Raw genomic sequence first — 104,282 nt, 5'->3', positions numbered from 1 at the left:
TAATGCAGGCAGGTGCTAAACACATGGGTCCAGTGCAGCTGCATGGCTTTTAAATGGGGACAGAATTTCACATATGTATGCTAACAGGGAATAAGGCTGTGCTGGCAGGGAGATGGAGTTGGTGACTTTGTATTAGAGATGTGTGTGAAACAGTCACATGAAATTCCAAATCCTTGAGACTTGAACATTTTTGCAAAACATTTGTGCTAAAATAGGACCTTTATCTAGTGAAAGTTGTACCTGTGAAAGTTTTCACTGCAAAGCTGTGCAAGATGTTGTGCAGAAATCTTTCACTATCTCACCTGGCCATTTTGCAACATTTTATACAAACAGGAAATTTTGGAGCATGAAAACAAGGGGAATGTCTTTGTTCTACTCTCACATTCTCTTACAAAATAACTATTTTTATCCATGCAGTCTGCTGGCAATCTTTCCTTGTCTTGTGTTCATGGATTTTGGTAAATATAAAGCTTTCAAAGACTTACAAACACCAGAGGAAGGGAAGGTTTCAGAGTAGCAGCCGTGTTAGTCTGTATCCGCAAAAAGAAGAACAGGAGTACTTGTGGCACCTTAGAGACTAACAAATTTATTAGAGCATAAGCTTTCGTGGACTACAGCCCACTTCTTCGGAGGAAGGGAAGTTTCACTTGTTCATCAACTATAATAGAACATGGAAGTGCCAGGAAGGGAACCAAGGGCTCCATAGGGGACAGGTGCCATGTATGAATTAGTCATCCAGGGTGAAATCCTAGTCCCATTGAAGTCAATGGCAAAACTCTCATTGACTTCAGTGGGGCCAGGATTTCTCCCACAGATCACATCAGCTGTGAGAGTAGCTGACATCCATCTTTTGTTTAGTCTTACTGAGTGTAATACTCCAGTCTGCTTCCAAGCAGCTATCTCAGTTCAGGAGAGGTTTTGTACATCAGGTGGCCAGTTAAAGCATATTCTGCTGGCTAATCATTAGTGTGGTGGTTACCAGTTGTCGGACCTGCTGGAGAGAAGAACGTTTCACTGGCTTATAGAAGTGAATAATATTTTCAGTTGTTACGTTTCTCTTCCTATGAGACATTTGATATTATTCTTCTAAGGGAGCTTCTGGTTAGAGAAGAAAAATGTCAGATAGTCCAAGTGGCATTTTTTTCTTGCCTTTCTTGAGTTGTAGTGTTAGAAATCACAGGATCTCACCCTTTTTTTACCTGTGCCCTCACTACCACCCTTTTTTATTCTGAAGTTAATTATACGGCACCATACTATGGGCAGAGGAGACATTTCTCTTCAGTCCATATGCATTTGATAACGGGACATTTCAAAACCACAACAAAATGTATGATTTCTCCATTCTTATTGGAAATGCCATGGGTCAAATGTCCCCCAGTGCTATCGGCAGTTCTAGGCCATGACTGTGCTGAGCTCAGTGCTTCTTGGATTCCTGGGGGGCCAGGAACTATTCCTGATCCATGTAACTTGTGCGTTGGCTGCAGTGTGTCTAAGGGAATGTCTGGCAGCCCAGAACAGCTGGAATTTAGGGCAGTCTGGCAACACACCTTCCCTTCTTCCCTGGGGCCATTCTATGGCACCAGCAAATCCCCCTTTAAACTGAGGGACTGGTTTTCCCTAGTGGAGAGATTTGACTGGTTCTTGTTGTGTACAGGGGCTGGGGAGCAGCCCAAAGTCAGCACCTACGTACTGCAGATTTTTGCCTTCAGAACATTCTTTTCACAGACACAAGAGCCAGAAATGTAAGGCCAGATCCTTAGCTGGTATCAGTTGGTGTAGTTCTGTCAAAGTCAATTGACAGACACTTGGGAGCTCTCTGTTTTTAAAGGCGTGGGAGGTGGATCACACAGGAAATGCTAATCCGGGGGGGGGGGGGAGGTGGAAGGGGGGCATTTTTGGAAGTGGGAAGTTACCACAGACAAGAGTCCTGACCTTGCCCCGAGATCCTCTTCCCTGATCCCCAGTACTGCCCCAATCTACCTTTTTGCTACTATTTCCTGCCAGCTTTGGACAGCATTTCGGAGTCACATCATTGTCAAGTCCAAGTGTTCTAAAAATCATGAGATTGGCTTAAAAACCCACGAGCCTTCCAAAAGGGAACACATGTGGGGGTCGTCTGGTGTCTGAGCCTTTAGGATATATTTGGATCACATTTCTACACTTTGCTCTGCAAGCACAAAGGCTAGAGTCTTTCCCCCGCCCCCTGCTTTATTTTTAAACAAAAACTTAAGTTGATTCTCCCATAATCACATGCTTCCAGGAGCTGGGAGTTTATAAAAAGCACCAAGTCTCATGAGAGTTGGCAACGCTTTCGGGCTAACTGGGAAGGCATGTCCACATCACAGCACTGACTGAAGAGCCAAGCAGAGAGCAGCTGGGAGGCAAAAAGGCCCAGATCTTCAGACATATGTAGGTTCCTAACCTCCATTGAAATCAATAGAAGTTAGGAGCCTAAATACCTCTGAGGATCTGGGCCAGAGTTGTTAGTGCATGTCTATCAGGGAGGGGGATGGTAAATCATCTTTGGAGGCTTTTGTGGGATGCTGAGCTGCAGGGGAGTAATAAACTGTGGGGGAGAGGAAAGTGAGGGAGGAGACTGGATCAGCAGGTGGGAGGGGCAGGGTGTAGTGCTGGGGGGGAGGATGAACCGAGGAGGAGTCTGATCATGTGTAGTTTCTCATTGCGCTAAAGGGATTCAGTGTTGTAGTTAAGTTAAGTGACACCAAGGTTTAGGGCAGAAACACCCTCCAATGACATTTGTTTAACCCAAAGTAGTTCATACACAAGAGAAAAATGTCAATTTCCAAGCTCTCCTTATTTAAGGCTGGGTCTTAAGATGTTGTGTTTGTAGAGATGTCAGGAAAGATATAGCAAGTTTAAACCACTGCATGGGTCAATGGTTAGCTAATTTCTAGATGAATGACAAAGGAAACAGGTTGCATCAAGGCTGCTGCTCTCACTTCCTTCTGTGGGGAGATACACACATTGCCTGAAAAAGAACTAAGCCAGTGTGCACTCTGCCCAGCAACGATGGGCAACTGGGTGGTGAACGAGGGACTCTCCATCTTTGTCATTGTAAGTACAATACCTTATTGTGATTCACATTTGGCCACACGTGTGTGAGAGCTGAAATATGCTGATCACTTTGAGTCAATTTTAATGTTTCTGATACTGTGGCTATGGGCAAGCAATAGAACCTGAAGAGAATTACTACTAAGAGTTACCAGGTGAAATCCCAGAGTTCCTTAGTAGTAAAGTGCCACTGAGTTCAGTGGGGCCAGGTTTTCATTCTGTATTTTAAGTCTCATTTGATTAGTTATATGCATGTAAGTGTTTGGATAGGAGAGTGATCATGGCATGAGAGAGAGCAAATAACATTACATTTCAATGTAAACTCTGTGAGTGCAAGAAAAGAAATACCTTATCAGACTATCTAGAAATAAGTGCTAATGAAACTGAATTATATAATCTACAGTGCTCAGTGTATTATTTATGTCAGAGTGGCAGATTCTGGGATTCTGCATGTGGGGATCCTTTGTTAAGACTTGCTGTGCTTGACTCTTGCATGAATATGCAGTGAAAACAATGCTATGTCATTCTAGCCAGGGGGTTCAATTAGTTCCAGCCAGGATATAAAAGTGATTGGCATCCCTGTCATGTGTAGGGGAGCTAGGGTCTGGGACAGAGAGATCATCCTGGAAAAGCCAAACTTGGAGAGGAAAACTTAGATGGGAGTTTAATAATTGGGTGTTTTATTTGATTTATTAATAAAGCCAAATGCCCCCAAAAGACTAGGTTCAGACTAACCAGCCTGTATGATTGCATGTGTGTATATATATGCAGCAACACACATATTAGAAGCAGGATGTGAATTCAACCGAGATTCCTGTTATGTTCCTGTATTTTTCTTTTAAACAGTTGATTGCTAGCCAAAGTTATCTTAAATTCTGGCTTGATATACAGTGCAATTATGAGAAATAGTGAATTGATTCTATATCTTCAAAAGAGTTACTAGACCATCATGAAGCTGATTTTTAGATTTGCTTTCAAAATGTCTAAAATAATGTAATAATGCTGATGATGTGTAATAGGTTTATTAAATGAACAGCCATAAATTAGTCTGGAAATCATAGGTACTGATCTTGCAAATACTTTTGAATATGCTTAATTTTATAGACCTGAACAGTGCCATTGAAATCAATGCTCAGGTGCCTATAATTACGAATGTGAGCAAGTGTTTGCAGGATCGGAGCTTTAATCTTCCTCAGGCAAAAGAAATGATACTTTCATGTTTAAGAGCTCAGCTGCTCTTTTTTCACATTAAAGAGCCTGTTTTAAGAAAATATTAATGATACAAAAGATATAGATATTCAATTCTGTAATGAGTTACCTATAACTAGTCATGGAATTAATGATGGTCATCAGCTCAACCATGCACACATGGCCTCAGGGTCACATGTGTCTCACAAAACCACCTGAGCTAAAGGGGACACTTGATAAACTGCTGCAGTACGATGGATTATTTCCTCCATAGGCTACAACCTTTGAGAAGGTGGTCTAATCACACACACTTAAAAAGATCTGATGTTGCATCCAATTCAGGGCAATGGTACAAATATATGTTAGTCAGTATGTGTAGTCTTAGGGAGGATACTTGTAGCACTGTTAGCTGTAGGGTTATTCCACTAGTGTATATGCCTGGAGAGGAAAAAGGGGATTTAATGGGGATGGGAGCTGAGATGGAGTGTAGGGAAATTATAATATAGAATGAAGGGGTAGCACAAACTAATAAAATAATAATATAATAATAAAACACCTTAATCACTGCCCCTGAGGAAATGGTAGCCTTCATTATATTAAAGAGGTAAATGGGGTGAAGATTTAAGGCCAAAAAGGGTTATTAGATCATCTAGTGTGACCTCCTAAATACCATAAGCCATAGAATTTCATCCAGTAACTTCTGTATTGAGCCCAATTTGTGTCTGATTAAAACATATCTTTTGATTGCATCCAATCATGTATTTTTCTCATTCAGCTTGTGTGGCTGGGGTTAAATGCCTTCCTCTTTTGGTATTACTACAAAGCATATGATGTTCCAGTCAAATTCCACTATAGCAGAGAGCTTCTTGGGGTAAGTACAGCATGTGTGTTACCATGGCATATACTGAACAGATACAATTTTAACTACATCTTCCTATTTTGTCCTCAATTCTATTTGGTGGAGATAGTAGCAGTTCAAAACTCATACAAACAGATAATTGAAAACACATGGTGCTTTCAAACAGAAAAATGGAATGCAGAGCAGACAAATCCCATTTTGGAGATGTCTTCCAGGAAGATTCACACTCCTTTTAATTAAAAAATAGAACACAGATCGTGACTGCTTTATTAAGCAGAAGCTGTGCAAAGTATTGCCCTGGAATAAAAAAAAGTTATCTTAATCATTTTTTTCATAGAAACATTTTTCTGTTCTGAAGTGAATAGTTTACACAGCTGTTTGCCCACAAGGCTAGTTGTCATTTATGATTATATCAAAATATATCTATATATAAGACCCTGGAGTACCAAATGTAATCCAATTGACTGAGATAGGTCATGTGACCTCTTGTAAACTACAGGTCTGTCTCATCTTACGCTGGAGTTATGTTCCGCGGTCAGCGCGTAAAGCGAAAACCGCGTATAGTCAAAATTACATTGAGTTCAATGGCGGATGGAATCGCCCGCACTACAGGTACAGTATTAAAATTGTTATTTTTCTCTTTTTTTTGTTTTTGTTTTTGCCGACCACATAAAGGTGAAATTGCGCATGTTAAATGTGCATAAGATGCGACAGACCTGTAGTTTCCAAAGCTTTTAAAATAATTTTTTTTTTTTTTTTAAATTAATGGAGATATCCTATCTCCTAGAACTGGAAGGGACCTTGAAAGGTCATCAAGTCTAGCCCCCTTGCCTTCACTAGCAGGACCAAGTACTGATTTTGCCCTAGATCCCTAAGTGGCCTTCTCAAGGATTGAACTCACAACCCTACGTTTAGCACGCTAATGCTCAAACCACTGAGCTATCCCTCCTCCCCCATCATATTACCACATTAGACATGATGAAACAGACTGTTGCTAAAGCCAATTTGTGAGATGCTGCAAGAAATTCAAACCAAGCTGATTTCTATTAGTATTTTTATATACTACAGAGAAGTCAGTGATGGGGATTGCGCATATTTTTTAAAAAGTGATCACGGTAGAACCTCGTTATTGCAAAAGTTACTGTTGGCTCTGAGTCATAAAACAACATGATATTTTCCACAGAGTTACTGATTTGATTCAACAAAGCTGGGAAGCTTGCTCTTGCTTTCACAGTCAAACGTATTGGTCAAATTCTGCTCTTATTTATAAGGGTGCAACGCCCTCTGAAGTGCTGCTTCTGTAACTGAAAGCAGAATTTTTCCAAAATTGCTCAGTCTGAATGGAGATTTACAAATTGTTCCTCCATCCTTAATAAAAAAAAACAAAAGAAGCAAGCTTCTTCATCCTTTTTCTGATGCTCTTTGTTGAAGTTGTAAATCTAAAACCATGAGGAATATGATGATCAATACAAAGTTTTCTTTTAAAATGGCACCGGTCATAAAAAGAAAGAGAAACCCGTATTTACAAAAAATCATTGGACTAAATCTAGTCCTGGTTTCTTTCTTGAATATACATTTTATAAGATACAGTTTCCTAGTATGCTGTACCCCTCTTCATGTGACTCCCTACCAATCTTCAATGAGACCACATTCTAATAGTCATCAGATGGGGGACTGCTAACTGGTTACATCTGCTCTGTGTTTGGCTTCAGCTGTCAGACCTAACAGTGAGCCTTTAAAATAATGAGATAATTTAAACACTGAAAAGGGAAGCGAGGTTTTATTTGAAGGCATCTCTGTGCTGCTATGTGTGTGTTCAACTAATCTGTACAGAGCAGTACTCGGGTGAAATCTAAATGACACCCCTAATTCTCATTTGTATTCAGGCTAAGTGTAAAGAAGCTTTAGGGAGGGTGAGCATCAGGACTTATGCCTGGTCCACACTAACGCCCTACTTCGGACTAAGGTACGCAAATTCAGCTACGTTAATAACGTAGCTGAATTCGAAGTACCCTAGTTCGAACTTACCGCGGGTCCAGACGCGGCAGGCAGGCTCCCCCGTCGACTCTGCGTACTCCTCTCGCCGAGCTGGAGTACCGGCGTTGACGGCGAGCACTTCCGGGATCGATTTATCGCATCTAGACAAGACGCGATAAATCGATCCCAGAAGATCGATTGCTTACCGCCGGACCCAGAGGTAAGTGTAGACCTACCCTTAGGGTACATCTACCATGCCGCTGGGAGTTTGCCTCCCATCCTGGCTACACAGACATGTGCTAGCTCTGCTTGAACTAGCATGCTAAAAATAGCAGTGTGGATGTTGCAGCATGGGCTAGGTTGGACTTTGGGCAGGGGCGGTCTGGTGGGCTTGTACGCGGCAGCTAGACTGGGCTGCCATCGATGCCATGATGGCTGTACTGCTATTTTTAGCATGCTAGCTCAAGCAGAGCTAGCACATGTCTGTCTGCCCAGGCTGGGAGGTAACCTCCTTCCCAGTTGCTGTGTAGACATACCCTTAGTTTCTTACATGATGTGCTGTACTGATATTGCCCTATGTTACATTGCATTACAGTCTGCTTTGGCTTGGGCACGAGCACCTGCAGCCTGTTTGAATTTCAACTGCTTGCTGATTCTGTTGCCAGTCTGTCGAAACCTGCTCTCCTTCCTCAGAGGATCCAGTGCGGTAAGATGAAGAAAGACTTTCAGACTACTTGAGAGAGAGCAGCCCACATTACTGAGCTCGAGTTCCCCAAAAGTATCTTCCTTTTTACATGCCCCTTTTCAGAAGTAATGAAGTCCCGAGTTTTGCCGTGGAAAAGAAGTGAGGGTTATACACTGAGAACAACTGAACTACAAAGGCCTCGCTTACAAACTGTCATCCCTGGAGTTGCACCCATTTATGCCAGAGATGAATTTGGCCCCTGGCTTCCAACTTTGTGCCTGAAATTTTGAAAGAAAGAAAAATACTTTCAAAAGCTGTGAGAGCCGGATTTTCACACTTGATCCTTCTCTTACATTCTCCCTTCTCTGCTGTGCCTGGTTTATGCCAGACTCAGCATAAAATTGCTTAACAGGCTTCTGACCTCATGTGCAGCCCATGTAGCACAGGTACAATAGGCTGCACATGAGAAGCACTAAGTGGAGTTCCGTGCTAGCTGAAATTGTGAGTGGTCTTCCATGGTAGCCCTAACCAGTGCACACTGCAGCAACCAAGACATGGATAACTCAGCGGAAAATATTCTATCCAAGCACAAACCTATCCTTGACTACTACTGTCAGGGCTACAAAAGGAACCTCAGGTTGCAAACCTTACTAACACAAAATGTTCAAATGAGGACCCCCAGAACTCAACCCCCCCTGCTCCCTGCCTGCCCCAACCCCTCTCCACACCCCTGCCTTCTGACAGCCCCCCCCCAGAACTCCCGACTCATCCAACCCCCCCCAGCTCCTTGTCCCCTGACCACCCCCTCCAGAGACCCCCACCCTAACTGCCCCCCAAGACCCTCCTTGCTCCCTGTCCCCTGACTGCTCTGACCCCTATCCACCCCCCGCCCCCTGACAGACCCTGGGACTCCCATGCCCCATCCAACCCCCCCCTGCTCCCTGACTGCCCCCTCCAGAGACCCCACCCACCCCTAACCACCCCCCCGGATCCCACCCCCTATCCAACCCACCCTGCTCCCTGTCTCCTGACTACCCCCACCCCTTATCCAACCCCCCTGGCCCCGGACCCCTTACCATGAGGCTCGTAGCAGTATGGTTTGCTCCGCGCAGAGCCAGACATGCTGCCCCGTGGGAGCGGGCAGCCCTGCCCCTCAGAATGCTGCGCACACGGCGGCATGGCTCCGGATGAGCGGGGAGCGTGTCTGCCTCCCCGCAGAGCCAAACACTGCCCTGCATGAGTGGGCAGCCCCAGCCCCCAGAGCGCTGCATGCACGGTGGCATGGCTCCAGGAGAGGGGGGGGGAAGCGGGGGAGGGGCTGGCGGCTTGCTGCGCTTGGCCGGGTGCTCCAGCCCGGAAGCGCGGACCCCGTGGCTTGCTGCGCCGGGAGAGTGGGGCCATTTGCCCACCCCTGCATTAGGGTGTGCCTGGGCACACCCCGTGCGCACGCCTATGATCTCATCTAGTTACTTCCCCTCCCAACCCTATCCCATCACCTCAGCTTTATCTGAATTGTACTTGGTCACCTTGTTCTCATCCAAAGCTACTGGCAGGCACTGGGAAACTAAAGATGCTACTCTATCATGGTCCAATGAAAGAGAATCACAGGACAGTTCTCATGCAAAACATCTTATCATCCCTCTTCTTTCTTCCTGTATGCCTCAGCACAAACACGTACATACCCAGTGGCTCCAGTTCAAGAAGTTGATTTAGATCTGGAAAGCCTTGTAAGATTTCATACCTTAGAGATGCCTTCCCTGCTTATGCATCATCCCAAGGGTTGAGGTCAGTTGGGACTTTCTTACCAGGTTTTTCCAGGTCTCCTACAAGGATTTTCTCAGAAGGTGGCCCTCAGCCCAAGACCGTCGGCCTAAAGACTGTGTTGCAAGGTTTATCTAGGCCTTTGCATGAGGCTGGTGGGCTGAGTGGTATTTGTAGGGTAGAGGGGGTTCTTTTATAGTTGAAGGATTTGTTTGTCTTCGTGATATTTATAATAAGTGCAGCTACAACAGGTCTTGTGAATAAAATGAAAAATAATGAGAGTTTGGCCTTATCCTGCCCTGTAACATGGGACTTTTCCCCATGTCACCAAGTCACTACAAAATGTCGGACACTTCAGCGCAGTTTTTAGTTTTCATGTCCAGAGAGACCCAGGACTCAAATAGCAAAGGTGTTGCTTGCTGGTCATTCTTCAGTTGACTTGGCAGAGCTGTGTGGGAAAATACTTCCTCAGCATCCGTTACATTATGCTTGGCTCAGGCTATTGCTGTTAGTTCCATCAGTTTATGGGCAAATCTAGAAACTACAAGACTGGGTCTTCCAGGCTAAAAATCTAACTTTAATACAAAAAATTCTTTTAACTTATAGGAGTTAAAATTGGAGTAAATGTCCAGTCTCCATGTCTCTGCCATTGCTTCATAAGCAATGTGCTATGAGTTTCACTTCTCATTTTTCAGATAATTTGTTCTTTCCTAATGGCGAGTAACACTTGTTTACTGAGAAAAGGGGAAAAGAGCTCAGAGTTGAGAAAATTAAAAAGATACTACAATCTCTTTCTTATACTATTTCCCAAAACTGAACAGCACAGTTGTTATAGGTTATCAGATGAAGTATCATTTAACAGCATCTAAGGTTATCTGGTCTTGCCTCAGATACTATTTTATTCCAGCATTATATAGACTTATAGCTACATAGCCCCTGATACTGCATTATTTGCATATCCCCAAATTCCACTGATTTCATTAGGATCATATGGAAAAATTATATGCAATCATGTCAAGTATCAGGAGGTAGCCGTGTTAGTCTGTATCCACAAAAACAACAAGGAGTCTGGTGGCACCTTAAAGACTAACAGATTTATTTGGGCATAAGCTTTTGTGGGTAAAAATGCATGTGAAGAAGTGAGGTTTTTTTACCCATGAAAGCTTATGCCCAAATAAATCTGTTAGTCTTTAAAGTGCCACCAGACTCCTTGTTGTTTCTATGCAATCACGTAATTTAAAACTGTATCATAAAGCATGTGCACCAGGAGGTGACTTAAGGTTTCACAGGCAACCTTAAGGCTGCTTGACTTTGCAACCTGAATGTTCTTTTATTTTTTTATTAAATTTCCTAGATTAAAAAAAAAAAGAGAAATGAAAAAAAAAATCTACCCACAGAATCTTAGTTATATTCCATATGTTGTCAGCAGGGTATGAACCCAAGACTTTCACATCCATAGCACAGAGTTCTACCACTTATGCTCATGGAGTAACTGGTAGGAGTGGTAGCAATTATCCTTTAAGTGGAATAGTCTCTAGAGGAGGACATGATACGCACCTTGCCAGTGAATTGCTAGACAGTAGTAAACTATTACTCCTGAGGGAATTCTGCACCAAAAAATTTGTGCACAATATTTTAAAATTCTGCAAAATTCTTCATATTTTGTCAAAATAACACAGTATAATCATACCATTTCATTTTTATTTGCTGAAAAGCATTTTTAAATAAATTACCAAAAGAATTGAAAATGGTGTGATTTTATATTGTTATTGTATTACTGTGTTATTTTGACAAATAAAATATGCAGAATTTTAAAATATTTATTTTTTTTTGGTGCAGAATATTGTATTTTTGGTGCAGAATTCCCTCAAGAGTACCAGGGTTCTGTGTGGCACAATCTGGGTGTGGCAGCTCGGTGCGGGGGAGTGCAGGGGGGATCTGGATGCACAGGGGTTCATTTTGGGGTTCTGGGTGCAGGGGGGAATGGGACTCTGCAGGGGAGTCTAGGTGAAGGTGGCTAGGGCTCAGCGGGGATGGGGTTCTGGATATGAGGGGCTCAGTGGGGAGTCTGGGTGCTGGGGGAGTGGGGCGTGGTGGCATGGGGGTTAGGGTGCAGCTGGTTGGAGCTCAGTGAGGTGGGGTTCTGGGTATAGGTGACTCCCGATGCAAGGGGTGAGGCTCAGGGGGTTTGGGGGTTTGGCTGCAGGGGGCTCAGTGGGGAGGTTCTGGGTGCAGGGAGGTCTGGGTGCGAGGGTTTCCTGATGCAGGGGATGAAGCTCAGTGAGGTAGAGGTTCTCGGAGGCTTGTGGGGGGGGAATTAGGATGCAGGGGGCATATAGATCGGCAGGGGGGTTCAGATGCATAGGGTTCAGACTGACAGGGAGCAGCTCCCTGTACAGTGACCCCTCCCCCCATGGCTGAGGAGCAATGGGGCCAGGAATTGGGGGGCCGGGTCACTGTACAAGGAGCTGCTCCCCCTGTCTGCTCAATCCCTGTACATCTGGACCCCACACACACACCCAACCCCGCCCCGCGGCCGAGCCACACCCCACTGAGCCTCACCCCCTGCACCCAGACCCCCCTGCTAACAGCCTCCACACGGTGCAAAGCTTCTTGCAGCTGCAGGAGGTTTCGGGGGGGGGAGGGGTGATACGACCCAGCCCTGGCTGCTTCGTACAGGGAAGGGAGAGGGGAATGCCGTTTCCATCATATTCCTCCTCCTCTCCCCTCCAGCCCAGCCGGGACTAATGTCCCTGGGTGGCGGCCCCCCCCAATGACTTACTTCTCCCTTGGCTGCTCTGGGTGCCTGAACAGATGTGCCCATACTGCCGGGGAGGGGTGAGTGAGCACTGGTGCAGCTTCTCTCTGCTTCCCCACAGAAACCATTTTTCTGCGGGGAAGCAAGGAGAATCTGCAGGGAGCACATGTTTCTGAGTGTGCGCACTGGTGCAGAATTCCCCTAAGAGTAAAATATTGATCTTCAGGATTCCTGGGTACTGTTCCAGGCTCTCAGAGAAGAGTGTAGGCTAGTGGCTAGAAAAGTGGTTAAAGGTACCATAACCAAATATTTCTACCTAAAAGAAAGTGTGGCTAAGTGGCTGAGCCTTGGGTTTGCCATGTTAGAGCTCTAGGTTCTATTTCCAACTCTCCCAGAGGAGCCCTTCTGTTTAATAGATGTTGCAAAGCACACAGAAATATTAAAATCAGTCAGTGAAAGAGGTCGAATTTGAATTCATGGGGCCAGAGAATCTGGCCCCTTCCATCACTGGAATGGTGTAAATGGAGTGGAGACTGGTTACATCCCCACCACTTATGTAAAAACTGAACAGTAAGTATTATTGTCCTCATGTAAAATTATTTTCCTGTGGTAGTTCTTTCCCTGAACTGTGACAGATTAGCTAATACCAATCAAGATTAAAAGCCAACTCCTGGTGTTAAAGAAGTCATGAAATTAATTCCAATAAAACAAGGATTTAGATGTAAATTAGACCTTCTGCTTCTAGCACTAAACTGCTCACTTCTTGAGATGTGCCTCTCATCCTGTCTTGTGTCCCTGTAAAGCTGTCTGTCCTCTGTTGTTATTCAATGGTTGGGGCAAATCCTGCTGCTCTATGGCTGTCTGTAGCCGGGTGGTGGGAATTTCTTGCTGCTACACCCAGTTAACAAGTATTGGGACCCTGCACAGAGCTGCAAATTAATTTCTCAGTGAGGCATGTGGGACTTGTGAATTGTCCCTGTGACTGGGTTGGATTAGATGCCTTGAGGAGGGAGCTAGGGCCCTGCAGAAGGGAGATTATACAGTAGGACTCCTAGGGCAGTTGGAATTGATTTAATTTGAGATACTTTTTCATAAGAAATTTATACGTCACGGAGGAGGAGGTTTTTTTATCTTATGCAAATTTTGTGCGGTCCTGGATTGGAGCAGGCTGGGGAATCCCGCAGTTTATGTGCACTCAGCCTTTTTAAAAATTAATTGCATTCAGGAGATGTCAGCTGCATAACGACCACTGCAAAAAGTATGACTATATCCTATTGTGTGACTTAAAAATTCCTGCCTAAACAATGGGCTTCTTGCCACCCGAAGCTTCACAGGGGGTTGGGATGGAGGAGTGTAAGAAAAAAAAAAAAAGATGGTGATGGTTCAATAACACTGTGCAGGAAGCCTTCCCCTAAACGCACAAAATAAGTGTTAATGTATAATTGAAAGAAGAATCCAGTTCTCTATGTACATCCCAGGCGGCAGGAATTCTGCTTCTTTTATTGAATCAACATGTATTCCATCAAAGAGGGAAACGTGGTACAGCCATCACTGTGCTTCACAGATTGGTCTTTTAAAATAGGAAGTTAAAGAGTTCAAAGTTCCTCTTTGCACAGTCTAGAGACAGGCAGCCAGGAACAACAATTTTCTATTACCCTGAAAAATTTTTTTAACAAAGTTTCCAATTATGTGTTAAAATAAAAAAGTATTGGAAGGTCAGTCTCTGCCGTCAGTTATCGCAATGTAACTGGTGAAGTCAGCAGGGTAGCACTACTATGTGAGGAGGATCCGTCCCCTAATGTAGGTTACTGTAACTGCTAGAAATAGTCAAACAAGAGAACTGTGGTTAAAATAATTTTCCAAATGCTAGTCTGAAACTACCTTTATTAATATAGTGGATGTATAGTGAAAAATCGGGGGGGGGGGGGAAGAAAAAAACGTTCTGATTATACTGTAGCAAAATGTGTATGTTACAATTTTTGTTTTTGTTTTTATGTACAAAGGTTTATTTTGTCTCTCTCAGAGCTAGTAGTTTTTCCAGAAATTCTTGTTTGCGTATGCTCGTATAATTTTCTTCAAAGTATCCTCACTCATGTTGAGCCTCTTGCTGTCTTGGAGGCAGTCCAACTTTGAAAATAAGCTCTCTGCATCAACTGATCCAGTGGGTACACTCAAAGCTTGCCGTGCCACTTAGCTAAAGTTGGGAACTGTATCTTGATGACTGTTCCAAAAAACCAGCACATCCAGTTTCACGTTGTCAGAGTTAGGCAAGTACATGTAAGTAGTAAATTCCCCTTTCAGCTTTGAAATTTCATGTTTAGTGGCAAATGGTTGAAACAGTCTGGCAAAATGGTCATAGTCTGCTACAAAATTCACCTTGAGGAAGGGGTGCAACAACTGGATGACATTCCAAAAAGAATCTTCAGCACCAAACACTTTGGGCTTCAGATTATGGGCCACGGTCATCTCCCATTTCTGGCTGAGCATTGTGTGGAAGGTTTTGAACACTTGTTTTGGTTCTCATATTCTGGGGTGGGAAGGATTTCTAGAAACAGCTGGGTTTTTTCATTGTATGTCTCTCCTGCAGCTTTTGTGCTCAGTTCAGCTGAGATTTTGGTTGTCAGGATCCAGTAAACGTCTGTACTGGCAAACATGTTGGCAGTAGTCAGAGAAAATTCCAGTGTTTTCTGTATGTCACACAGTGATTCCAAGTTTTCAACCATGAACATTAACTTGGTGCGCAGAATCTGGTGGTCATTTCGGTTATTTGCCAGTCTCTTCAGAGTTTCTGCTTTAGAACCAACAAAACTCAAGATGCTCTAGGAGACGCATTAGCACAGTGCACATGTTATTTACATGACAGGCAGCGAAATAAAAGCTCATCCACTGATGTGGCACAACAGGCATAGTAATCAGCACCCGGCTCTGCACTCGTCTCTCACAGTGTAAAACAAAGCCTTCAGCTTGTTTGCATGCTTGAAAATGGCCCCGAATCCAATGATGCAAGATTTCACGTCTTTCATTTCTTCTGTAGCAGTAGCTACTGACAGTACAATGTTAATCAGATGAGCAGGATAGGTAATAAGTAGCATCTCCAGTTTCTGATTGAGTTTAATCTCCTGTGCAAACTTAGCCATGTAGGCAGCAGAATCTGTCAGTTGTGGCCACATTTTCCCAAATTAGTTGGTACATCTCAAATATGTCAATTATTGCTGCGTTGACAAAATGACTATCAGCAGAGGGGATGAATGTCACATCAACACAAAACAATGTGGGCTTATTTGCTTTGAAATAAAAAAATGAAAACAAAAGGCCAAGAATCGGATGGTCCAATGCATTGGGAGACTTGTCAAAAATCAGACTAGACACCACATTTCCATCAATTGTTCCATCAGTTTAGATACTAAAGCATCATCATTTTCTTTCCGATACTTACGAGCGAGGTTGTTTTCATTAGGAAGGGTTTTTGCTGCTGGACTCTATTGTTGCACAAAGTCACCAATAAGCCCCTCTGCTATTAACAGTGTTGTCCGGTGAAACAAAGAGCACGCACAAATTCATTGACACAATCGTGCTGTGTCCTCTCTTTTGTTAAAGCCCTGGTGAAAGCTCCTGACGTTGACTGTTTATCCTGAAGCTCACTTTCTTCTTTAAGCTTCTTGTGTTGCTTGCAGTCAACATGCTCCTTTATTCTGTCAGCGCGTGCACTGACCTCAATGCTGCAGTACTCGCAGCGCAATGCATCCTCTTTGCTCCCATCTTTACTTTTCTTGAAAAATTGTAAGCACTGATTTTTTTGTTGGTAATTCAGGCATAGAGTTGAGTTTTTGCCCCATGTTTTACCTTTTTATCTTATCTATCTGTACCCACCAAGGAGCTTACAGGGGTTCTGTGTGCTGGTAGTTCAGGGAGAGGCCCACTGTCCCTGGTAGGAAGGGGGAGGCAAAGGCAGACTCAAAGTCTGCTAGGCAACTAAGAGGGTGAGAGACTATTTAGAGCAGTGGTCCCCAACCTTTTTTGTCTGGCAGGTGCCAGACGACGAGCCATGGAGAACCGTGGCGGCGGACGAGTATCCGTCGAAATGCCGCCGACAAGCGGCGTTATCCAGAGGCGTTGCCGCCGAAATTCGGTGGCAATTCGGAGGATGCTCGTCCGCCTGCCAGTACGTGGGCACACTTAGACACCCCGGCGGGCGCCATGGTGCCCATGGGCACCGCGTTGAGGACCCCTGATTTAGAGCAACAGGGGGTCCTGTTGTTTTGGGGAAGGATTGCTGGCATGTCTGCTCAGAGGAAGGAGCAGGGTGAAATGACTGACAAGGGAAAGCCCAGGAAGAAGAGCCTGACCAATAAGGAGTGAGATGCCCTTCTCTGGGAGCCCTGGGGGAGTAAAAGCCATATTGGGAGTAGTCTGGAGCCAGTCACAAAAAGGACAAGACTGGCTGTGTGGGGATCCAGGCCCATGCATCCAAACCCATAAGCAGATTGGCACTGAAGGAGGTATCTGGGTGGATAGAGGGCATCACATATCTTTATTTGTGGAGGATTGATTGTTTCAATTCAGCACCACACTAAAGGGATGCAAAGAAATAGGCGGGCAGCGGCTCCTTGTAAGCCAATCATAGCACAATATTAACGTTATTTGATTTTTCAGACCTTTAAAGCTTTAGTGTTTAACAAAAATAAGTACCCCAAAAATACTGAGTGGATTGATAAACGGATGTAAATCAGTAAAAACTGAACTCCTTTAATAAAAAAACTGGTAATTTATCAGTGAAAATTGGTAAAAACTGAAAACGCAGAACACTAAAAGTACTTTACACATGAACACTCAGGACTTCTGTGCTTTCTTGCAAAAATATGCTTGTATTTTCTCCAGACATCTTAAAAATAATTTGTGTCCTGTTTCCATGTCTAAATGTTAATCTTAGACCGTTTGTATCATATTTCCTGATGATTCTTTTCATGGTTGGCAAAGAGAGGACAATGTAATGAATGTTTAAGAATACAAGGAAGAGAAGGAGAACACAGATAAGTATAGTATTGATCCAAAGACTTCCACTGATTTCAATATGCTCTGGATCAGTCCTCAAATGTGCAAACCAGTGTCACGACTGTTACCAAATCTGTCAGCTCGGTTTCTTTTAAGAATCAGGTTTTTCAGCTTTTACTTAATGATTAGTCAGGGAGATTTTTATTTCTGTTTGTTTTTGGAAGTCAGTGTAGTTCTAATGATATGTTGCAAGATGGGCAGGTTAACTTCAGGCCAGGATGGTTAACTTCAGGCCAAGTTAACTGGCAGGTCAGCAGTTCTGCTCTTTGGGGAAGGAATTGTATCTTCATATGTGTCTGTAAAGTGTCTAGCACCTTTTGGCTGGTAACTTTTTGAGACACAGACTTTCCCTCATTATATATTTGTACGACACCTAGCCCAATGGGATCCTGCTCCAACTGGAACCTTTGGGCACTACCATAGCATGAATGATAATGAATGATAATACCTCTGGTATGGCAGAGAATTGTCACAGGCTCTGTTCCTCATATTAAAGCAAGTCTTAATTTAGATATCCAGCCACTCTCTGCCATCTTGAACTCCCATCCTATCATCAAGTAACTTGATTTAATCAAGTGTCTTATAGCATTATTTGGCATCACTATATGGTAAAGTATCACACTATAGCATTTAATTCATGTCGTTTTTAATCTTTACATCAATTTCAGCAAGTCTTGTGTTCAATGAACCTGGGTTATTCCCCCAGTTAAGTATACTATATCCTTCACACCACAAATAATCTACAAAGACTTTTCATTTTTTTTAACCCAAAGTGCTGCTCAACCCGTATCCGGAGACAGTTAGACAGGAACCTCACGTTTCACAAAATGGTGGCTTGGATGATCGCCCTTCATACTGGTAGGTATTTAAGAGTTTTTCTTGATCATTGCTTTATCATTTCACTTTGCACAGAATCCAAATGGAAACCACGTCTTTGGAGTTTATGACCAGGTACCTCATTTCACTAAACTAAGAGAATGACACATGGCATAGGTTAAATCAGTTTCCAAATGCTAGTCTGAAACTAACAGAAAGTGAAGTGGCAAAAGACAACTCTCTGTAACTCTGTTATTCCAGTGCAGGCTACTCTTTAATAAAGGGTATTCAATCATGCCCTCAGAAAAATTGGTACCCAGCATTTAATGCTTTCTGAGACTTGTTTCCAAACTGGGATGTTTGTAATAAATAAGGAGAGTGAAAAAAGAGAAGCTGCATACGAAGGATTGGGTAAATGGGCTTTCTCCCCTACTTGTTATGTAGACTTGCCATAGACTTTTCTATGGTGCTGATCATCACAGTATCTGAGCATCTCACAAACGAGAATACATTGAGCTTCTCACTACTGCTGTGGTCCCTTCCTGAGGTACGGCTGTTGTATTATTATTGGCATTTTACAGAAGGGGAAATGAGGCACAAACCGATTAAGTGACTTGCTCAAGGTCAAGCAGGAAGTCTGTGCCAGAGCTGGGAACACAACTCAGACCACCTGAGTTTTGTACAAGTGCAGGATCAGACCCCTCAGCCTGATTTTTCAAATGTGACTAGTGACTTTGAGTGCCCAACTAATGACATCTCAAAGGGGCCTGAATTTCAGAAAGTGCTGAGCGTCCATCCCTAGTTGACTTTTTGTGTTGCTCAAATCACTTACTCTGTCTTGTGCCTCAGTTCCCCATCCATAAAATGGGCATAGCCCTCTCCTTCCTGAAAGGGTAGTTGTGGGGATAAAATCCACTAATGATTGACACCCAGACATATGGCGATAGAGAGCAAAGGTTCTATTCTGTAGTTTGGACAAGGCCTTAGTGTTCAAAAGCCAGAAACTTTTTCTGAGGTACCTATAGAGCAGTGGTTCCCAAACTGGGGTTCGTGAACCCTTGGGGGTTCACGAAATGTTACAGGGGGTTCTCAGGAAAAAAATTCCCTAATGGAGGACAGAACTATCCGTAGAGACCCTGGGCTGCACGGGCCAGCAGCCCGGAGCCTTGGGGACTTCCAAGAGCTAAGCAGATCAAAGCAAGCATATCTATCACACTGAGGAGATTTAAACTTCAAGACTCCTTTTACGAAATAGAAAGAGAGGTGGATATTTTTTGCTGTTTTTAAAATTAAATAGGCTGCTACTGTTGTTTTAAAATTATTATGAAGAACAATTTTAAACTTTGTTATAACGTGCATTGTTTGCCTGCACTGCTCAAGACCTGAATGCTTGTGTAGGAGGAACTCTTTCAGTTGGCTTCTTAAATACCTTCATGCTTTTTCACATCAGATACTCCTTGATGAAACATAGGAGCCAGAGGCGCCAGTATGGAGGGGGCGACGAGGGTCACGTGGTTCCCCCACGTCAGTGTGGCGCCCCGTGGATCCCTGCCCTTTTTTTCCAGTGGCCCCCGTGGGCTCCCCACTTTTCTGGCTTTGACCCCGCACCCCTTTTTTCTACTGGCACCTCTGATAGGAGCCTTGTCTTATAACAGGCTTAATCAAAAGTGATACAAGCTACAGAAGTGAGATCTTGGGAAAGTGTTGCCATTTTCATAATGTAATAAAAATACTTTAATGATAAAAAATAATTAATAAATAGTGTGTAATAAACATGTCATAAAAACAAATTTTATATGTCCAAGATCAAAGCTTTTATAATTTATGCTGAGGTAAGGGAAAAAATCCATGGAAATATTCGTTTTTAGGAGGGGGTTCACGAGACTTGACATTTTAGTGAAAGGGGTTCGTTAGTTGTTAAAGTTTGGGAACCACTGCTATAGAGGAAATGATATAACACTTACCTAACACAAGCCGTGTTGTTTTCTCTGTCACTCACAGCCATACACACCATTGCACACTTATTTAACGTAGAGAGGTGTGTTGATGCACGTGTTGAAGCAAAAGGAACTATTCAAGCTGCTCTCTCTGAACTTGGTGATAAGTCAGGAGAAACCTATCTGAATTTTGTCCGAAAAAAAATTTCGGTAAGTGACCCTGTGCTATGGGGAATGTTCACGTAGGCAACTGTGTCAAGGACATTTTGTTATTTGGTATGGTTAGTAGGCTGAATCTGTGTTTAAACCACATCACAGTAACAAACCCTGAACAATGTATTCCTCTATATTTGGCAATAATTAATAATAGTGATGCTGAACTTCAATAATAGCTCACATTTGTCCCCTAATGGTCTCAGTCCTTTAGAAACATTAATTCATTAAACTGCGCCTATGCAAAGTAGCTAGATAAGCATCATCATTACCCCCATTTTACAGATGGGCTAAGAAAGTCACAGAGATGTGAAGATTAAAATCTTCAAACTTGAGTTCCTACAATTAAGGTCTGTTTTTTGTCTTCCCCCCCCCCTCCCCAAAAACACACACACATCTGCTGAGAACCCACAATTCCTATTCACTTTATTGATAGTTGCAGATGCTCAGCTCAGCTGAAAAGCAGAACGTTCGTATCGGTACCTACATATGGATGTAGGCTCCTAACTTTAGACACACAGCTGTGAAAATGGACGTCAGTGACATTTTCCCCCACACAACTAGCCAGTGGTAGAGCTAGAAACAGAACCCAGAATTTCTGACTCCCACTTCCATGTGCCAATGAGTAGAAAATACTTTCTTTCCCTCTTCCATTTAGTTTATTCAGATTCAGTACAAGTGCAGTGTAGCATACATAGGGTATGCATAAACACCGGAGTGACTTAGGAGCACAAGTCCTTTGGAAATCAGTTGGACTTGTGCTCCTAAATCACTTAGGTGCATTTGAAAATCCCACCTGTGAGGTGAAATCCTGACTCCACTGAAGTCAATGGCAAAATTCCCATTGATTTCAGTTGGACCAGGATTTCACCCCAGGTGTGAATGAATAGTGGGTTCAGATTGAAGTTTCTGATGCTCAAAAGGCTTTTTCCAATTGTCAGTCAAAGCTACTACTTTGACTATTTTTGAATATGCTGTAACCACAATGTCCCAGAACATCATCTTGTAACCCAACAGGTGTATACTCTAGTAGCCTTCTAGACATGCCTACCGCTGTAGTGTCATGGATGGGGTTTGGACTTATCCCTAACCAAAAACTTCAAATATAGTACAAATAATTGTGATTGCATCACTTTCATCCTCAAAGATCCCAGATGGCTTCCTCTATCCCTCTCCCTTTTTCCTATCAACTTCTGATCACTGCTGACACTTTAACTATTCCCATGCTGTTTCTTACAGAATGCCATCTCCTTAAAGATTCTGAAATGAAAAAGACTGATGGTGCCCAATTCAATTTTGATAAATTGTCTTCATTTAAACCCCTGTGTGTGTTTATTTCACAGAACCCCGAAGGTGGCCTATACGTAGCTTTCACATACTTGGCAGGTCTCAGTGGTGTCATCATTACATTGGCCCTTATATTAATCATCACATCATCCACTAAAACCATTCGAAGGTCCTATTTTGAAGTATTTTGGTACACACACCATCTCTTTGTCGTCTTCTTTATTGGACTTGTCATTCATGGAGCTGGGTAAGTATTTGTAAACATTCACCGCATACACTACAAGATACATGGTAGTTCATGTACTGTAAATTGAAGCCCAACAAACAGACATGTAATGTATCTGATTAGTGATTTAGGATGCTTGATTTAGAATAATCTTGATAGTGATTATTGGCCCAATCCTACAAACACTTACGCATATCAGAGACAAGTTGTCACATGCATAAATCTTTACAAGAGCTGGTCATATTTAGACTCACAGATATTCACTTTTTGACTTTCTAATTAGAAAGTTCTTTCCTGTGTAGGGTTTCTCTTTCTATAACTTACCTCAGCCTTATTTCCTAGAAGGAATTACATAATATACCACCTGAAATTGTCCGAAGGAAATAACACAACAACAAACCCATTTTTCTTGCCTTAGTGCTAAATCTAACAAGGAATTATCTTTCCAAACATCATTAATATTAGCAGTCCCTTAATGTTTCAGAATTGGATTTCATAGAATCATAGAATATCAGGGTTGGAAGGGACCTCAGCAGGTCAACTAGTCCAACCCCCTGCTCAAAGCAGGACCAATTCCCAACTAAATCATCCCAGCCAGGGCTTTGTCAAGCCTGACCTTAAAAACCCCTGAGGAAGGAGATTCCACCACCTCCCTAGGTAACCCATTCCAGTGCTTCACCACCCTCCTAGTGAAAATAGTTTTTCCTAATATCCAGCCTAGACCTCCCCCACTGCAACTTGAGACCATTACTCCTTGTTCTGTCATCTGCCACCACTGAGAACAGTCTAGATCTATCCTCTTTGGAACCCCCTTTCAGGTAGTTGAAAGCAGCTATCAAATCCCCCCTCTTTCTTCTCTTCTGCAGACTAAACAATCCCAGTTCCCTCAGCCTCTCCTCATAATTCATGTGCTCCAGCCCCCTAATCATTTTTATTGCCCTCCGCTGGACTCTTTCCAATTTTTCCACATCCTTCTTGTAGTGTGGGGCCCAAAACTGGACACAGTACTACAGATGAGGCCTCACCAATGTCGAATAGAGGGGAATGATTACGTCCCTCAATCTGTTGGCAATGCCCCTACTTATACAGCCCAAAATGCCGTTAGCCTTCTTGGCAACAAGGGCACACTTTTGACTCATATCCAGCTTCTCGTCCACTGTGACCCCTAGGTCCTTTTCTGCAGAACTGCTTCCTAGCCATTCGGTCCCTAGTCTGTAACAGTGCATAGGATTCTTCCGTCCTAAGTGCAGGACTCTGCACTTGTCCTTGTTGAACCTCATCAGGTTTCTTTTGGCCCAATCCTCTAATTTGTCTAGGTCCCTCTGTATCCTGTCCCTACCCTCCAGCATATCTACCACTCCACCCAGTTTAGTGTCATCTGCAAACTTGCTGAGAGTGCAGTCCACACCATCCTCCAGATCATTAATGAAGATATTGAACAAAACCGGCCCCAGGACCGACCCCTGGGGCACTCCACTTGAAACCGGCTGCCAACTAGACATGGAGCCATTGATCACTACCCATTAAGCCAGACAATCTAGCCAGCTTTCTATCCACCTTATAGTCCATTCATCCAGCCCATACTTCTTTAACTTGCTGGCAAGAATACTGTGGGAGACTGTATCAAAAGCTTTGCTAAAGTCAAGGAATAACACATCCACTGCTTTCCCCCATCCACAGACCCAGTTATCTCTTCATAGAAGGCAATTAGGTTAGTCAGGCATGACTTGTCCTTGGTGAATCCATGCTGACTGTTCCTGATCACTTTCCTCTCCTCTAAGTGCTTCAGAATTGATTCCTTGAGGACCTGCTCCATGATTTTTCCAGAGACTGAGGTGAGGCTGACTGGCCTGGCCTGTAGTTCCCAGGATCATCCTTCTTCCCTTTTTTAAAGATGGGCACTACATTAGCCTTTTTCCAGTCATCCGGGACCTCCCCCGATCACTATGAGTTTTCAAAGGTAATGGCTAATGGCTCTGCAATCACATCCACCGACTCCTTTAGCACCCTCAGATGCAGCGCATCCAGTCCCATGGACTTGTGCTCATCCAGTTTTTCTAAATAGTTCCGAACCACTTCTTTCTCCACAGAGGGCTGGTCACCTTCTCCCCATACTGTGCTTCCCAGTGCAGTAGTCTGGGAGCTGACCTTGTTCGTGAAGACAGAGGCAAAAAAAGCATTGAATACATTAGCTTTTTCCACATCCTCTGTCACTAGGTTGCTTCCCTCATTCAGTAAGGGGCCCACACTTTCCTTGACTTTCTTCTTGTTGCTAACATACCTGAAGAAACCCTTCTTGTTACTCTGAACATCTCTTGCTAGGTGCAACTCCAAGTGTGATTTGCCTTCCTGATTTCACTCCTGCATGCCTGAGCAATATTTTTATACTCCTCCCTGGTCATTTGTCCAATCTTCCACTTCTTGTAAGCTTCTTTTTGCGTTTAAGGTCAGCAAGGATCTCACTGTTAAGCCAAGCTGGTTGCCTGCCATATTTACTGTTCTTTCTACATTTCAGTGGTTGCAGGTTTATTTGTAGACAAACATTAATTGTTGTGGCTTAGAGACAGCTCCTAAATTCCAAACAGGCATGTTCTTTTCCCGTGGATCATTCATTTCATTCCTCCTTTATTTCCCATTGCAAAATAGCTTAAGAAGTTAAAAAGAGCAAGTGAGACAGCTTTAGTACTAGGAAAATGAACTCAGTTACTGTTTAAAATTACAGAACAGATGTATAAAGCAGGACAGAAAGCTAAATAGCATTTAGTCACAAGCAGCATTTCTTGGCTCATGCTCATAAACTACAGTTAAGAGGAAGTTCTTGATGTGACCTTTTAAAAGAGAGATTGAGTGGTCCAGAAGATGGGAAAGAGTTCTTTAAAAATGGTCAGTAATGATGACTGTGCAAAAACACTTCCTCCATCCACTGTGAATGGCCCCAGGGAGAAGTCAGAAATGAGATCATCATGGGGGCTCTGCACATCCATCGGAGGGAGGGATGCTTCCGTTTGCCCAGTGCAGAGTTGATACACCCTGTCACACGGTCCTCACAATTCTCAACTGGGCCAGACAAAGACAGTCAGGGACTACAGCCCTTTGGGTGGGGCAGAGCAAATGAACAGACTGTAGCTTTTCAGCCTCCTAGCTGGTGTTAATAACCACAAAGAGCTTTTTGCCCCCTAGGCAGGGCAGAAGAAATGAACAGTCTGTAGCCCCTGGGCTTCCTGCTGGGGGCAAACAATCACAAACATGGCTTCAGCCCCCTGGCCAAGGCAGAACAAATGAACAGTCTATGGCTGGGATCTCCAGCAATAATGCCCACCTGCCAGCATGGGGTGGATAGCAGGGGAACCCGGGCCCACCCTATTCCACCAGGTTCTGACCCAAGGCCCTGTGAAGCTGGTAACCTCCCTGTTTAGGGTTCAAGTATTGGCTCCAATACATTCCCTGGGTCACTTCGTACCCTTAAGTTCATTGCGGGCCTGTCTTCCACGGGCCACAGTTCAGCATCCAAATTGGTCTCCACAGCCAGTGTTGTTATCTCCGTAGTGTAGTCCAGGATACCCGCCTCAGGAGTCTGGAGGGCTTACTGGCGCCAGCCGCACACGTCCGTCCTCCTCCTCACTCAGCCCTGACTGAGCTGGCCAACTTCCTTTTATCTGCTCCCTCCACCTGAGGCATGTGCAGCAGACACACAGGGGCATGGCCTCTTGGGCCCGAAGTGACTGGTTAACCTCTGGTTGCCCAGTGCGGGGTTGGTACACTCTGTCACAGTTGGTACACTCTGTTACAGCTGGAGGAGCACAAATAGCAAACAGATGAGAAGGTGACTATGAAGTTAACACAGTAGAGTGATGCAAGTCCAGGAAGTGTTTTGAAAACTAGGATGGAAATTTTTGTTTTTTAATATCTGGGATGAATAGAAAGCTAATGAAGCAAGAGAAGATAAGAATGGTTCATGTTTTCTGGAGCAAAAGTAATGCCTGTCATTAAAAAGTCAACACTTGTCACTAGTTACAACACAGTGGTATATTTTTGTCTCTATTTACAATAGGAGGTAAATGAGCGATAACTATTAGTCAAAGTTGTCTTTTTACTTACAACCTTGGTAGTTTAAACTTGCAATACTGAAAACCTTGATGTTTAGAGAGCAAGGATTAGAAACATTGCCAGGAGAGACCTGCAGTAGTCTAAATGGGAGGAGATGAAGGCAGGAATAAGATTTCTGTAGGGGAAAGGATAAGTTCTAGCTATGCTCTCAAGGTAGTAGGCAGTTGTACAGAGAGGAGAGATGTTAGAAGAAAGGATCAGCTTGAGACTAAGATAATTCCAGTGTATTTGGCCTTAGGAGCAAAATTGGAGTTTTTGAGTATAAGGAGAGTGATAAGATAATCAGAAATATTGGACAGAAGACTTTTCACCTAGAAGGAAGTCTTAGTTTTTCAAGTGTGAAGGGTAGATGTCACAAGTAACCAGGCACTGACAGACTCAGTATAGTTTGAGTGATGGAAAATATACAACTCATTGTCTCTAAGGAGACGTATAACTGCATGTCATCTGTGTATGGAAAAGCAATAACCAGATTTGATGCTAGAAATCATGGGGAGATCCTCGACTGGTGTCAGTTGTCCTAGTGCCATTGACGTTTTTGCACGAGCTAGGATGTGAGAGACTGACTAGCTGAAGATCTAATCCACAGCTTCCAAGAAACAGGAGAGTCCAAACATGGCTTGTACAGCTGAAGTTTGTTTGCAGTAATTCTAGTTATGGCCGCTGATAAATTGAGGATCCTGATATTTCCACCTCTTTTATTTCTAGGGATAGAAATAGAACAGGCACAAATAAATCAGGCTTTCTTTCAAACAAATAAAATATTCCCTTTGTAACCACGTTATTACAACTTGTAACGGTAGTATTTCTCAGTTCTTCACTTGATGTTTTATGTGGGGAGGTTCCCCTAGGAAATCAATACAGATTTGCCTCCCCTTTCTCCTTATTTTAGTAGCAAATCTGCAGATTGAGCAGTGTAATAGAATCTTACCAGAAAAAAAGGATATTAACAGTGCAGAAATAAATTGTTGAATATAATAACTGTAAGTACTAGATATCATTTAATTCACATTAACATTTTGTGTTATTTTCAAGCCGTATTGTACGTGGACAGACAGCTGAGAGTTTGAAAGTGCATAATCCACAAACATGTGGAAAGAACTTCTCTCAGTGGGGAAAAATACCTTCATGTCCTATCCCCCAGTTTGCTGGAAATCCTCCTATGGTATGTTCTATTGTCTTAAGTATAAATACAGTAATGACAGTCTTCAAAATCTTTCACTTTTTGTGTTAAACAACATGTTTAGATACTATAGAAAGATTTAATCTGAATCTAGATATGCAGTAAACCATGAGCTTCAGTGGGAAGTCACTTGTTTTTTAACATTTTGAAATGGCAGATTGTAATCAAAGACATGCTAAAGAAGGTTGTGTGAAGACTGCATATGGAGGGTATCACCTAAATGTCTTGCTTTTGAGCTGATACTTGGAGGCCCAGGTATTGGAGATCACCAAGTTGTATATCATTGTTGAGTGGGCTACCCAGGGAAAGAAGAACTCCACCCCCTCCCTACCCCTATTGGACTCCTTCCCCAAATCCCTGACCTGGCCCCCCCCTTCCCTGAGCGCACCGTGTTCCCCCTCCCCCACTTCCTCCCAGCGCTTGCCACCGTGAAACAGCTGTTTCATGGCGGGAAGCACTGGGAGCTAGGGGGCTAAGCGGGGACACGGCACGCTCAGGGGAGTAGGCGGAGCGGTGGCGGTGGTGAGCTGGTGGGGCGGGGAGCTGCTGGTGGGTGCAGAGCACCAATTTTTCCCCATCGGTGCTCCAACCCTGGAGCACCCACGGAATCGGCGCCTATGGCAAACCCCAGAGAGACCCAGGATCATCTGGACTGATCACTAGCTAGATCCTTAAAGTAGTCTGTCTGGATACTCAGTTCATGTCTGTCACAGGCAATCTTATTGTGCCAAAACTTTTGGCACCCACATGATTGCCAACTGTGCAGCGGCATTCCTTGACTAGATCTCAGGTTCCATCCAAATCTATCAATAGGAACCACCGTCTTGCGAAGGTGAAGTAAGACTAGCACAGATTTATATCAAGATGTGAAGAGAATTGCTAGGCACTCTTCAGTATCATCAACTGAGAGAATAATCACCAGGAAAGGGTGAGCGTTATAGTTCTAATGTGCTGAGTGACTCTTTTTTCCCAGTGTTTTGGGTCACTGTTAAAAGTACTCTTCTGACAAAAACAGACTCATTTTCCAAGTAAAAGCTATAGAGTTGCATGTGTGTAAATTTGCTCCATTATGTTCATGAGGGGCAAGTCTAAACTCAGCTGGTTCTTGATTGCTTTTCAAACTTGTTAGATCATAATGGATTTTTTAAAAATGTCATAATATTCCAGGGCTTGCTACTCATCCCATTTCTTTGAAAATATTTTTGAAATGAACTCATCACCCAGATCCCATCAGAGGTCACATACCCACCAGTTTACAAACCCACAGAATTTAAATGTGCCAAACTGATTGCGTGTGTACTCCATTTCAATCAGTGTGGTTATACCAGGGATTAATTTATTCTTATGATTTTTACTAACCTTTTTAATGTATAATGTACTGTTAGTCTTACATACTGTATGTGCATGAAGAGACAAAAGGAAAGAGAAAATAAATGCTGAACTAAGAAAGTGATTGTGTTCTGAGGCAGATTTATACTTATTCCTTCATATGAAGCCTGAAAAATCCAAACCCTCTGCTTTGAAACTAGAATTGACCAATTCAAACAAACCTCAGAAGTTTCCAGAGAGTAGGGTGACCAGATGTCCTGATTTTATAGGGACAGTCCCGATCCTTGGGACTTTTTCTTATATAGACTCCTATTACGCCCCCATCCCCGTCCTGATTTTTCACACTTGCTATCTGGTCACCCTACCAGAGAGTGTAAACCCGATGACTCTAAACCCTTCACTTCAGAAAATCCTATCCACCAAATGTAGGCCTCTTGTTCATCTACTCTTCTGATCCTCACATTGGGATTTGAGAATCTCTATTCCGCACCCTGACTCGACTTTGAAAGAAAAAAATATATACCTATTAATCCATATTGTGCTCAAAGTCACTCTGAACTTTAGCCAAAGGGGAAGGAGCACCCATAGGAGAATCCTGTTCTCTAACTAGCCAGCTGTACTGTAGCGATTGTAAATCCATCTGCAACACCTGCTAGAGGGAAAATCCACTCTCAAAGGAGGAAGTTGTTTTGAAGGTTTGATGTGCTATATCAAGTTTCCCACACTGAGTGATGAAGAGTATCAATTCACTGAAATGAATTTCTGTGTGTAAAAAGCCTCCAATTTTTTATGTAAAGTAACTTATCAGCATATATCTTGCTTCCCCTTCTCATTTTCTTCTTACCTTTGTTCTGCTAACAGACATGGAAATGGGTAGTGGTTCCCATGATTTTGTACTTCTTTGAGAGGTTGGTGCGATTTTGGCGATCCCAGCAGAAGGTTGTAATCACAAAGGTGTGTATCAATGTTATGTGTTTTATCTTGGGCAAATTGTTCCTCAGTCTTCCCATACTTGTTGTCAGTAGTCAAGAATACAGTATGGTGAGTGCCTGCAGGAAAAGGCATGGACTTCCCCACACCAGGATGCGTTATTAGAGAAAGTACCCTTGTAAAGTGTTCTGGATGCTGTTAACCAAAATAGGTCCCTTCAGCGGTACGTCTGCACTTCTATTTATTTAAGTGCTTTTAGAAATGTTACTCTGAATCTCTGTGTAACTCAGTTGCCCACCTGAAAAATGGGAATAATACTTCCTTTCTCCAACCCTTTATCTGTCTTGTCTGCTTATCCTGTGGGATCTCCTGGGCAGGAAATGTCTTTCGTTATGTGTCTGTACAGTGCCAAGCACAATGAGGCCCTCTCTCATTTGGGCCTCTAGATGTTACAGTAATACAAATAATTACAAAGCTAGCCAGTTCTGAAGTTAGCCAATAGACTAGATCTCCTTCTCCAAACCTCTCTTGAAAATTGCTGGCAGGCTCAGCAGAGAGGTCAATGTTAAAGTCATAGAGACCGAATTACTGTCTTGTGCCTCGAGATGGTCATTTCCAGCTAGGCTTAAAAAAACCACAGGGGCAAGGTGAATGCCCATGCCATAACTCCCACATGGATATACACAGAAGGCTTCGCTTTCCAGTGCTGTCAATCCAATGCCCTGCTTGTGTGCTAACCTCCACTCCTCAACTTCATGAACATGTGATCCATTCTGTGGCACTGACACACTGCACCTAGAATTAGTCACACACACACACAGCCCTGGCAATGTACTAGATGTATCTGTCTGCCCTATAACAATTTGTATTACATGATAAATAATAGCCACAAGAATGGTATGAAAATGTTTCTAACAATTTAGACATTTCTACAGTCTTCTGTCTGGCTGTCAGATGCTATTCCTCAGACTGTCCTGTGCTCTTTGAAAGACAGTTTGACAAGTTTAATTTGCTCTCACAGTGAACTATGTCAGGTGGTGATGGATGTGATGATAGTGGATGGAGCTAACCATGCAGCTGTTGGCAGCCTCTTGTATTTTGTGCCCTTAGGTGGTCAATCATCCCTTCAAAACGTTTGAGCTCCAGATGATGAAAAAGGGCTTCAAGATGGAAGTTGGCCAGTACATTTTTGTCCAATGTCCCGCAGTGTCCCATCTGGAGTGGCACCCTTTCACACTGACTTCTGCCCCTGAAGAGGATTACTTCAGCATTCACATCCGTATTGTAGGAGACTGGACAGAGGGCTTGTCCAATGCCTGTGGATGTGACAAACAAGAATTTCAAGAAGCATGGAAATTGCCAAAGTATGTGCAATCTCCATGACAATCTCTGAAAAGGGACAATGTTATATCAAGTCTGCTAGGCCTAAAATCAGACCTACCCTCTTTGGAGGCATGCCTCACACATTCCTTGACTCCCTCCATCCTGGCTGATGGCTACCCTCTAAATTTTCATTCCATGCCTGCTCATAAAAATCAGTTTTCTTAAAATGCACATTCTGCTGAACTGGAACAAGTGTTTTTGAGGAGGTGAATCTGGTGATTGCCTAGATTGTGGAGTCATTCTGGAAAACGCATTTGAGCAACCTTAACCTTAAGTTTATGGGCCAGATTCTCAGACTCCGGTTCTGGCTATAAGTGACCAATGGAGAATTCCACTAGTGTAGGAAAACTCCCAACTGACATAAAACCAGTGGAAACAGCTTCTGTGCCACTGATCTTTCCCACCACCAGCAAAGGGGATTAATTGGGGAGAACTCCATTATACCAACCCTTCACTGGTGTAAATTAGAGCAGCCCCTAGACTGCACTATGTCTGATTGGGACTGGGTGGCACAGAATCAGGGAGATGTAACTAGTTTTACAGTTCCCCACTCTGTCCTTTACCAAGTGGTGCTTGGACGTAGGGAAGACTTGAGGCCACACTTTGTGTATTTGGTGATAGATATATAGATGATAATTTTTATATTATTAATTGTACTCTTTCTTTTAGGATACTTGTGGATGGCCCCTTTGGCACAGCTAGTGAAGATGTATTCAGTTATGAAACTGTGATGCTGGTTGGAGCTGGAATAGGGGTCACCCCATTTGCATCTGTACTCAAGTCTGTTTGGTACAAATACTGTAATGATGCAACCAATCTAAAACTCAAAAAGGTATGTCCCCTGGGTGTACAAAACCTTCCCAATGAATGGGGACGGGGGAGACCCAACAAAACAGGCCCAGCAAACCTTATGAACAGACTGCCTTGCTCCAAAGATGTGCCTGCCTGCTGGGGGAGAAGAGTCCACAGATTTAACAAGACAAGTATGATCAGGAAAAGGAAAAGATCATAGAAGATTAGGGTTGGAAGAGACCTCAGGAGGTCATCTAATCCAACCCCCTGCTCAAAGCAGGACCAACTCCAACTAACTCATCCCAGACAGGGCTTTGTCAAGCCGGGCCTTAAAAACCTCTAAGGATGGAGATTCCACCACCTCCCTAGGTAACCCATTCCAGTGCTTCACCACCCTCCTAGTGAAAATAGTTTTTCCTAATATCCAGCCTAGACCTCCCCCACTGCAACTTGAGACCATTACTCCTTGTTCTGTCATCTGCCACCACTTGAACAGTCTAGCTTCATCCTCTTTGGAACCCCCTTTCAGGTAGTTGAAGGCTGCTATCAAATCCCCCCTCACTCTTCTCTTCTGCAGACTAAATAAGCCCAGTTCCCTCAGCCTCTCCTCGTAAGTCATGTGCCCCAGCCCCCTAATCATTTTCATTGCCCTCCACTGGACTCTCTTCAATTTGTCCACATCCTTTCAGTAGTGGGGGGCCCAAAACTGGATGCAGTACTCCAGATGTGGCCTCACCAGTGCCGAATAGAAGGGAATAATCACTTCCCTCGATCTGCTGGCAATGCTCCTACTAATGCAGCCCAATATGCCGTTAGCCTTCTTGGCAACAAGGGCACGCTGTTGACTCATATCCAGCTTCTCGTCCACTGTAATCCCCAGGTCCTTTTCTGCAGAACTGTCGCTTAGCCAGTTGCTCCCCATATCAGTGCATTGGATTCTTCCATCCTAAGTGCAGGACTGTGCACTTGTCCTTGTTGAACCTCACCAGATTTCTTTTGGCCCAATCCTCCAATTTGTCTAGGTTACTCTGGACCCTATCCCTACCCTCCAGCATATCTACCTCTCCCCCCAGCTTCGTGTTATCTGCAAACTTGCTGAGGGTGCAATCCATCCCATCATCCAGATCATTAATGAAGATGTTGAACAAAACCCGCCCCAGAACCGATCCCTGGGGCACATACCAGCGGCCAACTAGACATTGAGCTATTGATCACTACCTGTTGGGCCTGATGATCTAGCCAACTTTCTATCCACCAATGTTCCAGTCATGTAAGTTACCCCACCAAGTCTCTGTTATTCCAATCACATCATAGTTCCTTGACTGTGCCAGGACTTCCAATTCTTCCTGCTTGTTTCCCAGGCTTCTTACGTTCGTATACAGGCACCTAAGATAACTAGCTGATTGCCCTACTTTCTCAGTATGAATCAGGAGGCCGCCCCTGTTGCACCCTCCTCCTTGTGTTTCCTCCTGATATCCCACTTCCCCACTTATCTCAGGGCTTAGGTCCCTCCACACTAGGTTAGCAAGCCTGCCTGTGAAAATATTCTTCCCTCTCTTCGTTAGGTGGATCACATCTCTTCCTAGCAATCCTTCTTCCCGGAACAATATCCCATGGTCAAAGAATCCAAAGCCCTCTCTCTGATACTGCCTGCATAACCACACATTTACTTCCAAAATTTGATGGTCCCTACTTGGGCCTTTTCCTTCAACAGGAAGGATGGACGAGAACATGACTTGTGCCTCAAACTCCTTTATCTTTCTTCCCAGAGTCACATAGTCTGCAGTGACCCACTCAAGGTCATTCCTGGCAGTATCATTGGTGCCCACGTGGAGAAGTAGGAAGGGGTAGCGGTCCAAGGGCTTGATCAGTCTCAGCAGACATGTCATCACATCCCGAATTGTAGCTCCAGGCAAGCAGCACATTTTTCGAGTTTCTCGGTCTGGATGGCAGATGGATTACTCCGTCCCCCTGAGGAGGGAGTCCCCGACCACCACTACCCATCTCCTCCTCTTGGGAATGGTGGTCATGGAACCTCCATCCATAGACAATGCATCCCATGCCTTCTGGTCGATGGGGTCTCCTTCTGATCCCTTCCCTCAGATGACTCTTCCAAACCATTCTCCACCATAGTACCTGTGCAGAGAGCCTGAAAATGGTTTCTTACCTCTATCTGCATTGGGAGTACATGGGTTCTCCTCTTGCTTCTTCTGGAAGTCACATGCTGCCAATTATCTTCCCTATTCTGTATGAACCTCTCTGATTCTTCAGCATGCTGTGCCTGCAGTACCAAACACTGACTTCTATCCAGAAAGTCTTCATTTTCTCTGATGCAATGCAGGGTTGATACTTGGGTCACTAGTCCTTTAACCTTCTCTTCCAATATAGAGACCAGCTTGCACTTCGTACAGACAAAGTCACTTCTATCCTCTGGGAGAAAGACAAACATGGCACATCCTGTGCAGGTCACAACAGCTGCTCGCTCACTATCCATATTGTCTTCCTTCTAAGAGCCTCTTCAGATGTTGTATTTATTGCTCCCAGAAGCCTGAAAGGCAAAAAACTCTGTGGAAACTCCCCCTAGGTGAACTTCCTCTGTTTGCTTCTTCACTGTTCGCAGCTCAAGATGATGACAGAAGAAGCAGTCACAAGCCTCTGGGCCAAATTCTGGACTCAGCTCAGCGCAGGGAAGATGGGCTACACCCAGTAGCTTTCCATTGAATTGAGGAAGGCAGCAATAAAGCCACTTCACCACCTCTGTTATATTGTTGCCAGCTTTGGGTTGCAATAACCTTGGCATCTGCTGCACTCCTCCCTCAGGGCAGGTTGGGATTATAGGTCAATGGAACTAAGTAGTCACTGGTCCACCACCATGCCCTCTCTCTTGAAATCGCCCTGTGTGCTGGGGCAGAGGGAGCCTCCACAGTTCCTCTGTGCATCTGAGGTCACATCCCCCCCCCCCCCTGCCCCAGAGTAGAGGAACTGGACCAGTTCTGCTGCCTACTGGGCCCTCATTGGCTGCAGAGATGGAGACAGGTTTTCCTCCAAGTCACTTCTGAATGGCTTAACAAATCGCTACTCTGAGGGAGCAGGGATGGAGAGGCAGCATGATACAGTAAATAGGACGCTGGTGGAGGGAAAAGGGGGAACTGTTTCCCTTCTCACATAATCATTAACTCCTCCCCACAGCCCTTCCAGCCTCTAAACAGTTAGGATGCCAGATGAACTTCCCATCAACAAGGGGAATTTCTAAAGCAGCAGTAAACCGTGCCCCTAAAAATCCCCATTTCGATCAGCAAACATGATGGATGTGGAAATGCATGAGTGCATACAGAAGATAAGAGTTTAATTCTGTTTCTTTCAGATCTATTTTTACTGGCTCTGCAGAGACACTCATGCCTTTGAATGGTTTGCTGACCTCTTGCAGTCCCTGGAGAATCAAATGCAGGAGAGGGACAATGCAGAGTTTCTCAGTTACAACATCTACCTAACAGGCTGGGATGAATCTCAGGTAACCACTCTGGGGAAAATGTCAGTCTCTTAAGGGTCATGGATTTTATTTATTATTTTAACATCATTTGGGGTGGTTGGTTTTTGTGAAGGTACAAGCATTCAAAAAGGAGCTGTACCATTCTCCTGGCCCTTGTATGGCTGTCAGGGATTTTATTTTTAGAAGGATATTGTCAGAAAGACCAAGTTGCACAAACCTATGGCCAACTGAGACATTTCCATAAGCTAAAAATAGAATTTCTATTGGTAATAGTTAAAGCTGCGAGTCTGTCATGTAAGTCACAGATTCTGTGACTTTCCAGGACCTCTGTGACTTCTGCAGTGGCTGATGCGACTGACCTCTGGGCCACGGGCCGTGCCCTCTGCTCCCTCCCCCTGCCTCTCCCCGGAGTACCAGTGGCGGTCCTAGGCCGCCCTCTGCCCCAGAGCACCCACGGAGCCCCCTGCCCCCGAGCACCCAATGTGCCCCCGGAGCCCTCCCTCCAAATCATCCATGGTGCCCCCGGAGACTCCCCCTCCAGAGCACCCAAGATTTAGACAGGGATACATAGTACAAGTCATGGACACGTCATGAGGCATGAATTTTTGTTTACTGCCCGTGACCTGTCCATGACTTTTACTAAAAATACTCATGACTAAAGTCTTAGCCTTAGTAATAGTGCTTAAAACCCAACATTGCCCTGTCGTAGGACCTGCCTGCCCTCCGGCATCCCCTCTTGACCTAGTGTGGTGCTGCAGGCTCTCCCTGTCTCAGGTTCTCTTCTCTCGGGGTGCTTAAGAACTCCATCCAGTCTAAAAGAATGTGAGATAAAATTCCCCTCCTCGGGTTCTAATTTATTCAATTCAAATACACTTGAAATAAAGCCTTTCTCCTTGGGCTCAGGGATTGTTTAGCCCTCCTCCTTGGGACGTGTGGTCTCCCTTAAAAGAGCTTGTCTCTCTGCAACTGAGCAGTAACTCCAGCTGGGCCTCCCCAGCAGCAGCTAATGCACAGCAATGGGAGTCAGCCAGTGGCAGCACATTTCCTTCAGCAGTTTCCTGGCTCTTTTGCACCTCCCTCTGGGATAGGACAATATAGACTGGTTTTGGGAGACCAAGGACCCAAACCTTCCATTGGATACTTAAGAAATAGGTGAGTCAGTCAGGCAAGAGGCTTATTTTAGTTCTTTTGATTATATTTCACTCTACTTATATTCCACCCACCCAAAATTCTGTGAGTGGAAGGGGCGGGAAGTTGTCACACTTTTAGACGTGGGGAAGAGAAGAAATAAGGTTGTATACCTCTTGGTTCTGAATAAGTCACTTCTCTAATTCTTCCCCCAAATGTAACTAGTAACTCTGTTAGGGCCTAATGCAAATCCCACTGAAGTAAACATGAGTCTTTCCATTGACTTCTGTGAACTTAGAATCATGCACTTAACTCTGTTGATGTAAATGGAAGTTACACAGATAGGGAGAAGAGAAAAGACTTCACAGGGACACACATTCCCCTCAGACATACCAGTGCAACCTCAATGGGACCACACCAGTATAACTGAGGGGAGAATCTTGTCATTACAGTATCATCAGAGAACCTGAATCAGGCTGTTCACTACAACAGAAAGCTAATTACTAGCTTGAAGGATTAATATTTTCAATCCCTGAGATCAAACATAAATTCCACATCCCAAAGGAACTCTTCTGGCCTGCAGATAATTCCACTGCATGCTAATAGGGTTAACTTTCTAAACTAGTGCTAAAGCAACCATCTCTAAATTTCTCTTTACACTGTTCCCTAAAGTCTGTCTCCTTTTCCATAGGCCACTCATTTTACAGTACACCATGATGAAGAGAAAGATGTGATTACGGGTCTGAAACAGAAAACCTTGTATGGCAGACCCAACTGGGAAAATGAGTTCAAAACCATTGCAAGTCAGCACCCAAGGTAAATCAGATTTCAGGATCTATAGTTTCTGTGGACTCCCTCAAACTATCTGCCATAAAAAAATTATCTTACTCCTTATGTTGGTAATATTTGAAAGGCAAAGTGATCCAACAGACTGAATGTGAACTTCAGAGCCAGGAACTCCCAAATTCTAATCTCGGCTCTGCCTCTGAAATGTTGGATGGCCTTCGCCAAACCACTTTAGACCTACATTTTCAAAAATGTCCACTAATTTTGGGTGCTAAACTTCATGCACGGAAGGCCTCGTTTTAGAAAAATCTGTAACTCCAATTGAAGTCAATGATTAATACTGTTGAAAACCAGGCCTTAAGATGGATGGGCTGCATATGGGAACCCAAAATTGGAAGCAGCAAAATTAGAGGCTGCTTATGAGAATCTGGGCCTTAACCTCTCTGTCTCAATTTCACTGGACCAAATTCTGACTCCATTGAAATCAATGGAAATGTTGGCATTGACTTCTGGAGGACCAGGATTTAGCCTGCCATTTGTTTTAAAAGCAGTTATAAATCTTGCCTGTCTATCTCACGGGTTTTAGGAGGATAAATTAGTTCCTGTTTCTAGAGCACTGTGAAGATTTAAAGAGATGTTAAATGTATTAATGTTAAGTAGCTGATATTGTAATACAAGGTTCTATTTTAGTGCCTTTTATGTCTGTCAGCTGCAGATCAAATGATCCATTTGCTCACCCACCCTACTCATGCTGTGGATTGAATACCTGCTTGATTACTTACCACACTTTGATGTTCTTTCTTAACAGCTCCAGAGTAGGCGTTTTCCTCTGTGGACCGGAAGCCCTGGCTGAAACACTCAATAAGCAGTGTATCAACAACTCGGCTGCTGATCCACGAGGAGTTCACTTCATTTTTAACAAGGAAAATTTTTAACTCACTGGCCCCGACAGGATACTGGAATAGCTAAATCCAAAAGCTAAAGAGCTTGGTTGTTTTTTTCTGTTGGAGTTTGGAGATTATGGACCGGATTCTGATCTCAGTTACACTAATGTTAAACCATTTGCTTCAATGGAATTGCTCTGGATTTACACTGGTGTAACTTTGACCTTGGGTCTATTTGCATGGGCCTCCACATTCTGAGCAATTTAGCAGAAATTTATTCTTTATGGGGTTTGTCTCAACTAACTAACTTTAGCTTCCTGTCATTTGTAGTGATTTCCTCAGGGTATCGATAGAGGTTGCATCGTGGGGAGCCAGTTTACACTGATAATAGCTTAATCCTATGAAACAAAAAAGCGTGTTAGCATAATGCTTGCTATTTAACATGCAGTTTATTTTGGCTGCAGGGATTTTCGGGAAGAAAGCGGAATTTGGGGAAGGATGAATGGGACTTAGGCTATGTCTGCACTACAAATTACTTTGGTTCAATTTACATGGCTCAGGGGTGTGAATAATCCACATCCCTAAGCCAGTGGTTTTCAAACTTTTTTCTGGGCACCCAGGGTGTGGGAGGGGCTCAGGGCTGGGGCAGAGGGTTGGGGTACAGGGGTGAGGGCTGTGGGGTGGGGCTGGGAATGAGGGGTTCAGGGTGTGGGAGGGAGCTCTGGGCTGGGGGTGCAGGTTCTGGGATGGGGCCAGGGATGAGGGGTTTGGGGTGCAGGAAGGTTTGAGGGGGGGCTCAAGGCTGGGGCAGGGAATTGGGGGGCAGGGTTGGGGTGTGAACTTACCTCCAACAGCTCCCGATCAGCGGCACAGCCGGGGTGTAGAGACAGGCTTCCCGCCTGTCCTGGCACCGCGAACCGTGCTGTGCCCCAGAAGCGGCCAGCAGCATGTCCGGCTCCTAGGCAGAAGTGCACAAGCGGCTTTGCGCAACTCTCGCCCGCAGGCACTCCCCCCCCCCCCAGTGCCCATTGGCCAGTTTCCGGCCAGTGCGAGTAAGGAGCTGGTGCTCAGGGTGGGGGCAACATGCAGAACCCTGTGGCCCCCCTGCCTAGAAGCCGGACCCGCTGCTGGCCACTTCTGGGGCTCAGCGCGAGGTCGGAAAAGGTAGGCACTAGCCTGCCTTAGCTGGGCAGCACCGCCAATGCGACTTTTAACATCCCGGTCGGCACTGCTGACCAGAGCCAGGCGACCCAGCACCTTACATGCCACGACCCAGTAATGGGTCGCGACCCACGGTTTGAAAAACACTGACCTAAGTGCAGGTGTGGACGGCGCTTTGTCGGTGGGAGAGCTTCTCCCTCCTGCCGACAAAGCTACCGCCTCTCGCAGAGGTAGGATTCATTAAGCCAACGGGAGAGCTCTCTCCCATCAGCTTAGAGCATCTTCACCAGAAGCACTACAGCGGCATAGCTGCATCAGTGCTGAAGTGTAGACATAGCCTTACCCAAAAGTGAGATTCTCTGAAAAACAACTCTCTGTTGCTCAAGTAGGCAAAAGGAATGTACAGATGATTATGCTGTAGCTACATATTTTTAATGTTTTAAAGGCACTGAATTAGATTGTAAGCTCTTTGAAGCAGAGACCTTGTCTACCTGTTTGTTCATACAGCTCCCAGCATAATGGGATCCTTATTTTTAATAGGTTCTATCAGCGCTACTGTAATACAAGTAGGAATAAAACACATCCAGGGCAGAAATGAGGTGGGTTAGTCTGCTCCCTTCATTCCTTAGCTTTGTTAATATCCAGTTTGTTCCAAGGGATTCCTTGGTAAAGAGCTACATTTTTCTAGGTGTTTCTCTGGTATATTTCAACTCAGGTCGCTGTGATCAAGTTACAATTTGCCTGAAGCTAATAGCTTTCAAACTTCTGACAAAACACCCCTCCCCAACTCACAGGCTTTGACAGCTTGATGCTTTTATATTCATGGCACAGAAATATAAACAAAAATAGGGTTCATGTTTTCAGAGTCTCCTCCAGCTCTGCTTTCAAGGATAGCTCTGAAGTGGTGAAAGTGCTCACCAAATGATTCAATGGGTCCATTCTTAGGAATTTTTAAATACATATAATGCTTTTTGATCCTGCTGCTGAGGTATTTCTCTTTGACAACTGAGAGACAGGTATTGGAAAGAGACGTTCCTGGGGGCTGGGTTTGTGATTTGTATGCATAAAGCTCTCTATATACACCTACACACGGTACAGTAGTTTAAAGTAACTGTTACGGGCCGCCTGGAGAGGCAAAAACAAGAAAAAGGAACCTACACAAATGGATTTTCAGTGCAGGCATGGTAGAGAGACACACACATTCACTAAGCAACCGCACAAGGAAAAAGGCTTCCAGCAGCCAAATGTAATGTGCTATGGATTCCCTCAGTGCCTTCCTGGCTCTTGTTTATACTCCCCCAGTGCACTGCCTGCTTGCTGCCTTTTCACCTCATAGCAGTCATCTGGAGCTCCGGCACACTAATTAGACCTTGCTGCCAGATTCTTGTAACGATGTTATCAAGGGACCACCTGCTTCTTCAATTCCAGCCACGTTTGCGGAGGCATTTGATTGTACAAAATGTGTTTTTTAACCCCCTACTTGCCAGATGCATTGTCATAACTATCAAGGAAAGGGTAACAGCCCTTCTGTGTACAATACTATAATCCCTCCTGGCCAGAGACTCCAAAATCCTTTTACCTGTAAAGGGTTAAGAAGCTCAGATAACCTGGCTGACACCTGACCCAAAGGACCAATAAGGGGACAAGATACTTTCAAATCTTGGTGGGGGGAAGGTTTTTGTTTGTGATCTTTGTTTTGGGGTTGTTCGTGCTTGGGACTAAGAGGGACCAGACATCAATCCAGGCTCTCCAAATCTTCTGAACAAGTCTCTCATATTTCAAACTTGTAAGTAACAGCCAGGCAAGGCGTGTTAGGTTTATCTTTGTTTTCTCAACTTGTAAATGTTCCTTTTGATAGAGTGTTTATCTCTGTTTGCTGTAGCTTTGAACTTAAGGCTAGAAGGGGATCCTCTGGGCTCTTTGAATCTAATTACCCTGTAAAGTTATTTTCCATCCTGATTTTACAGAGATGATTTTTACCTTTCTTTCTTTAATTAAAAGCCTTCTTTTTAAGAATCTGATTGATTTTTCCTTGTTTTAAGATCCAAGGGGGTTGGATCTGGACTCACCAGGAATTGGTGGGGGGAAAGGAGGGGGAATGGTTATTTTCTGCTTGTTTTAAGATCCAAGGGTTTGGATCGGTGTTCACCAGGCAATTGGTGAAGAAGTCTCTCAAGGCTACCCAGGGAAGGGAGTTAGCACTTGGGAGTGGTGGCAGCAAAAGCAAATCTAAGCTGGTAATTCAGTTTAGAGGTTCTCATGCAGGTCCCCCACATCTGTACCCTAGAGTTCAGAGTGGGGAAGGAACCTTGACATGCGTGGTGGTATCCATCTCCCCATCGCACATCTTTATTTTATGCAGGCAACCTATATTTAAGTACTTCAGAAACACAGCTTCCCATTTTTTATTTATTAATGTCAGCTCTCCAGAGCTGTTTAATGTCATTTTCAATTTTATCAATGTTGGCGGGGGGAGATCCCATTTTGCATGGAGCTTGTAAATCCCAGCTTGTGTGGGAAATTTTTCAAGCTCCTTCTCTGCAAGGACATTTTTAAGTCTGAGAGTCAAGGGGGTGAGATAATATCTTTTACTGGACAAACTTCTGATGGTGAGAGAGACAAGCTTTCAAGCTACAGATAGCTCTTCTTCAGGTCTCTGTGTAGCCTGAAAGCTTGTCTCTTTTACCAACAGAAGTTGGTCCAAAAAGAGAGATTACCTCTCCCACCTTGTCTCTCCAATATCCTGGAACCAATACAGCTACAACAACACTTCAAAGAACAAATTTTAAGTCTGCACAGTTCTGATTGGAGGTCAGAATAAAGTTTAGCTAGAATGAAAGAAGTGTTTTCTTTTAATGGAATGTAAATATCTTTTTCTGAAACAGTGTCAGGGTGAGATCCCACACCATTGAGGTCAGGTGGAGTTTTGTCTTTGATTTTAGTGGGAACAGGATCAGACTAAGTGTATGAGAAGAGTAGCAAAAGGAAAGACAATGACTGAATGCAGGTAGTTTTAGTATGTTAAGAATCTTGCCTTTCATGATTTTTTTATTCAGTAGTTTTGATTTCATCTGTTAGTTTTCTAGAGATTGCCATTATATTTGTTCTTTTTCAAGGCTCTAATGATCTTTTCTGCTTCCTCCTGTTTTAGTAAGGTTCCCTGTTGTTCTATTTTATACCTGTAGCATGAGTTCTTTGTCATCTTTAATTAAGAATAAAACCTCCCAAACTTCTTGCTAAACCTCACTTTCCAAAATCATATACAAGAATTAGCAAATCTTAACCAAAGGAGGGTGGGGGGCTTATAGTCCATGCAATGATATGATTCCTTCAGTTTCTTTCAAAGGTTTGATGCATCAAACATGGATAAAATAACAAGACATAATTTATCAATCATGGTCTGAGTATAAAGATTTATGTATGGGATACTTAAATGGGCAACCTTGAAACACAGCCAGAAGAAACAAACCCACTCTTCTCCTCCCATCCACCAGTGAAGCTCAGAGCAGGGAAGCCTGATGTACTGTTTAGAGTGAGTTGTCCTATCTTATGGGACAAGGAAGAAGCAAGGCACCCTCTTTTCACTTGCCTGGCCCATGTAAGGGATCCTAATCACAGCCTCTGCACTCTGGCTAGTCCTAAGGTGCGCCTCACAAGACTATCTCACCAGCAGTGATGGAAATAGGCGAAGCCATGGCTCCACGTTCTCCACACACAAGCTGGATAGCAGAGCAGATAGGCCATGCAGCAGGGATATCCTGAACCCTTTAAAGGGGTGTCACAAATTGTGTCCTACACCCTGGGAAATCTGGGCAGCATTGTGCCTCTCTGAGGCAGACTGCCACTTGATGTGCCCCCAATGGTGGTGTGACCCTGCACCCCCACCTACTCCACCCCTGTGCCTACCAGGGAGAATTTACCCCTAAATGTTTTTTAAACTTTCATGATAAAAAAAGAACCTTTCACTTGCAAATTGCTGATTCCAAAAATCTGCAGCATCCTGCCAGGGTTACAAACATCCCTTCTTTAAGAAAAGTCATAAATGGCATTCAGTAGATACGCACAGTGCAATGCTTTGCGGGCTACTGTTAAGCATCATAAACTTGCTGTGTGCTAAATGGATAGTAATGCAGGGTTCCCACACTTCAGCCTGATCCTACTGACTGCTGAATGCCCTCAATGCTTTATGGTGCGCAGCATCTGGCAGGGTCTTACCCTTAAGCAAGTTGATGTTTAGGCTTTCACGACCCCAGTAAAGAAAGCCTTTTACAATAACATACAGTACTGGTTCTAGGTCTCATCCTTATGGTGGAGATAGCTGAAAGTAATGCTTTCAGTACCTTTAATAATGTCAATAGAAATAGGGGATGTTTTGTGACATGCAATGTTAAAATCAAACCTGTGCTGTCCCTGTTTGGAGGCTATAGAAGATGGCTTCAGATGCCAAAGGTGTTACTCGTATATGTTCCACAAGGGCTAAACAATTCACTTGAAAATCCTTTGCAAAAGATTACAGGGAATCAAACCAATTAATACTACGTTAACAAGATAAACACTTTAATTAATAGGAGCATTGTCCCACTATTTTTAAGACTTCTTTATCCTGCCAGGAGCTCAATCTGAATGTTGCTACTGAACTCAACTTCCTTCCCCTCTGATGTAAGATCCCCGCTTTCTGTGCACATCTGGGCATGCATCTAGTAAGACTGGGCTGAGCAGCTGCCAGCCTATTTTTAACCATTGATGTTCATGGTTCTCATTAATTTAAGAAGTGTAAGACGAAAATAGCCACAACTTTCTTAGTCATAATCACCGTAGAAGGTACAGAACTGGCTCTGCAGCTGGAGGAAGAGTAAGCCTTTCCTGGAACCCCAAACAACGCAAGCTGGCTCTTCGGGTGAGAGTTACTGGACTGCCCGGAAGCCAGTGAGCTCCTCACTTCCCACCCTGCAGTACTTCTGAGTGCGATGGCATGAGGCTGTGGAGCAGTCCCTGGGCTGCAGTCACTCTTCTAGGCAGCCAGGGCATGGAAGGGTAGGCTCAGCAGCTGGACAGCTGCCAAAAGAAATCCAACTCTGATGTTTCATTTTCATGGCCCAGATTGCAGTGAAAGCCCCAGATGACACAACAGGGGCAGGACCTCGTGACAATGGTTTAATGACTCTGAACCAGTTGGTGCAAATTCAACCCATATAATTATAGTTAGTCTTGCCGTTGGAGAGCATGAGCGTGAGATGTACTGTGCAATTACAACTCATCATTGACTTCAATGGGAGTTAAGGGCATTCAGCACATCTCAGAGGAAAGCACATCCCTTTAGTTTCTGGGATCCTTTATGGCCTGGAGAGCTTGTTTTTAGAAATCCTTGTACTGCTTCTGTAATTCATGCAGCTGTCAAATATTTACAAGATCAGCATGTAAGGCAAAGTGAGAGATTATGGTGTTAACCTTTGAAGCAGGTTTTTACATTTGCTGGTATATTTTAGTGCTAATAAAAGCAAGGGCCTAGATTTGGAATCGTCCCACACAACTCCAGAAACTTCTGCTATTTTAGTGACTAGCTTAATAGTTCCAAATAATGGTAGCATTTTTGCATACACACATGCACCGAAAGAGGACCTAAAGACCACCTAAAAGACTACGTACCTATATTATCATACAAGACCAAAGAGCCAGCAAGGTTTTTATAAACTCTGAAACAGGCTTAGCCATGCAATGTTTGCCATTGCACATCACAGAGGAAACCACACTTGATGCAGAATATCTGTTCCTCTTTTCAGTCATGTTATTCTTTCCCAACAGGGCAGGGACTTACTGCATGTGACCGCCCACTGCCACATGGTTAAATTAAATTACTTTACTAAGAGCACAAAGCTTCTCTTCTATACCTCAGAGAGTCTTTTTGATCACATAATAAATAGTGTCATGGCTTCATCTTGACACTGTCCCAGAGGATTCTTCTTCTGTAATGAGTATTCTTAAATATTAATTCCCAGTATTTTCAGATTTGATTTTTTTAAAAATCGGTTTCAACTGTTATTTCCTTGTAAGGCTTAGTGACAAATGTACGCCCTGATCCCTCAAACACTTACACGCGTATGTTCAAAGGGATTACTCATGTGCATAGAGTTGCTCATGGTCCTAAGTGTTTGCAGCACTAGGCCTTTATGAGATATGTCGGATTGTTCATAATGGACTCAATGCCACTGGTAAAAGCTCGCAGTGGTTCTCAAACTGTGGGTCAGAACCTCAAAGTGGGTCCTGACCTCGTTTTAATGGGGTTGCCAGGGCTGGCGTTAGACTTGCTGGGGCCAGGGGCTGAACCCAATGCTCGAGCCCCATTTTCCGGGACTGAAGTCAATGCCCCTCCCCCCGCCACCTGGGGCGGAGGAGTTTGGGCTTTGGCTTCCTCCCCCTTTCCCCCCACCAAGGGCAGTACAGCTCAGGCAGGTTCAGGCCTCGGTCCCCCCTCCTGGGGTCGTGTAATAATTTTTGTTGTCAGAAGGGGGATTGCAGTGCAATGAATTTGAGAACTACTGGGCTGCTTGTGTATTTAGTCTTTACGAAAAGAGTTAATCCAATGCCATATTAGAAGAAGTGGTTAGCTACGTGTCTGAGAGCAGAAATTGCTCTAAAGCTTGCAAAGATTTTATGGTGTGCTCTCCGAAGTATTATTTCCTTTTTTGGTCTATTCTCTGACATTCAGAATGTCATAAAAAGTAGCATTAGGGATTATCCCAAAAGTGACACCAGCCTGGAATGGCTGATGATTTTAATAGCTTTCAGCTCCCTTAGGAAATACAGTAGAGTATGAGGAGTATTGTTTGGCTTTGAAATGCCATACATTCAGTTATTTTTGCCTTTTGTTTCATAAAATCCCGTCACAATGGCTACCCAATTGGCCTAGTTTGTATTTGTTGAAATTTGCATAATGTACCATACATCTAAGGGCTGGTCTACACTAGAAAATTACATCAACCCATCTGCATCACTCAGGAGTGTGAAAAAATCTACACCCCTGAGCGATGTAGTTAAGCCAACCTAAATCCCCATATAAACAGTGCTAGGTTGATGGAAGAATTCGTCCGTCAACCTAGCTACTGCCTCTTGGGAAGGTGGATTTATTACAGAGACAGGAGATCCCTCCCATCACTGTAGCAAGAGTCTGCACTGACGTGCTACAGCCGCGCCGCTGCCGCTCTGCAGCCGTAGCCTTTTAGACATAGCCTAAGTCTGCTGGTGCAATAACGGGAATAAATATGGCCCTAAATTATAGTAAGTGTAAATTTGGACTAACTCCATTGATAGTGACAGAGTTACTCCAGCTTTACACTAGTGTTACTTAGTCTGTAGGGCCTGACTGACCACTGTGTTTCTCCAGATGTAGGTTGATGTCACACCACGGAATTCAGTGGAATTACATCAGTCTAAACCTGTTACAATGCAGTGGTGAATGATCAGGGTCATAGTCTGGTCCACAGTGTTGAAAGACTGGTGGTGTGATAATCCCACTCCTGTAGGTAAGAAGCAAGAGGTTTCATTATGGCTAATTTAGGCTGTTGATGCCCTAAAAAGAATCTAGTGATCACTGAGTTAATTTTCATGAAAAACAAATTTGATCAACTCCAGGAAATTTATCTGGGTAAAATATTCAGTTGTCTTAGCTCTTGCTGTGCTATAAAACAAGTGCTGTGCTTATTTACACTTTGTACAAACCCATTGATTTAAACGAGCTTGGATAGGGAAAGGCAGAAGATAGGCCATCTACAGGGGTATCGTTAAGGCTGCATAGCTCTTCAGTCTTGTGTGAAATATTTACATTCACATAGCTAAGGCCCTGATTCACTTATGCACACACTTAGATTTAAGAATTCTAACAATCCAACGTCTAGTCAACAAAACACGTAAGCATGTGGATAATCCCACTGAAATGCATAACCGGATATTATGAATATTCAAATTTCTACTAGTTGCTAGGGTGGAGTGTGGTTTGCTAACATTCAAGAGGCAGTTGTCTGTATAAATAGAAACTTTGTTTTGCTTTCCATTGGTTGTTATGCAATGGCGGCAATCTCTATTCTTATTTTATAACAGGGGAATTATTCACAGCAATCAGATAGAAAGTAGGTGTGAACCTAATGCAGCAAGACTATTGTTTGTTCTATTTTATTGCTATAGGACCCATAAAAGGAATAACATTTAAAGGAACAACTCACTTTCATTTCTAGAAAATACCATTTCTTTTTCTTTCAACCTTTTCCCTGGACTCTTAAATTGCCTAGGTGGGCCGCAGGGCTCCTAGGCGTGCGTGGGGCGATACCACCAGCAGCGAAGGCAGCCGAGCAGGCATGTGGAAGCCCTGGCCGTGCCAGAAGAGCCCATTGACTGTTCTGCTCTGGGGGACGGAATTGCTGTCAGCAAGTCTGAGTACAAGAAAGAGAAGTTAAAAATTCCCCTTTGTGATTCCCCTCTCTCCCTCAAAGCATAAATAATTCCTGGCATTGAGGGAAGTAGGTGCTTAGATATTTGATTAATATCCACATGACAAAACTACCATGAGATTTGTCACAAATAGTCCAGGCCTGGACTAGCAGGGGTTGTACAGAACAGGGGTGAAGGTGCTCTGGCTCAGTTCTAGTGCAAATTGGACTGCATCTTTCTTTAGCAAGGCCCTGTTCCCTTCACCCCAACTCCCACTTCACTGTGGCTCCTGCTTGTATTCTTCTGTCTCTCCCTCTCAAGCTCTGATCTCTGCCCACCTGGCTGTTGCCCATATCTCCTTGTCAGCCCCATGCATCTTCCTCCAGTGACCGCCCTTTTCTCACCCACTCCTTCCCTGCTCCTCCATCACTGCTAGTCTTCTGAAAATTCTTAGGTACAGAAGTGGGGCGGGACCACTACCATGCCCCCTTTGGAGTGCCTAGTGGAGTGGATGATGCTGAGACTCGCCATTGGTGTGTGGGGAGAAAGCGTGAGCTCCCTGTGCCCACAACTCCGTGGAGTGAGCCAGAGGCCCTTGCCAGAAGGTGTGGAAGTTTTAATGGGCAGATAATGACAATTGTTACTGTTGTCCCCCTGCTGTCACCCTAATCCTTCTACTTATTTATCCCCCTTCCACTCCTGGTAACCAATGATAGTCCAGACCTGAAAAGACCAATCTGTCTTCACTTGATTAGTCCAAATGAGCCTTCTAAGATCTGAATCCTGCCTAGCTAGCGGCAAGGAAATAATGAAGATGCCTAGTCCAAGCCAGCCTTGAGAAATAGAATTTCTATAGGCAATCTCTCAAAGAGAACAAGACCCCTTTGGTCCACAAGTAGCTCTCATTAGGCTTTTGTTGGCTGTCTTTGTGTCCCAAGATGATGATTATTACCATTATGTATTAATAATAAATAAGATACTATCCAGATTGCACAGTACTTGTACTGCAAGTGATTAAGTAAATATGTAGATAATTTTCCACAGTTGTTCTCTGTGTTAGGTCTGGGAAGCTGAATTCCTCCATCAGTAAAGAACTGAACCACAAGGCAAACATATTGATAGAGCTAATCTATAAATTACAACAATGTGGAGTCTTTTTGTTTTCGGACCAATATTCACAGGAGTACCAGTTGACCCATATTTTCTTTGCCAAACCTAGAAACCCATTAAACATATAATTTCTGACACCATTCTTAATCTATGGGTTCTCCCATACTGTCAATTTCCAATTTCATACTCTTTGAGGCATACAGCAAAATTTGAATTGAATGTGCAAGTGTAATGATCACTTAGGAAAATAAAGGTTTCAGAGTAGCAGCCGTGTTAGTCTGTATCCGCAAAAAGAACAATAAAGCCACTGCTGTGGTGATTTTAATTATCTGAAAGTGTGACCATTGTTGTGTCTACCAACAGGTGGGTAGGGAATGAGAGTGATCTTAACCAGTTAGTGAGGTCTTTCAATAAGGACTATGGATATGTGCGTGCTACATATTATCACAGTACTTGCTGATTACTGCTGATAGTGAGCAGGGAAGCAATACTTAAACACCCTGATGATCCATATGCTTTGTGCTGAAGCCTATGGAAAAAATGAGAACACTAAAAAGAAGATGTCTGAGATACCAATGGGAGCATTGAGGTATGCAGGTACGACCCCCTTAGTAGTGCCTGCAATGACTGAGAGAGACGTACTTGTCATAAGTACCTGCCTAAATGCAGTAAAGGAGCATTAGCAATGGCAGAGCAGCTGGCTGAAGGAGAGCTCCCTGAGTGCTGGTCTCCAGTAGAGTGATAACTTTACCTGCCTAAGCCCAGGAAAAGATGATTATATTGATTGCTAATGAAACAAGTCGTGATGTTGTGGTGAAACATGGGCAGAAGATAGCAGACTGCTTTGAGCCCAAAACCATTGTGAGACCCCCAGTGTGAAGTTGTTGACTTTGGAGATTCACCATTGTCTGAGGAGTGAAAGGATTGTCTGAGGAAGACACTTTGTGGAAGATCCAAGGTATTCTCACTGCAAGAGTGGGATGAGTAAAAGGAGTGGAACACAACATCAGACTACAAGACTCACAATCCTTCAGGGAGCTATCTGGGAAGATTGTTCTCTCAGAGATGGAAGACGGGTAGCATCATCTCCAGGAGCTGATTGCAAATGGCATCATTACAGTATCCCACTGCCTGTGCACCTGCCCCATTGTGATGGCCCATAAGAAGAATGGGAAAATCTGGATCTGTAACAACTACTACACCCTATATAGGTGCACTGTAGTTGATCAGCACCCCATGTCTCGAATACAAGATGCCTTGAACAGTTTGCTGTTCTCAGCATTGGATCTTTGAAGAGAATACTATCAGATCCTTCTGGGAGCAGAAGATAAGGAGAAGATGGCCTTCATCTGTCTGTTAGGCTTTCATCAGTTTGAACACACGCCCCAAGGAATTTTTGGAGCACCTGACATGTTTCAATGTCTTATGGAAACAGTTGTCGGAGACATGAATTTACTGCAAGTCTTAGTTTATTTGGATGACCTGACTGTGTTTGGAAGAACCTTGGAAGAACATGAAGAAAGACTTCCTAAAGTTCTAGACCAGTTGGAAGCCTATGGACTTAATCTTTCAACTGATAAATGCCAGCTCTACTGAACATTGATGAAGTACAAGGGTCACATTATGTCTCAAGAGGGCGTGAGTACTTATCTGGATAAAATAGATACAGGAGTGCTGCACCAAATCATCGCAGATCCTTTATAAAATCAACGAACATAACTAGTGCTACCAAAAAAGTACAGAGTCCTGGCCATGAGGATCCTGCATGATGACTTCGGACATTTGGGAATGGAGAGAACCCTCGAACTTATTTGTAATAGGTTCTATTGGCCCCGGATGTCTGAGGACATTCACAGAAAATGTGATACGTGTGCTCAGTGTGTTCAAAGGAAAACTGCCCACTAGAATGGCATATCTGAAGAATATCACCAGCAGCAAACCCTTGGGGCTGGTATGCATTGACTTCTTGTCTTTAGACTGTTGGGAACATCTTAGTAGTGTCTGGCCATTTTACATGGTATATGCAGGCATACCCCACATATGACCAGAAGGCCACCACCATCGCTTAACTGTTGTAGAAGAAATATGTTTCAGTGTATGGATTCCCAGCATAGATACAGACCAATCAGGAAGTCACCTTCTGAGGGAGGTGGTGAGGATGGCAGGAATTAAGAAGTCCCGGACAACACCTTATCACCCACAAGGTGACCCACAGCCAGATCAGCTTAATCAAAATCTGTTGAATATACTGGGGACTTTATGTCTAGAGCAGAAGGCAACCTGAAGACAGCATGTTGTGTTTTTGGTGCATGCCTACAATGCCACAAAGAATGATGCTACAGGAATCACCCCATATCTCTTGAGGTTTGGGCAAGAACCAGCATTACCCATAGACTTGTGCTTAGGCATACCAGAGGATGGGGATAACTATGAGACACACCAGCAGTATGTCTCCCAATTAAGAGAAAAGTTGCGGGATGCTTATCGCATAGCTACAGCTCCAACCCGCAAGAACTGACAGTAACAAGCACTGGGTATGATGTTAGGGTGTGTTTGCAAGAGCTCCAGCAAGGGAACAGAGTTCTGTTGTGAAATTTGGCTGTTGATGGCAAACACAGGATAGCCAACAGATGGAAGGCAATACCTTACCTGGTGGTGGAAAAATTGGGAGAAGATCTGCTGGTTTACAAGATTAAACTTGAAATGGGGCCAAGGCAAATAAAGACAGTACATAGAAACTTCTTACTACTTGTGGGAGAATTGGTAGGTGACTGGTATGAAATGGACCATGACATGGGACCTGGGTGGCAAAAGTGTGCTGGACCAAACCCACTGCCCAATACATGCAGTTGGCTCCCTAGGGCTAACCCACCCCTACTCACAGGGCTGGATTAAGACCTTTAGAAGCCCTAAGCATTCAAAAGATTATGGTGCCCCCCCATATGTAATTCAAAATAAAAATACTATACTGTAAAATAAAATTTTATTTTTTGAAATGACACAAAACTTACATGTATGATGAATTTAAAATAGCTTCTTTCTAGATTTTCTGATTGCAAAATTCTGGATAAGTTCATTGAAGCTGACTCAACAAAGCATGTCCGCTTCCATACACAATAGGGAAAGTGAATCAAGTCTGTCCTGACACATTGTTGTTCTCTGAGGGTTTTTTATTCTTTTCAGCTGAGAAAAGAGCGTTCTGCGGAGCAGTTAGCAATCATCAATGTTAGAAAAATACGTAGTGCGATCTCTACATTTGGAAATACACATTGTATTCCGTCTTTCAATATTGTGTCATGAAGATCAATGTGACTGAATTTCATTTTTCCTGTTTCCTTAAGCTTTGCACGCATATAACAGTGGAACTGCCGTACTTCTCCACAGAGATTCATGTTCAAGTCAACAGGGTATGAGTCAACTAGCTTTTGGGAACCTTGTGAATATTGTTTGTCAGATAAGTCCATATCGTTTAGAAAAGAAAATCTACTTGATACTTCTTTGTACATTCACCTCTCCTCTTCATATGAGCTTCAAGTGTATCAATTATAGCGTAGTAAATAGATACGCGAAATTTGTCTCTAGGATTCAATGCTGTTTCTGTTGCACTGCTATCATTTGCTTGTTTTTTCCTGATTCGCTTGCAGGACTGGTCTTCTTTGTAGTTAGTATCAGGCAAGATATCTTTTGATATGTCTTCAAATCTTTTGAAATCATTCCTCAAAGTGTGTAAGTGGTCTACTAATGATTGACAGAGGTCTGCACATGTTTTCAAATCCAATTCTTTTTCTTGGAGAGCTTGACTTGTGTGGTAAAATTGTTGTAAAATTTCATCCCACATGGTCAACATGAATACAAACTCTAGTTCTTGCATCTTGTTTGCAATGTTTTCTGCCTCTTGTATAGTTTCTCCCTTTTGTGATTGGTCTTCAGCTATACCTTCTAATGCATCCACAATCTTTGAGTAGGACTCCAGAATTGCACTTGTTACCACTGCATGTGCCTCCCAGCAAGTATTAGAAAGAGATTTCAACACACAATCATTGCCCAAATATGTTTTAAGAACTGCCCATCGGTGTGTTGAGGCAGAGAAAAATGTATAAAGTAACTGGACTGTTGAGAAAAACCTTACTGCCACTGGACAACAATCAACAGCACTGCGGCCAACAAGATTGAGAGAGTGTGCAGCACATGGTATGAATATGGCATATTTGTTCTGTTCTAAAAGCTGCTTCTGCATTCCTTCATAACACCCTGACATGTTGGCAGGATTGTCATAAGATTGACCTCTGCACTTTGAGAAATCTATTTTGCAAACTTGGCACAGATAATGCAGTACTTGATTTGCCATTTCTTCACCAGTGTGGCTTTTCAAATTGAGGAATGTTTCATCCTGCCCCTTATCTCAGTTATCTGAACTTAAAAAAAAACAAATTACACAAGGTACATTATTTTTATGTATATTTATTATATATAGAAGAAAGGAAAAAAAACGAATCAAGTATGTATAACTCAGAAGAATATATCAATAATAAAACATAAATTTATTGCAGTACATGACAGGATCTGATTTCCTTGCATTATTTCGATCTACATTAGTAGGATGCCCCCCTGGTTTAGGTGGGGATAAGTAATAAAAAGAGAACAGAAAAATGGGGGAAGAGTGTGTAGTGGAGTGTAAGGAAGTCTAACAAAGTTCTGATTTTTCCCATGATGACTACTTCGATGCTTTTTTTGAAATATCCAATATCAAATTTTTCCCCCCCAAAAAAGAGATTTTTTTTGGTGCCCCCTGCTTTGCTGGTGCCCTAAGCATGTGCTTAGTCTGCCTATTGGGTAATCCAGCCCTGCCTACTCAGCACATCTGAAAGTGAGTCTGAAGACAAGGACACTACCATGGTATATCCTAGAATGGAGACCAGATTCTGGCCTTGATTGGCTGACCCCAGTGAGAGCTCCACTTCTTTGGCCCTAAACCTCATGACAGAAGCATTTAGGTCAGGGGTCGGCAACCTTTCAGCAGTGGTGTGCCGAGTCTTCATTTATTCACTCTAATTTAAGGTTTCGTGTGCCACTCATACATTTTAATGTTTTTAGAAAGTCTCTTTCTATAAGTCTATAATATATAACTAAATTATTGTTGTATGTAAAGTAAATATCATTTTTAAAATGTTTAAGAAGCTTCATTTAAAATTAAATTAAAATGCAGAGCCCCTGGACCGGTGGCCAGGACCCAGGCAGTGTGAGTGCCACTGAAAATCAGCTTGCATGCCACCTTCGGCACACGTGCCATAGGTTGCCTACCCCTGATTTAGGCCCATTGCTGGCACACCCAGGACACCCATAAGACCAGCCTCAGATGACGAGTCTGCCCCACCAGAATTTCCAGACCTCCTTGAAGAAAAACAGGCCTGTGATGACCCACTAGGTTGTTGGACAGGGGGGACATACAGTTGGAAGGTGTCTCTGGTACCCTGGACCTTCCAGTGCTAGACCAAGAGATGCAGGGGCCTGTGCCAATAGCTGAGGGACCCTCAAGGAGAAGACAACTCTTTCTCTGCTGCTCAGCCTGTTTCATTTTAAGACCATGCCCTTTGGGTTACACACAGCAGCGGCCACTTTTCAACGTTTGATGGACTGATTACTCCAATAGCACAGTCAATATGTGGCAGCATGCTTGGATGACGTAGTTATCTGTAGTAAGGATTGGGGCTCCCATCTTGAAAAAAGAGTTTAGCTGCCAAATGGGCAATAAAGAACCTGCAGTACTCCCTGATCACGTGCCCCTGCGCTGGCTAAATGTGATGAAAGAGACAAATCCCAGGATCATGAGATGGTACCTGTCATTACAACCATACACCTTTTGGATACAACACCGAGCAGGAAGTTTGCATTGTAATACCAGTTTTCTGTCCAGGGATGCAGCCTACGCTGGGCTAGGCCTCAGTCTTGTGTGGGAGGATATGTAATGGTGTCTACAAACCAAATACTGAGAGTAGATAGAGGGGGAGGAGACAGGAGAGCCTCTCTTGTTTGGAGGCAAGCAGCTTGACCACACTAGCACACAGCTGCCAGAGCTGTCAGTCATGGAGGTAGGCACCCACAACTGCATCCAATAGAAAAAACAAGGCCTGCTATAAAGGGGAGAGTACACAGAAAGAAAGGAAGTCAGAAAGGTCTGTGATAGCAAAGGGGCAACACCCCTGCACCAGCCTCCCTGAACATAGCCTAGAGACTGAAGCATGCTTCTAGACTTAGAGGTGAAGTTTCAAGATCTGCCTGACCAGTGACTAACAAAGAAGGGCCAGTCAGGGGTAGCAGAGACCCCTCAAAAGACCACACCAGGGGCCGGTGACAGTCCCACATAAGCCTTCTGCATGCTGACCCTCTACACAAGAATGAATTTCATCCTGTATGCTTTAACCCTTTCCCTGGGTAATGTCTTAGGCTAAAGCAAGAGAGAAAAAAGAAGGGGACCATTTATAATTGCTGATCATCTAAAGAGCAGAAACTAATGCCGAAACCAAGAAAATGATGAAAGTGGTCCTGATTTTATCAGCATATGGAAAGAGTAAAATGTAATCCAATGAGATAACCGCTTCCCTTTCAGAAGTAACAGATGTTTCCTTGCTTAGCTGCTCAGACTAAATCCACAGTTATTTCATTAGTTTCAAGATACAATCCATCAGACTGGGCTTTCATTTCTCCCACTGCCAATGATAAATTGCTCATTGTCAGTCAATGGAAAATGGGCTGTGTGTTCTGCAACCCAACAGGAAAGCTACATAAGGATCCTGGCTGCAGAGAAAGCACAGTTGGTTTGAACTTTCAGGCCTGACTGCCAACTGCCTTACAACCTGGGTGAGCATTTACTCCCATGCAAGGTGGGCGTCAAAGGCTACTGTGCCGAGGGGTAGCCTTTTACACTCTCTTTGCACAGGTTTAAGTGACCGCACAGGGTGCAAAGCAGTGGAGAGCTGGACCAGTGCTTTCCAGCTGCCGCAGTTGGTGCAGTGCTCGAGACGGGCTTCCAGAGTGACTGGCTTTGTGGTTTTTGGTAGTGGAGCCAACATTGTAGAATTTGCTTCTCCTTTAAATCATCTCCCCGATTGGCTAGCCTCAGTGGCTCCCCACTCAGCTTGCTGGCTTTTGTGGATCTCATTCCTATAGACACCTAATTCTCCGCTGCATTGTGTAGGGAGCCTGGGCACGAAACAGGGCTGTGGATGCCACTAGGCAGCAGGCTACCTAAAGTTAGGCATTGCAATGCTGAGCCTAAGTCCCCTTTGTGGCTAAAACCCGATGTGTTTTTCTTAACTATGTTCTAGACACACCCAGTTTGGCCGTCCTCCACAAGTGGGCATAGGCAGGACAATTAGGAAACCAATTAGTGACTGAACATGGGCTGCGTTTAATTCCCTTCCAGCAATTACCAGGACTCTAAAAAAGACTCCAGAGTTCAATGAAGTATCTTATGGGTTATATCAAGTGGTTAGTAGGCACAGTACAAATCATATGAAGAATTGTAAAGCAGCACTCAAGAGTTAAACTGCATTCTCAGGAAAGTCACTTTGACTAGCTGGAAGAATGGTCCCCTTCTTTCTGCTGCTCATTAAAGTCCAGCAGTGCTCAAATGCAGGAAGAGTGACACTGCAGAAATAAAGAAAAACCTGGGGCTCTCTTAAAGGGAAAGACTGTACAATGAGCATAAACTCTGGGATAATATTTGTATGCTGGATCAATGTTTTCCTGTGACAACAATATGCTCTTCATACATAATCCAGACGAGTCTGACTGTATCTCCTGGTTTACAGTGTGATTTTATGCCCCATGTTTCCACTATGCATGAGATGCACTTGGCTGAGGGGAGAATGGAGGCTGCAGGGAGCCACTTGCAGCTCCTTGGATCCTGGGTCAGTTGGCGCTGGTGAAAATTAGAGCAGATGGGGGTGCTCTGACCAGTGAGGATCAGGTGTAGTAGAGCTCTGCTCCACACACTCTGCCCCATCAAGCTCCCAGTCCTCCCCTGACATGTCCACTCCTCTCCCTTACACCACAGTTGACATGTAGTGTCATAGGAAACAGTGCAAAGTGAATTTGGTGGACTGAACATCCATTGGGTCCTAACAGAAGTGATCAAACAGAACAGTACAATTGAAGCAAACTAGGGAAATGTTTAGACAGAGATTTTTTTTTCATGTAGGGGCACCATGCATTCTCTTACCAGAAGAGAAACATAAATATGATTTCAACCTTGAATTTCTCATTAAGCTTCACGTGAACATTAATCTAGATACGAATACTAGCTAAAATATTCTAGGGATTAGGTAACATCATTTCTATTAGACAAAGATGTGACTCCATCTGCTGGTTGAGAAAAGAAATATCCCAGGAAGCTTTCTAGAATACGAGGACAAAATTTTCCCTGTGCAACCCACAGTGTGGTTGTCTGGAAATCAGACAAGAGACTTTTACACCTAATTTCAAATAATGTCTTTCATAACAAATTACCTAAAGAAAACTCAGAGAATGTAGGTAGTAATATAACTCTATAGTGACTAATCCTATATGTGTTTTATTTGCATTGCATTAATTGAAGTTGAGCATTTACACAAAATTATATGAGCTAAACTTTTTAAATGATCATTTTTATATTATTTTAAGTATCTTTAGTTGCATGCTGCTGAGATGAGAACAGGAAAATGACATAATATTATCACATAATAAGGCAGAATACAATTATGAAGATTTGTCAGAGACCGCTAAACGAAAACATCCATAAATACGTTCACTTCATTGTCAAATTCAAAAAACATCTAAAAACGAAGTCAGAATATTCCTCTTTAGAAAGGGTCTGTATTCAGCACACTAGTGGGCTAAGTATTAAGTGACATCTTTAACAGCCGTATCCCAAAAAATAAAATAGTCCGAGTGAAAATATTGCAGTATGCCCACCAAAATATGCAGTTGTTCATATTACAGTAGTCACACACCAAAGTACTTTGCAAAACCACAGACATTAGAGATTGAAAAGACCTATCAGGTGATTAATGAGAGATGGCCCAAACCCAGAATCTCAAAACCAAACTTCTGAGGGGTTTGGATTCAACTCAGGGGATCCAAATCTGGCCCTGTTGGATAATCCAGAAATTCCAGGATGAAGCCAAAACAGGAAAGTTTGTATTTTCCAGTTCCAATTCAGATGAACCCAAAATACTACACAAACAAGGCAAATTCATAAGAGTTTGCCCAAGATGGCATAACTATTGTGTGAAAAGATGGTCTTAGTTCAGATTCAGTGGTGCTGAAATCTCCCACACCCAACCCTAACTGGCCTAGATCAGAACATATGACTTATCTCTAAATTAAAACTATCCACATTGTCTTCCTCCCTTTCTATCTACTCCAAGACTGTTCTTAATGTTGTATTGATGTTTCTAAATCACAGTTTATTATAAGTAATCATGTAAACTATAGTTCAAATTAACCATCATGGATATTCATCGAATATTCAACTCTATTTTTGTTCATAGCATTAACAGACCATTCTAGAGACAACAGTTATCATATAAATAAAATGCAAGCATGTTGCCTTAGATCCACACCTTTTAAAGAATATTGTTCAAACACATACCCTATACAAATGCAGGATCAATATGGACATCAAATGCAAACTAACAAATGAAATCACTAAAAACTCTAGGGTGGATTCCTGTGTTTTGTCCAGTCTATTTTTTAAAGTCAAGGAACAACAAAGAAAAAAAAATAATAAAAAAATACATTAAACAAGCCCACAAATTTACTGTCTGGCATTGGTTAGACTAGGGACTATTGAGACCATCGTGACTGTTGGCAAAGGTAATCACACCTATCTGTGATGTTACCTTGTCCTTTCACCCCTCTGTTGTATAGTGAATCTATATCTTACATTTAAAGACCCCTGGGACAGGGCATTTGTTTGCAGAACACCTTGTAAATGGGGCTCCTGGGGACCTGTTTGGAGTCTCTAGACACCACTACAATAGAAATATATATTAATAATTATTTGAGAAATAGTAAGTGAAAACATATTATTTATGTCTGACTTAAAACTATAGCATCGGCTAGGGAATATAAAGAGTGAATGAAACATGTCTGATTCCTATACCATTCATTTAAAATCTTTTGTGTGTGACAGGGTGCACAGAGCCTCCCTGATTTTCAGCAAACAAAGAGTTAACTCCTGCCTCCCCCTCACACAGGTAGTCATGGACAAGTAAGGAAGCAGGGCTGGAGATTCAAACTCCAATCAGGCTGCTGGGGGAATTCAGCAAACTCTATAAGAACAGCTACTTGGGTGGTCCTAAATCCTTAGGAAGGGTGCATTTCACATGAAGTTATTCTAGGGGCTGGCTTATAGTATAGGTATTTTTAATGGGGTGTTTTTTGTTCCTTTTTCTTTTTTAATTATGTAAAGTGATTTAGAAATCATTCTTACTGTACTCAGGGTAAAACCCTGAGGAGGAAAATTTGCTGATTGGAAGACTGAGTTCCCTGTCATTGAATCAGTTGATCTGTTTCACCAGCTTCCACTAAGGTTAGAGTTTTTTATTGTTTTGATTCATTTGTTTGTCTGGGGGATAAGATGCTGCACCAAGAAGTCGCTTAGCTATGGATTCTAAGCTACCCTAATGTTCAATGGTTAGAAGATCAGCTCAAATTGACTATCCTGTCTTAACTTTTATTATTATTCCTGCCTCCTCACAGGTGCATGCATCTTAATGGCCCTTTGCCAAGAGCACCAGGTTTGAGGCTTGTTTTATAGCTTATGCTAATACCCTGCCTGTTAATCAGTTAGCTTTCAGGGTTCATTGTAAATATTTAAACTATTTTTTGCCACACTGAAGTAGCCATGAAACTTCCTAAATACAAGTTCAAAAGGAATTGGAAACTGAAATGCAGCTTTCAAGCAGATTCAAAAGTAGCTGTCATGGACAAGTCTGGGAGACTTGTTACCAGGCTTTTGGGCTTGTGGACGGTCCTAGGAAGTGATGACCAGAATCCAGAGGGGTGCTCTCCCCACTCCACTAAGAGGGTGTATGGAACCAAGATGAGCCCCCCACCAGCCTCCAGTGCACCTTGCCCCTTAGAAGTCTGGGGAATGATGACCCACAAGCCTAGTCCCCCAGCCTGCTCCACCAGAACCATCTTTACAGGTCTGGGGTGACCCTCATGCTGTTCCTGATTGTCCCTGCTGCACCCTATAGCTCTTTGTCTCTGTACAGGGGATTTGGGGGTAGATATTCACCAAGCAAGGGCCCAAGGGTAAGTGGTCTGTTTTGCCGGGCCACTTCTTCTCCTGGCTAGATGGAGGGATCCAGTGGTGATAGGAAGGTTGAGGTACTACATGCTCACTGAATTGATGGAAGTGTCTTCTGCTCCCAGAATATAACATGAGTGTGAGCTCACTGTGACAGTGTGTGATGGTAGGAAGTGAAACTCACTACACAAAGCAATGTCAAATGCTAGCTGTAAATAAATGGCTAAAGTTTTTTGTTTTTTTGCTTAAACCAGGGGTGGCCAACCTGTGGCTCTGGAGTCACATGCTGCTCTTCAGGGGTTAATATGCGGCTCCTTACATAGGTGCCGACTCGGGCTGGAGCTACAGGCGCCAACTTTCCAATGTGCTACAGGGTGCTCAGTGCTCAACCCCTGCCTCTGCCGCAGGTCCCGGCCCCACTCCACTCCTTCCCCCAAGGCCACCGCACCTTCTCCTGAGTCTGCCACGCCCTTACTCCTCCTCTTTCCCTCCTTCCCCCCACCCCCCCCAAGCCTCCTGCACACCACAGAAGAGCTGATCATAGCGGGCAGGAGGTGCAGGGATGGAGGGTTAGGTGCTGATCGGTGGTGCTGCTGGTGGGTGGGGAGCTGACGGGGGGGTCCTGACGTATTATTGTGGGTCTTTGGCAATGCACATTGGTAAATTCTGGCTCCTCCTCAGGCTCAGGTTGGCCACTCCTGGTCTAAACTTTCAGTTTGGGTTACGCCTCTCTGGCAGTTAAAAATAAACCAGAAATCTTGGACCCTGCCCCACAGAACTAATGTGATCTGCATATAAGCCAGGAATGATATAGAGGGGAGTGGGCAGGATAGGGGGAAACTGGTTACAGTAACAGGCTTATATGGTGGTTGTGGTTAGTAATGCCTCCTCCTAGTTATAACGCAAGAGGAGGCATTCAATGTAATTATAAGGAGATAAACATTAAAACTGTGTGTGTATTACTAAGCACAGCAACTGTTTAAGCCTATTACTTCTCCCTCCTCCCCACTTTAACATTACTTTTTTATAGTTAGCTCACATAAACTCTTTGGGACAGGAGACATAGGGACTTGTTTTTTAAATGTCCATTTAGCCCTGTTTTGTTGCCCTTTTACACTATGTATAAACCTACAGATAGGTTAAGGTAAGATAAGATAAAGGTTAAGAGTCATGTAGGATTCCAAAAAGGACAAGACATGATTATGACCCAATTACTTTAAGATTTTTTTTTACAGTGTATATAAACCTTTGTGCTTCAGGGCATAAAGCTAAGGGCTTGTCTACACAGAACTGTAATGGAGACTATAGGCGAGTGATTTCTAAAGTGCATTAATATGATGCACATTAATTGGTTGTTGTAGACCCTGCTGGTGCACGCTAAAGATTCTCTAGTGTAGTTTATATAGTATGATTTCAAACAGTACTACGGTAAAGAGCACTAGGGAACCTTTAACGTGCACGAGCAGGGTCTAAATGGACCAACTAATGTGCAATACATCAGTGTGTTTTACAAATCACACCCTTGTAATTTGCATTATTCCACTGTGCAGACAAGTCCTAGCTGATCAAGAGTAATAAAAACTTGCTGTGGGCAGGTTATTTCAGAATTTTCTATCACAGGATTTTTTGCACCTTGCTCAGAAGAGTCTGATATTGACCACTGTGAAAAAACTGGATTTGAGAGATGTACTGCTTTTATTCTGTATGTTTGTAGTTTTGTTCAAGCCATGTTGGTCCCAGGATATTAGAGGGACAAAGTGGGTGAGGAAATATTTGACCGTGTCTCTTTATTCTAGATGGCAGTTTCTAGTTTCTTAACATAAATTTTCACAGAGTAATAATATAATAATTTTTAATTTTTAAAACTGCAGTGCCATTATACCTAGCACTTATACAGACTAACACAAAAATGAGGCTTCATTGATTTTGTGAAGTGCTTTAGGATCTTCTGCTGAAAGATGCCGATACAAACATGAGATGGCTATTGTATCATGCTTTGCACCTGTTCTGATCACAGAAGCATAATAAGAGAACCACTTTTAAGGTTTTATTTTGGAAAGACAAAATTCTGTTTGCAGAAATTGGTGGTGGTATGAAATCATAAGACTAATTTTGGGCCTTACTGTCATCTATAGGGGTTGCTCCCACACATGGAGACTGGAAATTCTGTAAGATTCTACTCAGTTTCCCATTAACTCTATCAGGATTTGGGAATTCGGTTTGCTTCCTGAAAAAGGAGGGGATGAGTCTAATGTGACCTGTGAAGGCAAGGGCTATCTATGCAAAGACCCTGATTCTCTACAGTTAACACCTTTGCTCCTACATGATTTCAGCTGCCAGAGAATCCTAACTCAGGTGTTTCCATAGTATGAAAAGGGGAAAGCAGGTTGCAATGGCCAAATGGTACAGTTCAACCCCTTGGAAGGGAATCTGCAGGGTTAGTAGAAGAAAAGTAACAGAAAATGAATTTTGCCCCTTACTCCCCCGCTCCACCCCCCCAACTGCTTTTGATATTTTTTCCATCTGGATCTGTAAGTTTCTTATCCATCTTTGACCATGCTAAGTTTGTTACTACTTAGGTTCTAAAACAATATTTTTTTAGGGATTTATAATAGGTCCCACTGCAAACTCATCTTCATCCCATTAATAAGACTGCATGTCTGATAAGTTTTCTGAAGTGTATTTAAAGGGTATTTAAAAAAAAATCAGAATTTACCATTTAAAAATACCTATATATTGAAGAAATGCAGTCATGTATTTTAGAATAAATTATAACGTTAATAAATGTTTGTAGCTAAAGCCGTCACTGAGAAGAAAAATAAGTACAAAGTAGATTGTTGACCCATTAGAAGACAGTTAAACAATGTAGAATAAAGTGCTCTGGTCCTGAAGTTTCTGTAATGAAGGTAATTTGTTGATCCAATAAAAGTTATCTTGTAAAATAGTACGGAAGGCAGTAAGGATGAATGTAATGTTGGGGAAGGATATTAGAAATCGGCACTACTCCCTGAATTTTGGGACACTTGCCAGGACAGATCCATAGTTTCCAAAATATCTGTGCACCTATAATAAAATGCTTCACTTATAAAACAATACAAGATGGAGGAAGAAGTGTAGTAGCAAGCTATCTATCTATGATGAGCTGATCCTACCAAAGGTAAATACAGCCAAGGCAAACCATCTTTATTTTTGGTAGAAACAAAATGAAGTAACTTTACAACAATCAATATTTTAAAGTTGTTTGGTGAGCTTTTCCATAGTGGAACTCCACTAAGCCTAGTTACACTGAATAAGATATCACTTCGTATCTTCAAGTACAGCAAAAAAGACTAACAAAGTTAATGGCTATTAGGAATATTTATTCCAGTCATGGCAGCTAAAGCTTATAAAATTAATGGGATAGCAGCTATCCCTATATTTTTACCATCCACATCTTGCCCTTAAACCAAATAATCTTTCTTAATTTACTTTATTATATATCTGAAATTCAGTGCACCATGCAAATGTTTTCACACTACCTGCCTCCTAGACAAATGCAATATTCTTGAGCTTCACTCTATTTGTGCTCATATAAAAGATGAATTCTATTTTATTTATGCCTGCCAAGCAATGGATTGTGAACTAGCATTGTGTATTCTAGATGTATGTAGGTTCTAACTTTTGAAGCCTTGTAGCAATTTCAAATACAGTTTGAAGAACCAGGGTTGTTGTAACTTTTTTTTTAAGGACATATTTGCCATTTGACCAAATCAGAGTGACTGTGAAAAATAATTAAAAATAAATAAATCAGAATTGCATAATATTGAAGCAGTGCTTTCAAAGTCCATGTTAAAATGCAAAGCAGATTTATAGCAACTATTAGATAGTTACTGCATATCTTTAGAATAGATAGTAAATAAGAAAAAATCTTTAAGCGTTGTTTGAGATATGGCAGAACTTAAAATGGCTGCCACTCAGTGGCAGTAACAACTTGGATCTTTTTATGATCAGTACAAATACTTGACAATTTACATAATTTAGGCATTGACTAAAATGTAGACCCCCAATCCTGCAATTGCTTACATACACAAATAATTTTACTAATCTTGTGAATGTCTCATGTAATAGGATTGCTCATATCTGTGAACTGAGCACATGGGTGAATGTTTGCAAGATGGGGGGGCCTTAGCTATGTTACTAATTTTTTTACTATTTTATACTTTACTCCATAGTTATTACACAATTTTAGACTTGGGAGTATAGGCAATACTTTTATAAATATAATTTAAGGATATGTTCTGTATCATATATTTGTGTTTAGAGAGAATGAGGCCCTTTTAAAAATGTGGGCATCTCCTACCTACACAAACTCATTTATTTAACTCTACATGATTCTACTGAGGTCAACGGGTGTAGAAGTGGGTCCTTTGTTAGGAAAGACACCTACTTAAACTGGATCAGGAATGTGCAAAGTGCTCACATCATGAGTTTTCCTACATGCTTCTAGTCACTGAACCAATCGGGCCAGGTCAGATTAAACTAGTTTTATAATTTGGTGAATTCTTCTTAAGAAATATATATTCATATGCACTGAGTGATAATGAACAGTGCACCCAATCATGTTTCCACTTAATTCAATGACAACGTTCCAAATGGTATTTGAAGAAAGATCATACCCTTTAAAAGGACTAGAGTCCACTGAAGAAATAAATGCTTTGGCATGATTTTGTCTCCCAAGCAGAGAAGCAGTTTGGGCTTTTTACGCTTGATCAGGTAACTGTGATGTTCATGCAGCATCAATGCATAATATAGAAATAGCCTTGTTTAATCAGATATGAGGCACTGATACTTGTCATTCAATACTAGGAATACTGTAAATGTAATATATTCCTAGTCTGTTCCCAACTGCATTTTAATCTCGCTGTTTCTTAATGCTTGTATCCTTTCATTTCCCTTCTGCTGATTAAATTACTCCATCTCCCTGTAAGTAAAGTGTCAGTTGCCTATGTCTACACTGCAGGTGAAGGTTTCCTTGTGTGTGGCTAGGCATGCCTGTGTTATTTTTAATCTAGCTAGTATGGATAACAATAGTGTAGACATGGTTGCACAGGTTCAGCATGGGCTAGCAACCTGAGTACATACCCGGGCTCACTCACAGGTTTGTATTTGGGCAGCTAGCCAGTGCAGTCACATCTATACTATCGTGTTACCTAGATTAAGGCAAGCACAGGTATGCTTACCTATGCTAGTCTGACTTTCACTTGCATTATAGTTGTAATCTTTTGATGCAAATATCCATATTCTCATCTGATTAATATCATGGCATCTCCAGTTTAACATATCATCAATCTGGAATATTTAAATTGCTAAAATTTGCTAAAGGAACGCCAGTTGTCACAAGTTAAATTGAAAGAATTTGTTCAGAATGTACACTTTGTGTAATGGACTTTACAGCATGTTCATACCTTTTTCTTTAGTGCACAAACAGTATTATATAATGGCAATATGCTTTGAGATTTTGATACTTTCTGATCTTAAAGGCTTTGGTGTAACTTAATATTTGTACTCCAGTCAGCTACAGGACAACAGCAATGGCAAAAACATTGACAATGCAGTTCATAGTCCGGTTTTCCCATCTCACTGTGCAGGTACCTAAAAGATAATTAAAAAAAAAAAATCAGAAAATAAGCTTCTCTGTTAAATTCTAAAACATGCCTTCTCTGTTAAATTCTATTACATTTCAGTGCAAAAGACCAGAAATTTAGGATTAAAAAAAGCTCAGATACTCATTTCTCTGAGGAAATGTAATAGGAATTTGTAATCCTCTCCATAAAGATGAATTTACTCTTACCTTTTTCTCTTTGGAATACAGAAACTAATACCATCAAAACTGCATCAAACTTGCACATATTATTTACTAATAAAGTTAGTTTTAAATAAGATAAAAACCCCAATATAATATAACAAATTAAATTCTCTCTATAAACCTGGAGAAAAATAGCTTTTTCTCCAACTTTTGATTCTACAGCTAAAGATTAGAGAAATGTAAATAGCTATGGAGTGTAAGAATGGAGTGAAAAGCTCTGATTAATTACTTCCTCCTTTCCTCGTGAACTAATAATTTTCCTGAGGTCAGAAAATCATTTCTTGTTCTTCCCTATCACACAACATATAGCGTTTGATAGTTACTTAAGCTCAAAGCCTACCTGGCACAGTCACAGGGAGAGAAGATTGGTTCAAAATGAGTTTTTAAAAACATTGATTTAAGTTAGTCCTTGCCACTCTGCCAACAAGGAATTCCCCCTCCCTCCACGTTCAGCCAATGAATCAATATTTTCAAATCCTTTTATATACTTTTTGGCTCTTTTGCTTTTTTGTATGTAAAAGAAACTTCCATGGCAAAATAAGAATAGACTTGTACTACACTTATGATATTAAGAACATAGATAAGAATATGTGGTTTTATTTACTTGGACATAATGGGAAATCAGCAAAAGAAGCTGCTGCTCTGACATTTCTAAAGCCAACAAGATATACATATCCCAACAAACTCTGACCTGAATGTACTTATTTATTGGAACCTATTTTCTAACTAACGATTCAACTCAGTCTTGTGTTTTAAATGCCGTCTTTTGACCTGTTTTACAACAGAATCCTGGTGCCTCATTTTAAGTCCTTTCTACGGTACTTGAAGAAACTGAGCCTTGGCAGGCTTGAAAGCAGTCCAATAATCTTACCACACCACACGGTGAACTGAAAAGGGGGAACTTGGAAATAATGTAGCAGTGAATAAAATAAAGGAACATGGCAACTGACTGCAAGAAAGAAATAAAAGCTTTAGCTTAAAAAAAAAAAGCCAATTCTTTATTCGTGCCAGCTTCTCTTAGAGTAGGGCAGTCCACTTATAATAAGTAGGCAGACATTCAGAATTGCAAATTTACATTTAGAGCACACACTACTAATTAAGTCAGCGTCCCTACAATTGAAGATCTTCTATGGGGACTAATTTGCACAATCTTTCTTTCATACTGAAGATAGCTCCACTGGTATTGCTAATTTTGTCATACCCCAGTGTTCTCCATCCATCTATTATTCATTCAATCCTGAGTGCATCTGTTGAAAATGCATACAAGGCTTCTGGGTCTGGAGTTGGGTGGCTTTTTGTAATCAACCCTTCAAACTGCTAAAAATACTATTTGTAGCACAGCTGAGCAATGGGTAGCACATTCACCGTCTTTTATTTGACTTGAATCTGAATGAGGGAACTTACCATCAGTTGTGGTATCCCAAAAGCACGAGCTTGCTGTGTGGAGACCAGCGCCACACTTCTGCATCACTGCACAGGTTACTGAAGGACAGAGTAATAAAATCAGTGTTTTCATTAATAAAACAAGACTGATTAATCTGCAGACTGAGTGAAACTACTATCATGAAACATATAATTGGAAGCCACAGACGCAGCCAAATCTAATTCATTTAGTGACAAAACAAGACTGGCAGCCTCTTCCCTTTATGTATTTGTTATATCACACTGTCATAGACAAGCTCCCATTTTACTGACCTGCAAGCCTTCAGTTACCTTTTAACTAGTCTCAAAACAAAGAAAGCTATTATGCAACATTCCCTTTAAAAATCTTCATATTAAGATTTTTAATGAGAGTCTACTGAAAGTGTCTTAACACTGATCTATCATTTTTGGGGTAACTGTTTAGATATCTTTTAGACTACGTAGTAGCACAGGTAGTGGCAGTGGAGACATGACGGAGCCAGACTGAGTACATAGCCACTGGTTTCAGGCTCAGCCATGCTGCTGCTACCGTGGCTATGCTGTTATACACTGCTCTGAGAGTTAGCATGAGTATGTATACGCAAGGAGAGGAATCACGCCCCTAGCTCGCAGTGTAGACATAACCCTAGAGGTATGCAAATAACCCCTTTCCCAGAAAGCTCATTGGTATGACTAAATTCCCTAATTATCTTTTAAAATATTTAGAATTAATTTGCACTTGAAGGCACAGCCATTCACCAAGTTGGTGTGGAGGCACACTGTCCCAGTGCGAGCTGCAGGAGGAATTGTGCCTGACACAGATGGTGCTTTTGGAACTCCTCTGAGCAGAAGCAGCATGTAGTCTTACACAATCTTTTAAGTGGGTGCAGCATCTAGCATGGTCCAGCTGCCTTTGAAGAAGCAAGTGCCAGCATCCGCTCGAGCTGGAAGGAGTCCTTGCACCCCCCCAAAGGAAAGACCTGCCCTGCCACTGTGTCCAGCCTACACATATGGGCCAAAGTGGGCATAGTGTGTACTTTTCCCTTTTAACTTCTCCTCTACATGTGCATCCCTGAAAACTGTGGACACAATCTACCTTTTAGGATGAAATCAATTGAACATCCTCTATAAGGGTGTGTACTGTATGCTAAACCTCAAGTACAAATATTTCTAAAATCCTTTTGGTAAGGATTTAGATTAATACAACCTACCTTCTGAAATTATGAGAATTTTTGGCAGATGTAATAACTTTGGGTTTTCTTTACTTTCCCTTTGTTTTTTGTTTTTTTTAAAGAGAAACAGGAAAGACAATTATCAGATTTAGCTCCTTTGGGAAGGGACTGTCCCTATGGTATGACTTGTACAGGGCTAGGCACACTATCAGCATTTAGCATCAAGTAAAAATGAAAAAACTGCCACAGTTTTGTTGCATATAAATGTCTAAGTGATTAAGCATACACACAAATAATACGGACAGTTTCTCAGTTCCTAATCACCTGTTGGGGAGGTGCGGGGGTGTGTGTGTGGTGTGACAGATGGGTGAGACGGGAGAGATTACAGTACAGGAGAAAACTAAGAGGGTATGTTTTTAAACTTCAAAGTACCTCCTAGCTTGAAAACGAATTCTTCCCAGCAATTACTCATCTGAACTGTATAAGGCGAAGTATGGATACTGGTACTTACCAATGTATTTGTATGTTTTTCCTAGTTTTACCAGGTGTGTTAAAGATTGCTCCACTATAGTTGCAGTCCACTGATTGACTTTGTTGTGATTGTAATCTATCTTGCCCAAAATCCCTTCTATGCACTACAAATAGAGAAAAATCAATTGCACTAGTAATACATCAATATGAAATGTCTCAAAACAAACCATGTTTAATAGAGTAACTCCAAATATTTAATAAACAATCCCAGAACACTTGCAGGACAACTGAGTATCTTAGACTAATCATTTGAAATCAATTTACCTCACTGCATACCAGTTGCTGAATTGGGAAATGAAATATAATTCAGCATCCATAGATGCTGGGATATTTACTATATATTCTTCTGTCTAGCTCAAAGGTACAACTGATGTGGCAAAGTGAGGCTGTCAGTAGAAATGTATTGCAGAAAATACCTTTTAAATAGTTAAGACTGCAATGTGACTTCTGTTTAAAAGTCAAGCTTTCTTGAAATCTACATGCTGAATCAGATTCTTTTGAAAGCAGGTGTGCCTCAGGAGGGCACAGGGTAGGGTTAGTGACCCTAATTTGAAGTAATTTGAGGTGGGGGGGGAGCAGTTTTTGTTTCTAGCTTTTTTTAACAGAGCTAGGGACCAAACTATTGATGTGATGTGGATAAAAATAGTTTCAATCTGTTTAATCAATGTAATGCATGGCACCCTCTAAGTGAGAGGGTGCATGGGAACCCAAACAGAGAGGATATTTAAAATCATGTTCACTACCCTTGCACAGCCGTGTTGCCTGAAAGGATTACAGCTAACATGCACCCATAAAGGGGAAAAAAGTGAGAGGGTTTCTATGCAGTTACTTTATGCTTCCCCGGGGCATTTATGTCCGCACATTCCTTTGAACCTGACCTTTTCTTTGTACACCTGCACAATAAATATTTAATAACTCATGTTGCTAGCTAAAAGATGTCTTACGTGTTTTTATTTATGGGGAGGTTTTACTGTGCTTGCTGTTAGGTCAGCAGGCAATCTAACCAAGTTTTGTTATATCAGGTGGGGAGGAGACAGAACTTTGGGGTGGGGAAGGGAGGAAATGGTGGATGGGACAGGAAGAGGGGTTGCAGTTGTGAGGGGGCAGAAAAGGAGTGAGAGGTAACTTCCTGATCTTGGGAGCAGGTTAATGTGGTTTCCAAAAACACGGCATGGAGGTTTGGAACTAGCAGTGCAGGTACGTTGACTGCTGAGAGAAAAGGACTGTGTGTTGCCAGAGTTGTCAACATGCAGATTCTAGGCAATTCCTGGATCACAAGGTTGCAGAAGTTTCCCAGACAGCAAGGTGTACACCATGACAAGTGATTTGGGTTGAGACAGGTGGTCTACATTGGCATTGTGTTTTGCCCACTTTCTGGTGTGTAACCATTGATCTGAAGTTGTGATCTACCTAATGTGAAGTGAAGGCAACATAGTAAAGGCCTAATGAAGGCCCAGCATGAGGCCTGAACCAAACTAAAGTAATGGTCAAGACTGTGCTAGCATAGAAAGCAAAGTTAAGCTGTGAGCAAGAAGCAGGCCCTGCTCACAGAAGCTGGCAAGGAAAGGGCTGATGTTGCAGAAATACATATTCATTTAGCATAGTTACAGTATAAACATGGTACCAAGACATACCATACGGGAACATTCCACAGATAACATGGAACAGGCCGACCCATCCCAATGACAGGGGCAAAAGGGTAAAATGATGGATAGAGTTGTTTTGATCGAACCAACAGGTACAAGGTGCGAGGCGGCACCTTACTACGTAGAGGGGTTGTACCTTGCTGCGTAGAGGGGTTGCACCTCAATACGTCAGGAGTGATGTGTAACTTGTTTGTATGTGTGTATAAGAATGCATCCCTGAGTGGATATCTTTGTCCGGCCACGGGGGCAGTGGAAAGTCCCGCCACTGAGCCGGGTCCTTGCTAAGAGGCACTTTTCTCGTAGTATGCCCTGAATTAGGCTCAGAAACCTACAGGGAACTGCAATTGTGTCCGAGATCGCAATAAACCTGGCCGAGGTGCCTTTGTACCTTACTAGACTCTGTGGTCATTGGGGGTTCTCGTCGGGTTTGCTGTGTCAGCTATCTGCAGAGCTGGGGCAGCACACAGAGGGAACACACGCACGCAGCCAAGTGATATCAACAGGAGAAAGCAGAAGCACCACACCGGTAGCCTCTCACAACACCTGACACACTGACAATTCACTTGAATGGAAATGATCTGGCTCTTATTCCTGGTGTTCACCTCATACAATGTATGAAAGCAGATTTGGACCACATCAGAGATTTGTGTCCGGGGACTGTAATAGTTTTCTGATTTGGCTGAGTGTCTGCATAACTGCTACAGCAATAAGATGAAAGCTATTAATAAGTGTTGGAAGAAGATTAATCAGGAAATTGGATGGGTCATGGCCGACCAAAAGTCTACTGTATTGCACAGAAATATTACGAGCTCTGAAACCTCACTGTTTTGGAAGCTTGGGTACTTTTATTGGATGGGGTCAGAGGATCTTTCTCTCAAATATAAAACTCTGTATTTTGGAACAGAAAAACATTTCTCTTACTGGCCCTGCCACAAACTCCACCCTCTAACCATTCTGAAACCTGAACAGAAACACTATTCCACTGAAACACAGTTTATTTTTAACTCCAGGCACTAAATATGAGTTGGGTTATGTGGGAGTGGGGGGAAGTAACAGCAATAGAAATTTTTGTATACCAGGGTGTGAAGACTTCAGGGAGATGTGTTCCCACCACCACAAGTAGGGGAGACTAGGTACAGTAGTGGGCCCGGTTACAGGGGCGAAAGGTAGTGAATGGGTCAGGGATATGGCTGGGGAGGTGTGCCAAAGCAGAGCTAGTGGGGTCCAGCTGGGGTGTGCACATGGGGGGATGGGAATGGCAAGATAGTGGTGGGCTGGCTGGTTTAGTATGCAATTGTGGGATGTGTACAACTATCTAAATGCCTACTAACCCTACCACCAACATATCTTTCCTGTTCAAAAAACTAGGAAATTCAATAGTAAAAAACTTTAACTTTCTATTAGTATAGTTTACTTGGTGGTTGATCACTGCCCACTTTGCAGAACTCTCAGTGGAGCAAAACTCAAACTTCTGAAAACTAGGAAATGCAATTAAGGTTGCCCATGCAACCTTAACTGTGCCCTCTTTTGGAAATGCCCCAATATGCCTCGTTAACACACGTAACTTTTACTCTGCCACCCTAAGAATTGTTGAAATGTACAAGCTTTTACAATCCCCAGGAATCCAGCTAACATTATGGAAGGACAAAGTGGGGGAGGGGGACAAAGGTTGCCCAATATCACATTCCATCTACCCTCTTCAAGCAATGCCTCAGTATGCACATACCACATACTCAGTAGAGATGTAAACAGCAGTTAAAAAAGGTGACCATGTAACTGATTAAAATTTTATTGGTTACACTGTTAAATGTCTAACCAGGGAACTAGGGGTGCCAGGGGTGCTACAGCAGCCCCATGTTTTACGTGGGGCCCGGCCACCGGCTGGAGTCCTGGACGGGGAACGGAGTTTAATCATTAACCGAAACCAATAAGACTGATACGCATCAGTCAACTGGTTAAACTTTTACATCCCTAATACTCACACTGGCCTTTGGCACTATTAAGATTCAGGAGGTTCCAGATCGTGGCCTACACTCATACGCTTAGTCAATTCCCCTTTGAAATAAAACCCCTTTGCCCTGCAAAGTATATAATGTGCAATTTTGCACTGAAATAACGCATACAGTATCCTGCAGGTATACATGCAGCTCTTCCCTTTGCTCATGCACAAAGGGTGCAAAACAAAGATCTCCTCAAATCACAATCAATGCTTTACTACGCACTTCAAAATAATCCAGACATCCTCATATCCCGAATATACCTTTACGAAACAGGCCCAACGAGTGTCTTCACCATTTAGCACAGATACACATAACATACTGACTGCACCTGGAGTGTTTACAAATAACTCCCATTGGCTACTGCCAGCTCCAGGGGAACATAGGGAAGGTGGTGTGTGCAATCATTTTTTTCTTTGTCCTTTAATAGAGTTAGATGGAGCTTTGTGGGTGAGAATGAACGAGTTGTGAAAGCACGTGAAGAATGTGTATTTCAGCAACTGTGGGGTTGGCAGAGTAAAGGTAAGTCTGTTATCCAGGTATATTGGGGCATTGCTGAAAGAAGGCAGTGTTAAGGTCTAATGCTTAGGTGGGCAACTTTAACTCTTCTGAAAACGGGGAAATACAGTTGGAGTTTTGCTCAACTCAACATTCTGCAACAGGATCACATACTGTACCACCCAGCAACCTTAATGGGATTTTTTGCCATTGAATATGTTCTAACAATTCTGTCAAGTGAACATTTGAGTTTATTTACAGTGAAGGAACTAAAATTTCCCATTCCTCTTATTGATAACCTGTGGCTGCCTGGAATGCTGAGGTATCACTGCTTGTGTTTTGAAGTACAGTATGGGTTCCTAAGTGCTACTGGAACATAAAAAAAAAAAAAAACCACCTTTCAGTAAAGGAACATATCTAATGGAAACAATACACGTTGGTTTAACCCAACGGTGTAAACTTAAAATGGTGAAAAACTGAAAGCATTCTCTGTAAATTTAATCCCTTCTAATTCTTATTAAATTGCAGCCTCTATCATAAAGGAATCCAGTCCTGTGAATTCACATGCTGAGACTAAATATAATATTGACCAATCTTAAATTGTAAAGAAATTAACATCTGAAAAAGTCTACATAATTAAATGAGATTGTGTACACTTTTTAGATTCAGTGATGTAAACCCCATACACTCAACTCCCAACTAAGTTATTTAGGAGGCCTATGCCCTGAGGATGGGCAGGATCAAACCCCTCAGCTAGTTTTAATCAACCTTTATACATTGTGACACTTACAGGAAGTAAGACAGGGCTGTTGGCTTCCATTTATTACTTTATACCGTTTTATGAATGTTTTTTCAAAAGAAATCTTCTCAAGGTTTCTAGTCTTTCTAGAGCTGCATTAATGCTAGACAACAGTATGGTAGCTTTACTTAACTTTTGAAATGGGGCATGAATACTTGGCTTAATTCCCTGTATCAGATGCGCAAAAAAAAGTGCACAGTATTTGTCCTTACCTTGAAAGGCTAGTTGTGTAAAGAGCTGAACTGTTTATCTGACATTGTTTTTGTGCTTGCTGTGCATACTGGAACAGTTTTTGAAATGTGAAGTTTAAGAGGACATGCAGAGAGGGACTTGCAGAGTCTGCAAAGTCCTTCAGGGAATCTCCTTTTAATACACTGTCTCCTTCAGAACTCCACAGGACCTGTAAGCAATAGGCTCTGCACTATTCAGTTGCAGGTTGCCATGGTGTTGCATTTAACAAATTCTATTACAGACTATTCATCATAGCCTACTTTTCCTTGTATAAAAAGGCATTAAAAATCTGTCTTCAAAACTAATTCCAAAATTATATTTATTAAATAAACATGCATGTATGCTAAAAGCATGAAAGTATCACTGAAAGTGATATGCAGCTTTTTCTAAATATTGTATTTCATTCAAGTCACTAAAATTGTTAAACATAGCCTACCTCCTTAACGATGTTGTGGGCTTCCTCAGCATTGAAGGTCATCTATAATTTAAAAAGTTAGAAGTATAATCAGTTACTTATAGCATTTCACATTATTCTGGGGAGAAAAGAAATACTTGGGATAGTTTTCCTTACCCCAACTAGAAAAGGCATAGATCAAGCACCAGACCCAGTTAAATTGAGAAAGTACTAATTCTCATCATTTTTGTTATGCTCTAGTGGTTCCTAGAAGTAGAGAGGCAGGGTTGAATAGATTAAATCTGGTTAGTTTAATTCTTCTACTCTGGCTGGGAACAGCATGGCAAAATGAAATAAATAAGATCTCGTCATTCACTTTACTGTTCTTAGAGTGGGCCCAGAAGTTTTTTGCATTTCTTGTAAAAAAAAAAAAAAAAAAAAAACTGATTTATGCTTTGGGGTTATCAACCTGTCACAAATATCAATAGATAACTAAACCAGTAGGATTTTCAAAGGTTATTTTTGAAATATGAACACTGTGCTCTAGGAAGATTGTCCCTTAATCCTTGAAAGGCCACATCCTGTGACTGGTGTTGTGCAGGTGGACCCGATACTGATATCAATGGGGTTTTGCGCATGGTGCAGAAAGCTGTGCAAGCAGACCCAGTTGCAGGAATTAGCCCTAAATCAAATCACTCCCTCTAAAGCCATTTTGCCATTCTCAACTTCTCTGCACTCTTTCAAAGCTCAAGAATTGTCCTAAGAATATATTCTCTTTTTACACAAGAAGACAGGGAGGAAAAAAAACAGGTGTAGATTTATTCAGAGTGAACTTAATAAACTGAAACTTCTACATGTGTTTGCCCCCCCCCCCTACCTCCACATCCCTTCTCCACAGCGATGCTGAAGCCTTCTTGCAGATGATTTTTTCATATCTTCGCCCCAGCAACTGAGCTTATGTCTTCTGGTGCAATGGTTGTATCTAGCTCTGCTTCAAACCACTGCCTACTCCCTATCAAGGACGTTGCAAGAAGCAGCTGCTGGTACAGATCTGGCTACCTGCAACTCCCACCTTTGCCAGACCCCACCCAGCCTCGTCCCCAGCGTGACTCTCTTCCCAGCCGCAGCCCAGGAGGGAAGGGGGCCTTCTGGACCCGGGCCCTGCGGCAGCGCCCTGCACCCAGCCGCTGTCACACGAGGCCAGCACCTGCCTGACACAGACACCCCGCGAGGCGGCGGACCCCGCGGGATACACAACTCGGTGCCACCCCCGGGCCGCGCGGGCTCCGCGCTGCGGGACACGGACACGGACACTCCAGCGAGCTGGGGCCCGACTCCCCTTCCCCGGGGCTCCGGCCGGCCGGCGGTTTGATTCCCCGGGGCCCAGCCCCCGAGGCCGCTCGCTCAAAGCCCGCCCCGCTGCACTCGCGCCGGGCGATGGCCCCGGGGCTGGGCGCGAGCCCGAGCCGCAGCGACCCCCCGCAGCGCCCCACCTCGTCGTTGTGGGGGTGAAACTCCTCCATGGCCCGGCTCCGGCGGCGTCTCTGGGCCTGGCGCGGCTCCGTCTCCCCCGCCCCGGCCGGCCTGCGGGCCTCCTGCGGCAGCGACCCCTGCCGGGCGCCGGGGGGAGCGCGCCCGTCGGAGCTCCCGGCACAACCGGATGGGGGCCCGGGGAGGGGCGGGGGGTGTCGATGATGGCGGGGGGGGAGGAGGTCCAGGTGCGGGGAGGAGACGAGACTCCTGAAGTGCACCTGACCGCACCTGCTCTGGAGTAAGTGGGCGGCAGTGAAGGGGCTGATGTCTGTGGTGAAAGCCCGTCGGTCACGTGCTGCCTGGTGCTGTGTTCTGGTGACCTGTCAAAAGGGGGACAAATGGGCTTGTGTGCTGCTCTCACGTCCCCGCCTCCAGCCCCTGCCGTGTATAATAAAGGCTGGAAAGGGCTTATGAGCAGGGCCGGCTCCAGGCACCAGCCCACCAAGCATGTGCTTGGGGCGGCGTGGCGGGGCCCTGGCTGGGCTCGCCACCCTCCCCCCGGGGGCTCCGGCCGGTCGGGGAGAGCGGAGAGCCATGGCGGGCTCGCCGCCCTCCCCCCAGCGCTCTGGCCGTCGGGGAGAGCGGAAAGCCCCAGCCCGGGCTCTCCGCTCTCCTCCCGGCGCTCTGGCCGGTCGGGGATTGTGGGCCCGCGGCCGGGCTTGGCGCCCTCCCCTGCCATGCTGGGGGGGAGCGGGTGGCTTTTTTGCCTAGGGCGGCAAAAAAGCCAGAGCCAGCCCTGCTTATAAGATTGGTGTGTGGGGAGGGGGATTCTTTCCTCTTCTGTTTTACCCCTTGTCATAACTATAAAGGGAAGGGTGTAACAGCTGTCCTGTGTACAGTACTATAAAATCCCTTCTGGCCAGAGACTCCAAAATCCTTTCCCCTGTAAAGGGTTAAGAAGCTCAGGTAACCTGGCTGGCATCTAACCCAAAGGACCAATAAGGGAACAAAATACTTTCAAATCTTGGGGGGGAGGGGGAAGGCTTTTGTTTGTGCTCTTTGTTTGTGAGTTCGTTCGCTCTTGGGACTGGGAGGGACCAGACATCAATCCAGGTTCTCCCCATCTTTCTAAACAAGTCTCTCCTATTTCAAACTTGTAAGTAAATAGCCAGGCAAGGCGTCTTAGTTTTACTTTTTCTCAACTTGTAAATGTACCTTTTACTAAAGTGTTTATCTTTGTTTGCTATGCTTTGAACCTGAGGCTAGAGGGAGGTTCTCTGAGCTCTTTAAGTTTGATTACCCTGTATTTTTTACAGAGATGATTTTTACCTTTTTTTCTTTAATTAAAAGCCTTCTTTTTAAGAACCTGATTGATTTTTCCTTGTTTTAGATCCAAGGGGTTTGGATCTGTATTCACCAGGGAATTGGTGAAGGTCTCTCAAGGCTACCCAGGGAAGGGAATTAGCTTTGGGATGGTGGCAGCGGACCAGAACTAAGCTGGTAGTTAAGCTTAGAAGTCTTCATGCAGGCCCCCACATTTGTACCCTAAAGTTCAAAGTGGGGATACAGCCTTGACACCCCTAGAAATATCAAGTCTGGCTCCCCTGGGTTTGCTGGAGAACCCTTGAGGTTTCCGGTGCCGCACTGTGGACAGGCGGTGGCCTACTGGCTAAGGTACCAGGCTGGCACGCAGGCGGGCTGGCTGTTTCTTTTCCTGACTCTGCACGTGTTAGAGCTGTGTGATTTGGGACAAATTATTAAATTTTATGTGCTTAAATCTTCCCTGCTGAAAAGTGGAGCTGATGCTTAGGCACCTTTTGTTAAACACTTGTGGATGAAAAATGCTGTATAAAGCAGTATAAAAATGCTGTATGAGCTTTTGTGTCTCTTCCTTGGGGGCTGGGGTGGTGGGATCTTTACAGATGGGCTTTCCCTGTTAAACCTTGGCGTTAAATAGGAGTTAAAACATCTTAAACTGCTGGAGGAAAAATCTTTCACCCTCAGTTGCTCCGTTTTCAATTTTTTTCCTTGTACTTTCATAATCACTTCAGTAGTCATAAACAGAGTTTCCAGATAGACACAACCTGAATTTTTAGTCTTTAAGAAAGTGAAAAAAAAAATCCTTTCAGGTCTCCTTCATATCTCACAAAGCAGCATAAAAGTTTATGGACCCTTCTCCCTTTGTAGTTCACCTTTTTAATAGCACCCCGTGTTCTGTGTAGTGACCCTGTTGTACAGGCAGGATTCTTCTTCCATGCAACTGCAAAAGAGAATGTTCTTTTATTATTATTTATTACATGTTGAGAGTGTGCACAATATTGCACAAAACCCAAAGATAGTTTCCTGTGCTAAAGAAAGTGCTTTTTTGTATTTATATTTCAGTTATAGAGCACCTTTAACCATGAAGGATCTCAGAGCATTTTACAGACTTCAGCTGATAACCAGAGGAATAATTTTTCCCAGTGGTGACTGTACTTTGATGGTAGAAAAACTGATCAGTTGTTCAGCTGGGCATAGCAGTTCTCCATAACAATATAATAAATGAAGTGAAAAATACCATTTGGAAACTGCAGCTGTCTGTAGGTAGGCAGAATGTAAATGAGAAATTGTCCCTAAGATTCCCGCCCCGCCCCGGAATTGGGTGGCATTTCCTTTTTACTCCGTAACTGGCACGTTTCTGTAATTCTGAAAGACTCTTCTTGATGCTGTATGATTGAATATGACCATTTACATCATTGATATTACCACTGTTATATAATTGCAACAAATTGCAACAAATCTTATACAAAGTATGTCATGTGTCAACCCAGGTATCATCTTTGTATCTGAAGTTATGAATATTGGCCATGGACTTGTATCTGATACATGTGTTATAGTCCTGGGTAACACCTACCAGACAGGATTTACATTGGTACCAGACAGCTAGGTAGTGATGGTCCATCAAGGACACTTCACTCTCCCAGTGGGCCATAGAAGAAACTCATCCTGCCCAGATAGCTGTATGGTCTTCCTGCTGATGCATCAGTTTTCGAGGGGCCAATAGCCACCTCCTGTGAGTCATCAAAGCATGTAACGGCATGTGATACTCTCATATGACCCTGGACTCCATCTTGGCCCAGTAATTTTCCATGCACCTGGGCTGTGAGTTTAGTTGGGACAGCAAAATTCCATGCACATGGCAGAGGATATATAAGGACCCTGACATATATCCATTTTTGTCTTCATTTTCTCTAGACTGGATTTCTAACAAGGAAGTTCTAAACAAGGACTGATGACCTCCAACCTGTTTGGGTAATTCCAGGGAGAGAGTTTTGCAAGCCAACAGTTTATTCCATCATTGCTATGATCCTGATCTATGAACACTGAAAAATCACTTGTATCTATATGATCTATTAATCATTTATAACTCTCTTCTTTTCTTTTATTATTAAACCTTTAGTTTTTAGTTAGTAAGGATTGACATCAACATAATTATTGGATAAGAGCTGAGTTATATATTGACCTGGCTAAGTGGCTGGTCCCTTGGGATTAGAAGGACCCTATATTTGATTAAATTGGTTTTCAGTAACCACTCATCATAAAGTTCAGTGTCTGTGTGGTGAGCCAAGGGCTGGAATGCCTAAGAAGACTGCATTTTTGGCTTCTTTGTTAACCAGTGTGGTGAGACATAAGTTCACTTTTGTTACTGGCTTGGTATAATCTAACGATAGAATAACCACCAGTTTGGGGTGAGTCTGCTCTATTTCTCAGCGGTCTGTCCTGAATTTTGTATTCTCAGCTGTGACCCACTGAGGCATGGTGACATCTTCCAAGATGTTTCAGTGAGGCATTTACAATCTCGCTTTAAAAACAACAAAGCCCAATTATTTTTATCTCTGCTAGGGAGCCCTGTAATTCTGTAAATGACACACTTCCTCATGGGAGCAATAACTTTTTTTCCCTTCTGCTTCTAGATGAATTTATCTGCATGACCTTGTCATGCATCTGATGCAAAGTCACCATTATGCAGACGGGTATTAAAAGTGAATTGCAAGGTAATGTTCTCTAATTGCTGCATTTAATTAAAAAGGTTAATACTGACATTTACTTTTATTCTTGCACATAATAAAACAATGAATAGCTAATAAATAGGAAGTCACCACTATCTGTTGTTGTTTGAGAGACAGGATGGGCAACCAGCACAAAATACTGCAAGTTGAAGTACTGAAGTACTGAGACTTTTCAGTGTTGTAACTTTTATGAATTATTTTGTTCACAACATAGAAAGATTTAGCCACTGTAACATCATTCTTCTCTTCCCCTAACTCTCTCTAATTTGAAAAAGACTTTTAGGTCTAAACTCAAGACTGGGAGTCAGGAACTCCTGAGTTCCACTCCTAGTTTTGACTGTGAGGTTCCTTAACAGGATTGATATATGCCTGCCTGCCTACCTCACAGGAGTATTTTGTGGATTAATTTTGCATAACACTTTGAAAATATAAAAAACACATACCAAATTATCATTTTATTTTGACTTCAGTCACTTGCCCTGGAACTAGCTTTCAGGTTTGGCATGTGCTGCAGGACAGAGTAGGAGAAGATTGATCATGAGGGAGAAATCCCTTGTTTAAAATAGATATTGTTATGCGCAAGCACAAATGGAAACCGAATAATGGAAGAACACTTGAAGCTTATATAGTTTTTCAGCATAACGTATTTGATTTTTCTATTGTATCACAGTACCTCTTTAATGTCCCATGCAATGCTTTCTCAAGACTCCATGCTTTGAAGCTATCTCCAGCAAATCAAAATGTTAGATTTTTTTTTAAGATAAATTATTACTATGACAGCTAATGGTAACATTCCATCTTGCTGAATTTAAACTGATAGAAGTTTTCTGTAAGATATACGTGTAGAATATATACTAGTGAGCCACATTGTGGAGAAGAAATCAGCGATGTGGAAGGGGGATTTACCCCAAGGTGGGAAAAATTCTCTCTCTTTGGAGTCTTTTCAGGATGTAGGAAAGTATAAAATTAAAATAGCTTCTAGTTCATCTGTGCTTATCTCTTCCCAACTACTGAGCAATTGCTATTGTTTTTCCACTGTGTATTTTATTTGTCTCAGAGAGATTCAACAGTCATTCAACTAATTTCAACAGTCAAAATTCTTCCTCTTGTCATGGAAAATGACTAAACCTGTTACTGATGGCACAAAAACACAGGTAAATTGAAAAGAAATATTTTGACTCCCTGTTCCACGGTGTAATGCTTGATCATGCTACTTATTGCTTTATTACACTAGAGGGAACTATACGCTGGCAAGTGAAGATGGGTAGTTCAGTATAGCTCTGTCAACTGTAAAAGGAACTGTGCTGAAAGAGATGATGCAGAAGTAGACCCTTGAACTTTTTTTTCATGCACTACAGACTTTCTTCATTCAAATGAAGAAAAAGAGAGCATAAATGCAGAGAATAAACAGAGCAGTTTGAATCTATGATTCAATTAAATCATTCTGGTGACATCAAGTAAATACTTGTTGGGGAAGGATGAGGATTTTACATATGGGAGTGGTAGCAATCTATGAAGAGTCTATGCTGCTTGAGATGATTCAGTATAATGTCAATGCTAATGCTGCTAAAGTATCAAGGAATAACATTTATATCACTTTTTATTTAAAATGTTTATTATAGTTAAACTATAAAGGTCTACCTTAAACTGCCAGAGACAAAAGCAGTAAAATTCGGGCATTAGTTTGTCCCGGCTTTCTTCGCCATGTTTGGGCAGATCCTGTACTTCTTACTCAGACAGAAGTCTAATGAGAATCCTGCCTGCATAAGGAGTGCAGGATCTGTCCCATCGTGTATATGTATTGTCAAGAGATGCTTTAATAATATTAAAATAAAACTAGTGGTTTGCTAATTACACCCTGGATAATTAAATGCTTATTAAATAAGAGAGTTCTTAGTTGAGTCATTATGGGTATTGCTATCTGCATAGCTGTAAATGGTCCCTTTAAAGAGTGTCCTGTACATGTAGGATCTTATCTATACTGGAATATTGCATCCTGTTAGAACACCTGTTGAATGATATGGTGGACCAGTTTATATGAAGTATATGTAGGCATAGGTATTGCATTAGGTATATTCATGAGGTATTGTATGCCCATAAAGGTAGTAAGGCTAATGCTCCCAGTTGAGGTATATATGCCCTGTAATAGCATTGCAAATAGGAATTCATATAGGAAAGAAGATTAGGTTAGGGATAGCATAGCTGTACGGATCGTAAGGCAATTAGCCAAAGTACACCAAATACCAGTTAAGCATTACAGCAATCAAGTAGACAAAGGCGGCATAATGACTTTTCACAGGGTTACATATTTCATAGAAAAAGACTGGGAACTGTTAAGGTTTCAGACAATCAGTCCAGAACCCTATCTGTTTTTCTCTGCACTTTCTTCATGTCAGCAGGGAGATAAAGCAGAATCTAAGACTGAGAAATTGCTAGATTTTTGGTATAGACATTCAGTGGAACAGTAACATGATCATTGCCCTTGACATAGTTTGCGACTCCCTTCCGCTTCTGCAGCACTTCTGAGGGGACCATCTTGGGGAATAACATCACAGCAGCGTAACTCATTGGTCTTCCCTTTGCTTTTCTGAATAAGTGCCTTCTCTGCCTCCTAATCCCTTGTCTCAGTATAACATCATCAAGAGTCGGGACTGCTTACAGGGGATGCAGAGGGGATCACTATCCAGTTCACTTCCGCACCATATTATTTCCTCCAAGGCACAGCATAAACTTCAAACCCCAAACCGGGAACAGAAATCCCAACATCCTAATCTAGCCCTTATGTATTGCACACCACTTATCACCTCTGAGGCTTCCCAAGACTGGGATGAATCTCAAGGGATGGAATTCAGAAATAGAGGCTAAAACAAAACAAAAAAATGCCGTACTTTCCTTTATCAAGAGCTGAGCAGTTGACCGATATGAAAGGGAAGAAACAGGTCTAAGGATGAGATGTCTGAAGCCTTCCTTACAGACTTTCCAAAAAACCCTCGAAAACTACTGACAACTGGAAAGCGTTTTTGATGTCTGAAAGAGAAAGACAGGCAGCTACCCAGCGACAGCATTGAACTGGCCCGAGACAGTGTTGCCATGACGAAAGATGCTACGGAGAAAGATAGGGACTCCTGGAGGCAATGATCAGGCAGAACGTTCTGTTGGATTGCATAGTGAAGTTAGGCCAGCAGACAATCCGGCATCTTCAACCAGAACCGGTCATGTTCTGCAGCCCCTCAATTATCTAGGGTACTGGGAACACCAGCCTATGTTCCCCGCTGTAGACCTGCAGCCTTGCTCCCAGAAGCCATTCACTTCCCCAGCCTCAGCACAGGGTAGTAAGAACACCACATGGGAGCCCAGCACATCTGCACTACCCAATGCATGTGACAACTGTGACCCCAGTACACTACCCTAGAAGGCAGAGGATCTAGAAGAAGCAAAGGCAAGATGTTCACCTGCGTGTGAACAGAAGCCCCCTCCGCTGACTTATTGTGTGTTGCCCTCTTCAGCCCACTGTGTGTGAAAGTCATTTTTTCACTTTAAAGCTGTGTTTGATGTTGTTTTAATCACTAAGATCAATGCTTGTACCATTTTCTAAGTTTTATTTTAGGTTTTTATTTATTGCAATAATTTGTGCAATAAAAAACATTAAGTCCCAAAGCACCTGCAATGGATGGTACACACAACCCACAAATTTTCAACTGAACAGCAGTGTCGAAAGTTTTTATAAAAGCACTGATGGTATAAAGTAGAGTAACCAAATGTGTCACTTCCAGCATCCATAAAATCAACTTTAATGCTCAAAATTCTCCCCCCTACCTCCCCAAAAACCCACAGCTGGATGTACAGCTGCACTCCTTCAGGCACCAGACTCAAAGTAAGAACAAAAGCAGTCCCTGACAATGCCTTGTATGCCTTGGGGCTGCTCATACTGCTGAGCAAATCTCGGCACCACAGGCTCCCACACATTAAGACTTTCTCCCTTACTCACAGATATTGTGCAAAATACAACATGCAGCTATAATCCTAGGTAAATATCATTGTGCAGCTTCTAACTTAATGAAAAGATAATGCCATCTTGATTTCAAACGGCCGAATGCACACTCCGCTGCCATTCTGCGACTGCTGAGATGATAGTTAAGCAGTTCATTTCTTCTGTCGAAGTGCACCATAAATTACTTCACTGTTCAGTGTAGCAGAGGATAAACTGCGTCTCCCACAGTACCCACAGAAATCGGCATGCTGTTAATGTCCATAGTGATCCTGGAGGCAAACGCTCCACTCATTAAGATAAACAGGCACGAGTTCCAAAAGATCCCAGTATTGTTGACTTTTCCAGACTACCCTGCATGTATGTTTGTGAACCTGCCACGGTCGTCAGCCAGGCCTTGGAGCATCATAGGGAGCACCTTTCAATTCAGCTCTGACGCCTCATGTTGAAGGCAAATGATAGGTATGTGGGTCCCATCAGTTTCCCCAATACAATTTTGAGAACCCCATGTATGCAAAGCCATCAATAGAGTCCTAAGCATTAGCATTGCCAAGTTTTATAACCCAGTGCACCCGTACCTTCTGATAGCAGTACACGCTTGCATGACAGTATCCCCACAGTTGATCTTCCAACACTGAATTGGTTGTCTACAGACCAGTAACACTTGTGGGGGGGTGGACCATTGCTAGATAGTGACCTGTTTGTGAACGATGGTAAACAGCATGCTAGTTAGGGTGACCAGACGTCCCAATTTTATCGGGACTGTCCCGATATTTGCTTGTTTGTCCCACGGGACGCTGGACAAACAAGCAATTTTGCCCTCCGCTCCAGCGCACAGGCGGAGCTCAGAGGGGCTCTCGCCCCCAGCCCCGGCCCCTCCTTCTCCCATTGGATCCCTCCCAAAATCCACACCCTGGCCCCACCTCTTCCCCAATCACGCCGCATTCCTCCTACCTTCAAGGCTTGCGCTGATCAGCTGTATGGCGGCGCAAGCCTGGAGGGAGGGGGTGGCCCTCAGCACTCACCCTGCGAACTGCTCCAGTCCAGCTTCTCCAGGAAGGTGAGCACATCCCGGCAGAGATCCCGCACTGGCTCCCTCCGCCCGAGCCCCCGGTAGAAGGTGAGGCAGGCCTGGGCCTCCTGCGCCGCGCCCATGGCTCACGGAGCGGCCTGGCCCGGGCAGGGAGGGTGGCCAGGAAGCGAGCCAGGCTGCCCCGGGGATCTAGTGCAGCAAGTGGACTTGGCAGCTCCGGGGCCACCATAGAGTCGGGTGGAGATGGGGCTGTGCCACCTGGCGGGGTGGCGGGCGCTCCGGCGGCTTTTTTTTTTTTGCTCCGCCACCGGCTTTTTTTCCCTCCGCCATGCCCATGGTCCCGATATTTCGTGTTTGTCATCTGGTCACCGTAATGTTAGTATGCTGCCACTGCAGCTTTGAGGTGAGCTCAGCACAGATCTCAAAAAGAGCTGTGTTTGCCATCCAGAAATCCTGTCACCACTGCATGTCCTCCCAGGTCTGCAGAACCGTCCTTTCCAACCAATTGATACTGGTTTCCAAGACCAGAAATGGCATTGTGCTGTGTGAAGCTACTCCAAGAACAGCTCGTGTAGTAGCAGTTGCTCAGGGTATGTCTACACTATGAAATTAGGTCGATTTTGTAGAAGTCGATCTTTAGAGAGCGATTTTGTACAGTTGATCATGTATGTTCCCACTAAGCTCAGTAGGTCGGCAGAGTGTGTCCTCAATACCGTGGCTAGCATCGACTCATGGAGTGGTGCACTGTGGGTAGCTATCCCACAGTCCCCACTGCCCATTGGAATTCTGGGTTAAGCTCCCAATGCCTGATGGGGCAAAAACATTGTCACGGGTGGTTTTGGGTACATGTCGTCAGTCTCCCCTCCCTCCCTCCTTCCTTGAAAGCAATGGCAAACAATCGTTTTGTGCCTTTTTTCCTTGGTTATCCATGCCGACGCCATAGCACGGCAAGCATGGAGCCTGCTCAGCTCACTGCTGCTGTTGTGAGCATTGTAAACACCTCGCATATTATCCTGCAGTATGTGCAGTACCTGGCTAGGAGACCCCAGCATGAGGACGATTGTGAGGAGGACATGGACACAGATGTTCCTGAAAGCATGGGATGTGGCAATTGGGATATCATGGCGGCAGTGGGGCAGGTTGATATAGTGGAATGCTGATTCTGGGCCCAGCAAACAAGCACAGACTGGTGGGACCGCATAGTGTTGCAGGTATGGGATGATTCCCAGTGGCTGCGAAAGGCCACTTTCATGGAACTGTGTGAGTTGCTTTCCCCCGCCCTGAAGCGCAGGAATACCAAGATGAGACCTGCCCTGCCAGTTGAGAAGCGAGTGGCGATAGCCCTGTGGAAGCTTGCAACGCCAGACAGCTACCGATCAGTCGGGAATCAATTCGGAGTGAGCAAATCTACCGTGGGGGCAGCTGTGATCCAAGTAGCCAAGGCAATCAGTGATCTTCTGCTAGCAAGGGTAGTGACTCTGGGAAATGTGCAGGTCATAGTGGATGGCTTTGCTGCAATGGGGTTCCCTAACTGTGGTGGGGCGATAGACGGAACTCATATCTCTATCTTGGCACTGGATCACCTTACCAACCAGTACATAAACCGCAAGGGGTACTTCTCAGTGGTGCTGCAAGCACTGATGGATCACAAGGGATGTTTCACCAACATCAGCATGGAATGGCTGGGAAAAGTGCATGATGCTCACATCTTTAGGAACTCTGGGCTGTTCTAACAGCTGCAAGATGGGACTTACTTCCCGGACCAGAAAATTACCATTGGGGATGTTGAAATGCCAATAGTTATCCTTGGGGACCCAGCCTACCCCTTGCTCTCTTGGCTCACGAAGACATACACAGGCAGCCTGGATAGTAGTAAGGAGCAGTTCAACTATAGGCTGAGCAAGTGCAGAATGGTGGTAGAATGTGTCTTTGGACATTTAAAAGCTCGCTGGCGCTGTTTGCTGACTAGCTTAAACCTCAGCGCAACCAATATTCCCATTGTTATTGCTGCTTGCTGTGTGCTCTGTAATATCTGTGAGAGTAAGGGGGAGACGTTTATGGCGGGGTGGGAGGTTGAGGCAAATCGCCTGGCGGCCAGTTTTGAACAGCCAGGCACCAGGGCGATTAGAAGAGAAGCTAGGTATGCTGCATTATAGAGGCTTTGAAAACCAGTTTCATGACTGGCCAGGCTATGGTGTGACAGTTGTGTGTGTTTCTCCTTGATACAAACCCACCCCCTTTGTTGAATTTACTTCCCTGTAAGCCAATCCCCCTTGCCCCTTTGACCACAGCTGGCAAAGGAAATAAAGTCCCTGTTGTTTTGAATCCATGCATTCTTTATTTATTAAGAAAAAAGTGAGATCACAGACGGGGTAGCCTGGGTGGGCTGGGGAGGAGGGAAGGACAAGGTAACATTGCTTATTGTCGCCACACTACAAATCAAAACTGTTTGAATGACAGCCTTCTGTTGTTTGGGCCATCCTCTGGAGTGAAATGGCTGGGTGCCCGGAGGCCCCCCCCCCCCCCGCATTCTTGGGCATCTGGGTGAGGAGGATATGGAACTTGGGGAGGAGGGCAGGCGGTTATACAATGGATGCAGTGGTGGTCTGTGCTCTTGTTGCCTTTCTTGCAGCTCCACCAGACACCTGATCATGTCCGTTTGCTCCCCCATTAGTCTCAGCATCTCCTCCTACGTGTTCTGATCACGCTCACTGAATGCTTTTCTGGCCTCTGCCACCATGCATTCAGCTGTGCCCTATCAGTTCGGGAGGACTGCATGATCTCAGAAAACATGTCATCACGAGTGCGTTTTTTGCCTTCTAATCTGCAATAAACTCAGAGAAAGAGATGATACGGGGAGCATAGAAACATTTGCACCTGCAGGGAGGATAAAAAGGGAGAGTAAAATTTAAGAAGATACATTTTTGAGAACAAAAGGGAGACTCTTTCACAGTGAATCAAGCAATTCATAGCAGACAGCACATGGGCTTTAGGTACAAGGTCACATTTTGCCTTTTATATTGAGTGCCTGCCAGTATGGTGACACATCACACATAGCTGGGCAACAGAATTAGGTTTCCAGGCAGCCATGGTAAGCCAAAGGGTATGCGGGGTTGGCTTCTTCCGCATTCATAACATGCGGGAAGGGTTTCAAACTGCAGCACCCTCCTTTCCCATAGCAAGCAATGCCAGTTGGGTTTGCCATTTAAAAGGAGGGGACTGGGGTTTTGGGTTGAATATGCAGCACACCCCTTCCCCCACTGCGTGGCTATTCTCCGGGATGATCCCTTTTAGCCAAGCGCAGAACCTTTTTCTGTTCCCTAACAAAAATTCCCCTATTTCAACCAGGTGACCATGAATGATATCACTCTCCTGAGGCTGACACAGAAAAGTAAAGGCCAAATGTTGCATGAATGCGACCCAAACCCAGGACCATTCGCTGCCATGCTTTGTGCTGCAATGATTCCAGACTGGCTTGGTGTGGTAAAGTGTCCTACCGTTGAGGACGAAATAAGGCAGCCCTTTCCAGAAACCTTCTGCAAAGGCTTTCAGAGTATCTCCAGGAGAGCTTCATGGAGATGTCCCTGGAGGATTCCCACTCCATCCCCAAACACGTTAACAGACTTTTCCATTAGCTGTACTGGCCGCGAATGCATCCCAATTATTCAGGGCAAATCAAATATTAAACACAATTGCTTTTAACCCCTGTAGTGTAGCTACAAACGTGCACTCACCAGAGGTGCTTTCTCCGCCTTCGGGGACCGGGAACCTGCCTTGAGAGGCTATTGGCTCCAGGGTGATGAAAAGGTCCTGGCTGCTGGGGAGAACGGATTCTCCACTTGCCTGCTGCACATTCTCCTCCTCCGCCTCTTCCTCATCCACAAAATCCTCCTCCCTGTTGCCTGAGACTCCCCCCTTGCAGGTGCCCACAGACAGTGCTGGGGTACTGGTAGGGTCCCCCCCTAGAATCGCATGCAGCTGATCATAGAAGTGGCATGTCTGGGGTTCTGACCTGGAGCGACCATTTGCCTCCTTTGTCTTGAGGTAGGCTTGCCTGAGCTCCTTAACTTTCACACAGCACTGCTATGTCCCCCTGGTGTAGCCTCTCTCCACCATGCCCTGTGATTCTGGCATATACATATATATATATATCAGCATTTCTTCTTTTTGATCCGAATTCTGCCTGCACAGATTCTTCTTCCCATACAACAATCAGATCCAGTGTCTCCCATTCGCTCCATGCTGGAGCTCGTTTGCAATTCTGAGATTGCATGGTCACCGGGCTGCTGAGTTCTCCATGCTGACCAAACAGGAAATGAAATTCAAAAGTTCCCGGTGCTTTTCCTGTGTACCTGGCTAGTGCATCGAGTTGAAAGTGCTATCCAGAGCAGTCACATTGGAGCACTCTGGGAAAGCTCCCGGAGGCCAATACCATCGAATTGCACAACGCTGCCTCTGCACTATCCCAAATTCGAACCAAGAAGGTGGATTTTAGCGCTACTCTCCTCATCAGGGAGGAGCACAGCCGTCGATTTTAAGAGCCCTTTAGGTCAACGGAACAGGGTTGGTAGTGTAGCCGCTTATAAAATCGATCTAACGTGGCTAAATTCAACCTAACGTCATAGTGTAGACCAGGGCTCAGTGTCTTTCCTTCTCCTTCTGCTGCTGTTGTGGCTGCATCCGCGGTTTGTTGGTTGAAATCCAAAGCCCCCCCAGCACCGAGAGCTCAAATAAAGCCCAAACAGTCTTTGCATATTCGTCATTGCTGGCATGGAGCACTGTTGTGTCCATGCTGGCCTACGGCAATTCAGAAATAGCTCTAGCCCACCTTGGAAGAGATGAACGACAGGATGGAGGGAGCAGAATCATGGGATTTGGGGAGTTTGACCCCAAGTCCCAGAATTCCACAGTTTGTTCAGTAATAATTTCTCTTGTTTTCCTTTAGGAGCAGTTTCAACAGGTATTAAACCTCCCATAAGAATTCAGTCTGCTTCCTACAGGACACTTTGCCAGGCAGCCTTGCTAATGTAAGTCCTATGAAATTTAGTAACTGAAAGAATTTCCATTTAGTTACTTAAAGAAACAACTCAGATAGTATTTGCTTAATTCTCAGCATATAGCAAAGTTAAAAATTGTAACAAGGTCTTTTGAGTCCAATTCCAGTTCCTTAACCACAAGGCTATCATTTCACTTTATCCTCTCAACTTCAGAATGTAGCTCTTGAAGAGATCTTGCTAGAAAAAGCAAGCACAAATAACAGGTGTAGTAGTTTTTCTTTGGGTCCAGTGCTTGCAGTGGCAGGCAGCCCAGTCCCCCGCACCTCCACATTACTCTAGAAAAAGCTTTTACTTGATAACTTTATTTAAATACAATTCTCTTTAAAATGAAGCCTTTTACCAAAGCTACCTTCCTCTGTCCGCATCATTAATAGTGTGTATATTCTGTGTCATTGAATTCTCTCTCTTTCTCTGGGGGAAAAAGTGCCTAGGGTAAAACTTTCAAAATTGCTTAAGGGCCAGATTTTTAAAAATACTTTTATGGGCTAGGTGAAACCTTGTAATGGGTTGGATTAAAACCCTGTTGAAGTTGATAGGTGTGAACTCACCTTTCAATTAACAACTGTAAACATAAACTCACACCTAAGACAAAAGGTGTGTGAGAATCCACTCCAGAGTTTTTGGGCTGAGTATTGTGTAGAGTAAGTGTGTGAGAGTAGGAGAGAACACAGACAAGAACAAAGCAAGTGAGAAGAAAAGAAGCAAAAGCTAAGCAGGGGCCTGCAAGTACCGTGTGATCCTGGAAACGCTAGAGAGAGAGACTTTGCATCTGGTGTTGGCTAAAGAGGCTTGGGAGCTGAATGCTAAGGGCTTGTCTGCTTTGCTGCAGCTGCAGCACTGTAATGCTTTAGTGAAGATGCTATCTATGCTGACGGGAAGGCTTCTCCTGTCTGTGTGGTGATCCACCTCCTTGAGAGGTGGAAGCTATGGCCATGTCTACCCTACCAGCTAAGTTGGCACTGCTACGATTGATGCAGCAGTGTTGATTTAGCGGGTCGGGTGGCTTTTCCATCACTGGCAATTTCTAAATCAAGATTGGATGTTTTTTTCTAAAATACTCTTTAGAAATTATTTGGGGGAAGTTATATGACCTCTATTATACAAGAGGTCAGAGTAGATGATCACAGTAGTCCTTTCTGGCCTTGGAATCAATGAATCTTCCTCAGTTGTGGGATGTGGTTTTTTGGGGATCTAGTAAAATGCTCTTAGGGTATGTCTACACTACGAGAGTAGTTCGATTTTACTTAAATCGAATTTTTGGAATCGATATTGCAAAGTCGAATGTGTGTGTCCACACTAAGGACAGTAATTCGACTTTGTGAGTCCACACTAATGGGGAAAGCGTCAACATTGGAAGCGGTGCACTGTGGGCAGCTATCCCACAGTTCCCGCAGTCCCCGCTGCCCATTGGAATTCTGGGTGGAGCCGCAAATGCCTTCTGGGTAAAAAAAATGTGTCCAGGGTGCTTTTGGGTAACTGTCGTCATCCGTCCATCACTCCCGCCCTCCCTCCCTGAAAGCGCCGGCGGGAAATCAGTTCGCGCACTTTTCTAGTCAGTGACAGCGCGGACGCCACAGCACTGCGAGCATGGAGCACGCTGCGACCATCGCTGCAGTTGTGGCCGCTCTCAACGCCTCGCAGCTTATCATCCACCTTTCCCTGAGGCAGATGCAGATAAGTCAGGCGAGGAGGCTACGGCACCGCGGTGAGGGCCTGAAGTCTGAGAGTAGCACAGACCTCTCAGAAAGCACGGGACCCAGCGCCGAGGACATCACGGTGGCAATGGGTCATGTTGATGCTGTTGAACGGCGATTCTGGGCACGGGAAACAAGCACTGAGTGGTGGGACCGCATAGTGCTGCAGGTCTGGGATGAATCCCAGTGGCTGCGAAACTTTCGCATGCGGAAGGGAACTTTCCTTGAACTTTGTGAGTTGCTGTCCCCTGCCCTGAAGCGCAATGACACCCGGATGCGAGCAGCCCTGACTGTCCAGAAGCGAGTGGCCATAGCCCTCTGGAAGCTTGCAACGCCAGACAGCTACCGGTCAGTCGCGAACCAGTTTGGGGTGGGCAAATCTACCGTGGGGGTTGTTGTGATGCAAGTAGCCAAGGCAATCGATGTACTGCTGCCAAAGGTAGTGACCCTGGGAAACGTGGAGGCGATCATAGATGGCTTCGCAGCGATGGGATTCCCAAACTGCGGTGGGGCCATAGATGGAACTCACATCCCTATCCTGGCACCGGACCACCAGGCCACCCAGTACATTAACCGAAAGGGCTACTTTTCCATGGTGCTGCAAGCACTGGTGGACCACAGGGGACGTTTTACCAACATCTACGTCGGATGGCCGGGCAAGGTTCATGACGCTCGTGTTTTCAGGAACTCTGGTCTGTTTAGACGGCTGCAGCAAGGTATTTACTTCCCGGACCACAAAATAACTGTTGGGGATGTGGAGATGCCTATAGTCATCCTCGGGGACCCAGCCTACCCGCTAATGCCCTGGCTTATGAAGCCCTATACTGGCGCCCTGGACAGTGAAAAAGAACTCTTCAACTACCGGCTGAGCAAGTGCAGAATGGTGGTGGAGTGTGCTTTTGGCCGTCTCAAGGGGAGATGGAGAAGCTTACTGACTCGCTGTGATCTCAGCGAAACCAATATCCCCATTGTTATAGCAGCTTGCTGTGTGCTCCACAATCTCTGTGAGAGCAAGGGGGAGACCTTTATGGCGGGGTGGGAGGTTGAGGCAAATAGCCTGGCTTCTGATTACGCACAGCCAGACAGCCGGGCGATTAGAAGAGACCAGCGGGACGCGCTGTGCATCCGGGAGGCTTTGAAAGCTAGGTTCCTGAGTGAGCAGGGTAACCTGTGACTTTTAAGTTTGTGTACAGAGAAGCTGAACCTGCCCCCTTTTCTTTACCCAGTTAATGTTGACTATCCTCTCCAGTTACATACCCCCTTCACCCCCCTTCCAACACACGTTTCGAAATAAAATCAGTTCTACTTTGTTAATGAACACCGTTTTCTTTACTACTGTTTTCGCGGGAATTTTTTAAAACTGGGACGCAGACTGTGGTGGGGAGCGGGTGTAGTGTAGTGACGCAAATGAAGCTTCTAAACTCAAGGATTGACAGGCTCCGCTGTGATGGGATGGTTGTTTCAACGGAGCCTGTCACCCCTCCTGATCGGGACTGTGTGTATGGGGCGGCTATGTGACTTTTTGGCAGGGGGAGGACAGTTACAGATCTCCTGCTGCGTGGCTCTGTGATCCTGCATAAGGACCGCCGCTTAAGATCTGTAACTGCCCTCCCCTGCCACAAAGTCACAGAGCAACCCACCCCCCACCACATAACATGAAAACCACCTCCCAGACTGACCAGGGTAACTAGTCACTGCACTGTGTATGTGCCCTGCTGCTGTACCTGCCCCCGCCTATGTACCCTGCCAAAGGTGACTGTCCTGTCCAATTACCAACCCCCTTTCCCCTCCTCCTCCAAAAGAACATGATGGAAACAGTAGTTAACAGAAACGTATTTTTTATTATCAACTACACATGGAACTGGGAGGTGAAACTTGGGACGGGGGCTTGTGTGAGGCGGGAAGGAAAGAACTTGTCAAATTTTGGGGAATGAGAGCCTTCTACTACTAGAGCTCTCTGCAGGGGTGGAGTGAGAGTTAGCACGGACTCTGCCACCCCTCCTTCTTTGGACTTTGGGTGAGGTGGGTATGGGACTTGGTGGCGGGGGAGGGCGGTTAGAGATAGACTGCAGCCGGGCTCTGTCCTCCTGCCTCCGTTCCTGCAGAACATCCACAAGGCGCCGGAGCGTGTCCGTTTGCTCCCTCAGTAGTCCAAGCAGCGTTTGAGTCGCCTGCTGGTCTTCCTGCCGCCACCTCTCCTCCCGATCCATGTTTGCTTGGTGCATTTGGGACAAGTTCTCCCGCCACTGGGTCTGCTATGCTGCCTGGGCTCGGGAGCAGGCCATAAGCTCCGAGAACATGTCCTCCCGTGTCCTCTTCTTCCTACACCTACCCTGTTTCCCCGAAAATAAGACATCCTCCGAAAATAAGGCCTACTTACAGTTTTGCCTCTCGTTGTAATATAAGGCATCCCCCCGATAATAAGACCTCCCCGATAATAAGGCATCCACCGATAATAAGGCATTTTTCATTTCTGAAAAATAAGACATCCCCTGAAAATAAGACCTAGCGCATCTTTGGGAGCAAAAATTAATATAAGACACTGTCTTATTTTCGGGGAAACAGGGTAATCTGCGCTAGCCTCTGGGAGTGTGATGCCAGGCTAGGTTGTGAGACAGTCGCAGATGTGGCTGTGGGAATGGGAAAAAGGGAGTGAATTCCTCAGAAAGATAAATGTAGTTGTGAACAAAGAACATAGTCTTTCTCTGTGAACAAGACCATGCACAGCACCTATCACATGCGCACTCAGCACAAGGTCGAATTCTCGGCCTTCGCATTCAGTGCCTGGGGTCTTGCACAGCACATTTGAGAAGCGGGGCAGGACAACGGAATTTCTGTTGCAGGCAGACATGGTAAGCCGTAGACTTGTGGCAGCTTAAAACTTTAATATTAGAAATGGCCTCCTTTCACATTGAAAGCAATGTCAGTCCCTGCTGCCAGCAATCCGGCAAGCAGGAACTCTGCCCCTGTCCCACCCCCTCGTGGCTGTCCCCGGGAACGATCCCTGTAGGCTGCCCCTCTCCCGCCTCCACCGCGTGGCTGCAAACCAGCGGTTACAGTTCAGTAAAGGAACGGGCAAGCAGTCCCAACACTAACATTCCCCTACCTAATTCAAAGCAGGTCACCATGAGCGACATCACCCTCATGAGGATCTCTGACAGTGAGAAAGAGAGAATGCTCCGGGAAAGCCTCCAAAGACCAGGGCCGTATGCCGCCCTGCTGTGCAGAGCAATGATTCCCGAGTACTTGATTGTCTCGTGGCGCGGCAACGTGTCATACTACGGAGGACCCAATAAGGCCGCTCTCCCCAGGAACCTGATGCAACGGCTTTCCAATTACCTCCAGGAGAGCTTCATCGAGATGTCCCAGGAGGATTTCTGCTCTATCCCCGGACATATAGACCGCATTTTACTCTAGCTGCAGTAGCAGTGACTAAACAGTAGAGCGGCTTGGGCGGGACAATTATGCAAAACCGGACATTGCTAGATTTTTTTTCAATAGTTGCACTGCCCATGACTGAACCGTTAAGCGCCTAGGGCAAACTAATCATGAGAAACCCATTTTTGTTATTCTTAATATTCCTGTTCTGTTAAAAATAAATGTTTAGATGTTTAGAACACTTACTGGCTGATCCTTCCCCAGATTCTGTGTCCGGGGTAACGGCTGGGGACGGTTGGTAGGGGATCTCTGTAAGGGTGATGAAGAGATCCTGGCTGTCGGGGAAATCAGCGTTGTGAGCGCTGCCGACTGCCTCATCCTCCTCATCTCCTTCCTCATCTTCCCCGTCCACTAACATGTCCGAGGAACCGGCCGTGGACAATATCCCATCCTCAGAGTCCACGGTCAGTGGTGGGGTAGTGGTGGCGGCCGCACCTAGGATGGAATGCAGTGCCTCGTAGAAACGGGATGTCTGGGGATGGGATCCGGAGTGTCTGTTTGCCTCTTTGGTCTTCTGGTAGCCTTGTCTCAGCTCCTTGATTTTCACGCGGCACTGCGTTGCATCCCGGCTGTATCCTCTCTCTGACATGTCTTTAGAGATCTTCTCATAGATCTTTCCATTCCGTTTCTTGGAGCGCAGCTCGGAAAGCACGGACTCATCGCCCCACACAGCGATGAGATCCAAGACTTCCCGATCAGTCCATGCTGGGGCCCTCTTTCTATTCTGAGATTGCACGGCCATCACTGCTGGAGAGCGCTGCATCGTTGCCAGTGCTGCTGAGCTCGCCACGATGTCCAGACAGGAAATGAGATTCAAACTGGTCAGACAGGAAAAGGAATTCAAATTCAAATTTTCCCGGGGCTTTTCCTGTGTGGCTGGTCAGAGCATCCGAGCTCGTACTGCTGTCCAGAGCGTCAACAGAGTGGTGCACTGTGGGATAGCTCCCGGAGCTATTAGCGTCGATTTCCATCCACACCTAGCCTAATTCGACATGGCCATGTCGAATTTAGCGCTACTTCCCTCGTCGGGGAGGAGTACAGAAGTCGAATTAAAGAGACCTCTATGTCGAACTAAATAGCTTCGCGGTGTGGACGGGTGCAGGGTTAATTCGATGTAACGGCGCTAACTTCGACATAAACGCCTAGTGTAGACCAGGCCTTAGATAGATAGTTCCCAATTATCATTCACATTTTCTTGTTTCCATTTGCTCCCAAATGACTTAGCTCATAGTTGTTTTCAGCTTTCAGAGTGCCAGTTGCACAAAGTATGAAAGAGAGAGAGAGTGTGTGTGTGTCTGTGTGTGTGTGTGTGTGTGTGTGTGTGTGTGTAATATAAAAAATGGGTGTGGACTATATTCTGTTTGTATATAACAAATGTGATCGAGTCATGATTACTTGTTCCTAAGCTACCACTAACTTTGAGTTCTGTGATTAGTTCCTTTCTTTGTGTCAAGATGAAATAGAATTTTGCTATATTGAATGCAGCAATTTTTGAGTTAGGAAATTGTCATTTATTATAATTAGAAATTCTGAGGATGTTTCAGTATTGGCAGCATGAGACCTCCGTCCTATCACTATGCTTGAAATCCCACATTATAATGCAGCTCTTCTCCCCTCTGCCCCCCACCCCACTATGGATAGGTGCTTATGGAGCTGGTCATACTGTTCTAGTGTGATTTGGTGGTCTGTAACAGACACCAGCTAGTACCTCATCTTGTGTTTTATTCGTTAGGACATTGATCTATAAGCATTCAAGATGACTTTCTTCCAGTGCCAGTGACTCAGAAGCAGGTAATGCCACTCTCTTCCCCTTTTGCCCACTTGATCCTTCCTAAACAGGTTTATAAATGTGGCTAAATGGAAACCAGTAGAAAGTAAGTGGATCCCTGGCTGTCAAATGTACGAAAGGTGAGCACACATGTGTTGCTGCTATTTCAGATGAATATCTATCTGTGTAAGATTTATCTTTCCCTTAAAAATACATTCTAATTATATTAAAAGCTTTTTATAAATATCTGCTTATATGAATCTCTTCACTGACTGAAATAAATGCTCTTGCCATAGGCAGATGGAATTAATTATTATAGACCAAACTTCCTTTTCATTTCTAGCTTTAAGATGTAATATCCCATTCACATAGGATACATAGGACCCTAGATACTTGACTTTTAAAAATGTAAATCTGTTACAGGAAAGAGAGCAGGGCTATATCTTCTTACTTTAGATTTCATCTGACTCATACCCAGGCTCAGAATAAAGAATTGCAGAGCCCCGCATACTATGGAAATTGCCCTGCCTTCCTTAAACTAGACAGCATTTGAAATGCAAGAATATTGCTGTCCTAGGCAAAACTTCAGTGTGCCACGCCAGAACAGAGGCTCTTAGCTGGAGTGTGAGATGTTGGACTTTCTGGGGCAGTAAAGCAAACCTACTGATGGTTCAGTGCAGGGCCGACTCCAGCTCTTTTGCCACCCCAAGCGGCGAAGGAAAAAAAAAAAACGGATTGAGCTGCCGCCGAAGTGCCTTAGAGGAAGACACGGAGAAAAGAACCCGCTGCCAAACACTAAAGCGGAGCACCGCCCTGATAACACTGGTCTACAATTTTTGAGAAGTCGTCTGCTTCAGAGATAAAATGTGCTATTTATTATGTATTTTGATGTGCTGAATTCAAATATGACAATTAAAACAACTGATTGGCTACTGTTTCTAAGATATTTAAGTTTTTACATTTTATGTCTATGTATATTGTGTAGATAGTAGAGTTTTAATCATAAATTGTAAACCTAGGTCTTTTCATGTGTTTATGGTTGCTTTACATGATAATATTTCACCTGTCATGTTTATGTAACACTTTAAAAATCAGCAAAAGGGTTATATAAATAAAATTTATTATGAAACAAAAGGCAAAAAACTATTATGTACATAGTTTAGTCCTATTCAGTGTCTACTTGGCGCTTCTTGGCTTGTCTCTTGTATTCATTAAATGGAGCAGCTCTTGTCACTGTCCAGGAATAGTCTGCAAGCATTGATGGGCTCCATTTGCCCTGATAGCGTTTCTCCATTATTGCAATGTCCTGGTGAAATCGCTCACCGTGCTCATTGCTCACTGCTCCGCAGTTCGGTGGAAAAAAATCCAGATGAGAGTGCAAAAAATGTGTCTTTAGTGACTTGTTGCAACATGTTATACTGCACTTTTGTGATGCAAAAGTCACTTCACCACAAACATAGCAGAAGTTATCTGCACTGTTCACACAAGTACGAGGCATCTCTGCTCACTTTGGCTAAACAGAAATATGTCCCTTTGCAAAATCAAACACTGACAAATAAGAGAGCATGACACTGTATGATTTCTAGAGCTGATATAGGGCAATTTGTTCAGCAGAGTGATGTAAGCTTCGTTATGATTGCATCATCCACGACTTCTAGGAATAACATGATGCAATTCATATCATATATGACGCAATACCAGCTTCAGATTGCATCATTCATTGTTTTGCCTAAAAAGCAAGTACTGTCCAAACCCAGTCATAGATTTATTCATAGATCCAGTCAAAGATGTATTTTAGTCATTTCTAGTTTAAATTGAGATCCCTTCCCTTTATAACTCACTTATCCTCCGCCATTCCCAAGTCAAGGGTCGTATATACTGACCCAATAGCATATCTTAAAAACTAGAGCCAATCAACAATTTTAAGCATCATTTTTGTTCTCAGTGACCCAGAATTAGTAAAGTTTGACTACATTTATTTCAGAAGCATTTTGGCTGTAGAGCAGTGTAATGGATGGAGTGCTGCCCCCTTCTATTGGCCACCCCAGGCACCTGCTTCCTTCGCTGATGCCTGGAGTCGGCCCTGGTTCAGTGGTTATGGTAGAGGTGGGAGGGCCAAGCACCGGCCAGGTCCCAGCACCACTCAATAAGGCCAAACCTGAGTTGCGACTGGGTGCACAGGTACACAGCACTACACAAGGGTTTTTTTCCCCCCAGAGGTTGGTGGGGGAGGGGGGGGGGGCTGACATAGGGCCCTGGGCAAGTACACTGAATGCACATTGGTTAATCCAGGCCTGCTTCCTCCATGGCCTGGGGGTGCTCAATTCTTCCCTGCTCTGTCCCAGGCCCCATCCGACCCCTTCCCCCAAACCCCCACCCCTGCTCTGCCTTTTCCCACCCCTGCTCCCCGTCATGCCTCTTCCTGTCCAGTTCTGCCCCCTCCCTCCCAGCATCTCCTTCAGGCCATGGAACAGCTGATTGCGGTGGGCGGGAGGGAGGGGGAGGAGTTGATTGGTGGGGCTACCAGCGGGCTAGAGGCACTGGGGGGGGGGGGAGTTGGCTGCCAGTGGGTGCTCAAGCACCCACTTTTTTTCCATGGGTGCCTATGCCTGCTTCTACTCTTCTTTGGGCATTCTTTTTTGAGAAAACGGAGAAGGAAAGCAGTAGAGTGGTGCCTAAAGAGAAATTCATTTCTGGGAGAAAAATGAAAATAAAACGTGTTATAAAGTTTCCTGGACATCTCAATAGATAAATCCTACTCCTCTCTTCATATTACATAAGCAGAAAGGGGGCAAAGGAACACTGGAACAAGTGTAACTTTGGGGTAGTGTTCCTAGCATCAGTGATCTCCAGCCCGGGGTTAGTTTGTCAGTGAGAGGCGGCAGATATTATAAAAACACAGGTCTGATCCACCTGTGACGTTTGATTATGTTAATAGGTACCAAGATCAAATTATCATATTTCAGCAGGAACATCACTCTTACTCATCATGAGTTGATAGTAATTAGGTGTGTAATTGAAACAGTTGTACCCAGCCATGTATATGTTAAACACTGGACAAATAGGAGTTGTCAAGGGATAATGTCTCTATTGAATTTTTAAAAGTATTTTTGCTTTTTATTAAAATTTAGTGGATACAGATTAACAAAAGAATATGGAGCAAATAAACTAATTTGCTGTCACAAGGGAACTGTTGGCAGTAATAAATGGGTTAAAGAATGGGCTAGCTCCAGTGTATGTTCTGTGAGTATTTCTGTATTCTTTCCTAAAGTGTGATTTTTTGCTTTGTTATTCCTCAGTGCATCATGACAGGCATTGCTAAACCTCTTCTAACAACAGTAAATTAGTGTGGCTATTTTCTTTCACCAGCAGTGGAAAAGAACACTTGTCATAAACTGTGATAAATTAGGGCCGGGACCCATTCTCCAGATATACCAGTAAGTCCTTCATTTAAAGTGTGGACCCAAACCATTGGAAAAAATAGCCAATGAGACAACATATTTTTCAATTAAATGTTAGAAAAAGTTTCCCTAACTTTCTGATCCCTAAAATAATTTTAAAATCTGTTAAATGTCTACTTTTATGTAGACCACCTGGCAACAGCTCAAAACTCTTAGTGATGTAAATGGCTAAGAAATGTAAGGCCTTGTACATGTTACTGACAGAACCCTGACTTGGTGTAACTGGTTAGGGAAATGGTCAGCTGAACCAGCTACAAACTGAATGTTGCGGTTATCTTTTCACAGCCATCTTTTCTGCCACTGCAACCATGTTTTGCATCCACACATAGCACTCTAAGTGGTTGCAATGGCAGAAAAGATGGCTGTGAAGAGATAACCGCAACATTCAATTTGTAGCCGATTCAGCTGACCTTGATTTTAGGAGTGAAGTGTGGGACAATCTAGCCAGCTACGCCGTAGTGCCTGTCACAAGAAAGTCCTCTGTGAGTCTCTCACCTTAGGTGCAGACCACACTCACTCCAGGCTACCTTCACCACCATCACCAGGCTATATTATACTATTCTAGCAGATAATGGCACGTAGTGCTATTTACAAGTCCCAGCCAGCTCCCCCTCTTACTTCTGAGGGTATGCCTACACTACAATTAGACACCCCCAGTGGGCCTACACCCGATGCCTCTGGCTCATGGGGCTCAGACTAAAGGGCTTGTTTACCTGTAGTGGAGACATCAGGCTCAGGCTCTAGCTCTGGGACCCTCTGACCTGGTAGAGTCCTAGAGCCTGGGCTCCAGCTTGAGCCCAAATGTCTCTACCACCATTAAACAGCCCCTTAGATTGCGCCCAAGTCAGCTAGCACAGACCAGCCATGGGTTTTTTAACTGCAGTATTGACATATCCTGGGAGGCACAGCACAGTGCTAGCACCTTCCTTCGTGCTCTTCACCCCAGGGCTTGCTTCCTCTCTATTTATCAGCCCCCAGCAGCTGGGGTTGCTTTCCCTCTAATTAGCCCTTCAGCTGTGGCTACACTTGTCAATTGATCCTCTATTTAGGTCCCGATTAACCTATATTGGTGGTGATTTGAGTGACAGGGTATTGAGTCAGCTTCTGGCTCTGAACCTGGGTCAGGGAGCCATAAAAGCACCTACTGCAAAGGACTATGGGTATTTTCTAGATATGCCACCTTTTTGCCAAGGATTTCTTACACAAAACCCATATCCTCAGCCTAGGGACACCTGCTTATTTCGTTTCCTTGAGATCCTTTCTGGCATTACAGGTTGCTGCATCCTCTGGCTTTCTGAAGGTTAGTGCTGGATATCCTGGAAGCAAGACAGGACAAGGCAAAAAAAGAGCACCCAGCGCACTTTGAGGTGGTGACTAAAAAGAAAGCAAAGACAGGTGTAGAGATTTGTGTCCATGTATGTTACTGAATGGAACCGTGAGAAGGGTGGACTGTGGACCAGGCCACATTCCAACCATTCGTAGGCTAATGTTGTGGCTGTCTGGACTGACAGTGACTACAGATGTAGATGCCCAAATCTACATTTGATTTCTGGTGTGTAGAGCTGGCAGCTGCCTTTCAGTGCAAAAGGACCCTGAAAAAAATCTGCTGTCCTTATGAACAAGAGCATTGCCCTCACACTCTGGAAAGTGGTCATGAATGCAGACTGTTCCTCCTTACAGAGCTCTCTGTTGTGGGAAAGATCACAGCAGCAGGAGATGCCCTACTGGAGCAGTGCACGACAATGAAGCAGGTGCTGCTGACCTATGGAATCGAGGTTACTAATGTCTCTGAAATAATGGAAGGCTTCGAATAATCTTGAGGTTTCCTAAGCTGTGCTGGAGCTATTGATGGAACTCGCATCTCAATTCTTTGCCTCTTCTCAATAGATCATGGAATTCTACCACCATAAGTCATACGGGCTGTGGTGGATCACAGAAGACCCTTAATGGATGTAAGCCTGGCAAGATTCATGATGCCAAAATATTAGAGAATTCCAGACTGTACAGGAAGAGACAGGTGGGGACACAGTTCTCCAGCAACAGGGAAAGAATGGTGCATCTGCTAACTCTTTCTCTGGAACTCTGCCATCCTTTGTGGCACTGGCTGATGAAACTGTCCCCAAATTATGAGGCTGTTGATTCTGCCATTGCCTCAGCTGCCCGGTGATAGTGGCTAATTATGGTCTTTGGGAGATCAAGATGCCTACTGATGTAAAATGACACACCTCTTGAGGTTTTTTAGTGTTGTTTCAAAGCAGCAGCAGCAATTTCTTTTTGATCACCTAATGAAATTAATAGGCAGCAAGTTTAAAACAAACAAAAGGAAGTATTTCTTCACACAACACAGTGTCAACATGTGGAATTCTTTGCCAGAGGATGTTAGAGTGATCGAGTTGCAGTTCTTACAGGAGACTATTTAAAACCAAACACCAATAAAATTCCACATTTTAAAGCTGAGAAAAAATTGAGTCTTCTGAGGTATATCAGGGCACTGCAAGCAGGAAAGGAAAATAAACAGGCACAGGAGCTCTGGGCAGCTCTTTCTCTTGGGAAAAAAGTTGGGTCAAGTCTTCCAGTCCTTAATCAGGTAAAACTTCTATTGCTGTCAGCATCTCCATTTATAGATATTAACGTGTGTTCAATAATTATACACTTCATACTTAAATATCTTGAGCCATCTTATCCAGGGCTACACATTTTGTAAGCATTGGCTCAGGGACTATATTTTCTGGCCCATTCTGAACAGTGGTGAGCACACAGATGGTGTCAGTGAATAAGAACATAAGAATGGCCATACGGCATCAGAGCAATGGTCCATCCAGCCAAGTGTCCTGTCCTCTGACAGTGGCCAATGCCCAGTGCTTCAAAGGGAATGAACAGAACAGGTAATCTTCAAGTGCTCCAGCCCGTCGCCCATTCCCAGATCTGGCAAACAGGGGCTAGAGCTACAGTAATACAATATCATGAATAATACAAATCATAACAATAATCATCAACTTTATGGACTCTATGGATGCAATTTCAGTTCTTTGTTCTGGAATTGGCCTGAACATAGATGCTGACTTTGCTCGACACTTCCCCAGCCCTTCCCCCAAGGCTCCACCCCCGCCCCACTTCTTCCCACCCCTGCTTTTTCTGCCTCTTCCTGCCCCTTCCCCGGTCCTCTGCCTGCCTCCCTCTAATGTCTCCTGCACACCATAGAACAGCTATTCTGTGGTGTGCAGAAGGCTGTGGAAGGGAGGGGGAGGAATTGATTAGTGGGGCCACTGCCAGGTAGGAGACACTGGGAGAGGGGGTGAGCTTGGCTGTAGGTGGGTGCTCCAGCCCTGGAGCACCCACAGCGTCAGTGCCTATGCAGCTGAAAGCCTAAGAATTTGAGGCATAAACACATCTGATACTCATACGACACTTTCTCATTCCTTCCTTTCCTCAAACTCAGAACAAAAAATGACAAAACAAAATGGTTTTCAGTTAAAATATAACATTTCACAGCAGCCGTTGCTCTACGGCCCAGCATGGGGTAGAACCTACCACCCTTCGGGGGTTAAGTGATCTCCTCTCATCTGACTCTCATTCTCTCTCTTCATCCTTCCTGACCTCTATGCTGCTTTTCATGCTGTCAACTGTGACATCCTTCCCAATTGCCTGGGACCATTTGCTGACGTCTCAGAGAACTGTCCGCCTTGGTTTTGTTCCCATATATCGGAGTCCTTTTTTGCAGCATGCAGCAGAGAGAGAGGCTGGTCCAGTGAATAGGGTGTGAGACCTGCGTTCTACTCCCCCACATGGACTTCCTGTATGACCTCAGGCCCCTGCCTTAGGGACAAAGGTTTTAGGCACCCAGAGATGCAGCGAGGCAGCTAGTGGGATTTACAAAGAACCTAAACTTCTGAATGTTTTTGAAAATCCTACTAGGTGCCTAAATACCTTTGAAAATCTGGCATTTAGTCTGTGTGTCTCAGTGCCCCATCTGTAC

General features: G+C 43.9%; 2 protein-coding genes and 1 long non-coding RNA gene across 8 annotated transcripts; 2 read left to right on the top strand and 1 right to left on the bottom strand.

Moving 5' to 3' along the window:
* The first annotated feature begins 2,698 nt into the window (after positions 1–2,698).
* Positions 2,699–41,020, top strand: LOC101949220 (cytochrome b-245 heavy chain). Its single transcript, XM_005294658.5, has 13 exons — positions 2,699–3,075; positions 5,036–5,131; positions 7,692–7,802; positions 18,126–18,210; positions 20,170–20,315; positions 21,662–21,852; positions 26,974–27,103; positions 29,312–29,404; positions 30,491–30,744; positions 31,433–31,595; positions 34,920–35,066; positions 36,865–36,989; positions 37,768–41,020. Exons 1-13 carry the CDS (start codon positions 2,920–2,922, stop codon positions 37,892–37,894), a joined length of 1,824 nt encoding a protein of 607 aa, XP_005294715.2. The 5' UTR covers positions 2,699–2,919; the 3' UTR covers positions 37,895–41,020.
* A 17,949-nt stretch (positions 41,021–58,969) lies between these two features.
* On the top strand, positions 58,970–97,454 carry LOC122174578 (uncharacterized). 5 transcript variants are annotated; one of them, XR_006176617.2, is made up of 8 exons: positions 58,979–59,108; positions 72,854–72,945; positions 79,053–79,109; positions 79,772–79,852; positions 80,925–81,021; positions 89,834–89,915; positions 96,810–96,868; positions 97,324–97,454. It is a non-coding gene; the product is annotated as an uncharacterized LOC122174578 (long non-coding RNA). The 5 variants fall into 5 exon arrangements; XR_010595465.1 differs by lacking the exon at positions 72,854–72,945 and having other exon boundaries at positions 58,970–59,108; XR_010595467.1 differs by lacking the exons at positions 58,979–59,108; positions 72,854–72,945 and adding an exon at positions 78,267–78,401.
* DYNLT3 (dynein light chain Tctex-type 3) lies at positions 62,994–76,000 on the bottom strand. 2 transcript variants are annotated; one of them, XM_005294656.4, is made up of 5 exons: positions 75,839–76,000; positions 74,388–74,429; positions 68,761–68,884; positions 67,081–67,158; positions 62,994–65,462 (listed from the first exon to the last, which is right to left on the bottom strand). In XM_005294656.4, exons 1-5 carry the CDS (start codon positions 75,866–75,868, stop codon positions 65,386–65,388), a joined length of 351 nt encoding a protein of 116 aa, XP_005294713.1. In that variant the 5' UTR covers positions 75,869–76,000; the 3' UTR covers positions 62,994–65,385. The 2 variants fall into 2 exon arrangements, with proteins under 2 accessions (XP_005294713.1, XP_005294714.1); XM_005294657.5 differs by lacking the exon at positions 75,839–76,000 and adding an exon at positions 75,223–75,808.
* Positions 97,455–104,282: the final 6,828 nt, after the last annotated feature.

The sequence above is a fragment of the Chrysemys picta genome, chromosome 1 (assembly GCF_011386835.1).
Source record: "Chrysemys picta bellii isolate R12L10 chromosome 1, ASM1138683v2, whole genome shotgun sequence".
Lineage (NCBI taxonomy): Eukaryota > Metazoa > Chordata > Testudines > Emydidae > Chrysemys > Chrysemys picta.
Note: the sequence above shows the minus strand (reverse complement) of the source record. Positions and strands in the feature narration are given on the sequence as shown.

Coding starts and splice junctions, on each gene's coding strand:
- LOC101949220 (XM_005294658.5), top strand. CDS start 2,920: ATGACAAAGGAAACAGGTTGCATCAAGGCTGCTGCTCTCACTTCCTTC. Junction 18,211..20,169: donor GATGATCGCCCTTCATACTG/GTAGGTATTTAA, acceptor TGTCACTCACAG/CCATACACACCATTGCACAC. Junction 21,853..26,973: donor CTTGTCATTCATGGAGCTGG/GTAAGTATTTGT, acceptor GTTATTTTCAAG/CCGTATTGTACGTGGACAGA.
- DYNLT3 (XM_005294656.4), bottom strand. CDS start 75,868: ATGGAGGAGTTTCACCCCCACAACGACGAG. Junction 68,885..74,387: donor CCCACAACATCGTTAAGGAG/GTAGGCTATGTT, acceptor CTCTATTTGTAG/TGCATAGAAGGGATTTTGGG. Junction 65,463..67,080: donor TTGGGATACCACAACTGATG/GTAAGTTCCCTC, acceptor ATTATCTTTTAG/GTACCTGCACAGTGAGATGG.